The sequence below is a fragment of the Barbus barbus genome, assembly GCF_936440315.1.
Source record: "Barbus barbus genome assembly, chromosome: 23".
NCBI classification, from domain to species: Eukaryota; Metazoa; Chordata; class Actinopteri; order Cypriniformes; family Cyprinidae; genus Barbus; species Barbus barbus.
This window is the reverse complement of record NC_136751.1, coordinates 15,569,591-15,713,769: the sequence shown is the minus strand read 5'-3', so window position 1 is coordinate 15,713,769 and position 144,179 is coordinate 15,569,591. Positions and strand designations below refer to the sequence as shown.

The 144,179-nt window shown below is 36.6% G+C and overlaps 1 protein-coding gene across 1 annotated transcript; it reads left to right on the top strand.

Moving 5' to 3' along the window:
- Window positions 1–32,345: 32,345 nt before the first annotated feature.
- Window positions 32,346–137,823, top strand: LOC306842941 (leucine zipper protein 2-like). Its single transcript, XM_079374158.1, has 11 exons — window positions 32,346–32,496; window positions 95,935–96,046; window positions 99,607–99,677; window positions 105,794–105,875; window positions 110,923–110,985; window positions 116,222–116,284; window positions 117,891–117,953; window positions 121,921–121,995; window positions 122,242–122,409; window positions 133,937–134,038; window positions 137,579–137,823. The coding sequence occupies exons 1-11, from the start codon at window positions 32,435–32,437 to the stop codon at window positions 137,705–137,707; spliced, it is 990 nt and encodes a 329-aa protein (XP_079230284.1). The 5' UTR covers window positions 32,346–32,434; the 3' UTR covers window positions 137,708–137,823.
- The last annotated feature ends 6,356 nt before the right edge of the window (window positions 137,824–144,179 follow it).

Genomic DNA, 144,179 nt, shown 5'->3' with positions numbered 1-144,179 from the left:
GTGGAATCCATTGTGGTGGTGTATAGAGCCAAAAATGTTAAAACTGTGTTGATGTCCCAATATTTATGGACCTGACTGTACTTCCTGGTTCCAGTAAGGACTCTAGCTGCTGCATTTTGGACCAACTGTAGTTTGTTGATCAAACGTGCAGAACAACCACCCAGTAAAGCATTACAATAGTCTAACCCTGAGGTCATAAATGCATGAATTAACATTTCTGCATTTGACGTTGAGAACATAAGTCGCAATTTAGATATGTTTTTGAGATGGAAAAATGCAGTTTTACAGATGCTAGAAACATGGCTTTCAAATGAAAGATTTGATATCAAACAGCACACCTAGGTTCCTAACTGATGAAGAAGAATTGACAGAGCAGCCATCAAGTGTTAGATAGTGTTCTAGGTTATTACATGTGGGGTTTTTAGGTCCGATAATTAACACCTCTGTTTTTTCTGAATTTAGTAGTCAGAAGTTTCTCGTCATCCAGTTTTTTATATTGACTATGCATTCCGTTAGTTTCTCAATTTGGTGTGTTTCACCGGACCGTGAAGAAATATAGAGCTGAGTATCATCAGCATAACAGTGAAAGCTAACACCATGTCTCCTGATAATATCTCCCAAGGGTAACATGTAATGCATGAAAAGTAACGGCCATAGTACTGAGCCTTGAGGTACTCCATACTGCACTTGTGATTGATATGATACCTCTTCATTCACTGCTACGAACTGATGGCGGTCAGATAAGTACGATTTGAACCATGCTAAGGCACTTCCACTAATGCCAACAAAGTGTTCTAGTCTATTTAAAAGAATGTTGTGGTCGATATTGTCGAACGCAGAGATAAGATCCAGTAGAACTAATAAAGAGATACAACCACGATCAGATGATAGAAGCAGGTCATTTGTAACTCTAATGAGAGCAGTCTCAGTACTATGATACGGTCTAAATCCTGACTGGAATTCCTCACAGATACCATTTTTCTCTAAGAAGGAATATAATTGTGAGGATACTACCTTTTCTAGTATCTTTGACAGAAAAGGGAAATTTGAGATCGGTCTGTAATTAACTAGATCTTTGGGGTCAAGTTGTGTTTTTTTTAATGAGAGGCTTAATAACAGCCAATTTGAAGGTTTTGGGGACATATCCTAATGACGATGATGAATTAATAATAGCCAAAGAGGATCTATGACTTCTGGAAGCAGCTCTTTTAGTAGTTTAGATGGAATAGGGTCTAACATACATGTTGTTGGTTTAGATCAGGGGTGCCCAACCCTGTTTCTGGCGATCGACTGTCCTGCAAAGTTTAACTCCAACTCTAACCAAACACACCTGAAGCAACTAATTAAGGTCTTCAGGATCGGGTGAAAATTAAAGGCAGGTGTGTTTGATTAGAGTTGGAGCTAAACTTTGCAGGACAGTCGATCGCCAGGAACAGGGTTGGGGACCCCTGGTTTAGATGATTTAACAATTTATACAATTCCTCCTCTCCTATAGTAGAGAATAGTAGAGAGTGAGTAGAATTGTTCCTTTGTACCTTATGGGATCTATAGGGGATCTGATGCGATACTGTAGCTGACGGCTGCATGGTTACAATTTTATCTCTGATAGTATTGATCTTGGAAGTAAAGTAGTTCATAAAATCATTACTGCTGTGCTCTTGGGAAATGCCAACACCCGTTGATGCTTTATTTTTCGTTAATTTAGTGACTGTATTGAATAAATACCGGGGATTATGTTTGTTTTTTTCTAGAAGAGACGAAAAGTAATCAGATCTAGCAGTTTTTAATGCTTTTCTGTAGGATAGGGTACCTGGAAAGAGCACGCTTTTCCAGTGTTATCCAATAGTCTTACTGTATGGGTAAAGAGGAAAAACAGTAATAGACTCTCTCCGAATAAGCCCTCTCCAATCTTCTGCCACAGGAGCTGTGGGGGGAATCAGGTGGCTTACTAGGGGCGCTGGAAGGGACAGCATCCATGGTGCTTTTGTAGGGATCCCAATTCGTCGGTCACCATCTCCGTTCCCTCCTTCAGGGAACGAGGGTTACATATGTAACCGAAACGTTCCCTTTCAGTCGGTCACTCAGAGTCACATAACGTCGTCACGGCCGCTGACAACCATTGAGCGGCCAGGTCCCTGGATCGGCTCCTCAGCGAAAACCTGAATATGCGTTACACCTGCTGCCTACTTATGCTCGTGCCATGACGAGCATCAGCTGGATGCAATTACCACATGCCAATATGCATTGGCTCATTTAGTTTAACACTCGAAGTAGATTGGTCTCTCGAAGCGACTTCCCAATTTGTCGGTCACCGACATGATGTCTCCGTACCCTCCTTCAGGGAACAAGGGTTACATACGTAATCAAGGCAATTTCTAGACCTGGAAAAGTCATGTAACTGAAAACTAAAATTGACATTATGTACTTGTACTGTATATCTTTAATTCTGATCCAGAAAATCATAAACAATTAAATACACGGACCTTTGAATAATTCTGTGAACAAAGTCTTTGGACAATTCTTTGGTGTAATATATCACTATGATTTTAATTTAGTGATAGATAATGGAAAAAGCTATCCAAATCTTAAAACGGGTGAAAACAATTAAATATCCAATATCTTTAAATTAAAAAGGAGCTAATAATGGCTTATACAGCATGGTACTAATATATTGTGCATCCCTAGAGAGGTCTACACTCTTATTGATTGTTGAAAACGTAATAAAAATTGGCTAAAAATATGCCATAAACAAACATTCAAGATGCATGTGGGGGATGTGTAAAAATTTATGAATGCTTGAGATTCTGCAGAAATTTATATAGGTCTCTGTGTGGGCCTAATCAGTTACATCTCCAACAGGCTCTCATTACAGCGCAGATACAGTAAAGTGATGCAAAATGTAGACTTTTTTTTTTTTTACGACAAATAAACCCACAACCTCGTAGGTCATGTATTACAGGTTTTTTGACAAATATGTCAAATGTAATTAATCCTGTGCAGGTTGTTTGACTGAAGTGCAGTTCCTTTGTGCTAATTAGAGAATGTAATATTAATTGACAGCAGTGTTGTTAATTAAAATACCTAAATGTGCACTGAAATGTACAACTCCTGCCAAGGTTTGCTGTCATGTTTTGGCTGATGAGGTGCAGTTGGTAGCCAGTGATCTTTTTTGAAGAACAGAGCCACGGCCTCATGCTTTGATACGGTTTCATATCTAGGTATCACAAGCTCTCTGGCTCTTAGACAGTTTGATTAGTACTTGCAAGATGTTCCCTTAGATCCTCTGACTTTACATAAACAAAAGTTCTTTACTCTGGGGGAGTAGGCCGATGTTGTGGGAAGATATACTACAGATGAATAAAGCGAGGGTGCTGCAAGGATGCGGTAAGCAGTGTCATTCAGATCTAGATGTAAACCTAACATGATTTTCCAATTGACCCAAGCCGAACGAATGCTGCAAGTCCCAGCACTACTGAAGTGACTCAGACGTCTTTGAAATATGTCTCGCTTTAGCAGTCGTAGCTGCTGCTCTGTGACATCAAACTCTCGGAGAAAGTTGATTGCAGCATGTCAGCTCTTGCTAGAGAATTTTGATGGGATAAATATGTTTGCGCTGACATTTTGGAATAAAATACCAAATCTAATGTTTGTATGGTGTATCCCGCTGTGATGTGACTGTGCTAGTGCAGGATGTTAGTCATCCGTGGATCTCTCACACAATTGTTTTCTCAGAACTCGCACAATAAAAATGGGGATGAATCTATCTTACTATCTTGACTCCTGCTCAAAAGAATATGGCAGATTGGCCAAATAAGCCTGTGCTTTTGCTGCTTTGTGCTGAGTTCACCCCCTTCTCTTCACTCTGCTGACCCACGACTGCACACCATCACACAACTCCAACATTTTCATTAAGTTTGCGGATGACACGACTGTGGTGGGTCTCATCAGCAACAGAGATGAGACAAACTACAGGAGCGAGGTGAGCCGCCTGGCCGGGTGGTGCAGTGACAACAATCTCTCTCTGAATGTGAAGAAGACGAAGGAGATTATTGTTGACTTCAGGAGAGTACACACTCAGCATGCCCCTCTGACCATCAACGGTGCGACTGTGGAGAGAGTGAGCAGCACCAAGTTCCTGGGTGTGCACATCACAGAGGACCTCTCCTGGACTAACAACACTGTAGCACTGGCCAAGAAAGCACAGCAGCGTCTCGACTTCCTCCGCAAACTCAGAAGAGCCAGAGCCCCGATCCCCATCATGTGCACCTTCTACAGAGGCACCATCGAGAGCATCCTAACCAGCTGCATCACTGTGTGGTATGGCGCCTGCAACGCATCCTGCCGCAAGTCACTTCAACGAATAGTGAGAGCAGCTGAGAAGATCGTTGGTGTCTCTCTCCCCTCCCTCCAGGACATCTACAGCACCCGTCTCACCCGCAAAGCCCTCCGCATTGCAGGCGATCCCACCCACCCGACACACAGCTTCTTCAGTCTGCTGCCATCAGGGAGGAGACTGCGGAGTCTCCAGGCGAGGACCAGCAGACTGAAGGACAGCTTCGTACATCAGGCTGTCAGGAAGCTGAACTCCCTCCCGTCCTTGCCCCCCCTCCCCTCTTTTCACCCTAGGACACACTAGGAACTCTGACTCTGTGATACACCCCCCCCCCCCCCCCCCCACCGACCACAAACTGTGATCGGCACCTGTCACTTGTGCAGCATTGGCTGATCACTACCTATCCAACATTGACTGCAAATTACCTCTTCGGATAGTCTGACAAAAAGCTATCCGAACTTGTCACTTTAACAGACTGATAAGCTCTTCTTGCACTACACTCATAACAAAACAAAACAAATCTGCACAGTTTTGTTTTTGTACATTCAACTGGTTTGCACTCCATCTATTCTGCCATGTGCCTTATGCACTTTATCTATCTCTCTTTTTTTTTTTATTCTCTACAATGTCCTCAGACTGATAAGCTCTTTTGCACTACAAATATATCTACACAGTGTTGTTTCTATTTAACTGGTTTTGCACTCTATCTGCCATGCGCCTTATGCCACTTATCGATCTAATTCTTATTTTTTTCTACAATATCCTCATTTGTATATTTGTATAGTTGTATGTACATATGTTTAAACTGTATTTATCTGTATCTGAACGTGTTTAATGTTAACTGTATGCACCAAGGGTCTGAGAGTAATGCAATTTCAATTCTCTGTATGTATGTGCTGTACATGTGGAAGAATTGACAATAAAGCTGACTTGACTTGAGTTGAATGCTAATGATCTTTCACTTCAAGTACAATAGGAAGAGCGGGACGCAGGAACTGACCTGCAGTTCCTCACTGTATTGGAGGTACTGTGAGTGTTCCTCTGGGATATAATTAAACTTCCTCTTCAAAGCTGACATGGCACAAACAATCCTACACTGAGTTGAGCTGTTTGTAATCAACCATTATAGCGTGATCTGTGTTCTTTAACTGGGTGGGTAAATTTCAGCACTAACCTCTGGTACAGTGGCCAAGCCTCGGCCCAAACTCAAATATTAGTCAATGTTATGGCCAAGATTCCTAAATTGTCCTTGAAATGTCTTTGTTTTCCCATTGATGTGCTCTCTACATTCCTCATACATTATATATGTATGTGTATTTGCATTGCTTTGAACGTTCTCTGTAGATCCGATCTTCTTGCATGCCACGATTGGTCAGTTATGTACAATGCTTGCATGTTATTGGCCAAACTATTTTTCAGTCATTACTTTTACCCAGCAAGTATTAAAAACATAAAGTGATGTACAGATAGATTATTTATCGATATTTGCTTTTAATGACCGTACAAGATCAAAATATATTGGGAAAAAAGAAAACACTGACTTGGTTAAGGTATTGACTGACAAATTTATTTGGCAATAAAAGCAAACGAATATGGGTTTTATTGTGCAAAAAATGCTTAGAAATACAAAATGCCCATATGAATGAAATCTTACATAGTATACAAGAATATAATTAGTTATTAATATTTTGTTGGTTCTCTCTTGTTTTTGATTATAGCAGTAATTTTCCAGAGTAATATTCAATACGTTTGCTAATGTGTTCTGTGTAATTTCTTTGTATGACACAATTTGTCATGTTTGATTACATTGTTACAAATTAAACATTTGAGTGTGTGCATTAGCTTTATGCTGCAAGCAGAACTATGCAATATGTTTACAAAATCCTTAATAATAAAATGTTTGAATGAAAGGTAAAGATGTCAATTTTCTTATGCCGGGCATCCCTTTTGGCCACTATGGTCACCCTAACTGGCAGACAATTCCATGCAATGCTAAGAATTTATCCTCATTCTATTCACGGGATGTCAGAAGTGTCCCATTCTCCTGGGGCAAACAAATCTCAGTCTGACATTGATTTATTGACTGAAACTGATGGAAACTTTCAGGCTCAGTCCAGAGCTCAGTATAAAGAGGGATTTTCTTGAATTTCATTGATCAGTAATTGTTTTAAAATCCAGTTTGGGCCAAGGACTGGTGACTGTACTAGAGATCAGAAGGTACGTTTACAGTACAATTACTGTATTCATTACTCATTGTGTATGTGTTTTGAGACCTAGTCGATATATATTAAATCAAAATGAAAATGAAAGTTATAATTTAGGCATTAACTATTACTGAATTAATTTAAAGTGTAACAATTTAGTGTAAGGACCAGTTCTCACTATTAACTAGTTGCTTATTAGCATGCCTATTATAACATATTGGCTGTTTATAAGTACTTATAAAGCACTTATTCCGCATGACCATATTCTACATCCCTAATCCTACCCAATACCTAAACTTAACAACTACCTCATAACTATTAATAAGCAGCAAATTAGTAGTTTATTGAGACAAAAGTCGTAGTTATAATGGTTTAATAGTGAGAATTGGACCTTAAAATTATTTAAGGTTATTTAATAATTTAAAATGATTTAAGGAACATTATTACCTTAGAATTTTTTTTTTTTTTAAGAATTATTCATTAAATTTTATTACCAAAATTTAACAGTTTAACTTGGCTGTGCAGTTTGTCATAGACACTGATCATTTTGCTGAAAAATAAAAAATAAACTTTAATAAATCATTTTACAATAAATAACTTTCATGGAATGTGCTCGCTGTATCCTATGCAAATAAGGTTTTACAACCAAGTAAATGTGTTGCTACTGGTTACCATCTACTCTGGAAGATGGGATTTCAGGGCAGTTGTTTGGACAGAGCTCTTCCTGTGATCTGCTTTATCCTTGTCTCTATCTTCCTCTGGGTTTTCAGTTGAATAGCCCTGACTGTTATGGCCTTACATCGTGTGTATCTCTGACTCCAATACAATCTGTATTCCATGCATTTCAGAGCCTTTAAAGCAATGAAAGATAGCATAGCTGAGGTTTACATTGGGCCAGTGAATAAAAATTTTGGGTGATTTTCATGTTCCCTTAGGTGCTTCAGAATGTTTAGTGTGAAGGATGATTATTCCCTGTAAGTGTGAAGGTAGCTTTTAAATTTCACAAATGGTTATACTAACTCTTTTTTTACTTCAAGAAAATGTTTCACTTTTAGATCAGTTGTAAAATAAAAAGAGGATCAGCAGCCCATGAACAGACGTAAATAAATAACATTTTATCCATGAATTATTTATATTAACGGGTAATATAAAGTAACATTAATATGAAAGAATACTGAAATAGAGCTCAAAAGGGAAACATCCATAATCCATAACTGAAGAGGACAGAAAACGTTAATATTTTTAAAACCTCAACAGAAAATGGCTCATTAGTTTGGGGGACATATCCTTATTTGGCCAACAAACCCCACTGTCCTAGATATTTCAGCACAGATAACAGCATCCATTGATTTCGGCCATATAAATCTTGCCTTTGGCCAATTACAGCCACAGAGATTTTATTTATAGCTTTGATCAGTAAATGAACACTGAACGCAAGAGGGAAAAATGCATCTGACTTCCTTTTTACAGACTGTTTCACAACAAATTACTGGGTACAAAGAGTAATTTATTCTATTAAAATTCTCACCCATTAGTAAATTGCAAACAATGCATTGTACATAATGACACATTATTCGTCTTTGTTTCAATCAATGCATACAGTCATGCGAAAGAAAGATTATTAAAGATTGTAGATTATTATTCTACCCTTCTCTAGCAGTTCTGTTCGTGAAAACCTCTCAAAATAATTGCTATTTTCACTAAATTAATTATTCAGGGTGTCATGTTCTTTTACTGCGGTCTTCATTGTATGTTGAGTTTGAGAGACAGGGAACAGCCTCAGACATGAACAGTGGAAAAGGCGTTTAATTCATGGCTTTACTCTAGTGGAACACTCTCTGGGGCGGCGTGTAATGCTGATTGCATTTCCTGCACCTGTCAGGGAAGAGCTGTGCAGCGATGGCTTTAGATTAAAGCGGCTCTCTAGAGGAGGTGAGGAGAGGACTTCATTAAATCATTGACGTGCTTCCTCTCTCTACTGCATGGCATTAGATTCAGACATGCCAACCTTCCTCTCCAACTCTCCAAAGCACTAACCATCTGTTTCTTCTGCCCACTCTGCCTGCCTTTTTTACTGCCACCATTAGGACTTTATCTCCCTCCTACGTAAACAGCTCAGTATTTATAACCCAATCTGGTCAAGTTAGGGTAATTAGTTACAAGATGAAACATAATATAATTGTAAGCTCTTCATGTTTCAGCGCCCGAAAATCAAATGAGGACAAAGATGGCTGATCCTTGGCCTGAACAAAAAAAAAAATTCTGTAATTTTACAGTTTACTCTTTGTTTTAGTCAAAGTGTAATAAGATCATTTATGCTTTCTTGTAACAAAAAAGAACACATGGTCTCATTCACCAACCGAACATATGCACAGATTTGTGTGGGAAATCTGTGCAAAAATGTTTTCACTAACAAATCATGAATCAGCAATAACTTTCATTCTAAAATTTATTGTAAAATAATGAATTATGTGCACTTCTGCAAAAACACTGTACATATACATTTCTTGCATATACAGTTGGGCAAAAAAGTATTTAGTCAGCCACCAATTGTGCAAGTTCTCAAAAGATGAGAGAGGCCTGTAATTTTCATCATAGGTACACTTCAACTATTAGAGACAGAATGGGGGGAAAGAATCCAGAAAATCACATTGTAGGATTATTAATGAATTAATTGGTAAATTCCTCTGTAAAATAAGTATTTGGTCACCTACAAACAAGCAAGATTTCTGGCTGTCACAGACCTGTAACTTCTTCTTTAAGAGGCTCCTCTGTCCTCCACTCGTTACCTGTATTAATGGCACCTGTTTGAACTCGTTATCAGTATAAAAGACACCTGTCCACAACCTCAAACAGTCATACTCCAAACTCCACTATGGCCAAGACCAAAGAGCTGTCGAAGAACACCAGAAACAAAATTGTAGACCTACACCAGGCTGGGAAGACTGAATCTGCAATAGGCAAGCAGCTGGGTGTGAAGAAATCAACTGTGGGAGCAATTATTAGAAAATGGAAGACATACAAGACCACTGATAATCTCCCTCGATCTGGGGCTCCACGCAAGATCTCACCCCGTGGGGTCAAAATGATCACAAGAACGGTGAGCAAAAATCCCAGAACCACACGGGGGGACCTAGTGAATGACCTGCAGAGAGCTGGGACCAAAGTAACAAAGGCTACCATCAGTAACACACTACGCCGCCAGGGACTCAAATCCTGCAGTGCCAGACGTGTCTCCCTGCTTAAGCCAGTACATGTCCAGGCCCGTCTGAAGTTTGCTAGAGAGCATTTGGATGATCCAGAAGAGGATTGGGAGAATGTCATATGGTCAGATGAAACCAAAATATAACTTTTTGGTAAAAACTCAACTCGTCGTGTTTGGAGGAGAATGAATGATGAGTTGCATCCAAAGAACACCATACCTACTGTGAAGCATGGGGGTGGAAACATCATGCTTTGGGGCTGTTTTTCTGCAAAGGGACCAAACGACTGATCCGTGTAAAGGAAAGAATGAATGGGGCCATGTATCATGAGATTTTGAGTGAAAACCTCCTTCCATCAGCAAGGGCATTGAAGATGAAATGTGGCTGGGTCTTTCAGCATGACAATGATCCACAACACACCGCCCGGGCAACGAAGGATTGGCTTCGTAAGAAGCATTTCAAGGTCCTGGAGTGGCCTAGCCAATCTCCAGGTCTCAACCCCATAGAAAATCTTTGGAGGGAGTTGAAAGTCCGTGTTGCCCAGCGACAGCCCCAAAACATCACTGCTCTAGAGGAGATCTGCATGGAGGAATGGGCCAAAATACCAGCAACAGTGTGTGAAAACCTTGTGAAGACTTACAGAAAACGTTTGACCTCTGTCATTGCCAACAAAGGGTATATAACAAAGTATTGAGATGAACTTTTGTTATTGACCAAATACTTATTTTCCACCATAATTTGCAAATAAATTCTTTAAAAATCCGACAATGTGATTTCCTGGATTCTTTCCCCCCATTCTGTCTCTCATAGTTGAAGTGTACCTATGATGAAAATTACAGGCCTCTCTCATCTTTTTAAGTGGGTGAACTTGCACAATTGGTGGCTGACTAAATACTTTTTTGCCCAACTGTATTTTGCATATGTGTGTATGAATTAACAGATTAAATTATAATTAGATTATATTTGTAATTAGTAATTATTATACTTGTAATTAGATTATATTTAGTGCTGTCAAACGATTAATCGCGATTAATCACATCCAAAATAAGTTGTTTTTTTTACATAATACTGCATATGAGTGTGTACTGTGTATATTTATTATGTATACACATACAAACACATGCATGTATATATTTAAGAAAAATATGAATAGCTTAATGTTTATATATTAAATATATTTATACATAATATAAAATTGAATAATATAAATATATAAATGTATATACATATAAATATTTTCAAAATATATACATGCATGTATGTATATTTATATATACATAATAAACAAACACAGTACACATAAATATAGTATGTAAATAAAAACTTTTATTTTGGATGCGATTAATCGTGATTAATCGTTTGACAACACTAATTTTATTACATTTAAAATGCTTAGAATCAGATTACAGATACTTTTTTTAAAAGTAAAAAGTTTTACTTGAAGGCCACCTAAAATTTTAAGTTGATATTTAATTTTAAATATATAATTTCATGACACATTTGCATGTTCACAGTTCTCTAATGTCAAACTGACATGCAGAAAAACAAAAATTGTTTTTTTATTGTTCAGGTATTGTTTTTATTTTTTAATTTTTATGATTGAATTAATTAGCTTTTCATCAACTCACGAACCCCCTGCAGTTCCTTCACAAACTCCACTTTGGGAAAACCTACCATTTAATGCAGTTTATGTTGTTGATAATAAACACATTTTCTTTCTTTGTGCATTTTATATCAGTATACTACAAAATATTCCTATTCAGAACATACACACACAGAGAAAGAAAGAGTGTCATATATTTGCTTTGAGAGATGAAAAGTTGCAAAGTAAATGTTGAATGGAAAGCCCTTATATGGAGATGGTTTGGGCGTGTTTTATGCAAATGACTAACCTCCTGCACTCAGGCGCTCATTAAGAATGCTCCAAATTTATTAACATTAGATTGAGGTTAAGAACAAATTCATGTGCATATGCATGTGTTGTGAATTGGGTGACATTTTTTTCGTGAGAAGTTCTCTTATGCATATGAATAATCTACACAATTGTAACAATTTATGAGCTCAAAAGGGAATTGTATATAAATAATTATGATTAATTATGATTAATTTACAATTATTTATATCGACTGACAGTAATAACTGTCGCAGAATTAAATTGCCATCAACTGATCTGTCCGTCCAGCGAACATTCAGTGTAAGTTCGTATCAACTCTAAGAAAAGGTATTTCCTTGGCCACAGAAAATACTTTCCTATTAATGCATTAGAGCATTGTAGCAAGGGTCAAAATCGTAAAGGGACATTAATTTGCAAGGCAGAACCAGAAACTCATGTAATTTGTGCACACAACTTTTATTAACTAAACACTAACGCGAACTAGTCTAACAAACAAACAAACAAACAAACATACATACGTACAATCACTCATACATGGGGAAAGGCTAAATGATAGTTGATGGATGTAGCCATCAGGAAAACCAGAGAATGCAGTTATGGAGAAAGTCATTTAACCACAGTAAAACCATCAGTGCCATTTATAATGGGGTCTATAACTTATACTAAACCTCTGTTTCGTTTAGTTAAATTTTATACTTGCACTGCCTTTGGTCGGGTCGAGTGTCCGTAACGCAGTCTCAGATGAAAGTCTTAATGGTTTCAAAGTTTTGGACTCCCGATCACGTTCTTCCGGGTTGAAGAGTGATGAATTCCAAAAATGTTCTCAAGTAGAAATGTTCTTCCAAGTTTTGAATGGAAAAGAGCTAAGAAAGAGATCATTCTGAGGTCCAAGGAGCTTGGTTGAATGGAAAGACAAGGCCGCAAAGGCCTGGCACAAAAACTTAGAGGGTCAGAAAATGTTCTAGCTCACATCCTCTAAGGATCTAACAAAACCACAGACTGCTTGGGCATCTCTGAAGTGGGAGCTTTATCTGCTATAGAGGTCACACCTCTGGGGAGTCAAATACCCAATAGAGTCCTGGATTTTTGGAGGGAAAGTTTTATGACCCTTTGTCTCTGAACATAGTAATTTGCATAGGTAATTCAGCTTGGTTAATGCACAAACTTCTAAAGATTCTTAGGACACTAATATGTTGCATAGGTATCAACATGTAATATTCACTCTCAATTAGATCATCCGAAGACGAACCGATAGAAACTAAACATGATGCAGCTAAAGTGATATTAATTAGTGATCTATCATAAGCATGCAGAAAACAGTGTATAAAACACAAAAACATATACAAGAACAGTAATGATATACACAATGACCTAAAGATATGTGTGTTCATTCAAAGAAAGGTTTTTCTATGAATTAAGTAGAGAAGAGTCCATTTTTATGGTGTAATGTGTCTTCTCTATGAGGAAGTGTTGCTCTACCCGCATTCCATTGAGCAATAAAACAGGTCTTATCAGATGGGTTGCCATGGAACCAGAGGCCTGGAGTCATTGACAGACACACCAGCACCAGTATGTGTATTGGGTGGGGGGGTCTGTGACCATTTGTTAATCTAATAACTAATTGATTTGTTAAATCAAAATCAAAATTGTGTGTCTGCTTGGTCAAAATGCTACGCAATTATCCTATCAGAGAATGAAACCCATTGACTTTCATTGAGTTGCTCATACATTCAGATTTGTAATGACATGAGAGTGAGTAAACAATCGAATTTTCTTTCTTTCTTGTTTTTTTTTTTTTTTTTTGGTGTACTGTCCCTTTAAGTGCAAAGCACACTGTTATTTAAACTCATTTATTTCCTTACCAGTGCAGCAGGCCTAGTATTCACCTACATAAACAAAAAAACAGACAACATACTGTAGTTATCCAGGCACAAAGCCACTCAACAGAAGTACAGCACTACACCAGCCTATTTACACAGACTGGGAGGGATCCAGGGTTAATAGCAGTGTCAAGTGCAATTTTAATGAAATGCTACATAGCCAGTGATCAATATGTGATTACCCTCAACTTAACAAGGCATAACTTAGACCCCCAAACAGTCAAAAGCCCCTGGAAAAAAAAATGTTTAGTGTTTTTAAATTACTCATACATACCAAGTGTTTAAAATCAATAATAGAACTGGAAGTAACAATGTACAGAGGAAAACAAAGTATACACCTAGCAATATATTAAAGTCAACCAGCTGAAGAGACAGAAAAGTTTCTTTGTGTGTTGCGAGATACTGCACTATTCTTCAGAAAGAAGAATGCATTTTTTTGAGATAAAATCATAAAGGCATAGTTCACCCAAAAATGAAAATTGTCGTTTTTTAATGATTTACTCATCGTCATGTTGTTCCAAACTTTAATGACTTATTTTCTTATGTGGAACATAAAAGAAGATATTTTGAAGAATGTTTTAAATGTTTTTATACACACAGTGAAATTCAGTGGGGTCCAAAACAACACTTTTGTGTTTTTTCCCCCTCTTTCCTCCCTCAGTAAACTGTCCCTATATCATTACCCAGGATTTTGATTTCTTTCGTTTAACAGGATTTAATAGAGCATTATCATTCTGTATTTCCAGTAGATTTGGGAAGAATTAAAACATGCCTAAATGTTGAGTGTTTTTTTTTTTTTTCATCTCTAATAAAGCCAGTAATCCCAAATTGTATTTTTCTGCCAGCCAACTGGATAAGAAGGTTTAAAGAAGACAGCTGTGAATATAAGCCACTCAGCGACAAGGTGAAAGGGACACCTGCAGAATCACTCATGTAAATGTCTGCAGCAGAACTTATTTAGCAAATTTAATTAACAAGGTGAAATAAATACAGGAGTTAATTCAGTCTCTTGGAATTGTTGCCCGTGACAACAGTATATGACAAGCTGCAGATGACAGTACTGTATATTATCAGTTTTATAGGTTATTGGTGTGTATGTGTGTGTGTTTGAAACCGAAATGACATATATATATACATATACATGTGTATAGTAGACAATAAAAGATAACACATGTAATGCTTAATAGCTAGAGTGTAGTGTTCTGTTGTATTTCAGTGGTAAAAAGCAATTTTGTGAAATTTACTTTCTCATATATTATTTTTTATTGCCTAAAATGCCTCACTTTGAAACTATCACATGCCATTTGCTATATAGCCAGACCCCGTTTATTTGTAAAAATCAAGGCTTTTATCAAGATGTGCTACAAATTGTTGTGGATTACGTCTTATGTGCTCAAACTAAGACGTTTACCATTGCAGCCTGACCTATCCAGCATGCTTTCACATATTCACATAGTCTACCACTATATCTATATTCAACAAATAAGACAATAATTGGGGTTTGTGAGAGAACTAGTGGATAGTTAGCTTAATAAAAAATGTAATATTAAAATAAAGAAATTACTTTAAGTCAAGTCAAGTTGAGCTTTATTGTCATTCCGCTACATGTGGGGACATACAGTGGAACGAAATGTCGTGTCTCGCAGGACCACGGTGCTACATAAATACAGACATACAACAATGAAGTAAAAAAACACTATAAACCTATACACAACTAACCTACTGACAGATTTAACTATAAGTATACTATATATAAATATTTACCCTATACAAACTAAAAAATAGAAAATAAAAAATTCAAACTATACGAATGCTTCACATAAATACTGTACATGTGCAAAGAGAGACATTTTGAGTCAGCAGCTGGTTGGGGAACAGTGCAGGACTATTTTTAGTGCATGAGCATGTAAACATACATATATTGCTGAGTCTTTTGTGGGATTGTGAACACGCAGCAGTGTGTGTAAAGTGTCTAGTGCACATAGAGGAGAGTGTGTTACGACAGGTGGTTTGTACAGGCCCACTCACCTGTGTGTAGCACACTTCGAATTGCCCCAAAAAAGCATTACTCTGGGCTTCATCTTGTGAACTACTTATAGCAAGTTACGGGTCTTTGTATGTTCTCGTGGATACAAGTGATTTCTGAATGGCAGCCCAGCCATAAATGCCAGTTTTATGAAGCTCAATGTACAGTTTTTTAGGTGATTGGGTCACAGAGGACCTTATTTATTTCTGTGGTCATTTTTGAGGCTGTGTTTTTGTGGCGCTTAGCAACCAGGCTGTGAAGTGTCAGTCTGTCTGTATTGATGAGCTTTGGATTGCTATCACTGGTGCCTTTCACCACTGCTGTTTCTCCATATTTGGCTCTCTCGCTGGAGGCATTAAGGGATGATTTTCTCTAAAGCTGCTTTGAAACAAAATGTATTACGGAAGGCTCTATACAAATAAAATGGAATTGGCTGGAATATTATGTCATTATTTATCACTGAAATAACTGACAGTTCGGGCACAGATTGTTTGTCCTCTGTAGATAGTTTTTTTAGTTGCCTCATGAGGATTTGAAAACTTGCATATCAAACTGCTAATTTTCACACTTTTTAAATAGCTGTCACATGAAAATGAACTTGAAGTAATTAATGTGACTCATCTAACTTAAAAAAATAAAATAAAATCTTACTGACCATGACGTTTTGAATGGTAGTGTATACCAAGATTAAAATGGGATTAATTGTATTTTATGGAACCCTTTTGAGTTTTGTGAATAAGGTGAATTTTATAATGAGCCTAATTTGCAAAATTAGCATGTTCAATTTAAAAATGTAATGGGAAAAGTAAATTTCTGTGAATTATTTAAATTTGATTTATCTGAATATGACAAATCTGATTGTCAATTATAAAATCTGTTTAAATGATGGTAAAGCAAATGTAGTCACTTTACCAAAACTCTGTTTAAAATGGATGAAATTTGTCAAAAAAATCTGATTTTGAATTAATTAAATTTTGACCCTTAAATGCATGAATGTTTCTGCAATATCACTCTTACATATTCGGGTCTGTAGCGACCCAGACCTATATATCCAGCATGGATGGATCCTAAACTGCTGCAATAGCAAAAACCTCTCTTGATATTTTAAGAACCATTACAGAAGAATAAAATAAAGCTAATTTCGTTACCTTTTGAAACTTAGAAGGGTTCAGTTTGAGCAGATGATTGTACCATCACTTCCACAGTACATTCAGCATTTGCTTCATATTAGCGATCTCAAAAATATTCACAAAACTACCATTTTCAGTGACTTCAAAATCAATAGTTTGATCGCTGGCAGCTTATTTACCACATCCACCATCAAATGACAGTGACATTTATATTTTATGGCATACATCAATTGCTCTGCAGTATAGCCATTCAAACCAATTCAATTTTTGCTGATGATATTCTTTTGTTTTAAGCCTGTGGTGATTAGGAGTGAAATATCACGTCATTATTGTCTATTAAACAGTGCCATCCCCGAGGAATAAAGGTGAATTGCATGTATTGAGTCATCAAATATTTTAATATTTTTGCGCTGAAAAATATACTTTAATACACACCTAGGGTCAATAGCGACCCTATACACTTTTTATGATAAATTAATCAGAAAACAGACATTCTTTGATTTTTTTTTTTCTTGTTATATTGTTTATAATGAATAAATTGAGGAATACTAAGAAAGCTGATGTCTAACTTTAAAAAAATGAAGGAGGGAGAGGGTAGTAAATGACGTCCCGGGTCGCTAAAGATCCGAGGTATGCATTTAAGGGTTAATGAGTTATTATTATATAAATTAAATGCTTCACATTTATTCTGAATTCATAATATGTTCAACTTTTAAAGATTACACATTCAATTTAATACAATTAATTAATGGAACTTTAATTGAATTTGAATGTTCACGGTCCCATGCTATTTCAGTCCATTTAGCACTCGGTTAAACAGGATTGCATGTGGTTAGTTAATAAGCTGTTGGTATTTGCGCTGAAATCTTGTGCAACTGGTTTAGTGAATTCGCCTTTGAGATATTTATCCAAAATTTGATTGGACATTTAGAAGGAATTGCTTTCTTTCATTAATATCACATAATTCCTGCAGCACTTCAACTGCATTTTACTGCCTTCATAACAAAACCTTGTAATGCTTCACTCTTCATTCTGCAACACCAGCTGTTTGGTCTCCCTCTCAGGGACGTTCTTCACCTCCTCTGCATGCCCTCACGCAACACTTAACATTCTGCTGCCTCTGCTGTCCCTGCATCCCTGACACTCTCGTGCTGTTCAGAAGAAGAAAGATTTCTGCAAGGTTATAAATTTGCCTAATGATTCATTAGTCATCATTGCAGTCATTACAGTATTTGGGACATCAGTTGCTGGCTATGGATGCCCATTTGTGCCATGGAATAAATAAATAAAAAAAGCTAATTGCAATTTTTTTCTAAAAATTTGGATTTACAATTCTGAGAAAGTCAGAATTGCAAGATATAAACCCAGAATTGTGAGAAACTTATAAAGCTGACTTTATTTTTTGCAATTCTGTGTTCACATTTCACAATTCTGAGTTTACCTTGTAAACCTTTTTGACTTGTTTTCTCTGAATTCTGAGTTTGGATCTCACAATTCTGTTGTTTCTGCCACAAAAAAAAAAAAAAAATCTCAGACTTTTTAATCTCACAATTCTGATTTACAGTTGCAAAAGTATAAGTTGCAAAGTTGCAAAATATAAGTCTAGAATTGTGTGGTAAAAAACCACAGGAACCCTATTAATAGGTGGAAGTCGTGGCATAATGGTTAGAGAGTCGGACTCGTAATCCAAAGGTTGCGGGTTCGAGTCTCGGGCCGGCAGGGATTGTAGGTGGGGGGAGTGAATATCCAGCGCTCTCTCCACCCTCAATACCACGACTGAGGTGCCCTTGAGCAAGGCACCGAACCCCCAACTGCTCCCCGGGCGCCGCAGCATAAATGGCTGCCCACTGCTCCGGGTGTGTGTTCATGGTGTGTGTGTGCACGTTGGATGGGTTAAATGCAGAGCACGAATTCCGAGTATGGGTCACCATACTTGGCTGTATGTCACTTCACTTTAATTTTGTCATTTTGTGGCAGAAACACAATAAAGACACACTGGCATTGTGCTCTGTACGCCAGTCTGAGTGCAGGACCTCTCTCACTTCTTGCTTGCTTTCTTTAGGGACCTTTCTGCTACCACAACCTTTACTACTCAGCTAGAACTGTTCTTTCCCCACCGATCAAAAGACTGCCATGTTGAAAAATGGTCATTGTAAGAAAAATGCATCTCTATTAGTTGTGCTCAAAGGTTTGATACCTGACTGAAAACTAGTATTATGCTTCAGGGAATGCAGGGAAGCTTCACCTCATAGTTAGAGATTAAATACTTTTGTGGAGCTCAGAGACCTTTATGGATTATTCACACCAAGTGCAATCATTCGTTGCAAATATGATTTTCAATAGCTCTAGGCAGTGGATACTTACAGTACAAAAAATGCTAGTCGTGAAAAAAAGAGAAAACAAACCCTGGTAATTGGTTAACTGAAAGTTACCTTACACTCTAAAAAATGGTGCTATATACTGTAGCACTAAAAGTGGTTCTTTGGCTCGTAATCATAGGGGAACCACTTTTGGTACTGTATAGCACCGAATCTTGGTGCTTCAGTGGTTCTTCAGCGGTTCTTTGGCACGACTGAGGGGCTATATAGCACCGCTACCACATATAGAACCTGTTAAGCTCCTGTATGGTTCTTCAGCAGTTCTTCAGTGGTTCTTTGTGGTGTTTAAGGTGCTATATAGCACCACTGCCGTACAAAGAACCTATTAAGTCCCTTTAAAGGTTCTTGACGAGCCAAAGAACCTCTGTTGGTGCTGTTTAGCACCATTTTTGTTGAAGAAATACAATGCAATATGGCACCTCTTATGGTTCTACATAGCACCATTTGACAAAGGTGCTGTATAGCACTTTTAAAGATATTAAAGACAAGAACCACTTTTAGTGCTATATAGCACCATTTTTTTGTGTATACCATATATGTAGAAAAATTATTATTTCACTGTGTTTTTAGAAGTTACCGTATAGTTCTGAGTTCAAATCTATATAGAACTTTACAATAAATGTTTATATTTTACAGCATTTTACAGTAAATTGTTAGTAAAATTTATTACTTTAGTAAAAATATGAGCTAAATTATAATTCACATCAAAAGAGTAAATTGATGTTCAGAAGCTTCTGTGTGATTCAACAAATGTGATTATATTTCATTTAAAAATGTTATTTAAAGTTTATTTTCTTTTAGTTCATTTAAAAACCTTTTTTCTTTGTTACCAGTTATGTTTTTAATGTATATTTGCATATTTAAAACTGGACAGAAGTACACCATAAAACAAACAAACAAACAAAAGAAACAAATTCTGTAAAATGTACGGTGAAAAACGTACAACTGTGGTTGCCAGAAATTCACTGTTAAAAAAACAAACAAAAAAAAAACAGTGACAGTTTTTCAGCTATTACGAGATGACATATTGGTGCCTGTATGTTATAGAACTCATAACCATATATTTATTTAAATAATTAATTATTTTTACTTTAAAATGTACTGATATTCATAATAATACAGGTGGTAAAATATAAAGCCACATAATGAATAAGAGTTCATTGTAAATGGCGTGTGCATAATACATTTAATGCAATGTTAAACTATTAAATATTTCACAATATACTGTAAGGGATAGATTTCTGTCTGAAATAGAAGTGTAGATTTCTGTCTGATTTTATCTGTGATCACATTGACAGCCCTAAAAACACACCACTGTATATTTTGAGCTGTCACTAGACATTAGTCTTGATCTTGCTTACTTGTCTTGTGCCATATAGTTCTCTGCGACTGCTAAACTGTCGTCTTTGAGGAGGCGGGTTATAATCATCGTCTTGAGAGCTGGGTGGCAAACCAGCTGAATGGTGTTGTTGTAGCGTTGTGCATTTGCTTTTTATTTAGACCAACAGATATCCGTTCCACTCATTTGGTGTGAAAGGGCCTTTATGCATAAATCAGGATATTTTTGCTTTTTAAGAGCCTTCACTGCTGTGTAATTTGTTTATGCAGACATCTGCCTGCTTGTCACAGCTGATTATAGTCCTCAGCAGTTCGCTTTATTTAGATTCCTATATATATATTTCACATTCCACTGTCACTGGACAATTAATGACATTTCGGTTTCAAAGTGAAAACATATCTCTGGTAAATTAGACCTGTTTTTAAAAGCACCATTAACTAATTTCATTCTTTTCCAGCTCTATATCCTAGGCTTCATTTTCATTCAACATTACCGGTCATAAACATTGTTTCCTTCAACCTTTATTTTGTGATCACTCGAGGCAACTGATTATTGAGTATTTTTCTATTTGTTTAATGCTGTATTTCCATCCACATAAAAAATAGTCAATGAAATGTCACTCACGGTAGAATTTCTCTAACAATGAAATGAATGTGTATGAAACGGACCTGTCATTTAACATGTTTTAATAGCTCCCTGCTGTCTGTGATTAAATGTCTTTTAGCGTGTGCTTTGCTGCTAGGAAACGAGTATACTCTGTGTTGTTAATAAAGTGATAGGCAGTTACAGCCTTCCTCTGCCCATAAAAGGTTTTGGCGATGCCGTACGGTTACACGCGGGCTAGTTGCGATCATCTGCCATCCCTTTCAAAGGCCTTTACTGAGCTCGGAAGACAAAATTACCGCCCCCCTCTTTCTTGATTTTTCAACTTGCAATTAGCTGTAATTTGTCTGTTCTTTTTCTCTGTGGCTGTATCATGACTGACTGACGGCCACATCCTGATGTTTGTCTATTGTTTTACGTGAAAGGCCTGCAGCGTGATGAAACAAACATTTCACACTTTGTTCTGACACGGATGACATCTCCTTTGTCTGCTTTGTGTGCTGCAGTAGATTTTGATGGAATGGATTATTTTCATTTGTATGGCTGCCTGGTTGTGTTGATGTATCTGTTAGAGAGAAATCTGTCACATACTTCAGTATCAGGCTGCGGCAGATGGCTTCAGAAACAGAAAGCCTACAACAAGGCAGCACTGTCTTGTTTAGCACACAAAGTAGCGTTCATCGTTCTCAGACAGTGCAGAACTGACGTAAATGATCCTCCTTTGTCTCAATAAATTGTCTTGACAGGAATCTCCCCTTGTGAAAAAGAAGAGTGCTTAATTGTATTGAATGTGCACTTGCTGTGTACTTCAAATCTCAAGCATGTTTTCATGATATTAATTTTACTGAAATAAAGTGTCATTTAAATGTAATTAAAAACAGTACACTTTAATTACTCTTTTTTTTAATAAGCTTAAGTGCACTTTGTAATGTTAGATTCAAGTTTTCTTTAAAATACATTTTTAATCAGTATATTTTAATAATATTTAGTCATGTGTTAAAGTGGTACACTTATTTTGATATTAAAGCATATGTAAAGTTAATTGTTTTAAATGTACTAAATACATGACAAACAAGTTTCAATAGAAATTACATTAAAGTATATTTTAGTTTACCATAAATGTTTGTCAGTATATTTAGCAGTACATATTAAAAGGGTCATGACGTGTTTTTATTATTATTATTATTTTAAATATGTTCCTGACCTTCACTTATAATGTTAATAAAGCTTTTAGCACAAAAAAGTCACATATTCACAAAAAAAGATTATTTTCAACACTCACTCTGGCCCTCTGTCTGAAATTAACAGATTTAGGGGCGTGTCCTTTACAGCTTTTCAGTAAAGTGGAGCCTGTTGCGATTGGTTAACACATTAGCATGTGGAAACGTATGCATGTAAGTGTTTTGAAACAGCAGTATCCATATAAAACTTACAGACAAAGCATTATGAAAATGTTTGCAATGTGGCTGTTGTCAGATCCGTCAGAGTTGGCTGCTTCATCTTTCATCAAAAGTTTCTTTGCGAACTCTCCATTACACTGTGCCTCATTTACCAAACAATATTTCGTCAAATGCTTGAAAAAACATATAATCTTCTGACATGATCCAGCATGCCATTAAAAATAAACTACTTGTTCCTGACGCTGTGTGTGGACCTTTTGAAAGCTGTTTAAACTCATCACATCAAAGCGATTGTTCTTTCTCTCTTCCATTTGTCCTGTTGTCGGGAATAGCTAAAGTGCGTGTAGTACAGCAGAAATTGAGCTTCTTTGGCAAGGTGGTGTTGATGTCTGGTGTAGTCAGTGTCAACTGTCAAGCGACCAGTGAGCGTGGCCATTGGTGAGATGATGTAAAATTATTTGACAATGTCTTGCTCTATAGGCGATAATATGCATTTTTCTTTTGCCAGTGAGACATGTTCCACAGTATCCAAATGGGCCGTATATGACCCTTCGAAGGGAGTTTGATTCACAGGTGATCTGACCAATTATAACGTCATTTTTGTCTGACAAACAAACCAGACAGAAGAGTAGATTAATGTTGGTGGAACTGAACTTGAAAAACTGTGTATTGGCGCGGTTGAAACAAGATGCCTTCTGATGTTCATTCATGTTTATTTTGTGTTATAACTAGTAAAGAGGAAGAGATGATCGGAAGGAGCTACGGGAATCTGTCACGACTGTTTGAATTTCTTACAAAATGACAAAATTTGAAATTGTGTTGTCAGTGTCGTCTTTGCACCACAATGCATTTTTCACTATGGTGTGTGGTGTGAGAGCGCCATGGCTTGTCGGACATAGTAATTAAGAAGGCGGGTCTTTGCGAAGGGGCAATTGGAGCTTGGTTAAATAAATTTTCTTTTTGTACTGAGGAGGACATTTAAGCTATAAAACTTGCAGGATGTTTTAGTTGTTCAAAGACCCTTATAGAGGTCTAAGATTTCTTGTTTCATGACCCCTTTAACCATATTTCAAAGATAATAGAAAGTAATTATGAAATTTCAAATAAAGATGTACTCAAGTGGGTCAAGAAAGCATGTATTTAAAATATAATACATTTTCATTTAATAAATAGCATGCAAGTAAATGTAAAAAAAAATATTACATTCAGTTTATACTTAATTATATTATTTGAAAAGATATTATTTCCAAGTACTTTCTTTGAAAGTATTCTAAAGTGTACATCTTTTTCACAAGATTCATGACCCTTTTGCTCACAAAAAACATTCCCTGGGAAAGTGAGATCGAATCAGCTCAGGACCACATTTTGGATATGAGACTGAATGAAGTCACAGAGAGACCTCCTCCTCGGGACGCAGATGGCCGTGGCAGTCAGGGACTGAGTTTTATGCCACAAGCCTTTTCCTCATGAGTCAAGGTCACATATCTCAGGGCAAATACACAGGTTAATGTATTGCTCTGTGGGGCTTTCACCATTGGCTCGCTTAGTTTAGAAAGGAGAAATGGAAGGTCGAAAGGTTTAAGTGTGAAAAGAGGATTATTGAGCTGTTTTGCTTGCTGCATCCCAAGATGCTCTTTTCACTGACGTGAAATCCATAATTAATTTGCATTATTTTTTTTAATGTGCCATTCATTGTGCACCCTAATATCTCGGTTGTTTTAATTGCACACGAGTTCAGTGACTCCATCTCACAAAGAACTTTTGAGGGTTTTTTTCTGTCTGCTCTTGTCATGGAGTTGCAGAAAGTTGCAGTCAAGTGAAAAGGGCAAAGGAATAAACCGTGAGCATGACTTTTAATTTAAATTCCAGCTTATTCAAGAATTAGAGGGAGGCCTATTCCTTTTTTCTCTAACCCCTACTGAGCGACAGACCCACTTACATTTGACAGAGATCCTGGGATACCCTGTTTCCCTGACATCTTCTTCACAGAAGTTTTGTTTGTTTTATTTTGAGAACATTCTTTCATTCGTCAGCTATGCGATGACATGTTACCCTTTTTAGAGCTGTTTGATTCTCTCGCAAGGATTAGAGTTCTTTTCATCTGATGTCATTTTGTTGCACGGATCTCCCTAAATGCCAGATAACCTCTTTGATTGGACTGTGTCTGATAATGCCAGATTTAACACAATCAACCCATCATCTTCTATTGCTGTCATAATCACTGTATGTCATGCCCTTCTTAAACCTCTTACACCAGAAGGAGTGGGTGAGCAGAGCTTCTGAGCGTGGCAGAGATGCACAGCACTTGTTTTCTGTAGGTAGAATGGATGACTGCTGTCTTCCATCGTCTCTGAGGGTTGTGAGGGAAATATGAGTAATTGCGGTATGAAGAGGCCGACCCGTCTTGGGCACGCTTCCCGAAAGAATGAGGTGCTATTGGCTCTGCTTGCAACCCTGCGGCTTATTACAAGTTCTTGCAATCTATAGATAGTTAAACCGCAAGTGTATATTGGGGTCAGTTACATGATGCTCTATTATTTCATTCAAAATACATTCAAATGTTTTTGAGGGGGCACAAAATCAAAAATATCAGGGTGATACAACTGTGCTTATATAATGACCTAAAACAGTTTTTAATGAATTTTTAATTCATGGTATATATATATGAGCACACCCTGCCTGAGCACATAAAATTAAACCAGCATGATTTCTTGAAACCAGCATAAATACAAAAAGTATGTTTTTTTGTTGTTGTTTTTTGAGTTTTAAGAGTATCATTATTATTATTTTTTTCAACAAATACAAATGCGTAAAGCATCTGAATTAAGAATTTTGGGGACACAAAGTCAAAAATATTAGGGTGATACAACTGTTGTGATTACACAAAAATGAAGACGAAAAAAAATTATTAAAATCCTATTAATGCCTGCTTTCTTATACTGATAATTATATTTTTCATTATATTTTTCAACAGATGAAATCATTCCCCTGCAGTACCTCTTGACTGTGAATCAAGGTCAAAAAGTCTTTCAAAATGTATAATATGACCAAAAATTTAATGATTTTGGTGAATTCATTCATTATACTGTGCATTTAAAAATATATATACATAAACAAAAATTGTACCTGAAAAATTTAATATATTAATTTTAAATTAATATTAAGATGTTTACATTCACATACTCAAGGTAAAAGGAAAAAATATGTTTTTTATTATTATTTTGAAAATGTTATAAAGTTTTTCAAAACCATATGAAAATAACATGAATACAAAAAAGTACTTTTCTGAAAAAACTTTTAAAATTTAGATTAGATTTCTTTTCATTCATTATCATTGACACACCTACTTGCCATTGACCCAATATTATGGTTGTTTTCAATACCCATACTTACTAAGTGATCATCTTTATTGTGAAAGTGATATGTGGGAAACGTTCAGGCAGTATAACTCTCAACAAAGTTTGTAGTAACACTACTTCCAGCAGCTGTGGAGGTAGTCATATTCTTTAATGGTCATTTGAATTCCCTCTGCAAGGATCATTGACTCTTTCTTTCCAATGAATTATTAATCCTCCCATGGACAAGGATGGATGTAATTTTACCGCCTAATAGCGAGCAATAAAAATATAATTTGAAATTGAGCAGCCAGAGGAGTAATTGGCCCGCGATTGGTGCTTGTTCTTGGTAATTAATATGAAGGGGATCTGGAACAGTTAAACAACATATGTTTATTTATTTCCTGCTTATCTCTTTTGGATTGTTTCTACATATTGGCATTTTTCCCTTCTTGGATTTGTTTTGACAGCCTTCACAGTTCCTCTGTTACACGCTTTTGTGGCCGAGCAGCTTTCAGCTGTCCTCTTACTCATGTCTTAGTCATGCTGCTTTCCACTCCCTTGGGGCATGTCCAGTTTTGGATGTGCCATGTGCCAGTTTTTTGGGGGTCTGATTGAGGTGACCCGTGTCTAATGATCTGTGACACTTTCAGGTCTGAAGATGGGTCTGAAACAGTATGAAGTCACAGTGGTTTTTGCCTGCAGAAAATGCAGTAAGCGAGCCATTTTAGACACCTTTGGAGTTTATGATAGTTGCTGACATTCGGAAAGGCAACCAGGTGAGAAGAGAATAAGCAGAGATGTGCAGATGATTTAACCTTTCAGCGCAGAGTGTGGAAGGACCCCGGCTAACATTCTCAGAGCTTTGCCAAACATTCTTGCAAGGTTCTTTTAAAGTTAGGATCTTCCGTTAACATGAATTAAATGTTCGTTCAAAGTTAACTCATAACTAAGAACTTTTTTAACATTTAAAAACTAGACGTTTTCAGTGTTCAGGGAACATTCTAAAATAACATTTTCATTACCTAATGGGAACATTAGCAAAACTCACATATTTTTGTTAGCTGGGACCTTGTGGAAATAGGTTTTGAAAGTCCACCGTATTTTTTTTTTTTTTTTGAGAAACACATTAGACACATTAGAGTTTTTTTGAGAAACACATTTTTTCCCTGTATAGCTTGAGTCTTGAGTCTTTGTGTTCTGAAAAACTATTCATTTCTAGATTTGTTCATTTGGATGTTAGCAAGAGCAGCAAATCCCTCAATCACAGAAACGCTTCTTTCTATATAGTCACACGGCTTAGGAAATATGTACAGGTATTTGAAAACTTAATCACTGTATTCCACATTCCCATTTGTACATTCATTGACATACATAATTTTCACATATTTTGACAACCAGAAACTGAACACACAAAGATAAAGTATATGTCAATAAGAAAACAATGAATTAGTACTATTCCACACAGTTGATCCAAAATGTTTAATAATAAAACAGACCAAATATTTCTGAATTACTTTTTACGGAAAACATCTCAACAAAGCTCCATATACAGTAGTGTACAAAATGAATTTAGTCATTACCGTATTTGTTTTCCTCCATTTCTCAACACTAACACAGCAGGCAGCTCAAGTGAACATCTATTGTCGAACAGTATGAGATTGTGTGAATCATGATCCCCTTTGATTTGGCCTATATTCACAATACTTTGTGCTTTACTTTGTACAGTTGCTTTGTTTCTGTTTCATGTAATCAACATTCAAAGCCTTGTTAATATGCATTACAACATTACTTGCACACATTGCTAAAAGCAATTTTCTTAATGTGTATTTTAGTCTTTTTTAGTAAAACTATGTAAACATCTTTAAAACAAGATGCATTTAAGAATTGTATAATTAAGTCATTTTTAGAAAATATATATATTTTTTAACATAATTGGCATTTTATCCTTAATTTGAGCATAATGGATGAGGAAGGGTCAATAATAAGATTTATGTCCAAACAAGAAATTAATTTAATTCAGTATTTATTGACAAACAGTGATAAACAGTGATACAATTATTGTATTTTCTCAAGTGAATATTTAACCTTCCTATGTATTAACACTGATTATTTTTTATGTTTATTTGTAATTAAAAACTTTACTGGATTCGTTCGTTTGTGTAGTTATGTAGTGCAAAGCCATCTGAACGATTCAGAGCATCCTTCTTTTTCCTGCTCATTGTTCATCTAAAAGCGCTCTTCAATTCTCTTAAATCTGACAGGAGACATATTTTCCTTCACCTTGTCTACTGTGACACAGACTGCCGGAGGTGTGACGAAGACAAATAAGACCAGATTACGAAAAATACTTATTGCAGTCCCAAGGGCCTGGACCCCAGTCATCTGTGACCACTCCCTGAGTGGCTATGCAACCCATGATGCTCTAATTAGACACAAATCAAATAGGTGCGGAATTAGGAGCAGGGAGTAGAACTAAGGGACAATAGACTCTAAACTCCATTAGTGGTGTAATGGAAACCATTCATCATTCTTTTATAACACGACCTCTACCGCCGACACATCTTTGCTCTATTTCCACTGTTCTGATCATAGAACTTGAATCAGTCAGCCTTCCATGGCTAAAAGCAATGGCTATCTCTAAATCTTTTATTCCCTTTGAAGACAAAAATAGTGCGAGAGAGACAGGTAAAAGAGGGATGGGTGCTATCAACAGACCCTTTATTTTTCAGTTTCTTAATGAGATTTGGTTGTTTTTATGATGCACTGGCCCTCACATTAAAGCATTTAAAATGTTGCCTTTTTGCACGTATTTCACAACATTTCAGAAGAAACATGAAGTATTCATATTAAAGGGACAGCTCACCTTAAAAAGGGAAATGTCGCATGACTTGCTTTCTTCTGCAGAACACAAAAGGAGAAGTTCTGAAAGCTCTTTTTTCCATGCAGTTATACAATAAATGAGTGCTGCAGCTTTCAAACGTAAAAATGATGCAAAAGCACCATCATTAAAGAGTTATGTGTTATATTCCAAGTGTTGCGAAGCCATTGTATAGCTTTGTGTATGAAACAAACCAAAACTTATTCACTCAAAATCTTGACATCCGCCCTAACTCTCCTCGGTGCAGTTATAAGAGTTCAGTTTTAGAGTGTCCAGTTTAACATCAAATGATTTTTTTGAGCCAGATCTTTTGAATGAATCAGTTAATCCAGTTCATACACATTGTCTGTATGACTAGTTTGTAAATAAATTGTATCTGGTTCTTTTAGCTTGATGGTCATATCTACCAGTTAACCACAAACAAAAGGAGATTATCAGTAAATAATGTTTTAAATTTCAGTCTGTTCCTTACAAAAAGCGTGTGGAATATAGTGCATATGTCATATGGACTACTTTTATGATACTTTTATGGAACTTTAGCCTCCTTTTGCGAATCTTGAATGCTTCAGTTCACATTCATTACTGGTCGCTGTTTTTTAATGTGACTGTGTGGTCTTTTACACAAAAGAAAGGAGATGACATTGTGAAAAGTATAAATAACTTTCCAAACAATCTCTGGTCTGCAATTGGTTGGATTCAACGAGATGGTCCCACCCAAAACATGACATTGGATGCGTTGTAACAATTTTGCTGTGCCATGTTAATCAGGATGATAAAACAAACCACAGTATTTTATTTTATCTTATTTGGTAACACTTTATAATAACGTCCAGTTATAAGTCATTTATAAGTGATTAGTTAATGATTAACTAATCATTTACAAAACATTCATAAGCGATTAATAAGTGATATGCTAACAATTTGTGTATGTTTTGTTAATTAATTTAAAAGTCATTTACAAGTAATTAGCTAATGATGAACTAATCATTTACAAAACATAACTATACATTCACAAATGATTAAGTAATATGCTAACGATTTATAAATCTGTCATAAGTTATCTTTATAAATAGCATCAAGAAATAATTAAACACATCCTTAATGGTTAATAGTTACTAGTTCATATATTATTAATAACTTATAAATCATTGAAATGTCAACATTGTACTATTATCTCAATAAACATTATAAATCATTTACAAAGCTTTCTGCATCCCCTAATCTAAAGTGGAAACTACTCATCAGTTGTAAATGTTTTACAAACCTTCCAGGTTACAGGTTGTTTGTGAATATATATATATATTTACGCACACACGACTGGAAACCATAAAGTTTGTAAAACATTTACAACTGATGAGTAGTTTACACTTTAGATTAGGGGATGCAGAAAGCTTTGTAAATGATTTATAATGTTTATTGAGATAATAGTACAATGTTGACATTTCAATGATTTATAAGTTATTAATAATATATGAACTAGTAACTATTAACCATTAAGGATGTGTTTAATTATTTCTTGATGCTATTTATAAAGATAACTTATGACAGATTTATAAATCGTTAGCATATACTTAATAATTTGTGAATGTATAGTTATGTTTTGTAAATGATTAGTTCATCATCATCTAATCACTTGTAAATGATTCAAAACTTATTCTACAAAACATAAAGATATTAACATATCAATTATTAATCATCTATGAATGCATAGTCATGTTTTGTAAATTATTAGTTCATCATTAGCTAATTACTTGTAAATGACTTTTAAATGAATTAACAAAACATACACAAATTGTTAGCATGTCACTTATTAATTGCTTATGAATGTTTTGTAAACGATTAGTTAATCATTAACTAATCACTTATAAATTACTTATAACTGGACGTTATTATAAAGTGTTACCTATTATTTTTTTTACATTAACGATTATAAAGTCGCAGTGTAACGGAAGTAGCGGCAGATATGTTTTCCGAAATTGTGACACAACCGAGTCAATTGGATTATTAAGAAAAGGGGCCCTATTTTGACAATCTAAAGCGCATGGCACAGGCGTTTCTGAATCCACTTTTGCTAGTATAAAGACGGGAAAAACGGTCAGCACTCCCAGCACATGGTCTAAAAGGGCTGTCCCTATTCAATGAGTAAAGGGTGTGTTTTTGGGCATAACGTGCAATAAACCAATCAGAGTCTCATCTCCCATTCCCTTTAAGAGCGAGATGCGCTCGCGCCATGGCGGATTCGCTATTTAAATGGCAGAATTTTAAGGCGCACAGACTGAACAAGAGCTAATGGATCTGCTCATGCGTGAGCAAAGAGGTTGGCTAATTTTGATACACGCAATGACTATCCATTATGACATGTATGACATTTTTATATTTATGTAGCCGACACAGTAATAATCTTTTACACTGTAATCCTTTAATTTTTAATATTTGTCATGTTTGTGTGCTGCTGCACATCCCTGTGTAGGCTAATAAGCAAAGTGAATGCGCATTGTGGACCCGCCCAGAGGCGCATTTTCTACTAACACGCTCTTTAAATAACAAAAAATAAAAAAATAAACTTGCCCATTGACTTCAGACTTTAGACCAGGTTTGAGTTGGTCTATGGCGCAGTATATTTTCAATTCCTCAAACTAACAACGCGCCAACAATGCCTGAACACACCTCGTTTTTAGACCAGCACGCCCATAGGCGCACAAATGGCCGCAAATGCATTTGCGTGGCACAGGACCCGAAAATGAGAACTGCGTCGGGCTGAAATTAGCAAAAACACTTGGTGTATGATAGGGCCCAAAAAATGTAAGGTGAGACTTTTATCCATCAGTTGTTGATTGGATTGCCAATCTGAAAAGCTTGCGGTTTGTTGTAAAAAAAGGGTGGGGTTTAAGTGGACGAAATGATTGGAGAAGTTTAAAATGTATAAGAAGAAAAAAAATTGTGAATCGTTCCATAACATGCATTTAGAAAATAGATTGTGTATATTTTCATCTCATTAAGCCACAGTAAATTTCATAAATTGGTTTGATATTGATATTTTCATTACACCTCTGATGTTTTGTAACCTTGTGTCCAGAAACTGAATACTGTTTGAGAAGCCGGATGAAGACATCAGATGCGGCGGAAAGGTAAAGCGAAGCGACTGCACGACTATTAAATATATCATGATCGGTTTACCCTCTTAATCTCACAATATGAGACGGTGAGCAGGGAAATGTCTCATCAATTACTTTGACGGACAACAGAGAACAAAATGTCAAACTAATGAACCCTGCCATCAAAATGTAATCTCCACGAAAATTGATTAATTTAGTCTTTGTGGAGTAACCCTGCACGCCTCGAGCCCAGATAATCGCCCTGCCCTGTCCCAAGGCTGCTGGTAATAACGCCGACAGATGGATATCATGTGGGACACACCAGCAGGTATTCATCTCGCCGTGGAACGCAGGAGAGAAAGACAGGGAGCCACTGGCTGTATTGATGCTGACATCACCTCACCACCTCAAATCATTCTCCAGTCTTCCTCCCTGGATCCTGGATCCCCCCTCCCCTGCACCCTGGTTCCTGGCCATTAATAAATCCGTCCGTCTTCCCGTCCCTGCTATTTGAAGCTGAGGAGCCCCGCACTTTCACATACACAGACCGCTCACAGCGTTGCATCTGTCTGCCGTGGCGTGTGTGCACCACTAAAAGAGAGAGAGAGAGAGAGAGAAAGAGAGAGAGAACGGGTGAGTGAGCCAGCGAGGAGAGGGAGAGAGAACGGGAGAAGGGAAAGGCGAGCGATCGAGAGAAAAAGAGACGCCGAGTGCATGAGAGCAAGACAAAGCAATGAAATTCATCGGAGCCGTTTATCTCCTGTTCCTCTTCCCAGCTTTAAGCTTCAACAGCAGGTAAGAGCAGATTTACATCTCCGGCTTTATCCATCAACCCCATCAGTCTGTCTGTCGGGGACACAATAGCTGATTATATTCATCTATGATGTGGGCTACTGTTAAAGCCTCTGTCTGTACTTAAAAATCTCTGAAGAGGGAAGGAGAGAGTGATTGAGACGGCACAGAGAGCGAGGTGAAAGATGCTTAACAGCTCAACTTTTTCCTGCTTCTGCTCTGGGCTTGGCTAGCCTGCAGACAAAACAGAGATGTCCGCTTTCTGGCACGCAGAGTGAGTGAAATGTGGCAGGGGTTTGTGGCTTATATGGGAAGGAGCAGTTTTTTTGGCAATCAGAGCTTTGGGATGCCCGTGCAATTGCAGAACGTGATTTGTGTGTGTGTGTGTGTGTGTGTGTGTGTGTGTATTATGCAGCGACGGGAGGAATCTGAGATGAGGAATAAAGAGAGAAGAACGGCTAAGCCAGGAGGAGTCTTGCAGAGTCAGGGAGTTTTCAAGGATTGATCATTAATTTAACTACTGATAAAGCCGTGCCTCTTCTTCTCTGAACCCAGAGCACGGGAAAGGTCAGTGAGCACTCAGCCAAGATTTCAGCATTTACTTTATCATCTATGGAGTATTCTTTAGGCTCTTTTTGGGTAAATTAAAAAGCTTGTTAAGAGCGAGTTTGTTCTGCAAATACTTCTGCCCTTTAGGCTTGTCCAGGGAGTGGCCCTAGAGCACACATGCTTGTAATACAAACACTGATCCAGTTATTGTTAACATGCGCGCAAACACACACACATTTGTGTGCCACTAGCATGGAACAGTTATTGCAAATCCATCAGTGAAAAAAAAATCAATTTCAATTAAAATAAATAAATGCAGTGTGGTATGGCCTTTTTGAGCCTATATATTTTACAGTTCATAACCGTATATTTTGTTTACTGATATAATGATAATACTGTATACCGAGATACTTCAAGAACTAACATCTGCTTAGTACTTAAAACATTAACACTTTTTTACTAATAAAAACACTTTGCAGCATTTTACAGCAAAAATCCAAGTATTTTTATGGCTTATAAATAAAAAAGAAATAGTATAAACATTTAAATATTTTTTATAAAGTACTTATAAAAACATTGAAAAAATATGAGTAATTTTTGGCTTTTTATTATGATATGTCACTTATAGTTGAAAAGCATCTTACAATTAACAGTTAATATTTACAGTTTTTTCTCAGTTAAAACTGGTGGCAATTTTTTTGTGTATTAGTTTTAAAAGTAACCTATAGCATATATCAATGTTTATTAATAAGATTTGACCATTATAGCCTATTCTCAAATCAAAGGCATGCTATTTGGCAAAGTATGTTAATGTGGTCATTTTATAACATGAAGAGAATATAATCTCACTTGCTTTTTCTTAATGCAAGACATTTATCAAGGCCAGTCTCTGTGTCACATCTCCAGATTCTCATAAGACCAGTGTCAGACACACATTTGAACTACTGTTTCAAATTATACAATAAATTTGTCAATACAAACCTCGATGCTACTGCACTGAAACTGCCACTGGGTGATGATGCCTGTAATGTTTTACTGTACAGAGAAATCCTACAAAAAAATCCTTTTAATACATGTTCCTTTTACATCTCTAGACTTGGACACATATGCTTTTATCCAAAGCGACTTGAATTGATTTTAATGTATACATTTTATTAGTTCATGCTTTTCCTGGGAATCAAACCCATGACCCTATGCTGCTATTTTGAGTGATTCTATAGATCATTTGCTTTTAGTTCTTATTGACGAGGAAAAAAAAATCTGTTTTAAAATGTTACATTTTTGAAAAGTTATTACTACAGTCACCAAAGGTCATACTCTGAACCATTGAGATACAGTGCAGTGGAGCATAAAATCCACAACCAACATTGACTCAAGTGGTGTAAAAAACAGCACTTGCCCTAATTTCTCTTGACTTCCTCCAGACTGAGCATCATAACAGCTCTGTGTTACTGTCGTCACAACAGTCATACTTTTTGTTGTCTTTGGTGATGCTCTTCTACTATTCTTTGTTGTGATTACTACTTTTTTTATATAATTTGAACAACATATTTTGTTCCGTTGCAAAGCACAATATTTGCACAATATTTATAATAAGTGGTATAAGATGAAGATGAGGCCGCCACTCTTGCCAGCTTTAGCTTTCTAAAGATCATGCACTATGATAGAAATGGTCTATAAAATCACAGTGTGTCAATAATTGGAAGAGTTTTTTAGTGCATAAAACATAGTATGGTACAGTTCATCAGGGACAGCTGCATGGAGCTCATAATATAAAAAATCATACTTTCCCACTTCTTATGAGTATAGAAATTTAGTTTTTAAATTTTAAGAGTGCAGCACTACTTTTTGATGTTTCCTTCCATTTTTAAATGACTTCCTTCAGATTCGTCGGTTAAAAACATGGTCATAAAAATGTTTGCGTGGCTCTCATTTAGATATCTAGAATTCCAGCTCAGCAGTAAACCGCTCTCATGGCAAGAGCAACACCGCTTTCATACAATCTGCACCAACATTTCATCAATTCTGCTTGCTGGTCTGCAAAGCTCAACAGACAAGTGTATTGAGCTACACATGTATAAATCAGCAAGCTGTACTATTCAGCATTTTATACAGAGAGATGATAACATTATGCTGCATAAGCATTTAATGTTTGGGGAAACCTACTCCAAACAGAACTGTACTGAACGATTTCGTCAGAGCCCGTAAGTAGCTCAAAAATGGCTGGATGAGGTGAGATGTGGCTTATTTGGAGGAACTGAATTCTTCCACAGCCACATGTTCATGGCATGCCTGTGCACTTGTTGATGAATAGGTCAGGCTATGGCCGATGAATGAATCGGGAACTTCATTTGAAAGGGCAACCATGACCTTGCCACACACACATAAAACAGCAAATCTTGGACCGTAAAAGAAAATGACCATTCCTGTATAAATTTTCACCCCTGCAAGTTTACATAAGCATTTTAATGTGTGTGTGTTACGCTTTAGACATCATTGCTTTGGTAATGCATCATTGTGTGTTTCAGAATATTTTATGCTTTCATACAAGGACATACACTTCTCATGGAATTTCCATGCCTTAGGAGTATTTTGTCAAATCTGAGTTTTTTAATTTTTTTATTTTCTTAAGCAAGATTTTATATATTCTTATATGGCTTTATTAATTAATTTCTTTATAAAAATGTTTAAAATTAAAGCTATATTTAATTTTGCAAGTTTTATTTAATGTTGATTATCTCTCTCTCTCTCTCTCTCTCTCTCTCTCTCTCTCTATATATATATATATATATATATCAATATTAAATAAAATAGTAATAATATAGTAATAATACAATAATCTCTATTAATTTCTTTATAAAGAAATGTTAAAAGAAAATTAAAATGTTAATGATAACAAACATAAAATAAATGAGAAAAATCCATCAAGGTTTCTAATATAAATACTACTACTAATAAAAATGTTAAGTAAAACAACTGTCTACATTTGATAAGAAAGGTTTCTTGTGCACAAAGTCAGCATATTAGACTTATTTTTGAAGAATCATGTGATTCTGAAGACTGGACTAATGGCTGCTGAAAATTAATATTTGCCATCACAGGAATACATTACAATTTATTACAAATAATTATCATATATTAATGCATATAAGAGGGAATTTAAACTCTAATAATATTTCACAATATTACTGCTTTAACTGTATTTTCAAATAAATGCAGCCTTGGTGAGCATAAGAAACATTTTTGATTAGTTCACCTAAAGTTTCAGGTTCCAAAACCCCACTAACTTTAATTTTCATAGGAAAAAGGCCTTAAAGAATGAATTCCGTTTATTGTGTTCCCCACTTGAGTATATTTGATGACAGAATTGTAATTTTGTAATGAACAATCCCTTTTACATATTCAAAAGAACACTTTGTTTGAGTGATCATTTTCAGAATGTGTTTCCGTAAAAAAGTTTTCACATCTGCTGAACTTGTTAAGTGTTAAACTAAGTTGTTAAACGTCTCTTTATCACATCCTCTATATTGTGGCTCTGGGTTTTGGTTCCCCGGCTAAAGTGGCTTAGTTCACTGTTACAACTGTCAGTGCTTTTCAGTTCCGCTCGCATGCCTGCAGCATCTCCCTCAGGATCGCAGTCTCTCTCTCTGATGACTCAAACTTTGATGTAGGGAACCGTGGAAGCCTCTTCTGCCAAAACTTTGCCTCCAGTGAAGTGAGTGAAATGTCAAAAAAGAGCATTTGCAAAGGTTTAAATGTAAGACGAAAGGTGGGGAACTCCCATTTTAAACCTAGATCAAGAATGGCGGATCGGTCATGTAATTGCTCATGTGCGTTTTTCCCCCCTGCAGTAGCCTGCGTCTTTTGTTTTTATCAGGCAAATCCTCGGAGGCAGCGGTGTCATGTCGGAAAATGACTGGGAAGACAAACTCATTGCAGTGTGGATCGATGACACAGTGGCTGGTGGGAGGGGGTCATATGTCTCATAGCCGTGCTCTATGGGCCCGATCATTACCCATAAATCTCGTGTTTTAATGGCTCGAACATTCGCGCTGATATCCTTGCGCTCTGGCTACTCGGATGCGATAAAATATTCCGTTCTTGCTTTGTGTGAATAATGACCTTGAATGATGCTTTATGGTTACCATGGCAACCATGATTGTGCCATTGATAGAAGTCGCTCTAGTCAGCGAGCGTACTAGCAGAATTTGCTGGGCACACACTGATGAGTGAGGGTTGTGCACTTTTCTTTTCCTTTCTTTTCCTTTCCTTTCCTTTCTTTTGCGTGTTTTGTTTAGTCGTTCCTTTGGCAAACTAAGATAATATAGTTTCCAGTTCAGGTTAACCTAGTTGTGTGTGATTTGAAAGTTTTTCAAAAGGCTGTGGTTTGAGAAATGTTTCTTTTGCTCCTTTGTTTCTTTCCCGTCTTGTGTTTTTCAGCAGCATCCTGGGGGTTAAACCTCTGAAAATGTTCTCAAAATATCAAGCCTGATGCAGTGCCTTTAATCTGACAGCCTCTTGCTGTATGTGTCACTGATAGATTCTAAAGAATAAGGAACTGCTGTGGCTATATCTCAAGCTTGCGTTGAGAGTGGAGAGGAGCACGTGCCAGGCTGGAGAATAGAACAGATTTGTTGGCATATCCAGAGGTGCCCATGCGTAACCGCACCCAGAGTGCTTGGCATCGTGAGTAGTAAATGGAAAAGGTCCAACAATATTCTGTGCTCACCTGCATGATGCATGGCAGCCACATTACAGACCTCTTTCTCTCCTTGGGTCGCATCTGTTATTTTCGCTGGTAGAGTTCTATTAGAAATTGTGATTTACGTTTTAGCTTTATTTATGATTTGAGATTCATTTAATTCATATTTTACCTGGCTGAAGGAGCATGATTCATGTATATTAAAGGGATATTATGACTTCAGTACAAGTTAAGCTCGATCGACAGCATTTTGGCATAATGTTACAGTACTTAGTATAAAAATGAATTTCAACTTCTCTTCTTTTTTTATTTTAAATATCAGCTTACAGGTGAAGTGAATAAGGCCTAAGTGTTAAGGCCTTTAAAATACTAAGTATTCCAACAGTATAGCCAAAAGACTTAAACGTGTTAATATAAATTTAGCGTGGAAAACAAAAGATGACTAAATAACCTTCTGTGTAAAGTTATACAGAGTTGCTGCCATGGCAATGTAAAGCTGTAGGAACTAAAACATTAAAGCAGATGTAAAAATTAGAATACATGTGTTTAAAATCTTCCAAAAATGAGCAAAAGTCACTTCTATAAATGCCTCACTATAACCTCTCTATCTTGTGGAAGCTCGTTTCCGCCACAGGATAAAAAAAAAAAAAAAATGTAATTGCAACTTTTTTTTTTTTTTTTCAGAAGTACAAGATATAAATTTGGAATTGCAAGTTATAAATTCAGAATTGCAAGATATAAACTCTTGCAAAAAAATCTCCAGTTCTGAGGAAAAACGGCTCACAATTCTATTTTTTTTTTAATATAATCATTAGTTTATATTTCACAATTCTGACTTTATAAATCACAATTGTGAGCTGTAAATTAGTAATTGTGAGAAAGTCAGAATTGACTGTCTGTCTGTCTGTCTATCTATCTGTTTTTAAAGAAAGGAAATGAGTGAAAATATTTTTATTGTAAAAAATCATTTGGTATCAACATCACACTAAATGTTGTTGGTTGAACTTGACTTGATTATTTAGAATATTGAAATTTAGAATATTCCTTTAATGTGCAGAGCACTTAAAAGTGATTTATAATTTTATCTTGACCTACATACTATGCATTAATAAAGAATGGAGCGTTTTAGCCCTTACTGTTTTCTGCGGTCAGCTGTATTTTTCATGCAAGTGTGATATTTGTGGGACTGTGGCTTTGATGAGATAAGCCAATCAGAAAGGAAGACTCTCAAGAGATGTTCTGAATGCACAGACAATGTCATAAGTGTGAGGATGTGCATGCAGATAGGGGTAGATTGGAGGTTAGTGGGGAGAGGCTGTTGTCCTGTGCTCTTGCCTTGACAGAGAGTGAAAATTGAAATTCGCAAGGCATACTGTAATCAGAACACCATGGCAACCAAGCAGGCTGTCAAATAGTCACAAAGTAAATTAATAATAAACAGAACCTTGCTTTGCCACAACAAATATAAAACTAATTAAGTCACCTGGTGATCTACAAGGACGATTACCACCCGGACCGTTTACGAGAACTGTCAACATCACTGCTTCCATCCTCTGTTTGGGCCGTCGGTGTCAGGGGTGTTTTCTCCAAGGCAGTGCCTTCTCGAATTTGGATGAGAAAATATTTGGCAGTACATAAGCTGGGTCACAAATCAAATATGCCAAACATGCTAACGAACCACCTACTGGAAATCACTATTTTTCAAAATGATCTTAAAATGACTTTTGAAAACAATGTGATTGTAAGCTCCTTAAAGCTACATCTCCATGCCTGCGACCTTCATGATGAAATGAAGGCTGGTGAACAGTTAGTAAAATATATTAAAGATACATTTTTGAAGTAATTTAAAATGTCCTGAAACACATGACACTTTGTGATTTGAATATAAACATACAAACATATGGTCACACTTTACAATAAGGTCCCGTTAGTTGACAATAGTTAATGCAATATTTTTGTTACAGTATTTAATCATCTTTGTTAACATTATTTAATTAAAATACAGCCGATCATTGTTAATGTTAGCGCCATTGAATAATATGAACAGAAATGACTTTTGAATTGAATAATTTATTATTAAACTTTTTGAAATGAATATTAACTAAGAATAATAAATGCTTTAGTAGTATTCTTTATTGGTAGTATGTTAGCTAATGTAGTTAACTAATGTTAAATGGAACCTTATTGTAAAGTATTATCAAACATTGGCCTCTTACAGTATTGGATGCAATGGTGATAGTCCTGAGTGTAATGTAAATGTATTCCTTGTAAACATCTTGCGGAACTAATTTACATTGGAACAAAGACAAAAAAAGACACAGAAACACTGTTTTATATAGTGATGGAGACAGTCACACATAATGTAACTGTAGGATTTTTAATTCATGTCCTGTTCTAACTGGCTTCAGTTTTATGGTATTCATGCCAACTTGAAATTGAGAAAGTAGCAGACAAACAGAGCAGCTTTATGTATGTTTGTTTGTAATTGTATACTCTTTTGATAGGATATGTGATCTTGATATGGGGTTTTATTTATTATAGCCTTTTGTTCATTTCCTATTTAATTTACTGTTATGATTATAAATGTGCAAAATGTTTTAAATAATTTCAACAGTATATTCAATGTTTTTTTCTTTACAGTTGTGGTTCATTCTTTCTGATAAACTCAAATGTGAAAGGGTCCCAGGTTCAATTCGTGTGCGATTTATAACAAATTTTTGTAAGTAATTGTACAGTAGAATACAGTATGTCAGTGATTGTACTGACATTGGAGCGGTGCTGGTCTGAGAGAACATAAACAAATGCTCAGCGAACACAGAAATACATTCAGACAGACGCTAACAGCATGAAAACTCTGGCTTCTTTCTTAGATATTCCCCTGCAGGAGGCTATTTTTCCTCTTTTCAACAGAAAGGCTTTCATAAAGAGAAAAAATCAGCTAAAGGAAATATGCGTTTGCCTTCTCATTTTAGATGTCCATCATTGATCAGTATACATACAGACATGCAAATAATGAGGTCACTCAGTGGTTTTATTTTATAGACAGAGCAGCAATCTTATCATTAATATATTGTTATAGCTTTTATTAATAATCTAAAATAGTTGTATTTTTATTTATTTGTTTTATTTCCCATTTTCTGGTTAAAATTGCAGTAATTTTGTTTATTTTTTGTTTGTTTTGTTAATTTTTAAATAATTTAATCTTTTTTTTTTCATAGTACTTAAACTAAATGAAAATTAAGAATTTTTTGTTATTTTATTTAATTTCAGTTTATTTTATTTCTATATAATAAAACAGTTTTTTTATGGTTTTAGTTTAGTTTTAGTCAACTATAATAACCCTGCAGAGCTTTTCAGTCAGCTTCTGAATATGATAATGACTTGTGTGCCACTATGAAGAGTCATAAATGAATATGCAAAACCTCTTGCCAGACTTAGCAGAATTATAGCAGGAATCAGAAAGCCATATCTTAGAAACACTCTAATAGGATTGTAAGGGACATATAAATAAATAAGCAGTGGGAACTGTTTCGGAAAAGGAGGGAGAGCATGGGCCGCAAGGGATTTGTCAGACAAAGAGATTTGATGTATGCCTTACCCAGCTCTAGAAGTTTGGAGCCCTGCATCGGCTGAACTTCCACTGATAGAGTGGGTGAGGGCAGTTGGCGACTGAGCTGTTTAAATAGAGGGACAGAGAGCTTCACACACTGTGCTTTTGCTTAAAATGAATGCCTGCAGGAAGTGAGTGGTGTGAAGTATCGCATTGGGTGCTCTGCGTTTATGTTACGCAGACATTGAAGCATGTCTGGTTCTTGTCGCCATAGGAGTAAATTGACCTGTCAAAAACGCAGAGTTTAAGACGGCTCACAAACCTCTAACTTGCCCTGAAAAGAATGTGGGAACCAAGAACCTGTTGTTCAGAAGCAGTTCCATTTTGGAACTGAAATGTTGTTTGTTTGGATCATGCATCTGCCGGTCTAGACGGAATACTCAGTCGACTCAATCAATCGTTATTGATTCTGTAGTCTAAAAAATAGTTTTGCACAATTGCAGAACATATGACTCCTATGAACCATTTTTTGTTAAAAACAGCACAAGTGATGTAGTCTGATTCCCAAACAAAGGACGCTTATGAGATGCTTTGTAGTGACTCAAAAACAGTGGCTTCCAAACAAATGACTTTTCAAGTTACATAAATGAGGGAAAACTGTTAAAATGTTGTGTTTAGTATTGTTGTTTAATATATGAGGCCAGTAATTGGATAACATTTATGCAGCCTCAAAAATGACAGAATTCTTAAGTCTGTTTACCGTATGCACACCATTTGACAAGAATTGTTTAAAATTCTATTGATATTATGCATTATTTAGAAGTTGCATTTCTTTTCCAAATATTTGTTCATTAAAAAGAACTGGAATCAGTACTGAAACCGTTAAATTCTTTGATTCCAATCCCTGTTGGGAAACACTTTCTAGTACTACCAAACACCTCCAATTCCAATCAAAGCAGAGTGGATTATTTGAAAATGGGATGCCTTGGTTAAAGGAATATAGATTGCCCACCAAAAATGTTTCTCGCTGTAGCACTGACTAATTGAGATAAAAACAAAAGCACCAAGGAACTGCTGGTTTCTATGGAATATAAGGCAGAGATTTGCCAGCCAGCATGTAGATATTCTGGTGAATGGCATGATTGGCAATTTCCAAAAACCGTATATTCATTGGATCTCATAAAAGGCACACAGCAAAGCTTGGCCTTGGTTCAGGCTGCTGCTTTTTTCAAAATAAGAGAGTTATTAAAGATGGAAGAAATGGTTCAGCAATTCATTCTTGCTGTCTCCTTTCTCGTCCTCTCAGGGTCATATTTTCTCACATCCCTCCTTGTCATTTTTTTTCTCTCTTTTTTTTTTCTCAAGTAATTTTTGTGTACTGAGATGATTTTGATTTTTAGATGAACTGAAAGTTCATGGACAGATAGAGGCAGAGGCAGCAACTATAGTATAATAACCCTGAGACAAAATGCATTTAGTGTTTCCTGGGCTAGATGCATCTCACTCAAGTGCTACATTTATACCAGTTCTGTTTCTCAGAAGTTTGCTTTGCTTTTTTTAGGGATTTGAGGGAAATGCATTGCCAGAGGCAGAAATAAAGGTCACAATATAGAAATGAATCATTCTGCCTCTAAAGCATTAAACTCATGGATTTTTCATGAAATATGCTGAATATTTAAGATCCTTAATTGCTAATGGACTGGTTACTGTATAATTTAGCATAAAGCATGATATAATTGCTTTTGTCATCTATTTCAGAATAACATTATTTATTTAACAATAATTTAACCATTAAAATGATATATTGACTTTCTAAAAGCCATTTACCATTGCTACATTTTTTGTCATCTCAAAAGATCTTCGATTGAATATTCTGTTTTGCTCAAACAAATTGTAACATGAACAATCCACAAAAATGTATCTATAGCATAAAAGATTGTGATTCTAAGGTTTAGTACATGAGCTATATGATCTAGAATTATTGTTGCTGACTGATTGTTAAACATTGAGACAAACCACTGTAAATATGTGTATATGTGAGTGTGTGTGTGTGTGTAATAGATAGATATTTATATTCCTGTTTTTCTGATGTTTTAAACATATAGCGAAAACTTAAGACAAACTGAAATTTAAATATCTACCACTATTATAAAACATTCACAGATACGTCTCTTTTGAAATTTACAAAAAACAAATTTATAATTAGGCAAAATCATAGTAAGCCTTCATCCTGAATAATAATGAATAACATTATACAGGCTCTGTTGAGTTGCATAATTTTTTATAATAAGTAATTGTGCTTATCACAGCCATATCTCAATTCAGTCACACAAATTGTCAAGAAATGATTTTGCATTTTAAAGTAGCCTCTATAGTTGGAAACAAAAAACAAAACAAAATGGCTATTGGATTTATTACATGTGTGGTGTGCAAAATATGGCAATTTTCTGTGGTGACAGTTCAACAGATATAGCTTAAAATCAGTTTGAAACCATCCTGTGGTTTAAATTAATTCAATCTTTGAAGGGATTTTGTCAATATCTGTTGACGTATCAAGCAGTGCTGATACACAGAGTGAAAATCACATTTTATGAGACAATGGAAACAGCAGAGATTGCACCTAAACACAGGTGAATACCTCAGAACATGCTGAACAGAATCCTTGAGACACAAAAAATCCTTGAGACACAAAACTTTTTTTTTCCACTGTTGTTGCCTGTTTGTTTCCCAGAACTTGAGAATCAGTGTGCTGTGAATCCAAAGTTGCCATTTCTCAGAAAACATGGAACTTTTATATAGAGCATTTTATCATACCATATTCCCTGCCTTGTTCTTTTTGATCCTAAGCTTTGATTATAAAGTCCTGATTATAAAGTCACATTTCCCTGTAGGACCCTGTCTTCTTATTTTGAACTTTGTGCATGATGCAGAGGAAAAGGAAAGTAACCTTGACTCCCTCTCGAGAGAAAAATGGCTGCCTGTCAGTCAAATTTGAATCTCCCAGTAGCTTTGCAGTCTGAGGTGTGTCAGGACAAGGCCGGAGGGGAAAGTATGTGTGTGTGTGTGTTTATGTATGTGCATGTATTGCCGTTTGGGGATCGAGGGTGGATGAGTCCAAAAGTGTCTGGTTGTTTGTGAGTTTTATTCAGCCATCAATCTTGTCACCAAGGTTGATCAGAGTCCAGGGAGTTGATGGGGCTTTTTTCCCCTGTATGGAGGGTGACAACACTGCAAGGCAATGACATGAGCAGTTTGCAAGGATGCCACATGGTTTGACTTGAAAAGGACAAAGTGAACATTCAGAATGAACTGATGTTGAAAGGATCTTCTGAATTATTTAAGCTGGAAACTCTGCAAAGTTGTGTGCATTTGTTTGTAGCCCATCAAGCCAAGATGTTCGAAAGCATTAGCTGATTGAGAAGACAAACTGTGAAGTCAAAGATATATGGACTTCAATTTATTAGAGGTTTCCGTTGAGCACGCAGCACACCGATGTTTTCCATGGGCTCTCGGGGTAAATTACTCTGAAACAAATGATGTCTGTAAAATAAAGAAACAAAAAAAACAATGTGCTTTTTAATCTAGCCTTCAGTAGAACTAATGCACGTTAATTCTCCGCTTGCATTAGTTCCAGCAAACGGAGATCAAGCGGAGAGTGAAATAATGAGAGATTTTCGAATCTTCACACCCTGAGCTATTTTCCTAAGAAGACAGCAGAAATTCGTTTGCCGTCTCTCAGGAACAGTCTCGTAGGGTGTGGTGTAATGGCTCGGCTCTGATGCCTCTATTTATGTTACCAATTTTTAGTGGAGCAGCATGAATAATTTAAGAGGGAAAAGATGGTAGAAGCAACAACAAACTATATCCGGGTGTTTATGTCAAGCAGCCATCGCACCATGAAAGCCTCTTATACGATTGCATCTGTCTCCGCCTCCCCGTGCCTTTGTCTTGTCTCTCTCTCTTAATAGCCTGTAATTGGTCCCCCATGGAACCAAAAAGAAAGAGCAGAGATGCGTAACTCGCTAGTGATTACTCAGATTAAAGTGTGCGAGGAAAGACTTGGTCAGGCATGTACAAAAGAGAACTTCATGAATAAAACATGCTACAAATCTATGGCTCTGATCATGAAAGAAGGATGGCCCAGGGCCAATGGGAGGCTCTATTTGTGTTGAATGATAGAGGGGCCCACAAGCGGAAGAGCCAAACCGGCGTCTTGATTTAGGAAGAGAATAGGTAAAATAGGTAAAATAAAATAAAAAATAAAAAGTTTAAAGAGAACTTAGAGTGGGAATCATGCAAAACTTAACAGTTCTGGTTTTGATTCTTCATAGTAATTCTCTTTTTCTTTAGAAATTAAGAGATATTTTGAAAAAATAAAAGTGACATAATTGTAATCTAATAATTGGCCTTGACTTTAGATTAAATAATAGTAAACTTGCAACAAGCTCAAGTATTACTTGAAAAACCCTCAGTTAGATGTGAGCTTGATTCACTTTAGTTTCAAGTTCAAGTTCAAGTTGAGCTTTATTGTCATTCCGCTACATGTGGGGACATACAGTGGAACGAAATTTTGTGTCTCGCAGGACCACGGTGCTACATAAATACAGACATGCAACAATGAAGTAAAAAACACCCTATACAAACTAAAAGAATAAAGGATAAAAAATACAAACTATACGAATGCTTCACATAAATATTACCCTATACAAACTAAAAAATAGAAGATAAAAAATACAAACTATACGAATGCTTCACAAATACTGTATATGTGCAAAGAGAGACATTTGAGTCAGCAGCTGGTTGGGGAACAGTGCAGGATGATCTGTAGTGCATGAGCATGTAAACATACATATATTGTGTCTTTTGTGGGATTGTGTACACGCAGCAGTGTGTGTAAGTGTCCATAGTGCACATAGTGTAAAGTGTCCATAGTGTAAAGATTCAGTTTGATTCATTAAAAAGAACTGGCTCATTAGAGACATTAGTTCAGGAATATGACTTTTACTGTTTGAATCTGTCTTTACTGTTACAGCTCAGTAGACTAATTAGTTTTTGTTGTAGGCTTTTAATTGACTGAAAAGAACTGGCCCTTAGAGTCATTTGTTAAGGAAACAGACTTCACTGCGTGCATTGTATGTTTCTGATTCACTAAAATAACTGGTTTGTTTGAATCATTTATTCAGGAATCTGACTTCAGCTGTTTTTCTCCCTGTATGTTTTTGATTCCCTAAAATAAAAAAAAATCTAAAAAAAAAAATACATACAAATAGGGTCATTTGTTCAGGAGTCCAGTTGTTTTGCTGTATGTGTTAGGTTCACTAAAAAGAACCAGCTCATTAGAGTCATTCTTTTAGGAATTGGAATGCACTTTTTTATTGTCATAAGAGTCCTTCATTTTGGAATCGCACTATGTTGTTTGCATTGTAGAATCAGTGGTGTTGTTGTGGTTCTGCTTAATAATTGCTGCTGAATAAGTATTGCAGGAAACTCTGTCAGTGTATTTTAATACAGTGTTCCAGTACAGGGGGAAGCAAACACTGTATTTTGGCTTGAAAATCCACTTTGTGTCTATTTAAAGATTTCGCCTGCCACAGTAATTTGAATTTAATTTGAATATGTGCAGCTTATTCGATTAATCATGTAATTCATTTGAATACCATTTTTGACAGTCCTCGTAACAGTGCATGTGTTTAGATCACATAGAACCAGTTGGAAGATGTTGAGCAGAACCTGGCACAGAGACCTTTCTCTTTTCATGATGGCTGCAAAGAAATGCGACAGAAAATTGATTTTGATGTCATACATTGTGTAACAACCAGTGTAGCACCCTTACGTGGCTATCTTTTGTTCGCGGGCTTACGTTAACCCCCAATGTCTCAACCTTTAAATTTGCCTCTTTTCTCTGGCTTATTTCATTTCCAAAATGTCATATTCGCTCCTTTTGCTCCCTCCTTACATAAATCTGAATCCCTTATCAGGATACCCGCTACACCCCGGACGACACGGGGATGGATCCCGTTATTTTTATCTAATCTGCTTCACCAAGCATATTCTGTGTCTGCCTCCATCTCCTCTGACAGGAAAGCTGCTTGCATTAGTGCTGTATCTAGGCGCTGCGGTGCAATGTTTTGCCCTGACACCTCTCTCTGATAAGCACCCTCCTCCCCACCCCCCCGTGCGTGCGTCAGTGACGAGGGAGTATTTTGCCACCGATGTCTCTCAAGCAAAAACTGATAAAATACCCAGCCAATAATGCCGCAGTGGTACATTATCTGTTGGGCCAATATTTCATTACTCTGGGTTTGTTTTTTCTTTCTTCGGGTGGACCCGTAAGGTCTATTTCCACCACACCAGGCTCTGTGCTGCAGAGTGACTTCCTTTGTTTATTCTCTGTAAATAAAATTGCATTGAGCAGAGCAGCAAATCTAAGCAGTTGTTTATGGGATTGTACGCGCACACGCAGTGTGAGAGCAGCGCTCGGCTGGTGTTAAGTGTTAAGATATGAACTGAAATGTTAAATCAAATGCCTCATTTGGTTCAAAACTTTTCTGAGAAATGATGTTTTTGCGGTTCTGCTCAACAGGAGTTTTGCTGTGAAGAGTGGCTCTTTGAAGGCGTGTTATTGGCAGTGCCCTGATGTGCCACCAACTCAGTTTTGTATTTTGTGTTGAATTTAAACAGTGAAATACTACAGGGCTTGGTAATGGAAAAGCACTCAGGTGTGTCTGGCTTTGGCAATGGCTTTATCATTAGATTTGCCAGTGCCACAGCGTGTGTTTGTGTTTTTGCATCTGTCTAGCCATGTTTGTGCCAACATGTTTTTCACAGTGGTGTATACAGTGGTCCCAAAAAGTATTTGGACACTTGGTGTTCGAAATTTTTGCAGTCAGTAAGACTTTTATTGTTGTTTATTCAGCAAGGATTAATTAAATTGATAAAGTTACAATAAAGGTATTTATATAATGTTACCAAAGATTTGTATTTCTATGTATTTCTCATATTTTTTCTTTGGCCCAAGTTTGTTTATGCTATTTATTTGTTTTTTAAATGAATGTTTCTTGGTTTGATTTTATTATGTAAAGCAAAGAGATTCATTGTTAAATGTGACTGAAGTGTCCAACTATTTTCTGGGGCCAGTTTTTGAGCTGTTTGTATGGGCTTTTGTGCCATTGTTTGACAGTGTGGGCCCTGGGGGTGGTGGGAACTGTTGGTTTCTGTGGTGAGGGTTGACATGGTGCTGGATGCTGGTCAGCAGGGCTTTTTGTGAAAGGCCGTTGTTATGTTGCTGAAGTCCACAGCTCCCATTTGCCCGGTCTGTCTGTCTGTCTGTGAGCTCTCCTGGCTGGCCCAGCGCCTGTGACGATGCTGACAGGATGACAGCAGGGGCGCACAGGGGTGAATGTCAATGTGGGCGAGAGCAGTTTCCGCATGATCTGCAGCACATACAAACACACACACACACACACCCTCATGCATGTATTGAAGTTTCTCAAAGGAGTGCGGCAACATCTGGTGATAGAGAGTGAGAAGACACGTATATGCTCGCATTTTAACACAGAATTCAATTGGGAATTTTAATTAAGAATTCATAAGGCTTTTTCACAAAATCAATAAGGTATTATGTGGTATTGAGTTGTTAGAGTTTGAGACAAATATATCCAGCATTTTAATAGAGCTTGAAACAATACAGAACAATATAACAACACCCCTCTTTTTTTGAATGGCTGCAGGCAGGTGTGTTGGACTTGAGAAAGAAGACAATAAAATTCCTGAATGCAGATGTAACATCTCCAGTATTTATTGAAATAGCAGGGTTTCAGTTTTGCGACCTTAGGCATTTAAAAGCTGAGAATGATGAACCTTCAACTTTAAATTAGTGAACTGTTTTGTTGGTGCCGATATCCTTGTGGGCAGTACGCTGACATATCATGCCATTGAGCTTTGGGGGATCTCGAGTTTGAATCCCGGCTCAAGGACCGTTCCTGATCCTGTGAAATTTGACTCCCCCTCTCTCTCTCTCTCTCTCTCCCACTTTGCTTCCTGTCAGCTCTACGCTCCTGTTGTAATAAAAGGCACCAAAATAAACACCAAAAAATAAAAATTGTGAGCTGTTGGGGCAGTCGTGGCCTAATTGATAGAGAGTCAGACTTGTAACCCAAAGTTTGCGGGTTCGAGTCACAGGTCTGGCAGGGATTGTAGGTAGGGGTAGTGAATAAGCAGCGCTCTCTCTACCCTCAATACCATGACTGAGGTAAGACCCTTGAGCAAGGCACCGAACCCCCAACTGTGCCGCAGTATTGGCTGCCCACTGCTCCAGGTGTGTGTTCACTAGTGTGTGTGCACTTGGATGGGTTAAATGCAGAGCACAAATTCCGAGTATGGGTAACCATACTTGGCCACATGGTCACTTCACCTTTCACCTTAACAATTAGGCTAGTTGGCAAATAACAACATTGAAATTGTGTTATAAGCATTCATTTTCCAGTTAAAATTCCAGTTAAAATGATGATTTATAACAATAACCAATAACTTATAAAACACTGAAGACAGACCTACTGTGAGTTAAGAGGTTGTTAATCGAAGGAATATGCTTTTGTTGAAGCCATTTTCCACCAAATATTCACTCCACCAACAGTGGAATTCCTGGTGGAAAACTACATTACCCATGATTCTCCAAAGAAATCTCCACCAGTCAGATAATAGCAACAAGCAAAAAAAACGTTTTAGTATCCATCTACTCCCATGAAGCATTGCAAATGACATAGTACTGTAGTCAGTGTCCCTTTGCTCTCAAACTTCGTATATAGTTGCATTTTGCAATAACATAAAATATATTATTTCTGTATAAATTAATCAAAAGATCAATCAAAAAATTAATTAATAGTTTTATATTTCTCCATTGTTTGCCTTTCACAATGCCTTTCACAAAAATACTTCCTGATTCAAGGTCGCTGAAAAGCATCTGTCACTACTGTGCTCCATTCTTTGCTTTTAAATACTTAATGAAGGTGACATGTCTGAAACCTTATTATATTACTGAAACCAGCTTATATTACTTTCAAGAAATATCAGTTCATTTTCTTGGGAGTTGAACCCGTGACCTTTTGTGCTGCAAGTGCTATGCTCTTCAGTTTGAGCTTTGGGTATATTACGGTTTCAATAATATTAATAAGAGTTCTGTGGAACCACATCACATACACTGAAAAAGCAAGATGTATCATGGATACAAAGTTTGTCTATGACTTGCATACAAATATGTAGCCTGAAAAGAAAATCGGTATGGTCTCATATGATACAGTAATGTGTGAAGTTTTGTTTTGAGCTCTGCCAGGCTGAGCAGCTCTTACTATTATGAAATGACAAGAGGTTGTGGGGTACGGCTCAATCTGTTGCTGTGGCCTAGTTAGGCTGTCAGAAGATTGCCTGCAGGTGCGAGAAGAGATGCCATGAATCAGGTGTGCGCTTCAACCTAGGCCTAGGGCTGCAAGGATCCAGAGCTCCAAACAGACGGCAGCTACCCAGTCAGTCAGGCGCTCTTGTGTTAAGACCGGTTTCACACTGGCTTCCAGGCACTGTACCATCACATCTGAAGATCTAGAACAAATTCAAATGAGATTTTGAGATCAGTAAGTGAATAGTTAATAACAGTTTTTATTTCTCAGTAGTAACAGAATCATTGATGACATTGACTTTTTGATTCTTTCAGTCAGTCGCCAAATGGCATGCACAGGATTGTGGGATATCTGTGGATATGTCTGATTTAAAAACATTCCAGTAATAAAAATGGAATTTAGAGTGTAACATGGTACTGTATGTCATGGAATTTGGGACATTTTGAATGAATAAATTAAAAGAAGAGCTGTACAATTAATCAAGTAGCTTTTACATTTTCATAAAATTTTAAAAGGTATTCATACTGTTGTATGCCTTCATTTGCTTACTGCCTTTTTTAAAATAATTATAAATCCAGAAAAATAAACAGGTTTTAATAGTTAAAGTTTTATGAATTCAATTGATTACATATGCCTTTAAATTATTCAAATCTAATTCAACTATTAAAGCTGAATCTAGAAATATTACAGTGGGGGAAAAAATGAATTTGTGAGAAAAATCTGGATTTAATGGAGCCCTAAAAATGTATTTTTGTTTTGCTGTTGAACTTTTGTTAAATTCTATTAAATTGTTCACTTAATTAACTAAAATTTAAAAAAGAAAAGAAAAGAAAAGAAGAATAATCCAGAAAAATGGATGGAAAATAAAACCGATTTCAAAGAGCCTATGATATCGTAGGCAGCGATGGATCTGTGCTTCCTTCTGAAATCTTGACCAGATAGAGGCATCCCATCTGACAGGATGTAATGTGAGCATTAGATTCAAACCTGTCTTGATGCCTTCCTGTCTCTGTATGCGGTCTGATAAGGCAGTATTTTGAAGATTTCGGACATAGTCCCAGAGTGCACACTGCTTCACTGAACGCGTCAGTGAACATAACCAGCACACACACACACACAGATACACATACTGTATTCCAGAGTTTCTTTCTGTCTCTCTTTTTCTCATTTACAACACATGCCACATGGGTGAAATGATGTTTCACACACACACATACACACCTGCAGGATGAACACATGCCCATAATCACACTTTCCTGTGATGTTCACATTGAATTACCATTTGTGCCAGTCATGAGGCAGGGCATCCCTCATGAGTTTAAAATCAGTTTTTCTCCCTCGCTCTAAAAACATTTTTACACTGTAAAAAGCATTCTTAGATCTAGTAAATAATACAGAAGAATATTGTTGTGTTTACTTACTATTCAAACTGCCTACAGATTTCGTGAACACGTATCTCAATGAAGCTTTTCTATGTATATATAGAATAGCATATATGTTATTCTATAACTTTTTGAGTTGATTTAGCTATTATTGCCATTAAATTGTTTATGCTTGTTGGTGATCTATTGGCTACTGAAATTTTTGGATTTTGTTGGCCTGTCCATCGTAAAATCAATTGCAATGTTTGATTGTAAGGACATTTTTGATAAATGGTTTTATGTTAGTTAAAATCTGGTTTTCTGAAGCAAAACCATAGTGCAAATGTTTATTTTACTAGCTTCATGCATACTGGTTACTCTGAAGTTGGACTTGCCAGTACGCACTGGGGCATGAATTATTAATATGGTTGCGCTCTTTGACTGTTTGCCAGTTTTATTTACACTGTTGTTGTTGATTTTGTTGTCGCATTTCTTAAGTTGTTGTCTTGCGAAGTCAGGATGTGTGTTCATATGATTTTTCTTGTTAAAGACAACAAACGTACACATTTCTCCTTGCACATGAGATGAAATATGTAAACAGTTTAGTGCTATGTTTAGTGCTTTGCACTCTTTTAAGTTGTTATAACACTAGAGACTATTTCAAACTTAATCTAAATAGGTAATTGTTACAATGATTGCACATTTTAAGTCATGGCCACTTAATGTGCAGCAAAAACGTTTAAATTAAGCAGATGAATTCTGTGCAAGAAAAGCCATTTAAAATGTTGCCTTCATTTTTAACCCTCATTTACAGACTAGCCCTCTTTACATGCTGAGTGAGACATTTAAAAGCATTTTATTGGCACATGCATACTAATATTACAACGTGAACTCTACATAATCTAGCTTGAGTATACATCTTGGCAGATGTTTTGTTGTGGTCTGGCTCATCCTAAAAAGCAGACCATCTGAAATATGACTCTATATGTTTGCTCAATAAATCACAGTGATGTGAGCTGAATGAAGAATACTACTGTGCTTTTCTTCTCAATAAGATGATGTTGGATGCTGGGAGTGAACTGTTAACATCTTGATTAACCATAATGGAAATGCAATTTACATGCACAACAGAAGAAGACCAGCTGTTCTTGTGGCTGTCTTGAGATTCTAATGGTTCTGAGCTTTGGGAAAAGCTCCTCTGAATTTGAATGTGATTAATACAAAGTCATCTGTTTTTTGGTTTTGTTTGTGGTCCAAAAAGATTGTATTTGAAATATGTAAGTCAGGTATCTATAGTCAGGTATTGTTTTTGTCTTTAACACTCTATGGTCTAGTGTTGCCGACCGTACATGCCAATATATTTTTTTGTTATTCAGGAAAATAAATAAATAATTGCATGCTCAGAATTTAAAAAGGAAATCTTTAAAGAAACCAATATGCTTTTTGTAAGCCATATGACGATAAGAAGATAATGGTGTCAATTATGTGATTATTTATTTATTTATTTGGAAGTGATTGTAGATACAGAATTGTATTTATGCATAGAAACACAATTATAATTTATGAAGAGATTTGGACAATTGACTCATTCTGGGTGACCAAGGATTTTAAGAGCTATATATATATATATATATGTGTGTGTGTATACAGTACATACGGTACATATATTCCAGAAATCTCCATTTATTCTTGTTATTGGGCCAATTTTATGTCGAAATATACTGGAGAACATTATTCACCATATGTCTGCTATGTAGGGTTTTCAGCCATATTTATTTATATTAATCTTATGACTAAAAATTGTATTTTCAGTATCATAAAAATAACCCTCATAATTTTAAATGGCTCTCAGAAGAATGTTTAACAACATTTCGGAATGTTCAAACATTTAATTGGGATTTTCTAATAATAACCTTACAATTAATACTCTTCTTTTGTGAACTAATTCCAGCTCTATCCTGAATCCTCTGCTGTGCTATAACAGAATGCATTACTCTCTAAGGGCTTTGTTAAATTCTAATTAAAAAACGTGCAACCTGCAAAACTGGATAAACAAGAAGCAATACTTTGTCCAAGAGAGACAATCTCATCAGATTACAGACTATGTCCATGTGCAACTGATCAATATTTATTCCGTATTTAACCTTGCAATATCTGAAATCCTCCAATACCCACTTTATTTCTGATTTTGTTTGTCCTGCGTGAGTGTGGGAAATTCCAGGATATCATTCTGCATGGAGCCTGACTAAACTTTCATATGGACACTCATAAAAATGCAATAGGCTAGCAAAACCAAAGCAAATCTTTGGTTGGCTTTATGTGTACTGTATATTTGCCCATGAAGTATTGAGACATTCATGAGACATTCATAAAGCATGGATATAAAAGCCATCAAAGATGCATATTGTGGCTAGAGTCACTTTGTTTATGGTCTTTCTCAAGCCGATTGTATGTTCTTTTTTTCTATTATTTGTGGCGAGGAAGACATACTCTGAACAAATGGTTCTTACCATCACCTTACCAGACTTGCATAAGAGATCTCTCAGTCTGTCACTCGCTGTAAGGTTTTATAACACTTATTATAAAACTAATTTCATTATTATATGCTGGAATGAATAACCTTGTCACGCATGCTAACAGATAATGGCAGGCCAACACCTGTTCATGTAGTTGAGTTCAGTAATCCATGTCGAAACTGAGTGTTGTGCATGCTGTGATTAAGGCAAAAAGGAGACAGGCAGAATACTAACAAACTCATGTGAACTTTTCACTGAATTTATTATCCTCATCATTTGTAATGGAAAAATCGAAAGAAAAAAAGAGAGAGAAATGCCAAATAAATAAATTTTCATTAGGGCACAATATAATGTGTTCGTAGTCTTAATGTAAACAAATAACTCTTAAAACATAAAAATAAAACATTACTGGGAAAGACTGAAACTTAACCGAAATACATTTGCATGGGAAAAAAAATATTTTTTGATAGATGGTATATTAAACTATACACTGTATATTTATATTATAAAACTTAAAACCTATGCAACCCACATTTATCATGAAAATGCCTTTATTTAAAGTAAAGTAAAGTAAAAGAAGTTAAAGTTAAGTAAGTAAATAAATACATACATAAATGAAAGCATAAATCATTTGGGGAAATGGGGAAGAAAGAAAAGGAAGGAAAGTAAAATAAAAAGAATACAATTTTTTTCTGTTTGCAAATAATACTTTTAACTTAAATATGCAGCCATTCAAACTTATTTTTATGGGCAATATTTTGAAAATGTAAAATGCTTTTTGTTTTGTCACTTTCAGTTATCAATTACATGAATCTTGTAAATGGCAGCGTATTTTTTAATAAAAAAAATAAGAAATAAAGCTAAAAAAAAGTTTACCCTTGGTCATTAGAAGATTAGTCTGTTATTATGTTGAACTACTTGCATACCTTGCACTCTTTCAGATGAATTCATGCATGACTTCTGTGAACAGTAAACCCTGCCTTCTTTGATTTGATTGGCAATCATTTTGATATTGACCGTTAAGGCAGTCAAGCCTAAAAATATAACTTTTAATATACATTTTTAAATGTTACTTTTAATGTAACTTTTTATCATTTTAAGTTTACTCCCTTGTGTATTTCAGAAAGATTAGTAGTTGCAGGTGAACGATTGGTGGTTGATCCAGAAGCCTGGTTGCTTGGCCTTGGCAATCTTATCTTAACCTTGGACAATCAGACAAGCGCCCCACCATTTAATCTGTCATTGAAAACAAGGACATTGTCACAGGGGCCTGTGTAGAATCTAGATTCAACTACTTGCAAGCCTTGTGGGGTTTGGACAAAGAAGGCCTTGCATATAAATGTGGTAAAAGACAGTCCTGTGCCTTGGAATAAGAATCCTGTGATCTCATATCCAATGCAAATACTGGCATTTCATAAGTTCAGTTATTCAGCAATGCCTTGAACTTACTCGTGTACTGTAGAGGGTGTCAGCAACAGAAGATATAGAGAAAAATGAAAAGAGAAAGTTTGTAGGAGTTGAGTTGTAGTTAAAAAATGTTTTTTTTTTTCTATTAATATTCAACATGTAGAAATAAAGCACATGAAACGGGCTCAGCACGGATGCTTAAGTGCCGCCTGTCAATCCACCAGCTCAGCCCCTCGTGAATGGCTTTTCTCTCTGTATGCGGAGATGACAAAAACCACCCACGTTTCCGACTGCATCCTCTTGAACATTTGAATGACAAGTGATGAGGAAGCTCAAAAGATCAACATTTAAGACTGAGAGTCAACAGGAAGGGAATAGTCTCTTGTTTGTAGAGAAAGTTGTCTCTCTTAGTGTAACCTAAAACTTTTACTTCCCCACTTGGACTGTACTCGTGTTGATGTTTGACAGCATTTCCGTGAAGTGCTTCTCGGATTGGCTTTATTAAATTTCCGGGAAGGTCAGACAGGCATGAATAATCAGCTGTGTCACAGGAAGGTCTCAGTTTCTTTTTTGCAAATATTGTTCTTTATCCAGTGAATGTCAGTAAAAAGGTCTATTTTTGTTGTTGGCGCCTGCCAAAAAGTTTGGTTTTATGCCATAATTTTAATATCTCATTATTGCACTTGAGTGGAGACAAGGGATGGCAAAAACAGCAATTAAAATGAGGGCAAAGTAGAGAAAATTGATGCTTTGAAAATGAAATGAGGCTCTTGGAAATTAGAAAAAAAAAAAAAATGATGTGCAAAGAAAAGCTATTCTACAGCCAGCGTTATCCTGGTCCAGTATTGATAAAGACAGTCGGGTTGTTCATCTACTCGCTGACCTCATGAAATGAGTTTCTTTTGAATGAGATTTTCCTGATTAAAATTGAAAGATACTTCTGTCAAACAAAAGATAACAAAATCACATTTGGACGTTTATTGTAATTTGATCACTTAAGAGACCTTCTGCTGATAAACTGAGCAATACTGTATGAATCTTTGGCTGGAACTCATAAGTGGTGGAAAATAAACCCATTCTCAATATTTGATGGTCTTGATTTATTCAATTCTGCTAGAGTTTCATACAGCACCTGGAGGCTTTAAATGCAGTAATCTATATGTTTTCATTAAGTTTAATGAAAGTAATAGTTTCTGAGCTTAGCGGAAGGTGCTTGTATTAAGAGAGGCTTTGATTTCACAAGTCACTCTGGGCTTTGTGTAATGCAAATATGGTCCATAATGTTCCTTACAGACCCCAGTTTAGAGCAGACAGCGAAGAGTCTGCTAACATAACAGTGTAAATCCTATTAACCTAATGGATAGGACCAATAATGCAGCATAACCTCCAACGCAACCTGATTAGCACAGATGTTGTATTTGCAGGGATTTGCCAAACTGGCTGTCTATGGTTGGCCCCTGCTAGGTAAAGCCTATAAGCTTCTTTATTTCCACCCCAGAACTGTGCGGCTGTATCGTTTAGCATAGCAGGCGCTTTAAAGGTGAATGGAAATTACGAGCTTCTAAGTATCAATTTACAGACACACAGCAATCCTGCAGGACACAGAACATGATCAAAACAAAAGGTCTTTCTGGGTCCAAAGTAGATTTATGGAGGACTAAGTGTGTCTTTATGGCTGCACTGTGGCTTCTCTGTGTTCTAATTGGTCTATAAATTATGATGTTAATGTAAAGAACACAAGGAAAGCAATGACTATGTCACATCAATACATCAAGAGAATAATCCTGAGGTACAGAACGGACGTGCCGCAGGCTGCTGTCCCTGGAGTTGCAAAATGTCAAGCATCCACTCCAATCCTGCTTAGCCATCTATCTGCATTCCCCAGATGCTCTTAGTACATTGAGCTAACACTTGCTTATGTGATTGAACCCGTGTTGTCAGCACTGCACTGAATTCATAATATAAAACAACATAATGAAAAGTTTTATGTGATCGAAGTGGGTCTGTTGTAATGTCTGTTTTTTTTAGGTTAAAACCTAAAAGTTTAATTTTTATTTTTTATGAAACGCATATCCAGTGGTTGATTGTCAACCTCAGGAGGTCGAATTAAATTCATTAAATTTCGATTTGTAACACTTTTTCTCAAGTATGAAGTGTTTTGTTTTTGTTGTGTTAGTTTTGTTTCATCTGTTCATGTTGTTGTTTTTGTTTTGTTTTGTGTTTGTAAAACAAAAACAGCAAACACAATACGTTTGCTGTTTGTTGTGTTTTTTTTGTTTTGTTTTCTTGTGGTGTTTGACAGACAGACAGACAGATAGATAGATTATATATTGCATATGCAATGTGTGATATTACAATTTCAGATTATTCAGATCCAGGGCCTAGAGCAGATCCCTTGATTCAGTTATAAAGACACAGTTCAATATATCCATGCAGACATGTCTTGAGGACAGTATACAAATATGTCCAGCTTCATTCAACCATGACCTATCATTCTTGACCAGACTGTGCAGCAGCATTCCAGTGAGATGTGTTCTGTATGACCGAACGTTTTCTTCTGTCTGTGAATCACTTTTCTGTGGGCTGCATAGGAGACCTATAAAAATAGAGAAAGAAATACAGTTAAAACTCCATGTTGATATCTATCCCTTTGCCTCAAGGTCTGGCTAGCGAGCAAACAGGCGGACATATGTGTTCCTTGGCAGGGGTTCGGAAAGGTTGGCACATGCCGGTTTCCGCTCCAGTAGGGGACTGTACTCAGGTGATCCCTACAGAAAGAAGGACGCTACAGGAGAAGTCATGCCACTGTCAGCCCATGGGAGCATAATCAGGAAGTACTGTGAGCAGCAATCAGCACTGATGTGCGCTGTCCACAGGAGTGCCTGCTTTCCCTGCCGCTTGCACATATGCCTCTTTTAAGCCACAGTGTTTTTGCATTATGCCTCTAAAATATTTCTATATTATTTATGTAACAACCTCTGATGTGGATGCAAAACTATAGTAATAAGGATGATGTATACTTTTAAAGATTTTTTTGTTGTTGTTGAAGAAGAAATTAATGATTTTATTCAGCAAGGATGCATTAAGTTGATAAAAAGTAACAGTAAAGATGTCTATAATGTTACAGAACATTAATATTTTAAATAAAAATGAAAACAAAAATTAAAATCACAATTTACACAAAACAATATTATGCAGCACAACATTGATAATAATGAGAAAAGTTTCTTGAGCACCAAATCAGCACACTGAATGATTTCTGAAGGATCGTGTGACACTGAATATTGGAGTAATGGTTGCTGAAAATTCAGCTTTGCATCTCAAGAATAAATTACATTTTAACAAATTTAAATGTAAAAGAGGTATTTAAAATGTAAAAATATTTCACAATTTTAAAACTTCCAAAAATAATTTTTAAATTATACTGACGCCAAATTTATGAATGGTAGTCAACAGCATGTATGTCATTACTTGCTCATTACTAATGTTGTTCTAAACTCTTCTTTTGAAGAGGAGAAATATGAAGCAATATGTTTTCATCCAAATGAATAAATGAAAAGGATCTGTCAAGCTAAAAAATGACCAGTGTAGACCACGTGACTTTGGCTGCGCATTCCAAGTCTTCTGAAGCCATACAATAGCTTTATGTGATGAACAAGCCGATATGTATCCATTATTGACTAAAAATCTTTACCAGACTGGACATCATGGTGTTTGATCATGAGATATGCGAGAATGTTTGATGTTATAGACATTCAGCCTGCACCATAAGCCCCATATTTGAGAGCTGTTTTCAAGCTACAGCCATTATATGGCTTCAGAAGACCTGTAATATATTGTACAAGTCATATTGACTATTTCATGGTGCTTTTTGAAAAGAGCCACTTCAAAACTTTCCTTTCATGTTCAGTGGGGGAAAAAAACAAATGCGTTTGAATCTTATGACCCTGAAACTAAATGGCAGAATGAGAATGAAAGATTTATTTCAGGTGAACTATGCCTCTGGTCAAGATTAAATCAATTTTACTGCTTTAAAAAAAATAAAAATAAAAATAAAAAACTCTGTTGGTGCTGTTCTAATTAGAGTCATGTATTTGTTGTCCAACAGTGGTTGACAAGAATCTCTGAATTAGTGGGTAACCGCCTGTCAATTCCCTCTCCATCTGGGAAGTCTGAACTCCTGCTGAGCCAATCGGAGACATTCCCTTCCATTTATTTAGCGAGAGCATTCCGGCCTCATATTTAATGTGACAGTGAGCTCCCACAGGCTTATTGATTAGATCGACCCTTAAGGTACTCAGAGTACATATTTATATTTCAGGGAGCTGCTGTCTCCATCAATTTTGTCAAGAAAGACTGGCAGATGTGAAAGCCCATTCCTTTGGGTGATCATTTGACAGTCGGATCTCACCTATGACGTCCTATGAAGTCTGAATTGACTGTGTAAGTCGACTGAAATTGAAGTTTTCAAGACAACGCACATTTTGTACTTAATAAATAAATTAAAAATTGAACACACTCATGGTGATTCGTAACTACTTAGACTTTTTGACTATTTCAACTTTTTTGCAATTGCAGACCTTTTGTTATGGGTTAGGTGTAGAGGTGAACCTTCAGGCCTACATTTTATTATTTTTATTTTTTTGTGAACAATTATTTTTATTATTAAGCATTCATTTCAATACAACACAAAATATACATTTTATTTTTTAATAAGACTCAAATCATCAAAAAATCATATGAATATGAATTTCTTCATCACCAAAAATGTGCCAAAATATTATATAGTTACTTTTTTTCATGAGATCGTATTGTCAAAGTCTTCTTGTTTGTTGTTTTAAAACCTGTGCTGAACCCCAGACAGAACTGGCATTGCAGGACAGTCTTAATCAGCTTAACCTCCGACGGCACCCGCTCAAATCTCCTAGCGTGTTATGTATGCTTCCATCCTAAAACCTGCCGATCTTTGTTACCTCACGGCTAGCTGTCGACCTGCCAGTGGAAACTTGGCAAAACGTGTCTCTACTGATGGTTTGTGCTTTCATAAGCTTTTTTTGTATCTCTTCATGATTGGTTTTATGGATGTGGAATGGAATGATTTATACAGATGTATTTATGCATCTGACAGGAGGCTCTCTAATCCCAAAATGATTGCCTTCCTTTGTTTTTTGTACAATCCATTAGCTTCCTCCAGTTTGAAAATTGGATTTATCATGCCATAGCCTTCAGCAAGGTCTTGGTGTTATCTCCTTATAAGAAAACCAATCTTGGCTGCCCCGTTCCAAACATTATCAGACTTTGTTGTGTTACAAGAAACCATACAGGTGTTACAACCTGTACAAAATCCCAGTGTTGTCTCCAGAAATTAGCCATTCTCTAATGTTATTTAAAAGACATTTCACTTGCAGAAACTATGATATTCTTTCCGTTTAAGTAAGAGCGGCAAATCAAATGACTAAAAGAATTCTTTGCCTTACAGGTATCAGATTTAATTTCAGCCGCTTTCCCTCAGTAATATCTTTCACAGTTGTACCGCATTGAATTTAGTCTCGCTTTCTAATGATGGGGTTGCATAAGAGCCTATGGCTTCAGATCTTACTAATGTGTTGGTTGTTGCATTTGGGTCAGACTTGGAGGTCACGATTCAACTTGGATATTTAGCCACAGCAAGAAAAGTCCCACCTACACAATCCGAAGCGCTGCGGGATGCTGTTCTGTACTCTCGCTTATGCCAGAGCTACAGAACTGATAACTGCACGCTGACCCAAAAACGTGCAGGGTCAGAGACACAACTGCAGCGGTGTGTCACAGTCTCTGAGGGCCACGGGTCCAGAGTGATGAGAATTATTCGAGCCATTACAGCGTCCACAAATACGACCTCTGAGTTTAGAATAATCAGCGGTGATATTACCTACACGCCTGTGTTGATAACATCCACCACCTCATCAATGATGACACATGCTTTGTCCTCAAAACAAACGGATGAGAGCCAGAGTTCAACGCTAGTGGCAGAGAGAAAGGCGCACACAAGTCGATAACTAAATTTACACGGCCACATTGCCATGGGAACTCCTTCGCTCCTTCACTGACCTAGATAGGTGTATCTTGTCAAATACTAACCCACAGACCAAGGCAGCAACATGACATGATCCATAAAAATGAAAAAAATCAGCCATTCTTTTGGTGCATTTACAGAACATTTGAACTCATTGATGTCAATATGCGTTGCATACTGGCTTCTTTACAAAAAGCAACACCATACAAATCATCGCTCACTGTACTGTAGCATTGCTGTAGGATTATCACAACAGAAGGTATAGGGCTTTGCATTCCTCGCTTCCACATCCACAGCTTTGCAACATTAGTCACAGTTAACTGCGGCAACAGCTGTTGCCTCCGAGCCTTTAGGTCCCTTCGATAGAACTAAATAAAACCCACTCACACAGAGTCCATCTTTAAGACTCGTCTTAGTTGTGATGGTCCTCCAGGCTCTGTCTCAAACCCATACATGTCAGTCTGAAGAGGTGAGCTTGAGCCTGGAGGCGGTAACTGACACTGTTCTGGCGTCTGATTGGCTGCGGCGGAGCTCACCGAATGAGGCCCGTTAAATGACCTATTACTGACAGCGTTCGGAAGTGCAATCCGAGGCCGAGCTAGAGTGCTGTCATAATTATGATTCTGGAGAGCCTCTGGTGAAGTGAGAGAAATGATGATATCAATAGACTAAGGCTTGACTAAATGAAGAGGATGAGGATGCACTGCAGGTGAATTCTAGACAAGCTGGGTTGATGGTGGAGAGGACGTTTTCTCAATTGCATTAGTCTACAGCACTCTAGGTGGTATGTTTAATTCATCTTTTTTTTTTTCTTTCGCAGTCCTATCAGGGCTGTGACGCCTGGATTTGTTTTGGAAAATTTGTTTTATTTTCAGAGCTAACCATAAAAGAAACTGATATTTAAAAAAAATCAGCTTTAGACTGTAGGGACATGATAAGAATTAATGCACACACTTAATATTACAAATTAAGACGTAAGAATTTACTACTCACTGTAAGAGCCTGTGGCTTTGACATACCAATACATAATTATGACTCAGTATACACATAATTATGACTCAGTATACGGTATACATTTTTGTCATGATTGATTTGTTTTGACATAATTATGATTTAGTCAGTGACTTTGACACAAGTCAGATTTGACATATCTGTACTAAGTCATAATTATGAAATAAAATCATAATTATTAGATAAAAAGATCAAAATTATTATATACTAAGTTAGTAATTAGATAAAAGTTATATGTGCTTTGCATCTGAAGGAATTGGTGTTTTAGAACGAGTTGGTTGAGAGAATGATTCAGTGACTCATTCATAAAGACTACTGTTCTTGGTATGTTGAAGAAATTGGTTAAATTAATAGCGCAATCACTCACTCATAAAGGTCACTTGTCGCCACCACTGAAAAATCCCCACCCCTAATAAATCGACAGCCTATCTGGAAAACGCAAAATATTTCAACGAGCTGGCTAAATAGGGGTCATGTGGATTAACTGGCTGGGTCAATTTTCAGTGTCTTCAGGTTGTTCAGTATAAGGGCTGTCTAAAAAGAAACAATCTGTCCAATGGTCCAGCAGTGGTCTGAATCGATTGTTTTTTATTTTGCCCAGCCCAAAAATAGAATCAAAAAGAACAAAAAAGCAGCACAGCTGCGCTGTCATGGAAATCAGCAGGGATGCAATCCAAAAAATAATAAATGCAACTGATTTCACTGATGACTTATGGTGGCTGTGTGAGCTTCTGCCTCAGTGCGTTGATGAGAGGTGATCTAAATGAGTCAGAGCATGTGTTGCTCTCCTCTAAATCACAATGGGCTGATGAGCTGAATAAGAATAGAACACAACAGCATGATTTGTTGAGGACCTAACCTAGCATTATTTGCAATTAACATTGAATCAGAGTGAAAATACCTAATTGGAATTAGATTTTTCCTTCTTATGCCCTCCCTTTCGCCTTCTAATTTTTTCTTATTCCAAGTTGGTCCTTTTCTGGCTGATCCTAGCTTGACTGCTGTTTAGATATTGACTTCCTGTCTGCCATGGACCAATCTCGTGTTCTGCTGCGAACTGCCCAGCTTATATCACATTACATGCTGACAACAGAGATGTTAAGGCCAAACTCGGACTGCATGCAGGTGCGAGCCAGATAATATAAGGTAAAACGAGGTCTGTCACCTCAATCCTTCAGAACATTGTAAAGATCTGTCAAAACAAGACTGAATCCTGCAAATGGTGTCAGGTTAAGTTCAAACTCGGTGATATTGTGCCTCTGTAGTCTCCTGCTATCATATGATTGTGTAGTCAGGTTTATTAACTCATTTTCATAAAACATTGTTTAAATGTTTGAGGGCACCTACATAATAGATTGAACCAATATATTGTTAGCTGTCATACTCTATGCATTTTAAAGAGACTTGTATGCGTTATTTTCAGTGTATTTTGTGGTTTAGTATTTCCTTGGAGGGCAATGCTGCAGGAACGCGCAACAAATTAAACAAATTAACTTGGTAAATGAGTTAATTTCTCTTTCTTAAAAACCAATGGCAGGTTTAACTAATATGCAAGCTACTATTAATCATTAACATACGTCCAAGCACCGGAATCACTTACAGCATATTTAAAAATTACTGAATGTACAATTAACCATCTTTCCTTTATACTCAAATGATAATAAATTGTGTCCTGTTCCATGCAGTTTTTCTAACCCATTAAGCATCTCACGAGGATTAGATTTAGTGTTAATTGGATTTCGAAATCACCTTTATACAGTTACAAAAAAAAAGAAAGTATCTTACTAAATCAAGATAGACAATTCACCCTATTAAAACAGGCCACCCCAGAGGCCTACCATAATAAATAACTCACAAGCAGATTTTTGCCAATAGAATTCATGATTAGTTACTACATAATTGATTTAGTCTTCCCTCTCAGAGGCATTAATTCGGTGTTTGTGTAAATCAGGCTAAATAACATTTTCCTCAACTCTTTTGTTACGTATTATTTTGGCCTTACTATATATTTCTTTATTAAAAATAATCTGATGTGTTTCCAAACGATCAATGCATTATTTGTCAGGAGGAAAATGTATTCACTGGCTATGTTGGAACAGATTGCTAAGAAGCCACTATATTTATTAATGCAATATATAGTATGTATAGTATAATTAGATGTGAATGCATAGATGATCTACAGCACTTGCCAAAATGAGCAGTATACAAGCATATGTACTGCATACCTAGTTCTATTTCCCACAATGCAATGCCTTCAACTTGACCTTCAGTTTTCAGTGTGACAATATTTTAACTTGCCAAAAGTTAATACATTTTAAATACGTTTTTAGCCAAAATTGGATAAAATAAGCAAAACAAATATGCAGTGTGACTTTGGTAACACTTTATAATAACGTCCAGTTATAAGTCATTTATAAGTGATTAGTTAATGATTAACTAATAGTTTACAAAACATTCATAAGCGATTAATAAGTGATATGCTAACAATTTGTGTATGTTTTGTTAATTCATTTAAAAGTCATTTACAAGTAATTAGCTAATGATGAACTAATCATTTACAAAACATGACTATGCATTCATAGATGATTAATAATTGATATGTTAATATTTTTATCTATGTTTTGTAGAATAAATTTTGAATCATTTACAAGTGATTAGATGATGATGAACTAATCATTTACAAAACCTTAACTATACATTCACAAATGATTAAGTAATATGCTAACAATTTATAAATCTGTCATAAGTTATCTTTAAATATAGCATCATGAAATAATCAAACAGATCCTTAGTGGTTAATAGTTAATAGTTAATATATTATTAATCACTTATAGATCATTGAAATGTCAACATTGTACTATTATCTCAATAAACATTATAAATCATTTACAAGGCTTTCTGCATCCCCTAATCTAAAGTGTAAACTACTCATCAGTTGTAAATGTTTTACAAACTTTATGATTTCCAGTCGTGTGTGCGTAAATATATATATATATATATATATTCACAAACAACCTGTAACCTGGAAGGTTTGTAAAACATTTACAACTGATGAGTAGTTTACACTTTAGATTAGGGGATGCAGAAAGCCTTGTAAATGATTTATAATGTTTATTGAGATAATAGTACAATGTTGACATTTCAATGATTTATAAGTGATTAATAATATATTAACTAGTAACTATTAACCATTAAGGATGTGTTTAATTATTTCATGATGCTATTTATAAAGATAACTTATGACAGATTTATAAATCGTTAGCATATACTTAATCATTTGTGAATGTATAGTTATGTTTTGTAAATTATTAGTTCATCATTAGCTAATTACTTGTAAATGACTTTTAAATTAATTAACAAAACATACACAAATTGTTAGCATATCACTTATTAATCGCTTATGAATGTTTTGTAAATGATTAGTTAATCATTAACTAATCACTTATAAATGACTTATAACTGGACGTTATTATAAAGTGTTACCGTGACTTTTTAAAAACAAAATGTACAAAATTTATAACGATGCCTTTACTTACTATATTTTAGTAGGCCAGGTAGTATATAATACAGATTCTACTGCACAGCATTTAGTAAGTAAGCTCGTATCGTAACCGCAGAGCTCTTTGAAAGCGAAACCGAGGGCAGAAATAAATGAAATGGTCATTACTGGAGAGCTGTTATCCCATCAGCCTTTTCATTTGGCTTAGTTTTGCATCCCTCTTGCCCACTATTACTGTTTCTTTTATCTGATTCCTTTCTCATTCTAATGTATTTATCCGAGCCTTTCGGGCCACTCCTGTTGAGTATACTCCACCTTATTTGGTTCACGTCTTTCAATGCCCAGGATTGTGTCTTTCTAATTGGGACGCAGAGTTAATAATTCTCTTGCCCAGTGTTGGCAGGGAAACTGCAGCTGTCTGGATATGGTACAGCACCTGGCACTTAGTCTTGAGAACTCATCAAAGAGGATAATCAAGAAAGGGTGTTAACTTCTCAGGCCATTTTCTATGAGAAAGAAATAAGCAATTATAGATTATGTATAGAGTGGCATCAATAGCCTAATCTTTTTAATGATTATTATACCATTAATTATGCATGGCTCTTCTTCTATGGATAAGTGGCTTCAGCCATTAAGTTGAAAGCGAATGTTAACTAGATAAAATTATGATGAAAATGGAGCATAACAAGATGTTGAGACCCGAACCAAACAGGAAAGGAACAGCTGTTTTTATTTATTTTTTTAACTTTGTTACTAAGCTGCTGGACAGTTTCATCCAACAAATGAAATTCTGTAACATTAAGCTTTTGTAAACACATTATTACTTAACATTATCACTCACTTAACCTTAGAAATGGCCTAGTAAAACTGGAAAGTCGTATAACCGGTGGCTCTTTATAGCTGTTAATTTAGAGCAAAGTTTCACAACAGCTGTACTGGGACAGAGGAGACCACTGAGGATTTCTGTGTCTGATTTCCACACCATGACCAAATACTGAACAAATGTGTTTGTTTAGAGCCAAATCATTGAGCAAACTCCTTGTAATCACGATGGGTTTGAGTGTACGCATACATCCATCGCTGTAGAGCTCCTGTGAAGTTCTTTGACTGTGCAGTCTGCATGAGGATGATGCGTCATAGCTATCATGTAGGCATCACAGAGTGATGTTTTGTTCTGAAGTATGTTGTTGTCAGGCTCTTTTACTTCAAGGAAAATGTTTGCTTAGTTTGTTATATTCCTGGTGGGGCAATTTTGGAGGTGATGGTCTTGTTTTTTAGCTTTTGCAATTGTAGCCGTTCACTTAATATGCTATTTTTTAAGCAATATCACAAACAAGAGTGCTGTAATTACTTTTGGAAAAACAACACAATTGTGAGTGTGATATTGTTTTCATACAGCGGTTAAATAAACACTTGAGTTGCTTAGCATTTTTAGACACAAAACTGCTAGTTACTTTGAGAATAGTTCCAAACAACGCCAAAGCCGAATTAACTAGGGGTTACTCCATAATGAAGGGTTAACATACTGTCACGTAAACCTTGAACTCTTGGTTGAGCAAGCCAAACTTTTCTTACTCAAGGTTAAATCTAGTGTATGTTCCAGTTTATGGTTGTGCAAGCATTTTTAATCTTATCTCTTAATGTTTTAATAAGTTTTTTACAAGAATTATATTGTTGTTAATGCTAAATAGTTGTATACTGTATAAGGGGATTTGATATTGAATGAATCAGGGTTTTTGAAAGATCCACTTGAGTAAATTGATCATTGACTCACTCAGAATGAGATCAGTGGTTTGAAAAATTGCATGACTCACTCTTAAGGATGGTGATTTGTTTTGTTCCTAAATGAAAGATTTGGTGACTCCCTTTCAAGGACACTTTTTTTGTTCCTGAATGAATCAGTGGTTTGAATGAATCAGTTGAATTAAATATTCCGTCACTCACCCTTAAGAACCTACAATTGTTTTTACCCCTTAAGAACATACAATGCTTTTGAACGAATCAGTTGAATGAAAGATTTAGTGAATAGTCATTAACTGTGTCTGAAATTGCATGCCCTCTTGGGTACTGTAGGTACTACTTCCGGAAGTAATTACCTCACAACCATTAAAAAAGTACAGAATATAGCATGTATGTTTGTAGTATAAATGTAGTCTGGAGGTAATACATTCATCATATTGCCACTGTCATGTGGCCACCACCATTAACAGTCCTCTCTCGTGGCATGGGATAGTAAAGTGTCCATTGAATGCATACTTCAAATTTTGCCAATGTATAGGCCATCTGGGTACTTTTTGCCTACTGTTTTATGAATAGCCTACTGTGAGTTACTGAGACATATTACTCTGTTCGCATACAATTTTTTTTTTTTTTTTTTTTTTTTTTAGCATTTTGAACAATGTTTGGATGGATTAATTCATGACTCGCTCATAAAGACAGCAATTTGTCACCACCTACTGGCAGAACATTGTAACGGGTCCGAACTAGTGTTCAGATGGGTTTGCTTGACGAGCCTAAAACCAGCAAATCTGATCAGACTTGGAGACTAACAGCTAGGTTTAGTTACACCTGGTCGCAAAAAGCTACAATACCCACCAGACTTATGTACCACTGATTAAATTCTGTAAAAAAAAAGAAAACGGTGATTGAGCACAGGTGTTAATTACCAATAACAGCTCAAGATAATATCCATCCTCCAGGGGCCATCTAATCACAGTCTATTGTCAATGGGAAAAATTGTCTCAGGAAAAAGAAAAATGGAGTAATGTATAATATGTCATAGTTTTTGGAGTGACAGTGTGGATATGATTATCATGCAGTCTGATCATTACCTGTGCTGCTGGAGGATGACAAATGCAAACTCTTTGGAACAAAGAGGATGTCGATCAAACAAAGCATAGCTTTGGCAAGATGAATTCTGTGCAGAACAAGTTTCTCTCTCCAGGAAATCATTAATATAAAGGATGACACTAGAATCCTGAGGGACTCCTCATAGTCCTTATCTTTAATAACTTGTCAAGGACCAACTCATATGAATGTTTGAATACATTGGCGCATTACCTGTGAAGGGTATCTCACGCATAATTCTTATAGATAGCAGATAGTATTACCAATATAGACTATCGCTTTTCCCATTATTAAAAAATACAATCTTATCTATTTTAAAATGCAAAAAAACTTTAAGTATAAATGACATTATCCACTTTTTAAATGGGGCCGGGTACATTTAGACAGCCATTTTGGGTTGACACTGTGGTGAGAATTCTGGTAATGACTTTGTGTAGCCCGTACATGAAATGAGTCACTCTGATAATGGGAGCCAATTTAAATGTGCTCCAAATTCTCAGCTGGAATGAGATAATTTGAAGTTTAATGTGCATTGCTCTTTAGAGAGCCAGTGGTTTCTGTATGCAGTGAGTGGCTGCTGGAGTTTGGGAACACTCGGGATATACACAAGAGGCCTGTTTGTTTAAAATGGTTACTTTTAGCTTACATAAGGAAAAATACAACTTTTAAGAGGCTTAGACCAGTGGTTCTTTATACCTATACTGCCCTACAAATGCAAAAGACCTTAACTCGCTGTGTGAAACTGAGAAAAATAACTTTAAAGTTTTTTTATTTGTCCAGCCAAATTAATTATAGGTAGGACACTGGAAATTTGTCAATTAGATGTTTTAGTAATGACAATTATCTACATTAAAAAATTGTGAGCTCAAACTTGATTTTTAGCCCTATTTTGAAGTTAATGTACTCTGCCTTGGCATTGTCTGCAAAAAGTGAGTTTTCACACCAAGTCACACCAAGGCAAAAGGCAGTAACTTCCACATTATCAATATTTGGTTGCTGATCACTATTTACAAAATCATTATAGTAACACCTGTATAAAATCTAGTGATCATAGGCTCCAAATGATCTCATATAGGCTATTGCATATAGTAATATGACTGTATTACTTTTTTTTTTTTTTTGACCGTAACAAGCAGACTAAAAGTAAAACATGCGAGTGGATACCGTTTACCTACCAATTTATTTGCTATGCTCAGTAACGTAAAAGAATGCTAGACATAGCATAATTGCTTATATTAACTTGAATGAAATAGCCTAACCTAAAAGAACGACTTGTGGATTTATGTAAACGCCAACAAGCAGGCATGCTCAGAAATGCGTGTGGATTAAACATCTCCGACGACATTCAGCGCCCTGGATTGATTTTATCGGGTTACAAGAAAAGGTAGCATATGGATTTAATTGTGAACTGTTAGGCTACTGATTTTATGATTGATCATGCTACATGCTACGGCATTCAAGTCCACACACGTCCAACTAGAAGTCAGTCTGGTGAATAATCTGCATTACAAAAAGGAAAAAAATAGTTTTTAAAGGTTATTCACGATTATGTATTGCTACCGAGGTGTCTAGTCTTAACAGTGCTTTGTTATATGGAGCTGTTTGGTAGATCACAATCTAATTCATTTTTTCTACACCGTAATTAAAATGCGGCAGACTTTAATGGACAGTAAAAAAAGGCAGAACACAGTATAACTCAAAGTCGTAACCGTAACTTCATTTTGACATGCAGTTAAACAAAGGCAGAATGCCGTAACTCAATTTGAGCGTTCCAAACAAAGCGGAAGAGCTGTAACTGGTGTTATACGGTGTTCTGTCTTGGTTTCAACAGGGCTTTTTGAAGGATGTCTTGAATGTCCCAAAATATCAAACTTATTTTCGTCAAAAATCGAAGTTACGGTCTTTTGCCTTTGCATGGCAGTATACTTATAGGGCCAGTTGAGGCTCCCTGTTGTAGGTTATATAGTGTCTGGTAAAACTCAGAGTTGGATCATACTGCTTGGGTGCATACACTTCCCCTCACTGACAAATTAATTTGTTACATCAAAAAAAAGTGTCCTGAACAGAACTTGCTAAAAGTCCCGAGAAGTCTCTATAGAAATGGTTCCCATTAAATCAATATCAATGTTTTACTTTCCTGCTGATGTTTGCAGGGAAAGCAGTGACAACGCTGCTAGTTTTTTTTATTTTACTTATATATTTATTTATTTTTACAGAAATTAGGAGTGATATTTATTAAAATAGTTAAAATAATTATTAATAATATATATTTTTAAATTATGTAATTACAGATGTTTCAAGAACTGAATGTTCTTCAGGTTTCACACACTTTATGACCAATGGATTTCCATGACCTTTCCAGTCGTTTTTTAAATTATTATTATAGAGCCCTATACTTGAATAAGCATTACAACACAGAAGAAACATTATATTGCTACTTTAAAATTATAATTCTTTTGGATTAAAAACGAAAAATTGTCATTTTATGTTTTCATTTTTAGCTGTTTTAGTTTTTTTCAGGTTCAGCTTATTTTAAGTCATTTTAAGCCATTATACAGCCACTTTGGAAGTGTACTAAGCCTTCTAGTGGGTTCCGGCTCCCGCTGGTTCTTTTCTTTAACTATGCCCAGGTTTCTAGGCAATTCATCCCGGGGCCATCTTGTGAGCACATCCGACAAGACTGCTTTTCAGACTGTTTTGAAACTGCATTCAGAAAGAATAGGACATCAGCCTGAAGAAAATATCCCCAGATCGATAGTGACATAACTTCCCCCGAGGCTATTCATGCTCAATACAACAGAGCAACATACGTACGAAGAGCCTGACATTTACATCAGACACACAGCAAACAGGACCGGCTCCCAGAGGACCAAGGTGGGCTGATGCTCTTCGGTGTACAAAAACAGCCTGTGCGATAAAACCCAAAGCAATGGGTGCACTTCTGCTAGAGATCTCCGAACACAAACACTCCCAATATTGATGCGCCTGTCAGAAATTGTGGAATGAACGGGTAGATGACTAAATCAAGTTTTGAAGTAAGAGAAAAGGGGAATCTTAATTGCCAAAGTGAGTTTATATTTAGTTTCGTCATTCTAAAGGCATCCGATTATTTGGTTTCAAGCTTTCCAAAGGTCTTGCTTACAAATTTACAGGCTTTACAAGTTTAATTGGACTTACGAGAGGATATAAAACCAAGCGAGGTGTACATGCCTGCAAAAGTAAAGATGAAACTCAAACCTCCTTTCTGAAATGTTTAAAGATGAAATATTCTGGTTTGATCAGAAACATTTGGCTCTATCTAGTTGGCTTGGCAGGTGATAGAGACATTCTGCTCTTTCATGACCTACATGACAGCAAGGACTCACTGATGGATTTAAATAATCAGAGGAAGTTGCATTGCGAGGGAAGCTCAAACGACGTGCTGTTCGTGGATCATTAGTTACACACTTCACATAGCCATATTCCATAGAGGCCTAAATTTAAAACACAATTTAAATGTGATGTTGGCAGAGTGCAAATTAAAGTAAATTAATTTGGATGATATAACACGTCAAATTGTGGACACTGGTGAAAGCACATCAGTGCAGTCAAGCGAACTGGCACACTAAAGCCCTAGACCTAGTTTTAACTAGTCGGACCTTGAACAAATTTTGTGGTTTATACAGAGTAAACGAGTTGTTTGTGAGAAGGCTGAAAACCTGGACTCGATATCTGTCTTCCTAGAACGCAATTTTAGAGTTTAGGCAGTATACTTATATACTTGCTGCAAAGCAATTTCTTGGACAGAACAACACGAGTAAACTCTGAAAATAACTGCAATGAGAAGTGAAAAAGGTACTGCAGCTTTTGAAATATGAGATCCTTTAAAGAAATAAAATACTTAAAAATGAAAGCTGTTAAAATATATCATATATCATTATTTTTAGTGTTCCTAGCAAATCATCTGAGGAATCTTCAAGTCTGCTGTGCAAAATTAATGTCAAGTAAAATACTGACTGAAAGGATATACGTTTTTTTTTTTTTCTAGGTTTAATTGTGTTTGAGGTGTAGTCATGTGATGTATTAATGCTTCGTTTAAAAAAAAAACATTATTTTTCTCATAATTTACCTTTATTCTACACCGCTCTGTCCCTTTTCTCTAAACGCGCTGATCATTTCCTGCTTTTATGAAGCCCCTCCCTCAGAAAAAAATGCGATTGGCTCTGATTGGTTAGCTGGTCCAGTGTGTTGTGATTGTCTAAACTGCCTCTAGTGTATGCGTCTAAACGTCCCGCCCCTCACCTCAGAATGTGCTCCGGTTGTATTGTAAACAGTGGTGTCTTCTATATTGCTTATCAGTTTGAGCCCAACTGAGATGCAGAGGATATTACTGAAGAGGATCGTGCAAAACATGTGCAAGCACGTCTTTTAATGGTATGTTTTTTTGTTTGTTTGTTGTTGTCTCATACATTTAGATACCCTGTGATTTGTAAATGCTACTGCTTCTGTTAGCTTTTAATATACTTAAAAAAAAAATCCTGATTAAAGCTTTAATACAGCGGCAACTGCACACGTGTCCATGTATAACACTTCTCATAGCTATGTGAAAATAAGTGTATAAATGGAACAGATTATTGTTTGAGCTGAGCTGGTGATCTGAATGAGAGAGAGATGTGAATGAGAGATGCAGAGCTGGGCAACGTGAAGAACAGGATTGAGAACCGTCGCTTTACAACATTGATTTTGAAACTTGTGAATGCGTTAGAATCGTTAGAATACAGAAGCACGATTCATATATGAATATGTTTTCTTCCTCTTCTCTAAAGCAGTGTTGCATGGCCTCACCCCCTTCATTGCATGTTCCTGTGGGCAAGGTTTGTCTGGGTTTGTGACGTAACGGACCCGGGAAGTAACTCGTCGTAGTCCCTACGAGCCGTTGTTGTAGGCGTTAAACTGCCATAATTTTAAAAGATGATATCTCCATTTGCATTGAACTTTCAGCGCCGCAACTTTGTAGATATCGTTTATGCTCAAACAGCAACATTACACACTAACTAACGTTAAAAAGTTGAATCGCAATCAACCACCCCTTTAAGGTAATAATCCAAATTACATTTGCTAAAAGCACAAAGTTTTGCTTTAGTGTGACGTTTCCATTCTGTATGAGTTTACAGTTTTTCTCGATTGCTAAAACACGATAACCAGGCTTTTGAACTAAAATTTCAAAACCATAACGCCATTTTTAAAAAAGCACACCCATTTCCCTAAACTATAAACACGATTCCCCTGCTTTTACACATGAGTCAGATTTGGTGAACTGTTACTGCAAAACTCTACACACAAATCCCTACATTTCTCAGTGCTTACACCATGTGCTCATTTAGAAAGCACTAGCATTCAATATTGTTCACTCAAGTCTGTAAAGTTTGAGCTCAATTAGCACAAAATTACCCAAGTGGAAACATTCGGAGTCAAAATTTGTCTCACACAAATCAGAACCTTAGATGGAAATAAAAGGGCCAAAGTCAGCTTACAGTTTTTCTCAGTGGCTTTGGTGCATTTCTCAGATCAGAAATGTAATTCTCAAAACTACTTGTTCAACCTCCACATCATCTAGTCACTTGTGCACATCATAAAATAAAATTCTCATTCTTTTGAACAAGTTGCGATCGCTTTGGTACATTCATGGAACTGATTATGTGAATTTGCCTGTGGTTTCCTACATTATCAGTTGCTACTGTCATGTTGCTAAAAATGCATTATATATAGTTCTCTGTGCTATAGTCTTACCCCTCAAAACATCTAGTCATTTGTTCATCGTATAAGTCATTAGAGTTTTTCTCAATTGTTTACACACAAATTCTGGTACTTGAGACACAATGACACAACATGTAACTCATTCACCAACCCCCTGAACCAATTTTGCTAAACTACAAGCACAGTTCCTGCTTTACACTCAAATTGCAGTTCTAAAACACACTTTTTTCAAAACACTACACACAATTCTCTGCTTTTGGCACAATTTTCATGCAGAAAATATCTTGTTTTCACAAGGAACACACTGCCATTCAAATATGCACACTGACTCATCACAAGGGCAAACACCCGTCACTCAGTTTTACAATTAGCAATCAGAGCTTTAGCATAAAAGGGCAACAGGTGAGCTCTTCTGTTTTGGAGCAATGGATGCCGACATTGGAAACAGAGGCAGAGCCAGAGGAGTGAGAGTAAGAGGAGGAGGACGGGGACAAGGACGAGGACGAGGAAGGCCAAGGACCGTAATCTCTGATGAGATCCGAGCCACTTTGGTTGATCATGTGGTCAACCATGGTCTAACAATGAGGGAGGCTGGGCAAAGAGTACAGCCAAATTTGAGCAGGTAGCATCCATCATCCAGACTTTCCGAAATGAGAATACGTAAGAAATCTACTCTCACTAGAAAATTGCAGTACTTCATATCAATACAGTACTCAATGAGTACAGTAGTACAGTATTGCCTGTGGACTGTTTTGTAGGACTGTAAAAATACTGTAAAGTATGTTTTAAGTATTTAGGAAATATATACCTACTTTGTATTTACAGTACTTTACTATTTGTTTGCCAGAACTGAAAGATTACCAACACAAGGTGGTCGGGAACGCGTTCTGTCTCCTGAACAGGAAACTGAAATCATGAACATGGTCCTAGAGAACAACGCCATAACATTACGGCAAATACAAAGAAAAATAATAGAAAACAATGACATGTTTCAAAATATTGATAAGGTAAGCTTATCAACACTGGACCGTGTCTTGCGCAGAAATCATCTCAGGATGAAGCAGGTCTACAAGGTGCCATTTGAACGCAATTCAGAAAGAGTCAAAGAATTGCGATATAACTATGTGCAAGTGAGTTCCACAATTGATGCATACTCTCAACACTGTATACAGTAAATTATACATATTTCAATATTGTAATCATAATGATTGTACTTCACAATAGTGACCACTCCATGTCTATTTCTGATATTGTCATGTGTGTTTCAGAGAGTCCTTGAGCTAGAGGTGGCTGCAGTGGAGCACCAGTTCATCTTCATTGATGAGGTTGGGTTCAACCTCACAAAAAGACGAAAGAGCAGCATAGTTTTTTTTTTTTTTTTTTTTTTAACTGTAACTGTATACAGTAAATTCTTCTGTTGTTTTGTATGTAGTGTATGTGCAACTTTGTGTTGGTTGGGAATGTACGGAAGTTCTAAGCGGCCATGCATTATTATAATTTTTCTGTCTTGTTTTCTCATGATCACGACTTAATTTTCTCGTGATCTCGACATAAGGAAAGTTGTTTTGTCGTTATCACGACTTATTTTTTCTCGTGATCTCGACATAACGAAAGTTGTTTTGTCGTTATCACGACTTCATTTTCTCTGTGTATTCGGCATGAGAAAATGCTATAGAAGCAGCATCATGGATGATCGTATTCGCTTTTACTTTGATCAGGGACTCACTCAAACTGAAATAATAAAAATAAAAATATGGTATAAGTACCATCTCAAATATTGAAGGTGTTGTGTGTGTGACCGACTACATTGATCCATGATAGAATACTTGGCATGCATATTCATACTCGGACATTTTAGCTCTGTGTCTGTCAGTGATTGACGACTTACACATAAGTGTTCGACACTTGAGAAGGAGGCTGTCGGGTCTGCAACTTTATCGTCGAAGACAATATAGCGACCCTGATTTTCTCACTATAGCTACAATTACGTTGTGAGAAAACGGTTTTTAGGTTGAGATCAACAACTTTCGTTATGTCCAGATAACCACAAAACAAATTTCGTTATGTCGAGATCACGAGAAAATTAAGTCGTGATAGCGACAAAACAACTTTCGTTATGTCGAGATCACGAGAAAATTAAGTCGTGATAACGACAAAACAACTTTCGTTATGTCGAGATCACGAGAAAATTAAGTCGTGATAACGACAAAACAACTCGTTATGTCGAGATCACGAGAAAATTAAGTCGTGATCACGAGAAAACAAGACAGAAAAATTATAATAATGCATGGCCGCTTAGAACTTCCGTAGGAATGGGATGTACACTCTGTACATTGTTTTTGCGGGTAAAATAAAATAAACTTTTACCGTGTATTTGTGTGTTCTGAGTATAAAAACAATATTCTCAAATATTTTACAACACACTTATGCATGTACTGTCTGTAGTAAGTGTAACACTGAACCAAAAAAAAAAGCCTAAGTCATTATGATGAATGGAGAAGAAGTGTTTTCCATTCTTTTCCATTGAGCACATCAGTGTTCAGCTGGTTCTTATAAATGTCTATTCATATGATGGTTTGTGTGTGTCATTTGAAAACAAAATACCATTTTGAGAAGATATAATATTGTTTTGAATGTAAAGTTTTATTTTGCAGGAGAATTGAGGGGTTTTGCCCATTGTGTGTGTTTTTTTGGATTTGTGTGTAGAGTTCTGAGAATATGAGGCATGCTTTCAGAAAATGTGTGTAAACAATCGAGAAAAACTGTAAATGCAAAATGGTTGATCTAGTTGTCAGAAACTGTCAAGCATATATTCTACACATTTCTATTAGACTTTTTGTAAATTTGCCATGAATTGTGCTGGTTAATCTTGACTTTCACTAATGAAGGAAATGCAGATCAATGATAAACCAGTTCTCTGAAATAGCTCAAAGGTGCATCTCATGAACCTTCAGTTGGAAAGCATATAGACAGAGGACAACACAAGAGTTACAAATTCTGACAATGGATGAACATTCAGAAAATGATCAGGGTCAACAGCCAAGAAGAAGAAGAGGGGTAAGGATGCATGGTGAAAGGGTACAGAGGCAAAACAGAGGAAGAGGCCAAGGACATAAGCGCATATAAGATTAAATAAGGGCCACTATTTTGGAAGGTGCAGCCAACTACACTGTAAAAAAAAAAAAAAAAAAAAAAGTTGTGCCAACTTAAAATTTTAAGGCCACCAGCTTCAGCAGATTTTTTTGTTTTCTCAACTTGTTGTTTTTGAGAATCTCCTACAAAAATAAGTTGAGAGAACTCAAAAATCTGCAAAAAGCTGGTTGTCTCAAAATTTTAAGTTGGCTAATTTTTTTTTATTTTTTTATACAGTGTATTGATAGATCAACCATATCCTCAATAATTCAAACACTTTGAAACGTTGTCTTTCAATCAGTATTCTACATACAGTAATATGTACACTTGTACTTTTTAAATGAATATATGGCATACATAAGAAGTGTAGCCTTCTGCATTTCAATAGAGTAACTGCAATCCAAATTGTTGCCATAGTTTACATCAGGTAATAGTGTACACTGTTCATTCTGATGGCACTGATATGTTCATTAACATAAATACTTACTTTTGAGAGATGAACTAAGGATTTTGAGTAAGTTACAGGATTTTTCAGGTAATCCATTGTGTACTCTGCAGTACATTAAATTAAGGAATAAAATACTTGGAGTACCACAAGCAACACTTATTACCGATTTTTGTAGTATTGTTTTGAATTTATCTCATCAGTGTGTAAGACTGTATTGTGGTGTGTGTGTGTTTTTGAAGGTTTATGTGTCATGTCTGAGAGCAAAGTTTGGTTTTTCAGCAAGATTTATTTGTTTTGTGTGGAGAGCTTCATTTTGACCTGAATGTAGTAAGTTTGGGGAATTGAGTTAGAAGTTATGGATTTGTGTTTTGAGTTCGCAAAAAAAGAGGCATCATTTCAAGAAATGTTTAAACAATTGAGAAAAACTGTAATATAAATCCCTTTTTTTCCAAATTTTGAATTGGATAATTTCTGTTTTAGCTATATCATTCAATATATGATATTTTAGCCATACCAGGTTCCATAAGTGAAAAAAAAAAAAGAAAAAAAGTTTGCTCCTGTCATGGTACTTTGTGATTTAAAAGTACAATTTCCTTAAGTTTTTGGGGGGGCCTTTGTCTCAATCAGTTGTGTAATGCTATAAGTGAACACAACAGAACACAGTTCATTTTTTTCCTGCCTGTTTGTAATTGACTTATATAATTGTGCTGAGAGGAAAATTAGCTGCCTACCTCTCAGGGAAACTGGGATTGACGTTCCTATTCCACAGGGTTTAAACGGTGGCTTTCTGCAAAGTGTACCCTGTCAAGTAATTCAAGCGTTTTAGAGCCTGTGGATCTAGCAAATGTTCCCCCCACTGTTAAAGATTACAACAGGGATTCCACTCATTATTTTCCTATCAAACTCCGAACCGGAAAAATTGTTGGGCTACAGCAATTGGCTACAGAAGTCCATCACAATGGCAAGGTTAATGGCAAATCACTTTGAGAGATTGATCGTGGCGTGGATGATGGGCCATCTGAGATGGGAGAGCACTGAGGGGGACAGATATTACTGATGGGGGCAAAAATAATTCGCAAGTGAGGTGATAAAGGTTCAGTTGGGCCCTCATGCAAAACCTATTGAGTAGATGGACTCTGACGGTCGGTTTGACCAGTATTTCCAAGATACTTGGCTTTTATTTTACTTTTTTTTTTAAACAAGATTATCTCATTAATATTGCTGCTTTTTATAAGCATGAAAAAGTCACATAGAGGTACATGTCAAACACACCACACTAATTCATCTCAGGTCATCCTGTCACAGCGGAAACATCCACCGAAGGCCAATAATTAATCAGTATTGACTCATAGTGTCAGTCTTTACTTCTGAAAACAGGTCAGAAGAAATCATATCTGACTAAATATAAACCCGGGAATATTCATTGCATTTAATGTAGTTTATATGTGATTCCCTTTCCTTAACTTTAGTAAAATATAGATGTACCATGTGTGCCACAATATCTCAGGTCCATTATTAGCTTAGAAATATTGTATAAGACATTATTTATTAAAACCCCAAGACTTCAAGTGCAATTTTTGCAATATTTCTCGTCTCCAGAAAGAAAAGTGGGCTACCAGTGTTGTGGAGGGACGTAAACAAAGCAGCCAGGAAGGGGTGATTCAATGTCACTGGAGATTTCTGCGCCCGATGTCTGTCCTCTGTGCTGAGGTGCAGAGTCAGAGACAGAGTCAGCTTAAAATAGATGTTTCAAAACATGAAGTGCATCGTCAATGTGGGTTTAGTCACCAGGATGTGGCCCTCACGCCGTGCTGTGTTTTGCATAATGAGCTTAGCTGAGGGTCGGTGGCGTTGGGGGTTGAGGTGTCCTGATGCCCAGATAAAGTCTGAACCAGTGTCATTCAGCATTCTGAGAACTCACAGTTTTTAGGTGATGTTTATTCATGCTGCAGGGTCCTGTGCACAGGGGGGAGCCATGACAGGTGTGACCTTACATGTATTTCATGTGTAGATCCTAATGGGTTGTGAAGCAGTGTTTGCTCCCAAGGGTAAAATGCTACACCACAATACATTTCACATTATGGTTTGCTGGTTGTGTTGTAGGAATCAACCAACTGTATGCTCTGTCCTGTGTAGTCCCTTTTAATTTTGATATGTAATATTGTAAATTTATTGTTGAGAAAACCGGTTTGAATGCACGTTTTCTACATGAGCACAATGGATATACATCAGAGCTCATGCACTGACCATAAGGCAATGTAGCTGTAACATATTCTAATGGCTTGCTCTATATAACCTTAGTATATGGGGACAAGGGCTAGATGACATGCAGAGAAGGTGTCACAAGGTCTTTATCTCATTATGTCCAAAGTACAATTACAATCTCTTTAAACTTAGCTAAATGCAGGTTCTTTTGTGACAACTTGCCCTATACAGTGTGACAGCATGCCCTATCAAATGAATTGTACCTGTCCTAGTGAGGAAAATGCCAGCACTTTTTATTTATTTATTTATTTTTTGTAGCAAAGACTTTAAGGTACATATGCCTATGTTAATTTTCTTTCATAAATGAGCTCACCTTGAGGAATATTGCCAGAATAAACTGGCAAAAAGTTTTGTTTACTAAAACTATATATATATATATATATATATATATATATATATATAATTATTATTATTATTTTATTTTATTTTTTTAATTAAGTCAGATTAAAAAAATAATAAAATGCATAGCAAAATTGCTAGAACTTAAACTAAAATGAAAATATTAAAATAAAAGCTACTAATATAACACTATTTTGATATTATCCTTTTGTATCTTACAAAGAGGAAATCAACCATACTTTTCTCTGTACTGTTTAGACAGTTGCATTAAAGAGTTAATTCTTTTGGTTCATTTGAGTTGTTTTGTGTGTGAGAGTGTAGCTAATATTTTCAGCTCTTTGTTTAGTCCTTTCTGTCATTTGCATATTGACATCATTCTTAATTTGCACTCTTCTAAATTACATCTTTAATCTTAATCTAAATCACTGGTGATTTGTTATTTTGTAGATTGAAGGTTGTTTCTTAAGATTCAGGCAGTTGTATGTCACAGCAGGGATTAATATTTATTAAAACTTAATATTTATTTAATATATTAACATTTATTAAAACAGATTTGGTGTCTTAAAAACAATGATAATCTAAACAGTGAGTGAATTAAACATTTCAATATTTAGTATGTGAACATCATTTCATTTCAAAGTGACAGTGCTGAGTTTACTTGAGATAAAAAAAAAGGTAAATATCTCTAGTAAACAGAATTCAAATCATGCAAGGTGCAATTTTGTCAAATTATGCGTATATGGAAATATTATAACTTTTTGTGTTTTTAGGATATTAAAAAATATATTATAAATAAATAAAAAATAGCCTTGGAAAGATGAAACATTTTAATCTAAAAAGTTTTAAATACAATTTTCACCACTGTCAAAATGTGGCAGACACTTTGATTTCAGATGTTACAGAAAATAAATATGAATGTATGTTCACTCTTGGACAGTAATTAGTGAAAGTGGTTTTAAGTTTGTGCTTCAGTTTGCAGGAACTAGGATCTCATCCAAGACAGACTGGCAACAAAACAGTTGTATATGTTGTTGTATATACATTGTGTTTGTGTCTAATTTATGTTTGTATACATTGAGTCTGAACTATGATTTCCACCTAGTGAGATGCTTGACCTTTACACTGTCATTGTGTGTCAGTGTGCTCCAAACTGAAGAACCCAAATGAATCTAATGCAGAGAGACAAATGCATCACTCCAGCACCTAAGCTAGCATGACTTTAAACCAGTCCTTGTCCAATGCAATAAGAGGAGCTAGTTTTAACTCACCACCAAAGCAGCCTCCCTACTTCTGGAGCTGTTTAAAGCTAGCGGCCTCTAGCTGAAGAGTTTGTCTTATAGCCAAGTCCTTAACCCCTCATGCTGAGCTGCTGAGTTTGGTGGATTTCTGTTGCATCTGAAGTATTAGAGCCACAAGCAAATCTAATTACACTGCACTTAAACGGATACTTCACTCAATAATGAAAATTCTGTCATTATTTACTCACCCTCATGTTGTTCCAAACCGGTTTGACTTTCTTTCATTTGTGAAGCACAAAATGTGAATGTCTAAATAATATTCTGGCTGATTTTTACAGTGAAATAGAATGAAGACTGTGGTCCTTACAAAACAGCACCATAAAGTTATCATGAAATTGGTCCATATGAGAATATTCTAAGTCTTTTGAAGTCATATGAATATTTTGTGTTAAACAGATTGATAAACCATCGTGACTGGATCATTGAATCAATAAGTTGAGCTTCAAAACCATTTCAGTTTGATTCATGAATGAATGAGTAAGGCTATTCAGAATGTTTTTTTGTTTTTTTTTAATCATTGAATTAAAAAGAAGGGGCAAAGACTAAAATAAAATAAAATATTGTGATACAGGTTTGAAACCTTTCTTTCTTTCTTTCTTTCTTTCTTTTATTTCTTTCTTTCTTTCTTTCTTTCTTTCTTTCTTTCTTTCTTTCTTTCTTTTATTTTTCTTTTCTTTTCTTTTCTTTTCTTTCTTTCTTTCTTTCTTTCTTTCTTTCTTTCTTTCTTTCTTTCTTTCTTTCTTTCTTTCTTTCTTTCTTTCTTTCTTTCTTTCTTTCTTTCTTTCCTTCCTTCCTTCCTTCCTTACAGCTATATATTTACTGCTTGCTTGCAGAAATGCTCTGTGGGATGTTCTCCTACTGGTCTTAAGGGGATTGTGAAATGTCTAATTATTGTCCTTGAGCACAACATCTCTGTTCATGGTAAACAAATTCTTCGAAAGTAAGTGCCCTCGAGGCAAATAACAAAGGCTCTCCACCCTGAAAACAATAACTCTTTTATCTCCTTCACACTTGAAATGCAGGATTAAAGCAGGCCATAGGCTCGGCTTAAAAGAGAATATCTGATTACATCAAAACACATGGTCATTTTTTGAATATGCTGAGCATGTGATTTTGTGAAAGCTCAAAGCGTATCGATTGCTGCTTGTAAATGTGAAGCACCACTGTGTTCACACACTAAAATCGAGCACTATGTAAGCAATCTTCTGCCAGGTTTTGATTGGTTTCAGCCAGACATGTGAACACGTTACTTTATACAAACACACACACACACACACCTGGTGTGTATCGGTATGACAGCCTGAGTGTGAATTAACCCAAAAGCTTGGTATGCTGTCAAGCCCTTATAATCAGCTATCAGGTGACAGTAAATGCTTATCGGTGGCACCCAGGTATTGCCAGTTTAACACAAAGACCATTTTTAAATCAAGTGGACAGATAATTGAGACTACATTCAGACAGACTCATTGACTGGGCTGAGTAGAGTATCGTTTAAAACGCTTCTCAAAAGTTTTGGAGTTCAGAAGTGATCAAAATGACTTTTGAGTTTGATCAGTTTCTGAACAAATCATGCATCAAAAGTGGCGGCGCTTTGAATCCCGTTTCCAAAGAGTCTCTTAATAGGACTCACCCCGTCAGCATCAGGGCAGCATATATACCGAATGACAAAAGTAATTCTGCCTAGAGAAGAGTATTGCCTATCTGCCACACTTCCAAATGTCAAGCCTTTACCTGTGGTTGACACCCAATTTGACCACACAGCTTTTTCATAGACGCCAGTGGATAACCTGAAGAGATATTCTCATTTCTACATGTGAAAGAACCCTGACACCTGCTTTGTGTGGCTCTAAGTGGTCACTGATTGTTCCCTTGACATCTTGTCCCTACAACTTTAATGGGATGTCTAGCACATACAAGATTAGTGAAACCATTACCCCTTCCTCCAACATTCCCCCGGTCCTGACACTAGCTTTAGTGGCGATGCCTCCACAAATATCAGCCTTTAAAAGTCTGAGGATCACTTAGAGTCACTCCTGCCAATGGCAGGACTGTCAGGTATTTCAGCTGGACATGACCGTAGAGGAAGAGGGAGAGAGAGAACAAAAAAACATCAGGTCACAATCGTTCTCTAGATCAGTTGTTCTTGTTTCAACTGATCCTTAAAGATTATCATGGATCTATTTCCCGTTACTGGGTTTAAATGGCATACATAAGTAAACACTGGTAAACAATTTAATGTCACGATAAACATATGGCATATCTCTCATGGTATTTAAATAAGACAGTTTGCTAGCTAGCTAGATAACAAATAAAACAAGAAAGTACCATCCACCAATATGTAATTGTAGAGATAACCCCTTTTTGTTAATTAAATGTTTGCAATGGGATGTTGACAGTTCTGGGAAAGGTTTGGTAAAGATGCGGAAAAACATAAAAAAAAAAAATTTTGTTAGTTTTTGTTAATTTAAAAAGTTAGTAAGATTTGTTATTGTTTTTAAAAGAAGTATTTTATGCTCACCAAAGAATTTTGTGATGGAAAAAAAAAATCTGTTAAAATAGTATTAATATATAATACTAAATTAAATAAATATATTAAAATAGGAACCAGATGTTTTAAATTGTAAAAATATTTCTAAATATGACTAAGTATTCTATTCTTGTCATGGCAAAGCTGAATTTTCAGCAGCCATTACTCCGACTCCAGTCATCAGTGTCACATGATCCTTCAAATGCTGATTTGGTGCTTATAAAACATTTCTTCTTAATATCAAAGTTTAAACACTTGTGCTGGTTAATATTTTTAAGATTCTTTGATTAGACAGTTCAAAATAGCAGTGTTTATTTGAAATATAAATATTTTACTCCCAAAAACCCTAGACGCCAAAAAATTAGGGAGACGTAACATAATTGGGGGCTCGTCCGGGATATGAACCTGGGACATCTCGCAGCCCAAGCGAGAATCAAACCCCTCAGTTATAAATGTCCTGTTTCATCAAATTAATGCATCCTTAACGTCTTAAACCAAAAACTTAAACCATTTGGTTTCTGCTTTTCATCAATTGACATTCTGTCTTTAAGGCAAACAATTCAAGGCAAATTTCACTTTACTCCAGTGATTTAGTCCAGTTACATTAGAAGCAGTAACTATTTTCTTTAATTCATTTTCAGCGATTTAACTATTGCTGACTGATGCGAGAGTATGAGAGTATAAAAACGTTTGCTTACAAAAATGTATACAGATGCACATTTGTCTCTATCTCTCCCTTTTACGTAAATGGGTAGAGACACTGATGCAGATGGATCAGTCGAGGTTGAGCAAGGACTGTTAAACAGCGACATCATTGGTCGGGATCAACACTTGGAATCATTTTATTTAGCAAACATTGGCAAACACAGCAGTTGGCAGCTTCTAGCATGGAGGAGCGCAGCCCATGCAGCCAGAGCTTCACTAAGACGGATGAGGGGTCAGGATTGCGGGGAGACATTTGGCGGTCTGTATACCGGAGGAGCCGACTGCCATTTGACTACAACAGGACTTGTGAGGTTTCTCTCCTCTTGGCATGCATACGTTGAGAAGATGGCATGACCATTCATAATGCAGATGACAAGGGTTAATAATTTCTCCTCACAAAGGAACCAGGTGCAAGCCTGCGGCGATATGCAAACGCTTTGAGTCGGCTATACTGAGGATAAATAGTCAGCACTGGCACTTCCATAAGCACATAGGTGCTAAGCAGGAATGTTAAATTCCCTGTTTGTGCTCTGAATTAAAGCCTTGTGAGAAAACATTGCACCAGAGTGTAATTCCCTATGGGCGGTGAAGATTGGCATGCTTATTTAGTTCGGCTCCTTCTACCTGCTACAGAGCAATAAACAAACAAAGTATTACAAAATCCCATTCTCACAAGTTCAAATAATTGCTCATATTATCTAATACGTAATCAAGACGTATTATTCCCAACCAGCAAGGCCTTAGATTTTATTCTGTCATTTAACATAATTTTTAACCATCTGCTCAAGAGGTCTGATTAAGGAAATGACACATAATGCCGTTCTCAGATCCCAGACCCCAGTGCTTCGTATATAGTGCTTACCTTGGGCAGCAGCTCGGTAATGAGGTGCCACGCGACACGAGGAGACACAAAACACTTCATTATGGACTGTGGTGAATCATTTTTACAGCTTGCGTTCATGTGAGCTTGCAGTCTGAGAACACCTAATCATTTTCATTTAATCCAAATTGATGTAAAAGGATTGAATGCTACTTGATACTGTGCATCTTTGAAATACAATTATGGACCCGACAGAATAATAATAGTCTAGTCTGGGTAGCATCGTAATTTAGGGTTATGAACTGATTTTAATATTATTCTTTCAGTCCACAGATGCAAGTGTTGCAAGAAGAGAGAAAAAAATAATCATTTGGGCTTGTTTTGTAACTGAATATCTTAGTTAAAAAAAAAAAAAGATTCACACTATTGTTCAAATGTTTGTGGTTAGTAAGGACAGTAACACTTTAGTACAGGGTCAAATTCTCACTATTAACTACAGCAGTTGCTTATTAGCATGCATATTACTAGCATACTGACTGTTTATTTGTACTTATAAAGCACATATTCTGCATAACCAGATTCTACAAGCCTAATCCCAATACCTAAATTGAACAACTACATTACTAACTATTAATAAGCAGAAATTAGGAGAAAAGTCATTATAGTTAATAATTAGTTAATAGTGAAAACTGGACCTTAAAATAAAGTGTGACTTTTAAGCCATGATACATTTTTCAGGATTATTTGATGAATAGAAAGGAAAAAAGGAAAAAAAACGAAATAGAAATAATTTGTAATGTTATCTTTACTGTCATTTTTGTTAGATTTAAATGCATGTTTTTTGAATAAAAGTTTTTAAAAATAAATAACTGACCCCAAACTTATGTGAAGGGACATACTGCCAAGTATGGTGACCCATACTCGGAATTCATGCTCTGCATTTAACCCATCCAACGTGCACACACACAGCAGCCATTTATGCTCCGTCGCCCGGTGCCCTTGAGCAAGTTATTTTATGAATGGTGCTATAATGTCTCTCTAAATTGTATGGGCATGAGAATCTTTTTTTTTTTGACTTCTTGTTACTTTCTCTACCAGTTTTCTACAGTAAAACCCTCTGCATTTAAGGAGCGGATTCAGTTATGTACAGGTTCGTTTGTCGCCTCACTGGCCTCATAATTAAACGTTTTTTCCTCTTCTTTAATAACACAAAATGGCAAAAAAGAAAATCAAATTAAATTTCCTAGAAGGATCATTGAACCAGGGCAGTGTTCCTAAACGCTTTCTCTGGAGAATGTGTGTACACGTGTGTCCCGGGCTTTTGAAAATTGGCTTTGGAGCACAGAGGCCCTGAACCATCCCACAGCGACACTTTACCCTTCCTCACACTAAACCCAAAAGGTCATTCTTTTGTCTTTGCAGGCTCTGTCAGATTGCTGTCTTTTCTCATATGTGAGAACGCTGAGACGCTGTGAGCCAGTCAATACATGTATCTGTGGGTAATGGAAAGAGATTGATTTTTAGTGTTTCACTGCCCTTTGGAATGAAACCAAGATTCTTCTCACCATATTGGTAATCCATGAGACATAATTAAAATGCATACCCAATGTATTAGCTGGGGATAGTTACTCTTGCCTAACAAGATCATGATTTTAGTCAGTTTAGTATTGTGATTGGCGATACCTCAAGAGTTAGAAAATATGAGAGATTATATATAGATATAGATGAGAGCAATCATACTAGAAGTTCATTTAAATTAAATCTAAATGCAGATTTACGAAGAAGTCAAATAGTGCAAGGTGTTTTTTGTGTACCGCCTGTGACTTTTTCCTCCATAATGTTAGTGGAGCAATCTGTCATGTCTGGTCAGTATCGCATATTGAGCTGTGATTTGTAGGATGAAATTGCAGCATTGCATGCTGAACTGCTCTTGGCTCAGCATGGGCTGGACAATTTCCAAGCATCACTCATTCTTTTTTTTTCTTTTTGCTGATTGAACACTGTTACAAACACTTTTGAACTTCGTATTCCAGGGCCTTTTTTTCCTTCCTTTCCCTTCCAGTAAAATGGCTTGTTTCAAAGCATCCGATTATTTAAAGCTTGTATTTACACCCACATCAGGTTTAAAGCTAATTGTGATCCTGAAAAGAAGATTATATAGAATCTGTTAATACATGAAAAACACAAATTCTGCATGGATGAAAAGGTCCGTGATAAAACTAAATATTGTTACTAACCAAGATTACTGGTAGCATAAAGCTACTCTGACTAAAGCTCATGTTTTACATAATTAATGTGAATTTCGAATTTCTTTACATTAGTCTTTGCATTAAGCTTGTCCAGACCAAGAACAATAACTATAACAATAAATATTTTAATAATTGTTGTAAATCTATGAGAATAGGAAATCCAAACCAGCTACAACAATAACAACACAGAAGAATTATAGAATTATATTATAGAATTATATAATTGGAATCACTTTCCTAACAATTTTCCCAGCTGATAAAAACATATACATTTAAAACTAAAACTACTATTCAGCATCAACCGGATTAAAAAAAAAAAAAAAAAAACTTGGTCACTTTATTTTAAGGTCCAGTACTCACTATTTACAAACCAATAACTAAGATTTTGCCTAAATAAACTCCTAATTTGCTGCTTATTAATAGTTATTAAGGTAGTTAAGTTTAAGTATTGCATAAGGATGTAGAATATGGTCATGCAGAATATGTGCTTTATAAGTACTAATAAACAGCCAATATGTTAATGTTAGGCATGCTAATAAGCACCTAGTTAATAGTGAGAACAAGTCCCTATCCTAAAGTGTTAACAAAAGCTCTTTATAGAGTTTTATCTTTAGAAATATTTATCTTTAGAAATATTTATAGTTGTTGGTGGTGCGATTGGGCCTTTAGCCGTGGGATTTTTCCGTGACACTGAATTCGAGTGCATATTTACATTTACATCAGTGTTGACAAGTGACACTCTTGAATCATTTGCTTAACTGATTCATTTATAAACAGTGAATTAAACAAATCAGTGCGTCACAGAATCATTTACTCAACCAGTTTGTTCATCCTTAAGGAAAGAAACAAGTGACTGGATCTGACTGACATTATATACATTAGAAGGATAGTTCACCCAAAAATGAAAATTTTGTAATTTCCTTTGTGTTCGGCAGAACAAAGAAATTCATACAGGTTTGGAACTACTTGAGGGTGAGTAAATGATGACACAATTTTCATTTTTGGGTGAACTATCCCTTTAAGTGTTCATCGATTAGCTCACTTCAGAATCTTGACAGAAATAGCAGGTACTGTTCTTTTCACCTTTATTTTATTTTTTTAATGCTATGAAATCGACCTTACTACTCCTTTCAGTTAATGTTTTAGCCTACTACTATATAGTAAGGAAGAAGGTATATTTGGTTGCAGGGAACATCTTTATGAGTGAGCTATTGAATTATTCACTCAGTTGACTTGGTAGAGCAAATACAAAGTAACAGGCAATGCTGTGTAAGTTACCTAATATTAACTTATTGTCTACTGAACTGTCGTCTACATTCAGAGCTACAGGACTCATGTTTTTGCTTAATTGTATACAAACTGACAATTTAAATGACTGTTGTTGCGTACAACAATGAAGGGCTTTGTTTGATTCTGTGTGTTAGTTCAATGACATATTTGCGTTTTAATTACATCCTTTCCAAACTAGTTGAGATGCACTGTGCTATCAGACTCTCTATATGTCCACCCTAATTCTGTGAGGCAAACAAAAATAACAGTGTTAGACAATGTAAAATATAGTCATAGAGTGCTTGTCAAGGACATACTTTATTGCATTAGGACACACTAGCTTAGCGGCTAAACATTCTGATTAATATTTAGCAGTGTGCAGAGAGGTACAAACTGTATTCCAGGTATTAAAATGGCCATAAAAAAAATCCTGTGACAACTCTACCAGTCTGGCTGTAATACTGGGGGCTCTAGACACCTCCAGCTGGGCATTATTAAATAGCTTAACATCCCACCAGACAAGAGAGCAGCTGGAAAGAATCATATCACATGTCTAGAGTTGGAAACGGAGTCAAAACATATCTATGGCAAACAACCCCTGTACCTTCCAGAAATACCTCAATTTCATTTATTTTAAACTGGATTTAATAGGACAAGCAAGCTATGGCTGGTACCAATCTAGTCACGTCTGCGTGCCTGAATGAAATGCTCAATAATGCATTATGGATTATATTTCAATTTCAAGATTACGCCTGGGACAAATTATTAATGAGATATCAGGCAATTATGAGTCAACTCTGAAGCTCAAACTCAAGCCAATTTCAGCGAAGCAAAGCAGAACGAAGGTGATCTGAATACAGAAGCAGGAACAAAAAGGTACTGGCAAAAAAAGTGCACTGGCCGCAGGTTGTTTCCAGATGTTAGCAGGCACATTATGCAATAGAATTATAGATGAGCATTTCATTGCAACTACACACGGAATGACAAACAACATGAAAATATGAATCAAAAATGTCATGCCCCCTTTAAACTCTGTTTCATAGAAAAATATCAATGTGTGCAGTAAAAAAAAAAAGCGAGAAAAAAGTGCCCTAATTTTAGCTTTACCCACATAAAAGATTTCAAGCATCCTTGCATTTCAAAGTTTTCTGGAATGTCTAAGCCTACGCATCAAACTCATTTCAAATATACTGTAGTTCTTGTGCTTTACACGTGAATTGCTTTTTGTTGGGTTGGGCATTGCACAACATTATCCTGATCAATAAACTGTATTGTGTTTGTGCAAAGCATGGAAAAAGGCACTTCAGCCCTGTTTGTTTATTTCCTCACAGTTGCATTCATTGTGCATGCATTTGCACGAGCTGTTGCATATTGATTTGCATTCTGCTACCATGGGAAGGTTTTATGCAGACGAATAGGCTAAAAAGTGTGTAATTTAGATGGTCAGTTGCACTGCAATTTTTATTTGCATCATTGTTGTACAGTACCTTTACAGTTTTAGTCTGTGGTCACAGTGACTGTGTCATTGGTGAGGCTCCACATTATTCAGCTGTCAATTCCTTGCTGTCACATTTCTCTGTCTCAAGGAATGACAGCGTATGAGGACTTGATATAAAACAAAATAGTATGCATACAGAAGACAGTGATATCCCTGCACACAGCACTGCAGCTCATTTAAAGAAGTAAAATTGCTTTCCCCAACTATTTTTCTTTTGGGGCTTTCCTTTTTATCTCTCTTTCCTCCTCCTTTTTGTTCTCATTAATTTTTAACGCAAAATTGACACAACCAAAAATCTCAAAGCAAGCAGAAACTATATAGAGGACATTAAATCCCACACAGCCTAACAGGCTGTTTAGTGGCAGATGTTTGGTCATAATGCTCAGCAGCTGCAGGATGTATTTGTCTCTGTTTGAGCGCAACCATTCAACTAAAGTATTTAAATATGCAGTCCAGAAGTTATAAATATAATAGAGATCTGTCTGTCTATCTATCTGTCTGTCTGTCCGTCCGTCCGTCCATCTACCTGTCTACCCATCTATCTGTCTATCTTGTGTGTCTGTAAATAATGTCCATACAGTTCCTCTAATATTCAGGGTTCTACAATTTCTTTATTGGATTATGTAATTCTGAAAGCCCATAAAATTGCACTGTAAAGCCATTAGCTTTACAGGAAACATTCAGTCCGACAGTGGCTAATGGAAGATGAGGAGCGATGGGTCCTGCCTTGTTGGCTATAGCCCAGTCACACTCCATCTGATCTTTACCTTGGCGGCGAAGGCCTATACATCCATACTGAGCTGTAGCAGCGGCTCGTGCGCTGGACTTGTGAAACTCAGCACTTTCCACTTTAATAAGCAGGTCTCAGCACTTCTTCATTACAGAGGAAGATCAGTTTCATATAATTCAAAGTCAAACACAGAGACGTACTGGGTGGGTAGGGAGGTTCTGTCTAATGAGGCTGCTTGCGCGTGTGGTTGTTTCCCTGCCTGTCGTGTGCTGTTATTCAAAGCTCCCTTCATCCCGAACAATCAGTTTTTCAGACAGCATCACCATTCATGTGTGCAGATTGTTTCTGGCAGATCCTTACAGCTAACCACCTTTTCTTCAAGAAGGATTGTGGTTTATCGTCAGCCTTCACATGGTGTGGCTCTAATCAGAGTTATGCGATCGCTGGCATCGAGGAGCCATAGAGTGCAGCATGCGATTTATAAGCCGGTTTGTCTGACAGGCTGATTCTCATTAGAACACTTTCTGTGGTCTCTCTCGTATGAGAGTCTGCCAAAACAGCTGTGTCAAAAGAGGTCACAGCATAATTATCAACCCATGACAGTAATGACCAATTTATTCCTCATATGTGGAGAACAGACTCTGGTTATCTGTACCGTTGTGGCGATGAAGCTGTTTGTATTTTCAGCCAAAGGAGATTGATAATATCTGGAGAAAGTCATCTGGTAGCATTCCCGGTCATTTGATGGCAGCTGATGCAGGAAGCATGTGATTTTAAAAACTGTCCTCTTTCTTTATAGAATCATCTGAACTCTAAATGTTGTAGACTATGCTAAAGTGAATCGACTGTACTGATTTAAAACTTCTGACTGATAAGCAGATAACTATTTTCATGTTGTGGCTGAAAACTAATAAATGAACAATGCTGGAATTCTATACTATTTTGTCTGAATAGATGAAAATCAAAACACTACAAAACTCAAACCAGTTTGTAATGCTGAAAGTCAATTTACCTTTGTGAAAAAGAATTGCAATTAATTGTACTGAATGTGCACTTGTAGTGTACTTCAAATCATAAAAATATATTTTAAAGTAAACAATATAATATTTATTAAATAAAATAAAAGGCTTTTATGAACATTTTTAACAAACTGAACTACAGTTTTTAAAAGTGCACTTTGTAATAATATCAAATTAAAAGTTTTAATTTAAAATAAACTTTAAATTATTGTTTTAATAATCTTTTGTCATGCTTTTCATGTGGTGGCTAACACTAATAAATTTTAACTTATAGTATTTTTAACTGTAATATGTAATTTTATATCATATTTAAAGTTTATACATTTTAAATGTACTAAATTGCAACTCCATCTTTACAATTTGTTAATTATAATATATTTAAATAAATGACATACAAGTTTCAAAATAAATGGCATTAAAGTATATTTTAGTTTACGTATAAAGATATACTGAAGTCCTGCTTTACTGAGGCAAAGAAAGCACTCTGTAGTTCAGCTAATTGCATTTTAATATAAATTTAAACTATAAAATTGTTTATTTATTTGCAGTTATAATGTGTCTGAAAACATCACAATCAGTTTCTGTAACAAGAACTCTTTTTAAAAGTACGTAAAGTCTACTTCTTTTAACAAATGTTAGAATCACAACATTACGAAAAGTATAAAAAGTGATTTTCTAAAGATTACATCCAACAGTGTTATTCAAAATTATTTTGCAAAAGATTAAATAAGTGTTAGATGTACAAATGGGGTAAAATAAGCATATTAACTAATACCAATTAATTAAAAAAATAAAATAAAAATAAAATATATATGTGTGTATATATATGTATGTGTGTGTATATATATATACAGTATATGTATGTACTGATATGTGCATCCCTATTAGCAAAATATATGTTGCTTGTAACAAAATGTTTTATCAGAACATACAGCTGTAGTTGAATGGTCGTCATTGAGGAGAAATATGCTTCTTACTACCAGATATTGTAGTACAGATATTGTACAGCATTTACCAGCAGGGGCTAACTGGGTCACATTAACCAGCCGTACCCTGACCCCTTGTTTAATCCAGACTCTATTATTGACCTTTTATAGGTCTGCCCTAGATGAGCCCAACTGCACTGAATAATAATCAAGTCTAGTAGCGAGAGCATGATTTTTTTTCTATCTCTATCTGTCTTTTCCAGCCCACACCCTTGATCAGTTTCACAGACATCACACTGTGGGAGTTTTATAGGCATGATGCTCTCCAGCATGATTTATTTATTTTGCAGGTGTTGCTTTCTCATCATAGAGATTCGTATGACTGTGCTTTAGTTTCCCTGACATAAAGCTTAAAGGTTCAGCTGTGAGCAGCACAGGATGCATTGGCAAAGAGCCCTTTGTTGAAAGCATTTGACTGTACTCTACATAACTTATTTATGTTTTGTATTTGGGACGATGACAAAAGAAAATCACGCCACATTATATTTATTTGTTTATCTTTTTTGTCTATGCACAGCTATGTCTGTCTTTTTGGCTTAGCAAAGTGTCAATATTCTGACAGCGAAGTATAAATATGTATATGTGTGTATTTATGGAGGTGAGGTTGGATGTTTTGTAGTTTAGCTGATATTTTCACAGAATATTTACAATGGAATAATAGTTTGGATTACAGGTTTGACTGGTTAGCATGACCCCGACAGACCCTGTTGATAAATACTGTATCATATTTAATTTAATTTAATTTAATTTAATTTATTCAATATTTATTTTGTAATTTGGAAATTGCAAGGATACATTTACATTTATGCATTTAGCAGACACTTTTATCCAAAGCGACTTACATTGCATTCAAGTTACAGTTTTTACATTTTATCAGCTCTTGCTTTCCCTGGGAATCAAACCCATGACCTTGGCGTTGCTAGCGCCATGCTCTACTATTTGAGCTACAGGAAAGCTCAAATAGTAGATACATTTACATTTATATTCTACAAAAGATTGCTATTCCATATAAATTCTCTAATTTTGAACTTTCTAGTCATCAAATAATCCTTAAAAAACAACATTTTGAAATATGTTCAAATAGAAAACCATTATTTGAAATTGCAATAATATTTTACAATATTACGCCTTTACTGTATTAAAAAAAAAAAAAAACAAGCCTTGGTACACATAAGAGATCTTTTTCAAGATCATTAAAAAACGCTTCACTTTTAAACTTATATAGTTATATATTGGAGAGCTTTTAAAAGGTGAAATATGTTTATATTTTTCTCTGTCTGCTGCCTCTAACTTCATGAAGTCCTGAAATAGAGCCTGATGTGACTTTGAGTCCAGGTCACAAGTTTTTTTTTTTTTTTTTCTTCTTTCTGGATTTTGATGATGAACTATTGGATGCTTTCCTTGAGTTCATCATCCACTCACAATAGCTTCAGATCCTTCAGGCTGCTGTAACCTGCCGTGCACAATGAATTTGCCAGGCATGCCAATGATTTAAAGAAGTCATCTTCCCATTTCTTTTCTCTTCCTGTAGCTATGAGGGGCTGGAAAAGAAGCTGAAGGAGGTTTTCACAGAGAGGACAGGAATTTTACGACAACTCTCCAAAACATCAAAGGAGCTGGACAGCATAAAGGGGAACCTGCAGGTAAGACCCTTCCCTTCCTCCATTGGGCTGGCCATGTGATGGTGGGAAAGTTAAAGTGATTTATGTTCTTTTGAATGTTTAAATAATCCATAGTGCATATTTGTTATATAATTTAATGCTTGCACCTTACTCCAAGGTTTTGCACTAGCTGGAATATTATTTATGGTATTTCTGTCACTCAGATCTTAGTCTGCTCTTAACAGATTCTGCTTTGCTCTTATGTTTTGTTGACATTTTTACTTTATGGCATTTTCAGAAGTATACTTCAAATAAAATTTAATTATTTAGGGCAGAAGTTATTTTATTTTTAGTTTTTCGAATTTCTTTTGCAAATTTTAAATTAATATATAAATTCAATAAATACAACTACAGTATCTTGTTTCTAGTAAGTAAAATGTAACACCTTACAATAAGATATATTTTTTTTACATTTACAAGTGAACAACATTTTTTTTATTTTATTTTTTTTCTATATTTGTGGAAAAAAAAGGTTGGTCTAATGTGTTTGTTTGACTTTGTATGATTTGTAGTTTTTCGGTCTGAAAGAATTGATCTCAGCCTGAATTTTGAAGAGATAGTTCACCTAAAAATGAAAAGTCTGTCTGTCATTTAATCACCCTCATGTAATTCCAAACATATATGACTTACTTTCTTCTGTGGAACATAAAAGAAGATATTTCTTGTGGCTCAATATTTTTATTCATACAATGGAAGATTGGTGACTGTTTGGTTATCAACATTCTTCAAAATATCCTATCCTTTTGTGTTCCACAGAAGAAAGAAAGTCACCTGTAATTGGTAAATTATAACAGAGTTTTAATTTTTAGGTGAATTATCCCTTTAAGCATGAACCTCACTGAGCATGCATACTGTAATCAGTTGCTCTGAAATATTCACATCCTACAAATAAGGCCTGTTTCATGTACTTTGCAATGTTTGTTACTCAAGTAGATGGATAAACTCGCTGGCTGAACTAACCGTTGCAAATAAAAGCACCCTATTACATGCGATTTTCGTGAGTGAACTCCAAAATCCTTATGAGTACAATAATCTGTTGGATTTTGTACTGTGAATGTAAGAAACCACTAAACCAATACACAAAACACATAGTGGTATTTACAGTACAGTAGAATACAACCAATAATTAGCCAAGCAACTATAAAAAACAAAAGTACATTAGTAAACCTGGCAAGTGGACCTGCTAAGTGAGGCTGGCACATATGGAAACAGATTAGCCACAAAGAGAATGCATTATTCCAGGCATCTGAGCCAGTCACTCAAATACTTGATTGCCTTTTCCAATGGCAGTCAACCAAGCACTGGTGTCTGAGAATAACCATACACTCCAAATGCATTCAATCTAATTCATAGAGCGATTTATTGTTCTGCTGGAGTGCTTGGAGCGTTAATGGATATGGTCAATAATGGCGTAAATAAAACTGACAGAAATAGTTTAAAAGAGCTTTTTTTTCTCAAAAATACATCTATCAATGAAATGGGTCATCACGATTTTAATGCAGTTGTGTTTCTGGATGATCTGTCCATTGAAATTCAATTGGTCACTCTGTGAATTCTCTCCTACAATTCCTCCATGAGAATGCATAGTAATGGCCAAATAAGTTTAATGGTTCTGTTAGGACGTTATGTGCCGGCTGTAGTTGGATATGCAAGAGTAGCAGAACCTCAGGGGCCCGACTGCTGGACTGCAGCCGGAGACACCCTGGCCCTACGCCGAGCTTCTAGATCCCTTGAGTTCAAGTCTGAAATCTCCAGTGGATTTTGTTGTAAAAAAATGATCAACTATGACCTTTTTAGCATGATCAATTATGTATATGTGACCGATTAACCTTTTTGTAGAGCAGATTTACTGTCCATACTGTTTATTTTTATAATAAGATCTCCCCAGAGTACTGCTCATCATCATTAAACTTTGCCTGATGGAGCCTGTAGTCTTGGCAGGGGTTTGTGGGTTTGTGCCGGCACATTCCTGCCAGCTTGGCCTGAATAGACACTGCAATGCCAATCTCAATACAACTCAACAGCTGCACAGATGGTCTTCCCCTGACTAAGCTTTGCTGCTGTTATTCACTGGAAACACAGAAGAGTCTGAGCGGGAAAGCGACAAAGCAACAGTAATGGCCAATACGTGTCACATCTGAAAGTGTCCTGAAGTCAAGTGATGTGCTGTTGTTTTAAGTGCTGCTACATATCTGAAATTCTGTAATGTAATTATGTGGGATAATAGCTGCTAAACCTGGGGTTAAAGATGCTGTATGTAATTTCTTGAGAGTACAATTAGGAAACATACTAAGTTCACGTACAACCCGAATTCCGGAAATGTTGGGACGTTTTTTTAAATTTGAATAAAATGAAAACTAAAGACTTTCAAATCACATGAGCCAATATTTTATTCACATTAGAGCATGGAGAACATAACAAATGTTTAAACTGATAAATTTTACACTTTTATCCACTAAATAGGCTCATTTCAAATTTGATGCCTGCACCCACCTACAGATGTGTGATAGGAGTTCTGCTGAAATGATTTTATAATATATACCCTCAGTTTCACAAAGAAGGCTTAAGCAAGTCTGATGATGCAAGTCTGATTAAAAATGACCCCTGATTAAAATGCAAGTCTGAGCTGTTTCAACTGAAAGAAACCTGCACTGACTTATCTTAAAACACATCCGTGCCTTTGTTATGTATCTATCTTTAGAAGCACACCAGTAATGATTTTTCTAAGGCATGTTTATAAAAATGACTTAAATGTCCTTTGAACAATGGCCGAATCCTGACTTAGTCTTAACCCTGTCTGATTTTTAGGCCTGTTAGAGTTAATGTTAATATTGATTACAGGATTTAACAATATCTTTCTTTTTATATTGGCAGTCTTGCTTTTTAACAGTAAGAAAACAAATCTGCTCATAGTTGACTGAAAAAAATGCTAAATAGTACTAACAGTTGATTTTGTCTTCCTTGTGACGTATACATCCAGTAATATTTTTGTGTATCTAATAAATGATTCTGTAATTCATCATACGTATAATATGTTATTAACCAACATAGCCCATTACTTCCCATTGACTGATAAAAAATTTATATATTTAATGAAAAAAATGAATGCTCATAAACATCAGAATTCTTCAATGTACAATTCTAGAAATGATCTGAATGAGAAAGGTTTAATATATTTTTCTTTCAAGGTTTTGCATTCCATTATTCATAGTTTATGCTGATTGAAGAAAATGGAAATGAGGCTATAATGAGAATTAGTCAGATTTCCTCTCTCTGATCTCGCTGATGTTTCTCTAAGGAGGGAAACAGATGCTTTGGAACTGCCCCGCCAAAGCAGCATTCTCAAGACTTTACTGGTCTTTTCAGACTGTAAAAATCAGCATTATAGAAGGTGGTCATACCTTTACAGATGAACAGATCTGACAGTGTCAGCTTCATCTGCCATGTTGAATCCAAAAATAAACAGCTCACACACTCACACACAAATATACAATATTATAAAGCAAAAAATCACAACCACTCTTTTTTCTTCTTCTCTACAGTCTCTTAAGAATGACGATGCTGTTCCCAAGAAAGATGTTCAGAGGATCCTGGAGCTCAGTCACAAGCAAAGGTAAAGATTTTTTTGTTAGTTTTTTTCTCCTCTGGACAATTTTTTGCACTCTCTCCACAGCTCCTCTCGAAGCAACTCTCCGTGTCATTAACTCTCAGCCATTGATCGGACCCATAGTACAAATTAATTACTTATGAAGATGCAATTCTAAGAAAGATTGACATTTAGAAGCATGACCAGCAAACTGAAGCAGGCATATTTAGACACAATTTAAAAAAATATTTCAGACAAAGGACTGAATCTAAACAGGGAGTATAAATGCAAATAAGTAAATAAGGGAACTAAACAGGAACAGCTGATCAGAATTAACTGAGTAACCAAGGAGACTAACTAGGAATTCAAGCAGGCAAACACAATATAATACAAATATAAATATTTATAGTTCATGTCAAATCACATTTTATTACCATGTACGCTACATGTTGGGCTTGGTAAGATTTTTTCTTCCAAAAACAGTAATACTGTGAAATATTATTCTATTTTTACAGCCATTGCCTCAGTCTTCAGGGGCCGTATTCACAAAACATTACATCTTATCACTAAGAGCTCTCCTAAGAGTTTCCTCTTATAAACCTATTGGCTGAGACCAACTTAATACTAGAAAACTTAAATTAAGATAAAGGATGCCACATTCATATCAAGATTTTAAAATGTAGGCTAAATGTCACTGAACAAGTACGTTTATCTAATTTCCAGCCTCTTACATGTCTGCCTTTCATAAACAATTAGCAGATGAGATGTGTATATACTGTGCACAATATTTTAATTAACAGACTAGAATAATCATGTTGTGCAAATGTAAAACAAAACAAAACTCGACACAAGAACAGCTGTTATTTCTTGCCTAACTTGTGCATTAAAGTTAAAGAGACATTATCATTAAAGGCTTCTAAAATGTTTGCCGACTATATTTGGTCTTAGTGGCTTAGGGGTCCTCTTGAATACTTCTAATTTCACAGATTTAGGAGCTGGTTTTAGTGCTAAAATGCTTCGTGTAATACTTTGTGAGTGCTAAAATTGGGACTAACTCAATTTTTTTTTTTTTTTTTTTAAAGGGTGCTACGTTTAGCCTTAAGATGTTTTGTGAACATGGCCCCAGCATGATCCTTCAGAAATCATTCTAAAACACTGATTTGGTGCTCAAGAAACTTTTCATATTATGAATGTTAAAAACTCTTTTAAAAACTTTTTTTTTTTGGTTTATATACTGTATATACATTGATTCTTTGATTAATGGAAAGTTAAAAAGAACAGCATTTATTTGACAATTTCAATTTTGTCAATTTTTATAAATGTAATGCTTGCTGAAATAACAACAACAACTATAATATTAATAATAATAAAACAAATTATTAACACTAAACTTTTGAATGGTAGTGTAAATGTGCAACCTTGAGCCCTAATTATTGACTTAATTTAAATGTATTACTTAATTTGTATCATTTTCAAATGAGCAGCACCGGAAAATAAGAGAAAAATAAACCTCTAATATAGTGCATTTTCATTTTTAAAAAGTTTGGCAACAAGTATCTCAGCCCATGTGGTGTTTCAGTCAACTTTAGATGAAATGAACTGTGAAGGAAACAGTGCTCTGAGAGACTCTTTAATGAATTACTCATTCTCACACACCAACATCAGTAATTAGAGACTGTTAGCAACTGCTTACATGTGTACGGCTGTAGACAGATGCTCTGCCATTTGTCGTATACATCTAAGGCTCTCTCGGCGACTGCTATTTCCCAGTTTCAAGAGCAACAGGGTTCTTTAACACAGCTTTTATGGCCGTCTCAGTTTAAATCAGATTAAATTGTCATGGGTTTTCAGTGATATAAAACTTCAGGGCTCTCAAGTCAAGAACAATCGTGGTGGCATCATGGCAACAGAATGGATCCATCAGGGTTCAACCATGTTGGCTGAGGAGAGTTAGTGACAGAATTCAATTTCCCCCGGTGTCAGGTGTGCGTAATGGCTTCTATTTTTAACCCCAATCAACAGTAGACAGATATTGAAATTCAGGGCAGATGTGCTGAAGTTTCTGACCTTCACTCTCTTGATTAAAATGACAATTTAAGCACCTGGTAGAAAAAGAAATGGGCAAACCATCCCATGGACATTTGTGATTACACAAGTCAGGAGAATTACAATGGATGCTGTGTTTCACCTGCAAGTTGGCACACGGTGATCTTTCTCCAGACTTAGTACAGCATAGAGTGAGTCCAAAAATCTGAGATCACACTGAAAATCTGGGATTCAAAATCTAATATAACCTTGCAAATAAACAAAGTTTTAGGATTTTTAATGAATAATAAATATTTCCAGCATAATACAAACAAAACATGCATATACATACAATTAACTGCAGTGTCCAGCTGAAATGAACAGTAAAATGACAACGTTTATTCTTCACACAAATGGCAAATACAAGAGCAGGTTATTAACAAAGACTTAGGCCCAATTCTATTTTATACCCCTACACACAACAGAGTGTCAAGGGGTAGGGGTGAAAATATTCCCCTAAGAAATGAGACACCACTACTATTACGTTACACGTGATCATACGTCATCTAGCTGCTACAATACACACACATACAGGTGTGCTTGTGTGCATTAGAGCCTTATCGTTCTAATAATGTGCTGCTCAACCTCAATACCACGACTGAGGTGAGACCCTTGAGCAAGGCACCGAACCGGGCGCCGCAGCAATGGCTGCCCACTGCTCCGGGTGTATGTTCACTACTGTGTGTACACTTGGATGGGTTAAATGCAGAGCACAACTTCAGAGTATGGGTCACACACCACTTCCCTTTCCCCTTTCCTTACTGACACACACACATATCGGAGATCACGCAACTCACAAATCCAGAAGCAAAGAAACTGTTCAACGCTGCCCGTGGTTTTTAGCCCGTGGCCCTTCCCTTACCGCTACCCCTCCAACCAAAAGAGAATCGAGACAACCATAGGAGTAAGGGATAGAAATGGGATTGTGCCTTTTTTTCCAGCAGTTATTTGCACCATACTTCTGACCATAAAACACTTTTACCTTAATGTATCATTTGTAAATTAAGATATTTTGACATTAGCATGATATGACCAGCTCCATATGTATGGCTTTTTGGATGTAGTAAACTTGCTCATTAGCTCACCTGGTATACAGCACAGCACTTGCGATGCTGAAAACTTGTTTATGAGTCCTTTGAAACTCAAGTCACGGCACTTGATGAAAGAGCTCAAAGACTCGTAGAAGGAAGCTAAAACTGACATTGTTGCTTCAGCCAGCATAATAAACATCGTTAGATTTATATTTGTGTGTTTTGGATAAAGCCAAACACATTTTTAGCGCCACTAATGGGAAATTTCACTTTTAAGTGTGCTGTGAAACATGCAAGAACTAAAATAATCATTTTAATCAAAGGTCATTGAATCACTATCCTTCACTATGGGATGTCACATGCCAAATTCTCCATCAGTTTGTTTACTAGGCGATATATCCATAATCAATTTAGACAATATAAACAGTCAGTTACTCCTGGTAGCGCTAGCTATCACCAAGAAAACTATCCTCATGAACTGGAAATCAAGAAAATCCGTACATATTGCATCCTGGAAAAATCTACTAATTTATTATATCTCAATGGAAAATCTATCCAGTTCATCTCATAATAGAGTAGAATTACATCCCGTCTGGTCATCTCTAATTACCCTCCAGCAGTCATAAATCAGACCAATCACAGCAACACATCTCCACCTAAACTACTATTTGAGCTCAATTTGAATATTAATCTTTGAGTTTTGGGAAGGGGTGGAGGACAACATCGATAAGAGAACACTGCTGAGAAAGGGTTTAAGAAAAGGTTAACCTACTTACATGTATGTAGTATATTTTTTTATTTGTTTTATTTTTTATATAAAAAAATATAAAACAAGGGTGTGACATGGACTGGGGAGTTAAGTTCTGATATGTCTTAGCCACGGTGGGATCGGAGGCACCCCAATTATTAAACATTTATTAATTTACAATTCACTACTAATATTATTAATATCATTATTTTTACTTGACCTCTTCATTGTCCTCCACCCTATCCCAGTTTTGACAAATCATTATTATTATTATTATTATCATTATGATTAATATTATTATGGTTATTATTGTTGCTAATAACATTTGTTGTCTCTATTATTATTATTATTATTATTTGTCTTTTTTTTTTCTTTTTTTTACACTACTTATATCTTTTATCAGTCTATTATGATACTATTTCAGTTGTATGCTTCCTTCCCTAACCCTAGACACTATGACACACGCACACACACACACACACACACACACGCACATTCTCACAAACATATGAATGCAAATACAGTTAATCGGAACGGACTTGTAATGTTGGTCATCAGTATATATATGTTTGTTTGTCCAAGTGTTTCTACATTTTGGCACATGTAAATATTGTCACCTTCTAAACTTAGTGTTTTTGTTGTTTGTTTGTTTTTTCTTATATGTTATATGTTTGGTTCTGTATTTGTACATGTAAACATTCTTTACTTGCATAATAAAAATAAATAAATAAATAAAATAATAATTTAGCAGAAATTGTGCCATGGGCCTGGGTTGAACATTTTGATTTCAGATTCTTCACTATTTCTAGCAAAAGGGGTTAAACACAGAAAAACTTTGGAATTCTGTTCATTTAAATTCTGCTTTTCATTAGAATTGTTGTCATAATCATGTAAAGCACTGGTAGTCTCAGACATCTGGATCCCACTTTATATCAGAATATTTCTTTTATAATTCACATGCTGATATAAATGAGTCATTTGACAAGCAAGAATAAGTATGGCTCTTATGTCTCATTAAACTAAAAATAAACTTTAAAATGAGGCTGCAAGCAGCAATTAATAAAATCCAGTGGGCATAAAAAGACATCATAAAGTAGATGAAAGAGAAAAGGCCTTGTCCTAAATGGTGCACTTGATACGGGCTTGAAGTTGTGTGACATTCACATGTCTGTGTCTGTTAAATCTGTTTAGGCTGTCCTTTTTTGTCATTTTATGGTTACAAGGGTCCTCATGAGTACACCTCTTGTGGCTAAGATGCAGTGGCCTTTTGTGACAAGCTTACATTTTGATTTCTAGATCCATCAACTCCAATCTTATTAAATTTTGTAAACATATGAAAGTAATTTCCAAAGATGGCATGTCAGAAATCAACTGGATGATTTGTCAACTGGATTTGATCAACTGGATGAGCCGTTCTCAAGAAGGATTTAGCCTCTGGTTTTGCCTGAAATGTCAAATACTGAAAAAATATCTTAATTGTGGAACTTGGTGGTCCTTGAGGCAAATTTGTTTCCTATAAGGAGAGTGACTCTCATGTGAAATATTAAGTCTTGAGCGCAAACGGTGTAGTGGGGCTGATGTTATGAATATTGCAAATTTATCCACTAGTTGCTAGGCAACCATACATCCCATCCATCCTAAAATTACAGAGAATGCAATTAGCCAGGACCCCTCATGCATGCAAAGTTTGGTGAGTTTTCACCATAGGGACAAAAAGTTTGTTTATAACAAGCTTACCCCCTCATCCTTGCTTATTTATCTTCAATTATTTAATTAGTCTGTTTATTTCAAGAATGTTTGAATGACCAAATACAATTTTTGCTTGTTTCTTTTTCTTCTGAGCATTTAGTGAGCAACAACTCCAAGATTATAGTGAACTGTCTATTAGAAAATGTAGTACATTTTAGTTTTAAACAATGCAGTGCAGCTGATTAGATTTTAGTCTTCAATCATTTATCATTCTAAAGAACAAAACTGCTAGTGTACAGTGTGTGGGCAAACCCTGCATAATATGATAGGGCGTATTAATTTACATATTTGTCATGGGCCTTTATTTATAGACATTGTTCAGTGATTTGTAATCAGTTTTGGTTGATGAATTTTTGTATGTATTCATCTTCAGAAATTGCATTATATGTCTTTTAGAATGTTAATAGCAGACATGTAAGATAAAAGTAGGCCGTTGTGATCACTATTCCCCTGTGCACTCTTATTCACTGTTTTCCATTTGTTTTCTCTCTCTCTCTCTCTCTCTGTCTCTCTCTCTCTCTCATTCACAGGGATGAGATGAAGTCACTCCAAGCAGCTCTGCAGAAACAACTGGATGATGCGGCTGAACGTGCAGAGAAACAGCAGGCCACCGTGAGACCCTTTACACTGATGTGTTAAACTGTATAAATACAGTCCAGTCAAACTACTAACCACATAAGCTTGGCCTTTGGGGACTGTCTCAAAATGCTAATGATAATGGCCTATAGCATTTTGCCACTCATTTGTTTACTCACAAAATCATTGGTTTTATTTGTCCATGGGTGATTCTTCGGTTACACTCTTAAAAATAAATGTTCAACAGGGGTTTTCACAGTGATGCCGTAGAAGAACCATTTTAGCTTCCCCAAGGAACCATTCAACAAATAGTACTTAAAAGGACCTTTTTAAAAATCTAAAGAATCTTTTTCCACCATTAAAAAATCCTTTGTGGAATGGAAAGGTTCCATGAAGGTTAAATATTTTTTCTTGGAACCATCATTGCCTTTAAAGAAGCATTTTTTTTTAAGTGTAGGGACACTTTTGAATGCTTAAAAATCTTCAAAGAAAAGGATGCTTCTCTGCTCTTTTTCAAAACCCACAAATTGTACATAAAAGTTAATTGAAAATAGGATTGAAAGTTTTAAAAATGTACTTTTAAACAATTTCAAAGTATAAATTTATTTTAAAGAGAAAGCTAAAAAGTACAGGTTCTTGACAAGACAAATACTGGCAAATTAATATTTCAACACCCTTAAAATGAGGGAAAAGAAATTAAAGAGTAACAAAAACGTTTTACCCTTTAAAACTAGAATGAGACAAATTAGACAAAAAATAATATTTTTCTTTGAAACTATTGGTCAGTACAGAAAGAGGGTCATCTGGGTTTGTTATTGCTGCATTGAAGCACAATTGGACTAAATATCATGACTTCTTCATTTTGAATGTTTCATTCATTCTGCTGTGTCACCACTGCACCCTCTTTACGTACACCTGTCTAAACTAATTACCAGGAAAACACAGGGATCTTCATTAAAGTCACTGCATTGACATGGAGGGGCCAGAGAGAGTCTCTTCTATTTTAGGCATTTACCTTTAGGTCTGGAAGAGTTATGTTACAGTAATTATGGAAAACTGTAGGAAGCACCTTGCTGACTCTGGAGGAGATACACAATTATCTGCATGCAACTTTTCTTGTTTTATCTCTGTGTGTGGCTGTGCGCAGTACTGCGGGGGATAGAGGCACAGGGGCTCGTGTTTGGAATGAAAATGAATCACTAGGAATTAGCATTTCACCAGCTCTGGCCATTCTTTCCATTCTGTGAACAGTTCACCACCAATTGACACCAATTACAGATAGCAAAGCCGATTCACAACCCCAGATATATTCACAAGCTGCAACAATGTGGCCGTTCAGTCCGGGGGAATGTTAACATTTTACACTGCTGTTGAAATGGCCCAACGAGCTGTGACCTTTTGTTTGCCTGTAAGTGTCTTTTTACGACAACCTTTACATTATCTAGCTATTATGTTGAGCTGTTAGCATTATCCTGAGACCAAACTGTTTTGGTAAGACGAATAAAGTCCATATCAGCTTATTAAAATTGCATATTCAGAACTCATGCACTAGAGAGAGTTTTAGCTTAAAGGAAAAGATCATCTTAAAATTAAAAATCTGTCATTATTTATTCTTTCATGTTTTGCAGAAGAAAGTCAATGACATGAGGCTTCAAAATATATTTTGAAAAATCTGTTAGTGTTTTTTGGTCCATACAATGACTGATTTTATAAATAACTTCTTTAATGAATATATCACCCAAAAATGAAAACAATCAGAAACGTGAGATATTTTGTCAATACAGTAAAAATCTGAATCAGAATCAGAATGAGCTTTATTGGCCAAGTATGTTTACACATACGAGGAATTTGTTAGTGACAGAAGCTCCACAGTGCAACAGAGAGACAGCAACAGGACAGGACACAGATAATAAAGAATAATATAAATATCCAAATAGGCAATGTACAAAACAGCAAAAACACAATATATAATATAGACAATTATGTATGTACATGTCGGATATGTGCAAATTTGAAATGAAAAAATTAGATAAATAAAAAAGTAAGCAAGTGTGGTGAATAAATAATAGAGTTGTGTGTTCTGCATTTTATTGTCAAGTGTTTATGAGATGGATTGCCTGAGGGAAGAAACTGTTTCTGTGTCTGGTCATTCTGGTGTTCAGAGCTCTGTAGTGTCGACCAGACGGTAACTGTTCAAAGGGGGAGTGTGCTGGATGTGAGGGGTCCAGAGTGATTTTACCAGCCCTTTTGCTGACTCTGGATGAGTACAGTTCTTGAAGAGTGGGGAGGGTTGTACCAATGATTCGCTCAGCAGGCCGGACTACTCTCCGTAGTCTTCTGAGGTCAGATTTGGTAGCTGAACTGAACCAGACAGTTATTGAAGTGCAGAGGATGGATTCAATGATGGCAGAGTAGAACTGTTTCAGCAGCTCCTGTGGCAGGTTGAACTTCCTCAGCTGGCGAAAGAAGTACAATCTCTGCTGGGCCTTTTTCACAATAGAGTCAATGTGGTTGTCCCACTTCAGGTCCTGAGAGATGGTGGTGACCAGGAATCTGAATGACTCCACTGTTTTTACAGTGCTGTTCATGATGGTGAGTGGGGGGAGGGTTGTGAATTTACCAAGCTTTACTGACTGCTGTCTGTCTGTCAGGAAGCTGTTGATCCATTGACAGATGGAGGTGGGGACGGAGAGCTGTGTCAGTTTATTCTGAAGGGTGTTCGTGATGATGGTGTTAAAAGCGAAGCTGAAGTCCACAACATGTCAGCGAGTTTCTGTAAAGTTGTGCTCATGTGTGCTTGCGGTGGAATGTAGACACTCACGAGAATGAAGGAGCAGAACTCACACGGCGAATAGAACGGCTTGCAGTTAATGAAGAGCGTTTCTAGATCTGAACAGCACATCTTCTTTAACACAGTTACATCTGTACACCACCTCTCATTGATGTAAAAGCACGTCCCGCCACCGTGTGATTTTCCCCGTTGATTCCGTGTCCCGATCTGCTCTGATGAGCTGGAAATTAGGCAGATGTAGTATGCTGTCCGGTATGTCGCCATTTAGCCCAGTTTCCGTGAAACACAGAGCAGCAGAGTTAGAAGAATCCTTGTTTGTCTGGGAGAGCAGAAGGAGTTTGTCTGTTTTGTTGGGTAGAGAGCGGAGATTCGCCAGATGGATGCTAGGCAACGGCATTTGAAATCCGCGCTGAAGCGTTTGACCAGAGCTACGGCTCCGCCAAATACAATGTCCAGCAAAAGGTCAGAATAGTCAAAATCCGGTAAAATATTTTGTGGTGTGTTCTGCCGAATGTTCAGCAGGTCATTCCTGGTAAAACTGATCGTATTTGAGTAACAAAAAACAGGAAAAACAAACAAAAACAGTACAAACACTGAAGAGCAATGCACAATAGCTGCCATCTGCGGCGCCATCTTAGATCGAATAATGGTAACTGAAACTGTTTGGTTACTTTTGTGTTCCACAGAAGAAATTCATACAGGTTTTCAAAGGCATGAGATTGATTAAATTACAACAGAATTTATGGTCACACTTTATTTTAAGGGCCAATTCTCGCCATTAAGAAACCATGACCTTTGCCACAATAAACTCCTAATTTGATGCTTATGAATAGTTAATAAGGTAGTTGTTAGGTTTAGATATTGGGTTGGGATGTAGAATATGTTCGTGCAGAATATGTGCTTTATCAGTATTAATAAACAGCCAATATGTTAATAATAGGCATGCTAATAAGCAATTAGCTAATAATGAGAATTGGTCCCTATAATAAAGTGTTACTGAATTTTAATTTATGGGTGAAGTCTTATTTCAAATTAATTTAGAAACTCAAATGAAATTAATCATGAACCTGAATCTGATATAAAACCTTTGACTTCTTTGACAAATCAAAACATGCTTAGTCAAGACATTCCATAAATTTACTCAGATTGCATATGATTCACAGACAAAGCCACGTGAAACTAGGAAATAAGGAACAAGACATCATTCTATTGTAATCCAAAAAACCAAGATTGCAAAAAATATCTATGCAGTGCATCAATACGTGAGCTTGTGGACTGAATTCAATTAAAGGTCTAATCGGAATAAATACACCCGCAGGTACACTGCTGCCGTATTGTCTGGAACTGCACACAGCTGCTCGACCTCAGTATTTAGATGTGTTGTTATTTTTCCACAGTGTCTGCCATGGCTGGAGGCTGGAGAGAGAGAATGAGAGTTGAGGTAGTTTGACATTCAGGGCTGAGCTGGGTGAATAAGGAATAAGGAGCAATAGTGGAACGTTCTATTTGATTGGAGCTGCGGTTCACCCTCAGGGCTGTAAACACTTCTGATACTATTTTGGTTGTTTGTACCACGCTCTGGATTGTTTTGGGAAACCTTCGCTTTCACATTTGTATTCCATATAGGCTCGTGTTGAAATATTTCTATATAGTTCTCTTTTCATTTGAGTTCAATTCACCAGGGGTAACACATGATTGAGGTTTTCATGAATTTACATTGCAATCATACACAGCAAATGTACAGTAAGATCTGATCTCCCCTTGCTATTCAAGTGCATTCTTTCTGTAATATTTTAATCCGTAAACCCCCAAATCAAGCCTGTAAAACAAATAACAAATACAATGAATATAATACAGCTCATAATCTAATAATCTGAATTACAAAGATAATGGTGCAGTTATATTTCTGTACATTACTGTGCAAAATTTTGGTGTCAGTAAAGTTTTTTTTTAAGCAATTAATACTTTTATTCATCAAAGATGCATTAAATTGATTCTTTCATTCTTTTGAGCTTTGTTGAATAGATTAAAACAAAAACGGTTATTTAGATTTAAAACAGTTATTTTAATTTGTAATAATATTACACACATATTACTGTTTTTACAGTTTTTGTAGACTTCAAAAACATTATCAAATTTTGCCAACCCCAAATTTTTGAGCAGTGGTGTATATTTAACAGCATACGTCATTCTTCCTTAAATTAGATCATCATGCACAATTTATGATGCTTTTTTATGTACAAAATGCTTCTGGGGCTTTAATATGCAAAATTTTCCCCCTTTACCACACAGATAAAGTTCTTAAAGATGGAGATGGAAAAGAAGACAAAAATCATCAAAGACCTTCAGCAAGAGGTACTGAACACTTTTTTTTAGGAAGTATTATTAATGTATTAATTCTGGATACATGCAATAATTCCTCAGAACATCAAAGAAATATACTTTCTTAATTTTTAATAGTATCATTTACAGGATATGTGAGATTAAATGCGAAATAAAATAAAACAATGTTAAATGCTTTCATTCATCAAAGAAGGGAACAATCACCAGCCACAGCAGTTTCTTTTTGCCAACGGCTGGTTGTAAATTAATGGAGAAAATATAATAATAAAAAAAAAAAAAATCTCAATAGAGATTTATGTTCTAACATATGCTGTGTTATTCAAGGTAAAGTCTACAGTGGAATGGCCTTTAGTTGAACATAAAATGGAAACTGTGTCCCCTAGTTTCCAACTGAAGTCAAGACGTAGCTGATGACAGCATAATAACTATTTAATTTGTTAAAGTACTGGTTGTATCACTTACCGTGGCAGAGTGAATTTAGCTTATCACTCAATTTAGCTTTATAGTTTTACTAAATAGGGAATGAAAAGGGAGTGCAAGATTTAAAGTGATGGTTCACCCAAAAATGGAAATTCGGTCATCATTTACTCACCCTTATGTCGATCCAAACCTATACGATAACAACTGGACACCGTTGTCTTTCATTGTATAGACTAAAAAATCCTTTTAAGTTCCATATGTCATACAAGTTTGGAACAATATGAGGCTGAATAAATGATGACAGAAGTCTCATCTTTGGGTGAACCGTCTCTTTAAGGCTATACGTTTTTTCATAGTTGTTGTTTAAGTTTACCCTATCTGCTTGGGTGGATCCTTGTGTCATTGCAGTCTGCAGCAGGGCAGCCAAATTTCACTTTTAATGACAGCTGCCAGTTTTTCTTACAGACTTGAGCACTCGTTGTTCTTCATAGAGGGGTAGAAATGCAAGTGTGTGGATTTGATACTCAGCCAATTCCACCTCATTGAATCGTATTGCAATGCTATTCTGCTTCATTACCTCAAACACTCTTTCACTTGCTCTCAGAACGTCCCTTCCTTCCTTTCTCCATTCCTATTCTTTCTCTTTCACACACAGTCACTTTAATGTAACACCTCTCTGGCCCACCAGCTATTATATATTCCCCAGTCAATTTGTTGGTGTGGGCCACTCTGACTCGTTACACAGCAGGTGTTGTAATTACAATAAAAGTAGAAAAGAGCCTGTTGAACTTTCAGTGTTAATTTAATGACGGAAGCGATGAACATATGGTATGAAAAGCAAGTGTTCTGCTAAGATAATGACTTTGCCATTTTTAGTTATTTAGAAATTTTCTATCAAATGTCACTTAGCAGAAGTGAATGAACTGCGTTTTTGCTCCCCACATGAATGAATTCTATAATTTGGTGCAATTCAGTGAAAACTGCACTTGGTTTTACAGATGCAGTGAACTATTGGGATTTTGCGATCACATGAATTGATTCAGCCAGACCACATTTTACTTGTGGTAGTGTGTAATTTTCTCCCATTTTTGCAATTTTTCTGTCAAAAAATACGAATTTAAAGGGGAAAAGAGCAATATTAGCTAATCAACACTCTGAAAGTTGTGTTCTGTCTCGCACTCTATACAAAGACTTCACTGCCACTTCAATTTTAAGCAATGATAGCACAGCGGCAAAATTCATGTTAGCGGTTAAGACTTGGGACAAATAAAACTTCAGCATCCAACATTGTCTCTTTGTGTCCTCTCCAGTTACTCATGTTCATTTGGAATGACCCTATAAAAGGTGTCCCGTTCCTGCAGTGCCCTTCAAAATGCAATTTAAAATGTTCCCTTGATCTTCACATAAATATCACACAGAAACGCTAAGACTAAGTTGTCTAGTCACTCTCATTTACTGACTTCATTAGATAGTAGCGATAACGTCAGTAAGTCTGTATATGTCTGTAAATTACTGTTCAAAAGTTTGGGTTATGTAAGATTAATGTTTAATGTTTTTGAAAGAAGTCTCTTATATTGACCATGGCATTTATATATAAAAAATAAAGTGAGAAAAAACAGTAATATTGTGTAGTTTATTCATTCAGTTTAAATATATTTGAAAATGTGATTTATTCCTATGATGGCAAAGCTAAATATTCAGAAGCCATTATTTCAGCAATCATTTGAATATGCTGATTTGGTGCTCCAGAAATATTTCTTCTTATTATCAATGTTGAAAACAGTTGCTCTGTTTAAGATTGTTGTGGAAACTGTGATTCTTTTTTTTTCTTTCAGGAAAATAAAGTTAAAAGTAATAGCCTTTATTTATAATAGAAATATTTTAGAACAATGTAATGTTCACTTTTCATCAATTTTATGTGTCCTTTGCTGAATTAAATACATTAATAATAAACAATTACAAAATGAAAAAGCTTACTCACCCCAAACTCTTTAATGGTATTCAATGAGAGGTGTCGGTAACTAATGCAGATTTTGAAGATGTATGGCATGCATAGAAAAAAAAATTACTTATGTAAATTTAATCTCTCAAGAAAATTATTACCAGAACTCTCCGAACCTAATTGCCCATTTGTGTTAATGACTGAAAAGGTTTTGTTAACATGATCACTCTGTGGACACTGTTTTTTATTTATGCTGAAAACAGTATCATACTCTGTTACTATCGTAACCTCTGTTCCCTGAGATATGGGAACAAGTACTGCGTCGTAAGACACTTGTATGGGAAAACTCTATTTTTCCTCTTCAACTGAAGCCTTTTCAATCACGCAGTGAAACTGCACGTCCATTGGTTCGTGCAGTGCTATAAAATCGAACCAATGGCTCGGCGGCAGCGATGACCAAGCCTATGGCTATGCAGCCCGCCATAGCCCGCCAAAATGGGCGGGGCCTCTGGCTATATAAGTGGGCTCTTCGCCGCCACATCTCAGATTTCTTCAAATGAAGCGACTGAGGCGTGCAGCTAATAGCACGGCCAGGAACGCAGTACTCATTCCCATATCTCAGGGAACCAAGGTTACGATAGTAACCGAGTACGTTCCCTGTCGATATTCCACTCATACTGCGTCGTAAGACGCTTGTATGGGAACCAGTACAATAACGCCATGCTATGATAGGGAACGACTCAAAACCATAACTCACGTGGGAGAAGACCCATATATAATATGGCCATCCAAGAGAGGGAGGGAATTGAGCAATGTTGGTCAAGTGAAACCCTAAGACTGCTTAACTAGCCGGAGGTGGCGAACTAAGCAGAAAGGACTCTGGCCTGGAAGGCGGGGACGTCCAGGTTGTAAAACCTCATACATGTGGACGGCGAGGACCAGCCGGCCGCCTCACAAATTTCCGAAATGGACACCCCACTGGACCATGCCCAGGAAGAGGCGATGCCTCTGGTGGAATGGGCTCTGACTCCAATGGGGCACTGCAAGCCCAAGGAGGAGTATGCTAGGGTGATAGCTTCCACTAACCACCTGGAAATTCTTTGATTCGTAATAGGGCGACCTTTAGCGTGGTTACCGAAGCTGACAAAAAGCTGTTCCGACCTCCTGTATGAGACGGAATGCTCGATGTATACCCTGAGGGCCCTGATGGGGCAGAGCAGGGACAATTCCTGGTCATCCGTCAAGGGGGCCAGCGCAGAAAGTGCTATGACCTGGGCTCTGAACGGAGTGGAGAGCACCTTAGATATATAACCCAGCCTTGGTTTCAGGACGACCTTGGAGACGTTGGCCCGAATTCCAGGCAAGCAGGGTTGACAGAAAGGGCCTGTAGGTCTTCTACTCGCTTAACCGACGCCAGTGCTAACAGCAGGGCGGTTTTAAACGAGAGCGATCTCAGGCTCGCGGATTGCATTGGTTCAAACGGGGGGCCTCTCAAGGCCCTTAGCACGGTTGGTAAGTCCCAAGGTGGAACTGTACGAGGGCATGGAGGGAGGGTCATTTTCCTGGCGCCTCATTTAAACTGGACCACCGCACTATTTTTGCCCACCGATCGACCAGCAACAGGGGCATGAAAACCCGCTACGGAATCCTCTCTCTGTGGTGATGGCGAGGCACGCGGGCACTGAGCCGACATGAGGCCACTCAAAACCTCTGCCCCGCTGTTTCTTCCTCGCAGGTCCCTGGGAGGAAGAGGAAGGGAGGGCTGGGAAATGCGAGCAGAAAGGTGCAGGGGTCCAATCCGGCTGCTGAGACGTTTCAACGGCGAAGTCGGCGTCGGCAAAGAGTCAGCGAGGAAGAATCTTCGTCGCTGAAGAGAAGAAATCTGAGATGCGGCGGCGAAGCGGCCACTTATATAGCAGAGGCCCCGCCCATTTTGGCAGGCTATGGCGGGCTGCATAGCCATAGGCTCACTCATCGTCACCGCTGAGCCATTGGTTCGATTTTATAGCACTGCAATGGACGTGCAGTTTCACTGCGTGATTGAAAAGGCTTCAGTTGAAGAGGAAAAATTTTTTTTTTTTCCATACAAGCGTCTTACGACACAGTACGAGTGGAATATCAACAGGGAAAATATACAGGCTATTTCATCATTGTTGTCTTAATATTTCGATGCATACTGCATATTCAGTTATTATGCACTAAAATAATTACAGGTAATTGTGCTTTTATTGTCACTAACACTAATTGCATGATTGTTGATGGGTTTTCACTGCAAAACAACACCAAAAATACCACAAGTAGCATCGCAACTTTAGAAAAAAAGCCTCTGGAAATTCAGTCCTTTTTTGGGTCCACAATTATCAGTAAAAAGTCCTGCGAAATCCTGGTGGGTCTGAAACTGCGTGACATTGCCACTAAAAGCATGTACATTTGCATCTGAGAGCAACAAAGAGACAAAGTGAGAAATTGAGGCAGAGAAAGAGAGAGATAATGAGAGAAAAAATAAAAGCAAAAGGACACGAACAGAGAAAAAGAAAAAAGAGGAGGTGGAGAAAAGCACTAGATTAAACTCAGCACCACCATCATCTCTGTATTGATTCTTAATCTACCATCATCTATTTCCATAAAGACATCCACTGCAGGTTATTACAGAAATGAGGCATATACTCCTGGGTCACCTTGAGCTTCAATAAGCTTGTGAGGGAACTGTCAAAATGAGCTCAATGGAAACAGTTGAAGCATTGCTTTTGTCTGCAGGGACAGGGGTACCATTAAATTGAGTGTATTTACCTAGATAAAACAAGACGTCGGGGCTTGTTTCATGCTTGATGTTACAAAGCCGTCGGTACAGTATATCTCTATTTATTGCATTTTCTTGTCTTGCAGAATAAAAGCCTGAAGAACAAACTTCTGTCTGGAAATAAGCTCTGTGACATACATGCAGAGGAGGTATGTTGCGCAGACTGTTGTGCACTCAAGCACGGTTGAAAATATGTCAGCATTTCTATTCAGACCAAAATAATGTTGCTCCTAGCAGAAGCATTATGCATATTCACACCTATTCACATGCCACCCTCAGATTTTTGAGTTTGAAAGCACAAATAATTACAAAATTATGTTTAATGATTATTTACAAAAGGTTTTCTCTTACACTTTGGTGAAGAAACATTTTTTTATTGTTATTCAGAAATTGCTAGAAAATTTTACAATAATTACAAAGAAACTGCAAGTAACACGCTGAATTAAACAAACATTTGAAGTAGAAAGACTGAAATTGTAATTTATTGCAAATCATACCCAAATAATCTTTTGAAAAATAATAAAGTAATCTTATGCTTGCCAAGGCTGCATTTATTTGATTAATACAGTAAGAACAGTAATATTATTACAGTTTAAAATTACTCCAGTCTTCAGTGTAATAAGTGTCAGAGCCCACTCTGGAGCAGGGAAACGCAGAGGCGAGGAACTTCACAAACTTCTGAACTTTATTGATAACACTGGGCTCACAGGAGACACGGCGCTGACGAGTCGAGATGACGATAATACCGGACAGAGGGGCAGGGAAACACAGGGCTTAAGAACACAAGGAAATCACAGAGGAAGAACCGAAACAGGTGCGGAGAAATTAAACAGGGCTAGGGACTACTTAACTACTGATGACAGGGAACGAGGACAGGAACAGGAAGGCCAAATATAGACACGAGAGGAGGGGGAAACAAGACACAGGACTGACAATATGATTCTTCAGAAATATTTCTAATGTGCTGATTTGGTGTTCAAGAAGCATTATTATAAATGTTGAAAATATTAGTATTTTTTAGATTCCTTGATGAATATGAAGTTTGAAAGAACAAAATTTATTTGAATCAATGAATCTATGCTGCACTTTTAAAACCATTTATTGCATTCTTGCAGAATAAAATTTATGAATTTCTTTAAAAAAAAAAAAGAGAGAGCGATCCGAAACTGTATATATTTAAAAACACATTTTCTAGGTTAGTGCTAGATTCAAGTGCAACTAACTTGATATTACAAACTCAACATTCTACTCATTCCAAGCTAGAAAATTGGCAAGGTAGACAACTAAATGCAAGTGTATTGACAACGTGATATTGCTTCTCTAAGAGGGAGAGAGGAATGTAGTCTCGTTAGTTTTGTGGAGGTGTTGTACACAGACATTGATGCTATAGTGTAAGAGGAGTGTATGTGTTTGTGTGTCTGACTCTGTAAATGTTTACAACTGTGGCAGCAATCCACAGGCGGCAAGCCAAGACAATACCATACCATGGAGTGAGTATTATTGTGCAAGTGTGTATTCCTGGGTGTTGATGTGTTAATGTGTTTGCATCATCGAATGGTCCCTGCAGTCCACTGAAGGGAAGAGTTTTATATTTTCTTGCTCAGTGAAGGTCTCTCCTTTGAATTGGAGCTTTACCCAGCAAGCGTTCACAAAGGAACACTTCGGCGCAGCCACAAAAAGCCTGCTACACAATCTAAAACCAATTTTACTATTTGAATAAGCTAACACACATTCTCTCTTATCTTCATTTTGCAGTCCAAAAGAATCCAAGCCCAACTGAAAGAGCTGAGGTATGGCAAAAAGGATTTAATTTTTAAGGTAAGAACCAAACAAAGAGCTTGTCATTACTGTACCCTTGCATTGTCCGCAGCGGCCTTAGTGCCTCCTTGAAAAGATGATTTTACCTGAGCAGTTTAACCACAGTTCTGAAGCTCAAAGAAGGTCCCATTTGGCTTACTATTGTGTGTTGTCTTGTTACTCGAACCAATATACAAGGTATTTCCAATTCAGTTTACTATGTCAGTCAGTCAGGACACATCACCAGATGCTTTAGTTTAATTGTGCTAGGAATTTAATATTGTGAGTATTCCCAGCAGGCTCACAACGTCATAAGACATTGATATTTGGTTAAATTTCGGTTGCGACATTGGGTGACCAAAATTCAATGTCAATGTTAATTTGATGTACAATACTGACGTCAGTTAATGTTGATATTTGTTGTTTTTAGTTTACGTAACCAAAATCCAACATCATCAACATCAAACTGGCGTCAAATATTGACGTCAGCCCAATTTTCATTCTCAACCAAAATGCAACATTTGTACGACATCATGTCCAACATAAACCTGACGTTATATTTGACATCCTGTGCATGCTGGGTTGTGTAATACCGTGAAATGCACTTACAATTTAAAATAACTGTTTCCTAATATATTTTAAAATAATTTATTCCTGTGATGACACAGTTGGTTTTTCAGCAGCCATTACTCCTGTCTTCAGTGTCACATGATCCTTCAGAAATCATATGTTGATTTGGTGCTCAATAAACATTTCTTATTATCAACACTAAAAAATATTTGTGGAAACCATGATATATTGTTTTCTGGATCCTGAATAGAATAGAAAGGTATATCAGCATTTATTTCCAATTCAGATGTTTTGCAATAGAAATGTCTTGTCACAAAAAACCTTCTGACACCAACAAACTTTGTCAAGCTTTGGAATGGTACTGTAAAGTTTACCCAGAACAAAAAAGATACTGAATTAATGTGCTTGAAGTTAGTTTGATCAACTTTTAGAAATACGCAAGCATTTACAGCTTCCACAAATGGTCTAAGAGCCACAAACCTCTCATGCTAAATGGCGTCTTTAACCAATTTTAACCACACTGACTTCTGAGGTGTTTTTGAAAACGGAAACAAAGCAATGTGAATGTCACCGTCCTAAAAATCATACATAATAATCTGCATTTTTGGCCAAAATAAAACAAATTAGGAGTAATATGTGCATTCTAATTGAATGGTTTAACCTTTTCATGTGAGATGAGAGTGAAGATTCATGTAAAAAACAGTGACCTTTCCTGCCATGCAGGTTGACCTTTCCTCTCTTATTTGCAGTGTTAGATGGGAAAATGTCAGCTGATATTTCCAGCACATTGCCCTTTGGTACCGTCATATAAACACTGGGTTTTCACACAAAGTGCATCACTTTAAAACTAAGGCTTCTTAATCGGGAAGACAGCCTAACACACGTTGTAAAATGTCATGTCAATTTTTAAGAAAGAGCATGAATTATTATTTTTGTTAGTCGAGGCCCCTGCTCTGAGGCAAATTTTTTCAAAAAGCAATATCTAATCTGGGCTTACCTTCCTCTAATGTGTTTTTATCTGGGCTGTACATCTATTTCTGCCTCCCCTGTTTGAAATCGATGTAGGAAGATTATCCATCGTCCTTTTATATTCATGATTAAAGAAGTTCTTTTCAGAGTTTTTATCTAGAGTTGCCTTTTAAGTACGAGTTGGTTTGAAGAGGCATTGTTTGGTAATGGGAAGCAAAGGAAGAATATTCAGAGGCTTAGGCTAGCATGGCAAAAATCTAGAGAAGGACAATGAGCAAGATTGCTTTGTCAAAGTATTTTCCCCAGATCTAGCCAGAATTAAATGGATTTTTTTTTCCTCTTATTCAAAGTGCTGTCATTTATCACAATCATGCCTTGTTGTGTTGGCGTGAAGTGTCTGAATTATGCACATGTATACAGCATGTCAAATTATTCATAGACTGTTACATGTGGTGTGGCATTGTTGTTTATTCAAAACTTATTGATGTAAGGCATTAGCATTTGCTTGGTATATTTGTCTTTTATCACCTGATCTAGCATCAGTTCTCTTCAGTTCCCATGGCAATTGGTCTTTCTTGTTTAAGATTCAGCTTTTGTGATCCATCGTTTTGGTAGCTCTTCTCTGTTGTGCTTGAAAGAAGTCTATGAAAATAATCACAAATAGATTAAAAATTAAATAGAATAAATTGTGACGGCAATGGCATAATAGCTTGTTATAAAACACAATCAGAATGATTGCAATGTTCTTTCTTTTAATTATACTTTGAATACAGTTTTTTTTTTTTAATCGGCAGCTGCCTTACTAGCAATTATAGGATATTCCACAATTTACTGTGATTATGGTAATGTTATATTGATTGAAAATAAATCACATTACAAAATAGCCCACAATACTATAAATATGCTACAAAGAACATTAATTTGTACATTTATAATGTATTACGAACATTAAAGATTTATCTGGTTGATCCAACCTTATTTTCACTTCTGAACTACTTGTGTTTTGTTGTGTATTAACTTTGTGTGTAAGTCCATGCTTAACCACCGAGTCACTGAGAAAAACACTATCTTAGAGCTATTTTACTTTTTTTTACTTTACTTTTAGTCATTTAGCAGACGCTTTTATCCAAAGTGACTTACAAATAAGAAAAAGTAACTAAAACTAAAAGTTAACACTCTGTAAATACTCTATACACACCCATTTAAGAAAATACAGAAATTAAATAAAATTGACAAATGCATACAACAATTGTTATGCATACATTTCAATAGTAAACATATAAAGGAAAAAAAAAAAAAAAAAAAAAAAAAAATATATATATATATATATATATAATAAAAATATAAAAAATATAATAAATATTATTTATATAAAAAAAATATATATATAAAATAGCTATTTTTCTTTAGACTTATGTGTCTTACATTGATTTTGTTTCTTGCTCAAAACTAAAGGCTTTACTATTCTCTAAAGGTCTCACCTCTTTCTAAAACGCTATTCACAAACAAATGGATTTTTAGTACATCTCTTTTATGATTTTAGGGACATTCAAACCTGTGAAAATGTAAAATCATGGCCTGTTCATGTTAGATTTTAGATGACTACTTACTATATATTGAAGAAACTCTGTGAACATTTGAGTTCATTCTGTAAAATATGAATACCGAATTTCTCTCTTATATCCAAGCACTCTACTTTTCGTCTCCCAGATAACGTGTGCTAATGATCCCAGATGGGCAATCTCTATCACCTGTTCACATCTCAATGAGTCTGTTGTCGACTGCACAAACAGCATCACAGTCATATAGCAATATTTATGAAACTAAACTAATGACATAGTGAGGGCAAGTCATTATGTAGTTCTGCCTCAAAGAAGAGCATCACACTCAATTATACAAGCATTCACAGTAGAGTTTGTGCTACCCAAAGTATATTATATATAAATAAACCTACAGATGTAAAGATCTAAAGATAAATCTAGCAGAAAAGAAATAATGGTTATTTGAATAGTTTGCTCATTATCCACAATGTCTGTGACCACATTGAACATATAGGATTCAAGTCTAATTTAAACCTTGAAATAAACTATTTAGGCTTTTAAGATTTTTCAAAGGAACAGTAAGTACAATATTTAAGAAAGACATATTTAAGATTCTGGACTATTTCTGAGCCAGTAATAGAATAAGTAAATGTTTTATATTGACCATGTTCCTCTCCCTTTGAAGCTTAAAATACTTTGTGGATCATTTTCAAATTGTTGTGTAAATCTAAACGATTTGTTTAAACTGTTGATAATATAATTTGCAATTACAAATGCATTGAATAAAAATGCTAAACACAAGCATCTCTAGACTTCTGGAAACCACTTTAAATATAAATACACCATTTGGACTAAGGCTTATGTCAGTTTGGTTAGATGATAAGAGCATCAATGCCTCTTCTGTGCAGGGTCAGCAACTGATGGACTTGGAGAATAAACTCAAAGTGGCCAAAGATGAACTGGAGAAGGCAGCGCTGGATAAGGTAAGTCAAGAGCAGGTCCGTTTCATCCTTCTAGTTCAGCTTTACTATTTTTCTCTTCTGCTATCTTTTAAAATGTAAACTTTGAGAATGAATTCTAGTATCTTATTAGGTCAGGGATTTTGCAATTTTGGCAGAGCGCATGGAGCAAATGAACAGATAAATGCTTTGAGGACAAAAGGATAAGATGACAGCGTGATAAACATTTGCCCATTAATCTCATGTGTTGTCTCACTTAATTTGTTACAGGAGTCACAGCTGAAAGCCCTGAAGGACACCGTGCATATCTGCTTCTCGTCTGTCCTACACAGCCAGACAGGAAGTTTACACAGATTTCCAGCCACACCCACCAACCTGTTGAGGTACTCTGCCCTGGCCAACAATTCAAGAGTCACCTTTCAGCAGCCGCATGCAAAGGTACTAACACCCTGAAGAAAAGCCATTCTCTGAATTTGATGAAAAAGCACATCATCCATAGTATGACCAAGACAGGCTTTTTTATTTTGTTTTATTCACAAAGTCTTTCCTTCAAATGGCACAAAAGTACTATAAATGTATGCATACAACTTGCTATATTTAGAACCTTCTGAATCCATAAGAAAGTTTAATGTTATAAGTAGACCAGGGTGAAAGTTATTCACTAAAAATCTGCAGGTTTCAAAGTTCACAATCAAAGAATAGCACACATTTATTCCAAGCAATTTGTGTATTTTCTACTATTGATAAATTACTGGTGTTTATAATGTAATCTGTTGTTATAAATATCACTTGTTGTAATCATAAACACTTCAAAATAAAAGTCCTGGTATATTTCGGGATTGTTTATATATTTAAAAGTGCTGTATTAAGCAGACACACTTTAGTTTAGGGACCAATTCTCACAATTAACTAACTATTAACTATGACTTTTTCCGCAACAAACTGCTTATTAATATAGTAGGGTAGTTGTTAATTTTGGGTATTAGGCAAGGTTAAGGGATCTAGAATATGGTAATGGAGACTAAGGCATTAATATGTGCTTTTGTAAGTACCAATAAACAGCCAATATGCATGCTAATAAGCAACTAGTTAATTGTGAGAATTGGTCTCTTAACTAAAGTACCACATTTTTTTTTGTTCTGGTCATTATAATAATCTGTTGGCCTGTCTGGCATTTAATTCAACAAACTCCCGTAGTTTCACTCTAGGCTATGTAGTCACTGGAAGGAAAGACTAAGAACATTATTTAACACATTATATATATTTATTTAATGGTTGCACTTTACTTCGATGGTACATTTTAATCATTCTACTAACTATAAGTAACTTACCAACTACATGTCAACTAACTCTCATTAATTTGCAACTAAGTTGACATCCTTGCAAAGATTAAAATCATGTGTTTGGAGACAATCAATGTGTAGTGTTAGGAGATATTAAGCAGACAGCTTAATAGACTTGTAGTTGATGTAGGTGTAAAGTTACTTATAGTTAGTAGAATGTCAAAGTGGACTGTCAGAATAAAGTGTTTCTTATTTTACTAGTATCTGCACAATAAACACATTTTTTCTGTTTTCATTCTTTTATCTATAACATGCATTTTCAAAACAGTGAATTTTCATTTCATGCTGACCTTAGATTTCTGTTTATTGTGCATTTCTGTGGGAGTTATCAAATGATTTTAGAATACTTTAAATATAGTGCATGGAGTTACAAAGACATTTTGGGGAGGCTAACTATTCCTTCAGCAATTTTATTGTCATCTCTTTTGCATCATGCTATTGTAAAATGAAGGAAAGGGGTTTGTTACTTTGAGGCAACTGTTACGGGGCTGACGAGACGTGAGACGTGCGGATCCATGTGCAAAGCTTTATTAAAAAACATGGTCAGAAAACAGGCAGGGTCAGACAGTGGCAAACAGGTATGGCAGAGGCAAGACAGAGCAATCCGGGGCACAAGCGTGGGTCGATGATTGGCGAACAGTATCCAAAGGGGCAAGGCAGAGAGATAATCCAGAGACGAGAGCAATAATCCAAACAGGGAGCAAACAGAGTCCAAACGGCAGAGGCAAAGGGTAAATCCAGGAAACACGGGCAGGGTCAGACACGGCAGGAAAACAAGGCAAGACTAGGACTAGAATAATGGCTCTGTAGAGTTGCTATCGCTGGGTTAGTGATAAACGCTAACAATACTCGGCCCTGATGCTGAGGAAGTCCATGGTTTAAATAGTGTGTGTGATTGTGAAATGAGCATCAGGTGCGTGTGATGAGTGAATGGTGACAGCTGTGATCTGTGCAATGCATAGTGGGAAATGGAGTCCAGTGTGCTGTGTAGTGTGAGAGTCAATGTGGTGAATGGGTGACCTCTGGTGGTGGTAAAAAAGGAGAGCATGGACCAGATTCGTGACATAGCCCCCCCCCAAGGAGCGGCTTCCAGACGCTCCTATATAGTCCAGGAGGGTGGTGGAGCGGAGGCGGAACAGGGGGAGGGAACGGAGGGTCAGGTCCTTGAGGAAGTGGGAAGACCGGGGACAGAGGCAGAACCGGCAGAGCAGGAAACCAGGGCGGAGCCAGAGGCCAGTTCAGGACCGACAGAGCAGAGGCCCACCAGGGCGGAGCAGACGGCACGGGAGCCCACCAGGGCGAAGTAGACGGGACCGGAGCCCACCAGGGCGGAGCAGACGGGACCAGAGCCCACCAGGGCGGAGCAGACGGGACCAGAGCCCACCAGGGCGGAGCAGACGGGACCAGAGCCCACCAGGGCGGAGCAGACGGGACCAGAGCCCACCAGGGCGGAGCAGACGGGACCAGAGCCCACCAGGGCGGAACAGACGGGACCAGAGCCCACCAGGGCGGAGCAGAAGACCACCAGACTCGAGCAGAAGACCACCACGGCGGGGCAGATAACCACCAGACCAGAGCAGAGGACCACCACGGCGGAGCAGATGACCACCAGACCCGAGCAGAAGACCACCACGGTGGGGCAGAAGACCCCCATGGCGGAGCAGACGACCACCAGACCCGAGCAGAAGACCACCACAGGGAGGCAGACAGGGCAGGAACCCATGACAGAGACTGGGATCTGGGGAGAACAAGGACAGACAACACAGAGAGAGCAGAGACAGACAACACTGGGAGAGTCTTCGTTGCAGGGCAGGACGGGACCAGTGCCCACCTGGGCGGAGCAGGAGACCCCCAGAGCCAGACAACTGACCACCATGGCGGAGTAGACGAGCCGGAGCCCACCAGTGTGGCGTAGACAGGGCAGAGTATCTCCACGGCAGAGCGGACTGGTCAGGAAGCCATGACAGGATCAGGGATCTGGGGAGAACAGAGACAGACACCACAGAGAGAGTCCCCATGGTCACAGGAGCCGTGACCGAGCAGGTCGAGAGTTCATGGACGGTCTCTATGGCTGTGGCAGGACAGGGCGAGAGCTCACAGACGGCCTCTTTAGCCGTGACAGGACAGGGCGAGAGCTCACAGATGGCCTCTTTAGCCGTGACAGGACAGGGCGAGAGCTCACAGACGGCCTCTTTAGCCGTGACAGGACAGGGCGAGAGCTCACAGACGGCCTCTTTAGCCGTGACAGGACAGGGCGAGAGCTCACAGACGGCCTCTTTAGCCGTGACAGGACAGGGCGAGAGCTCACAGACGGCCTCTTTAGCCGTGACAGGACAGACAGTGAGTTCAGGGGCGGCCTTCATGACTGTGACAGGGCAGACAGTGAGTTCAGAAACGGTCTCCATGGCCGTGACAGGGCAGACAGTGAGTTCAGGAACGGCCTCCATGGCCGTGACAGGGCAGACAGTGAGTTCAGGAACGGCCTCCATGGCCGTGACGGGGCAGACAGTGAGTTCAAGAACGGCCTCCGTGGCCGTGACAGGGCAGACCGTAAGTTCAGGAACGGCCTCCATGGCCATGACAGGGCAGACCATGAGGTCAGGAACGGCCTCTGTGGCCGTGACAAGGCAGACCGTGAGTTCAGGAACAGCCTCCGTGGCCGTGACAGGGTAGACAGTGACGTCAGGAACGGCCTCCATGGCCGTGACAGGGCAGACCATGAGGTCAGGAACGGCCTCCGTGGCCGTGACAGGGCAGACAGCGAGTTCAGGGACAGGTGCCACCACTTCGGGAGGTTCTGCAGCGGAAGCCGCCACCTCTGGAGGCACTGGAGTAGACTCGTGGACAGGAGAGGCCTCAGGAGCACAGTGTGCAGCCCACACACTCAAAATGGCAACCGCCATAACGGGAAGTACTGAGGTCAGGGGAACACTCTCTGTAACAGACAGGGTTGAGGCCCTGGGAATGCCAGCTACTCGCACTGACATCAGTGGTGGGTCCATCACACTGGATATCGGAACTCGAAGGACTGACCTTGAATCTGTGGTAACAGACTCTGGCTGAGGAGCTGAGACGTGAGCAGACTCTGGCTGAGGAGCTGAGGCGTGAGCAGACTCTGGCTGAGGAGCTGAGGCGTGAGCAGACTCTGGCTGAGGAGCTGAGGCGTGAGCAGACTCTGGCTTGGCAGGCGTGACGTGAGCAGACTCTGGCTTGGCAGGCGTGACGTGAGCAGACTCTGGCTTGGCAGGCGTGACGTGAGCAGACTCTGGCTTGGCAGGCGTGACGTGAGCAGACTCTGGCTTGGCAGGCGTGACGTGAGCAGACTCTGGCTTGGCAGGCGTGACGTGAGCAGACTCTGGCTTGGCAGGCGTGACGTGAGCAGACTCTGGCTTGGCAGGCATGACGTTACGGGGTGGTGTTGTTGCCGCCATTTTGCAAGTGAGTGCGGTGTTGCATTCCTCCGCAACACCCACAGTGAACGGAGAGCCCACACACAGCAAGGCATAGTCCATAAATTGACTGAGAGATGAACGGGGACCCTCGCGGATTAATTTTGACCGGAGCGGCTGATTAATGCCCTCGCAAAAAAAATCTATTAGAGCATAGTCCGGCAGATCAGAAAAATAGGCGAGGTCTAAGTACTCTTGTATGTATTCCTCGAGCGGTCTAAAAGCCTGCTCGAGGGTTAACAACAGTCGTGCAGTGTCCATACCTGGCCAATGTCTACTATAAAAGCCGCTGGATCCTCTTGTGGCCGAGTATTCTGTTACGGGGCTGACGAGACGTGAGACGTGCGGATCCATGTGCAAAGCTTTATTAAAAAACATGGTCAGAAAACAGGCAGGGTCAGACAGTGGCAAACAGGTATGGCAGAGGCAAGACAGAGCAATCCGGGGCGCAAGCGTGGGTCGATGATCGGCGAACAGTATCCAAAGGGGCAAGGCAGAGAGATAATCCAGAGACGAGAGCAATAATCCAAACAGGGAGCAAACAGAGTCCAAACGGCAGAGGCAAAGGGTAAATCCAGGAAACACGGGCAGGGTCAGACACGGCAGGAAAACAAGGCAAGACTAGGACTAGAATAATGGCTCTGTAGAGTTGCTATCGCTGGGTTAGTGATAAACGCTAACAATACTCGGCCCTGATGCTGAGGAAGTCCATGGTTTAAATAGTGTGTGTGATTGTGAAATGAGCATCAGGTGCGTGTGATGAGTGAATGGTGACAGCTGTGATCTGTGCAATGCATAGTGGGAAATGGAGTCCAGTGTGCTGTGTAGTGTGAGAGTCAATGTGGTGAATGGGTGACCTCTGGTGGTGGTAAAAAAGGAGAGCATGGACCAGATTCGTGACAGCAACACTGTAATCTAAGGGTTAAATGCCATAATTCACAAAAGGCATACTGTCATCAAACCTGTTAAGAAAGGAATCTCTCAGTGCATACAGTACTGCTGAGAACACCATTAAGAGTGCTTGATTTATTTGGCAGGCAGTGTGGGAGAATCTGCCTCTATTTTCTCCCCCTACATGACGTAGAAGCAATTGTTTCTTAAGAATCTCAATGCTTATATGCACTACCCAGAGGACAGAGCAGTGCTTTTTGATTATGCTCCAATACTGTTGTCCACAAGCAAAAAGTCTCCATAGAACAATATTAGAGAACATCAAAAGACCTCATAAAACAAGGCTTCAGCGTTCAGCTCTTTTTTTCCTAAATAAGCTGATTTTTAAGAAAGAAAATGTTAGAAGGAACTGGTATTATTGCGCACCCATAAAGACATGACAGGAAAAATAAATGAAGTACTTTCTTGGACAGTGTCATGTTTATGTTGATTTCTTCAGAATCTTGATCTGAATGGTCTCACTTTGAGCCTTTCAGCAAAAGTTTCATTGGAAACCTGCCACAAACCTCAACCCTGACAACAAAGTCAAGATGTGTTCCTATATGATTAAACATGTTATTGTAAAACATCTGTCCAAGGTTGTCTCTCAAGTACAAATAATTTTCTACCTCTCAAATGAAGTGGATGAGAAGAAGACATTTAGTCCTCTATGCAGTGTCCCATTCAGTATTTCATTACAGTCCCTATTCATCAACTGTTGGGAATGTAATGAGCCTTAATCCTTTCCAAACAGCCATGTAAAACCTATACTGTCAGCCAGCACACACTAGTCCCTGCTGCTGAAAGATTCATCAGCTTGAGGTTTTAACAAACAGCCAGTATTAAATGATAGTCACTTCATATTTAATAGCCGTTGATAGATGCCATGTTCTGTAGCTTATTAAATTGCATGTAACATTTATGAGTTTGTGCGATTTGCCTGTTAGCAAATACTCTAGAATATTTAGAGATTCTTTTTTTCACTTAAACTCAAAAGATTATTATGCAAGTATCAATGCAAATTTATAGCTCCACAAAGAGCCTAAAAGGCGAGCATAGACATTTGATGTGTTAAAAATATTGTGCATTTATGTTAAACTTATCACTGTTTTAATTTACATTAAAAGCTTTTTTAATTTACACATAAATTTAAGTGTTCATCACAAGTAATCGAATTAAGAAAAACGCTGCAAAACAATGCCATGCTGTCTCACGACTAATCTGTACATATTTTATGAGGTGGCTAATTCGTACAAATTCATACAACCTCACTGGTATGATTTTGTACGATTTGTCTAGACCCCAGTGATGAGTAGGTTTAGAGGCGGGGTTATGGGGTGGCTCATTCGTATGAATTCATACAAATTGGGGGACTCGTACGATTTAGCAAAAATCTTACAAGTTTGTACAAGTGAGGTCTTACAAATTTGTACGAATTAGCCATCTCATTAAATATGTACGAATTGCCATGAAATCAGGTTGAGCGGGTTGTGGGTTAAAATGCAAATTATATAATATACATTATAGGCTTTTTTTTCATTAGAAATACAACGATTTGTTCATTTATGTTAGCACAGGTCCATTAAATAATAGCAACAATTTTAATAATGTTAATAAGTGTTGAAATTAACATTAACTGAGGTTAATAAATGGTTTAGAAGTACTAGTTCATGTTCATGTTCAGTCAAGTACTAGTTAGTGTTAGTTCATGTTAACTAATGTTAAATGAAACCTTATTGCACTGTAAAACATTAAAAGTTGACTTAACTTAAAATTTCAAGGCAACTTGCTGCACAGCTTTTTTGAGTTTACTCAACTTTGGACCAAGTTGTTCACTCAACCCAAGTCACTGAGTAATGTCAGATGTCTCTTTTTTTATTATTATTCAGCTAAAACAGTTTTGTTAGTTACAAATACTTGTAATGCTTTTCCAATGTGTCTAAAATTATGTTCTGTGAACTCTTTTTTTTTTCTGTGAGTTTTATGGACAAAGATGTTTTGTTCTAGTTAGCATTTATACAATGTTATAAAATAAAACTATAACTGCAGGCTTCAAATTTTGTTTATTAACTTGAATGTTGATGTAATTAATGTTTTTCTGTTTCTTGGAAGAAAAAAGAATGTTAAAGTCACCACATTATTGAATTTGTTTGTTTACAAATAAAAAACATTAATGGATAAGTTAGTCTAATAAGTTGTCTTAAAAAGTCTACATTGTCTTTGTAAGACAACTTATAAGACTAAGATATCCAAAAAATGGATAAAAGTGGTTGAACATACTCTAGGCCTCAAAACTAGACCTCAAGAACGGTGGCAATCAACAAATGTTAAAAAGATGAGCCCTTTACATCACAGTATAACAAATAACTAACAATAATGATAAAACAACAACAAAAAAGTTTAAATGAAATCAGCAAACAGCAAAACAATCCTATAATAGTAACTGCATAATTTATTCATGCTGCAATGCATTCTGGGAACTCGCAAAGCATTAACATTTCAACAATATGAAATTCTTTGTTCAGACAACTGTGTTTGAATAGTTGGGACAATATTTGGGGTAATTTTGTTGGTCTGACAACGGTTTTTATGTAGTTTCAAGAAAATAACATTTCGTCGCTGTCGGGCGGAAACCTCCTATGTCCAAATTTAGTTAATTTCATATTTTTTCACAAATCGATGCTATTGGTCAGTTCCCACGTGTGTCTGTTATTTTTACAAATTATTAACCAATCTAAAGTATTGAAAATAGCTTGAGAGCAAATCTCTTAATGCCATTGGACACTTCAACTGTCTGAGAAGTCTCGTAACTCCACCTCTTCTTCACTCCGCGGGAGCCTCGCAGCATTATGTCTTCTCAAGATTGAAAGTCGCAACGAATCCTCGTCGAGCAACACGTCCTCTGAGGTAAATGTCCTCAAAACACTGGTTATTCATGATTCATCTATATGAATTATATAATAATAGTTTATATATTATGTATAACAGTTTTATCTCGATCCGTTTTTATTTATGGGAGAAAAAAGGGCTGTCTACTGGTGCCAAGTAAGCCTATCTTTGGATAACTGTCTGTTTTTTAAACAATAACGAGTGAAAATAGTTACATTTATACATCGATACATTTGAGTAGGCCTGTTTTGTTAAAAAATCGATAGCTGTAATGCTTCGGTGCAGAAGGAAGCCCCTGAGCCACGAAGGTAAATTTGCGAGCAGATTAGTCTAATTTCCGCCTATTAGACAGCCTAGTCAGCTCATCGTTTTTTGGATTGCATCACTTATAGCTCTTAAACCTTTAAAATAGAGTTTAGGAGGATGTATGTAACCACAGTCGTTAGCTTTGGTTAACTATTGAATAATTTTCTCTTGTCAAAAGGCTCAACGCGACCGCAGACTTTGATGAACACTGCTGGCAGCAGCGATGTCTGTGTCCGTACCATTCTTATCAATGACAGCGTAAACTCGTATCTCCCTGCTCCCAAGTCATAAATCTCGTATCTCCGATTAAACATGATTTTGGGGAAATGTTGTGTTAATGTTGGTACACAACAGTATATGATAGCAATATAAGGTATAATACCAACTTTAACGATACAATGTTTAATAACTCAAAAAATATGCAGTTTTTTTAATTTCCTGAAAAATAATGGTTTTGGAGATGCAAGGATTCTGCCCGACAGTGATGATTTTTTAGTATTTGAGATTCAAACGTTTTCGTAAACTGGAAAATGTGCTATTGCATTTTGTTTACAGTGTGTAAACTACAATTTTTTATGCATTATTAGAACCCCCCCCCCCCCCCATATCTGTTCTGGATCAGGTTAGTTGGGCAGCTTTTGTTACTATGGCAATGTAACACCAGTAAAAACTGATCTTCCTTTATGAGACAAAAATAGTTTGCTCAAACTATACTGTAATTGAGCCACTTACACTGCCTTTTGAGACAGACCTCATTGCTGTTGATTTGTTGTTATTGCTATATTTATGTGCATGACCATCGTAATAAATGGAAGGTCAAGCGTGTAAACAATGGGGAATGGGACGGTATCTGGAGAAACTTTTTGAAAAAGATTTATTTTTATAACGGTGCGGAAATGACATAAAATCATGTACTTGTAGTCATACTACAAATACAGTGGTATAAAGGTCACCAAGAATAAATGCATTAAATTGCCAAGATAGGCAAGAGGTTACAAGTTACAAGTTTTGATCTTTCCGTCTCAACCCAACAACAGCTGACATGAACAGAGCACTGAACACGATGACGCTGGAAATCATGGAAATGGATCTCGTTAGCTGTCGATTCACTCTGTACAGTTAAACAGAGTTAATTAACTAACAATCTGAACAAACCGAGAAGTGAAATATTTATACCGCTGCTTTCCCTGCAGGTATCTCTACCAAACATCCGCTAATTAGCTCGTCTTAAACCAAGGAGGCCAAGCTGATTAATTAAAGCAGGTGTTTTGAACAAATAACTCCGACACGAACCCTCATTTTAATAACTCTTTACAACACTCACCCGACGGCATCTTGTCTTGACGTTGTTGGTCTTCTCATGAGAGTTGTTTGAACTGAAATATAGCACACCATTTCTGATGTAAAAACAAGACTTCTGTGGGCTTGATACAAGATTCATGGATAATGTCCTGAAGTGAAATGTGCAAACTTTACAGCGCAGAAGGGCTTTTTAACTGCTACTTGAAATTTAATAACCTCAAAGCCCTTACGTATAACCGGGATCCTCACCAACCCAAAACAAAGTTTTGCAATCTGCTGTGTATCTGTGCATAATAAGATAATAAACGTGAAGGTATATGCACATTTTCCTTCAGGGTTTGGACATCTTGGCTCATAAGTGAGCGCTCAAGTCAATACCAGATGACAATGTTCAAAAGTGGCTTACCAAAAACTAGGCCTCTACGGATATCATGCTGATTTGCAATGGGGACGCAATAAGCGTGTCATATTCTATTTCATTCACTCTGAGGAGCAGAGAGTCCCTAAGCTGATTGTTGTTATATCATTACTCCTCCAGAGAGACGCTTCAGAGACTGTATGAAGTTTGTTACTGTAGTATTTATCTCATCTGTCTTTGCTCAGTAAATGAGTGATAGGATGTGTGAAGAGCTTTGCAAGAAGCCTCGTCCCTCACTGTGCTTTTTTCTTTAATTCACACTATCTAACCAGGGTCGTGATTTCAGCACATATAATCTGAGACACACTTACCTGCTGGCTCTGTGTCTGATACATTAGTATTTTCATCTTATGTAAGGTAAATATTGCAAATATATAGTATTTAATCATGTGATCAGTTTTTCCAAATTACAGACAAAACATACACATAAAGTGCCATTCTGTCCAGAAATAAATAAATAATTAAAATAAAATAAAATCTAGATATAAACTACCATTCAAAATACTGAAATTGCTAAGGCAGCTTTTATTTTAATACTGAAAAATTGAATATAAAAACAGAAATATTGTGATATTCCAATTTACAACTTTTACATTAATTTATTTACATGATGGCAAATCTGAATTTCCAGTAAAAATAATTACTCCAGTTTTCAGTGTCATATGATCGGAAATAATTCTAATATGCTAATTTCTTGCACAAGGGGGAAAAAAAGACTATTTTACTATCAAAGTTGAGAACAGTTGTGCTTGTTAATATCTTTGTGGTAATCAAGATACACTTTTTTTTCCCCCAGGATTCTTTTATGAATAGAAAGTTAATTGAAAAAACATCATTTATTTGGAATAGGCATATTTTGTAACGGTACAATGGTACTGTACTGGTACTGTATATACTATATGTTTTATATTTATAAATTAAATTAAATTGTAAACATATAATAATAATAATAATAATAATAATAATAATATCTATACGTGATTTAAACAGAACTAGCAAAATACTTTTTTAAAAAATTATGCTCTTAATCCAAACAGTTTCCATTTACTGTAAGTCTCCTTGGATAAAAGCATTTGCTAAATGGAACACAATAACCGATGTGTGCTTTGTGCTCTGACTTTAAAGCCACTCATGTACAGTAGATCACAATAGAGAGTTAACAACTGACTTCAAATTAACCTAAGTGGAAAATTGTCTATGCTTTATAATAAAGCTTCTGGAGAATTTAACCCCAGCACTCTCTTGTTTTCCCTCTTTTTCTTCCTCTCTCTACTCCTTTGTGTCTTTCATAACATAACATTCTGTTTCTTTATGCTCTCTTCCTTAAGGACATCCCGAAAGTTCCCCGGATCACAACAAGTAAATTGCCTGTGAGCAGTGCGGTAATGAGGAGAGAGAGCACAGGACCGAAAGACTGCCAGATGGTGAAGGTAAATTTTTAGTGCCCTTCTACTCTAATGGTCACTTCCTTACCCTTTGGACTAAATGGGGCGACTTATGTTCATTGCATCTCAGTGTATCCCTTAACCATTTAAGATCATTTACAACTTTGCATTAAATTTCATTCAAGAATAAGCTTTGAGGCTTCGCTCAGCAGTTTTCTCGTGATTGATGGCATATTGAACCGCTGCTGTTAGACCCATGAGAAAATATTGCAGATCCATTTAGTTAAGGGTGAAGTGTGTAATTTCTGTCCCTTTACGACACCAAATGGAACTAATAATAATGATTGTTTTCAGACTGATTCCTTAAGCACTCCCCTTTTCTTTCATTGGTCGGCAAAACCGATAGACCAGTTTTAAAATAACACCATTGGTGAGACAGTGTTGTTTCGGGTTGGTCAGGATGCTTAAACAAACAGGAATAATTTGAGGGAAAAAAAAATCTGCTTATTAAACTAGGACAAGAATCTCTAAAGTCCAAAGTATAACACTGGGAAAAGCATGATATAGAAAAATTTAATCTCAAAAAGCTAGCACATTGAATTAAACCAGAAATTTTAAAGTAGGAAATCTGGGAAAAAAATAAATAAATAAATTGATGTTTTCTTGTAAAATGTACTGCAACAATCTGTTTTATTTATAACTTCAATAGTAATAATAATTGTCAAATTAACCAAAGCAAAAGAAGAACAAAGTAATTTGTTAAAGAGCCTCCAATAGTTACACACAATGCCAGTTTACTAGACAACTAGATTAGAAAGGGAGACAGAGAATAGAATAGCTAGAGGAGAATAGAAATGCAGAGATTTTTTTCTCCTCATTCAGTGAGCTAAGCTGGCGGAGGAAGCGTTTGTAGCAACATTTGTAGTGAACTGAGGAAGGGAAGGGCTGTTCCAGTGGTAGTCCTGAAAGCAAGCATCAAAACCTTAAATTTGATTCTGGCCACAGTTTGGAGTCAGTGAAGTGAGATCAGGGTACAATGCATATACGGCTGAGTGCATACAATGCTTATAATGAAATATACTTTACGTCACACACACTATATGCATACTCTAGCATATGTGTAAAAAACAAATCATACTTTGGGCTTTACCCTGTTTTTGCTGTAATATATTGCCTCCACAACAGCTAAAGATGACCTTAAAATGATTATGCTCTTTCTTTTTTTTTTTTTTTTTGTAAAAATATTTCATAGCTATTTGCAGGGGTAGTTGCAAAACTTCTTTTGTAAAGAATTGAAAAGGCATATTTTTTTCACAGAGAGTCTTACAGGTAATGGATGTTAACCAAACAAACACAGATTACGAACCCATTTTGAGAAACGCACTCACACGTTTCTCACACGGATGGTAGGCACAAAGCAACCTTACATGATCCTCAGTCGTCATTGCATTTGACACATGATGTGAGATCTTCTAGTCTGGAAGGTTTGAGACAGCACTGGGAAGATGAACACTGGGAACAATGCATTATACATATCAGCAGAGCAGAGAGGAGTACTGTAGACCAGACCAGATACATCTCACCGCTTGCTGACATGCGCTTATCAACTATAATGACAGGATTGTGTATGTGTGTGTGTTAGCTAAATGTGTGTGTGCGAGAGGGGAAAACAGCCACGTGAGGAAGTGTGTGGAGACAAGAAACAAAGACAGACAGAAATAGGGAGAGAAACACGGGATCCCTGGGAGAAGGTGTCATTCTTGGTAGATGACATGCCATGAAGATTGTCTAATGAAAATGTTCCCAGAGCAGCTCTCACCCTGCTGATGGTACTGATGAGAGCAGTGTGACGGAGCCCTGTGACTATGCTGAGTGAAAGAGAGAGACTGTGAGTGAGATAAAACACACTGGGGTGTCTTTCTAATCAATAATCAATGGGGCCTTATCATATATGAATGCTACTGATTTTTGTATCTTACTGAAGATCAAGTTATTTATTATCATAGATTAACATGTTTTATGAAGACTTGTAGTACAATCTAAAAGTCTGAGACCACTAATTTGTTTTTGCATTCTTCTAGTTTTTATTATTATTATTATTATTATTAGAAATTATGTTTTAGTTTAAGTTTCAGCAGCACTGGAGCTGCATCAACTCCATAGGTTTGTGTAAAACCTGATAATCATGTGATCTAGCATGATTTGGAAGAAGTTCTTCAAAGGAAGAAGAATATCTGACTGTCCGTACAAATTCACATGATCGATGTCACACATTTCCCTTTTTGATTAGTGACCTGGAAATAATGCATAATCATCTGTCTGTCTGTCTAACATCTGAATTGTACATTACGATGTATTAAATTCAAAGTGTGAATTTAAATTGTGAACATCAAAAGTGAGAGTAAAGACATTTATAATGTTACTCAAGTTTTTGTCGTCTCTATTAAAAGAATCATTAAAAAGGTAATACGGTTTCCATAAAAAAATTAAGAAGCACAACTGTTTGCAGCTTTGTTAATAAATAATGTTTCTTAAGCAGTAACTCATCTTATTAGAATAATTTCTGAAGGATACTGAAAACTAAAATAATTCAGCTTTACCATCACAGGAATTAAATAAAAAGTAAGTAACACTTTAGTATAGGGACCAATTCTCACTATTAATTAGTTGCTTATTAGCATACACATTATCTACTAACATATTGACTGTTTATTAGTATTTATAAAGCACATATTCTGCATGACCATATTCTACATCACTAATCCTACCCAATACCTAAACTTAACAACTAACTTACTAACTATTAAGCAGCAAATTAGGAGTTTGAGGCAAAAGTCGTAGTTAACGGTTTGTTAATAGCGAGTATTGGACTTTAAAATATTTTAAAAGCACTGTAACACATCTATCAAAAAGACATGTCAACTGTTTTTGAGTCTTTAGTATTGCTCACACCAATTTATCTAGAGAGAGTTTTTTGAGTAAAGAGCACGTAGGATGAAGCAGGCTTAGGCAGTGAAGGAAAATGAACAAGGTATATGGCAAGAGTTTTAGATTGTTACTCTTTACTCCCTGTATAAATTTGTTCTTTTGGCAGGCACAGCCCTATAACGCTTCCATTAACTTAACCTCACTGTTTTTCGTCCTGTCAGAATAAAAAAATGAGGGTGTATTTTTCAGTTAAACATTGTCTCTTGTAGTCTTGTACTCCTCTGTTAAATGTTTTGCTCCAAAAACATTTTACTAGCTCGTTTTAGAGCTCATAGAGACAAGCATATAAAACATTTCCTTTAAAATACTCCATCCCTTGAGCAACATGATTAATCTGTTTTCTATGCAACACTATATAATCTCATAGTTCAGGGCTTTTGTGGAAAATGTAAACAGCAAACAATTATAGTCTATACAGTATCACTGCACCATCGTGGCCACATATATGTATTTTTATTTATTAAAAATACTTTTATTCAAGATGTATTTCCCCTTCGCTCTGTGCTTGATCGTTAGATGATCTTGGGATTTGTTTGCTCCTTGAATTTGCTTTTTAAATGAACACGTCTTTTTCTGTCTCTATCTTTGTACCTCCAGGTGGGAGCAGACTGTTCCCACAATCAGACTGAGAGTTCATCTGAGATGAAAAAGACATTTGGACACAGTCAAGTGAGTGTTCTGATGTGCCCTACTGAAAGGAATAAAGAGAGAGTTCACCAAAAATGAAAATCTTTCATCATTTGCTCACCGTCATGACTTTTTGAACCTGTATGACTTTTTTTCATCTGTGGAACACAAACGATTTTAAAGAATGTTTAAACTGTTTTTACACATATTAAACCAAAACAACACTGGACTTTCTTTCTATGGACAAAAAATATATAAGATATAAGCTGATATTTTGTGTTCTGCAGCAGTCAAATAGTAGTCAACATTTAAAGTGGATCAAAAAAAGTTCATCAAAGTTGTCCTAAGACAAGAACGCATTTTGGGTTTAGGTTTTAGGACAACTTTGGTGTGTGTGTGTGTGTGTGTTGCCATTTAAGTTAAAAAAGTCATCAAAAATGTCAGAAACCACTAGTGAAAATGCTTCTATTGTTATTTTATTTTATTTTGTTTCACACATTTGCATTCATTTGTGTATATAAATTGTGTCATTACAAATTGCATTACTGCTAAAAAGTTTGGGGTAAGAATGTTTTTTTAAAGAAATTATTATATAATTATTATAAATTTATTTATACTTTTATTAAACAAGTACACATTAAATTGATCAGAACTGACAGTAAATACATTTACATGATCAAATAAATTCATCTGTAATTAGCATAAGCGACTTCTTTCAAAAACATTTTTTAAAATATAAAACCTTAATTTAATTAAAACGTTAATGTAAACAGCAAAACACAAATTGGTAAGCTAGAAATGTGCAGAATCTGAAATATTCTATTTCTTAATCTTGTCTTAATTTAAAATTGTAATTTGTCTTTGTTTAAAATCTAACTAAACTTTTAGTAGTTAAATACAATTTTAATCTATGACCTTTTGACCCCACTGTATATTTGCTAAATTTGCATAATACATGAATATTTTCAGTGTCTCTGAACTTCCATGTTCCCCATGTTACATAAGTGAGCTGTTCAAACGCAGTAAGCATAGACTTGCACACGCAAGTGTCAGCCTTGGGCTCTGCCAAGATCATGGGTTCGATTCCCAGGGAAAGCAAGAGCTGATAAAATGTAGAAACTGTAACTTGAATGCAATGTAAGTCGCTTTGGATAAAAGCGTCTGCTAAATGCATAAATGTAAATGTATAGGTCAGTCTGACAGCGACAGGGGAAATGGAGAGGAAGGTGTAAACGTCTAATCACCTGCTCTGTTTGTGCCAGACTTCAGAGTCTGCGGCACTACGGTATGCATGCATTCTCTTCTCTTGTCATCTCTCTTCTATAGGCGAAGACCTCAGAGCAGATTGGACAAGGCCAAGCAAGGACGGCAGAGGAAAGTGTGAAAACAGACGGAGACCTAAAAAAGACACAAATGGACAAACACAACTGAAGGGACAGTGGAAGACTTGGCAGATTTTCTGCATGGTAAAAATGATGTCAGATCAGTTTAAGCCCCTCTTCATTCACTGAGCTTATAAGCACACACAGGCACACAAACACACACACATGCACTGTAGGCAAACACAAACAACAACAGACGCAAAATACTCAGTCTAACACTGCTAATGTAGAAAAAGAGGTTCCCAACATTCGATTTTGAACTTTCTTAATAAAAACCAACCGCATAGTATGGCATGCATTATAGAGTTTTAGATATTGATTTTACAAGGTTACGATGGTACTGGTTGTTTTTAATAACTGTTATTTTTTTGTTCACTATCTATTTTGATTCTATTTTTCTCCCAAAGTGAGGACACAATGTTCTTTGATTTGTGTTGTTTGTAATTAAAAGCTATTTCTGGCACCTCAGACCAGAATTTCAGTGTTAAAGGTCACACTGGGGGTCATTTGAGTTCTGTAAATTTACACGAGGTCAAGTTCAAACTTTTGTCTGAGCAGCTTCTGAAAATACTGAGCCGTGTCCTGAATGCAAAATAGGGCTGCACGATTTGAGGGAAAAAAACAAATTGTGATTTTTCTGATAAAAATTGTGATTGTGAAATGTGTGGGTTAGGGTTAGGGGTTTTTTGCTAAATAATAATATATTATATAAAGTAAGAAATATTACTATAGTAATTACTATAGTAATAACTCACTGTAGAATACTTGTATAATAATAATAACTAGTATTAATATTATATTTTACAGTACAATTGTAAAATTACAATAATAATACTTAAATCTTAAATCTTTTTTTTGTTTGTTTTTTTTACAAAAGTTAAAACATCAAGCATTTATTTTGCCAGCACATGTGTAAAAGTGTGTAAAAACACAATGCCACTTCACTCTGTAACACGTAGTGCACACATTTATTTCAATAATTTGCAGTCTTTGCGATTTGATTATCATACTAAGCTATGTCGCGATTTCGGTTTTCTTCCAATTAATCGCGCAGCCCTAACTGAAACAAAATCAATCCCAACTCTGCTAAAATTATGAAAAGAACTGTTTAACGCAGCTAAAATGTGAAGGTACGGTTTGTCTTGTGTTGTAGCAAAGATTAATTTACTCCTCCTACTCCATATTACGAGGCTCAAGTTGGCTGGCCAACTATCACTGTTGAATATTTCGGAGCTTTTGGTGCCAGAATTAAAGAGAAAAACTCGACTCACAGTGAGTCGTCTCCCTAAGAATGATGTGCCATGCACCGAGTACTTAATCTACTGCTACATCTCTCTGTTTCTCTACCTTCTTGTGTCCTTTACAATAAACCGTGATTTTCGCTAAATGTGTGAAGAATAAATGGTTATTTGTGGAGTAAAACAACAGACTCGTCACTGTCTGTGCATTTGCTGTGTCCTGACTCTGCTGCTCTATTTAATTAACACCTCTGGCACTTCAAGAAAGGCCCTGTTATACCGTTAAAGTGCAAGGTCAATAACCTAGATCCCATGGGATCAAGCGAAAGTCCTCACTGGTGTATCCTGTACGTGAGCAGCACATCATAATAATTTCAAAGCTCTGGTTCTTAGCCTTTTCATAGACCTTTGATTTATCTTTCTCCATCCATCCTTCCTTCTCTCTCTGCCCACCACTTTTTCCAGCTGAACTTTCTGTTCTCTGTATTTATGTAAACACTGAACTGAAAAATTTACAAATTCCAGGAAGAGATGTATTAATTATGGGGAACTAAGTCTTGATGAAAAGTTGTGATGGCAGCTGGTTTTACAAAAGGCCTTGACTTTACAGCGGCGGCTTTGTCTTGGAAATTAAAGCTAACATTATTATTCTTAAACGATTATGACAATTACTCAATGCTTTTGTCTTTCTATTTTGTCATTTTTATCACATTATTGTCAGTGTAAAAAGTACAGGCACAGTTTTAATGAGGCAACAGTTTCTTTTCCTGTCTCCAAATCGGAGATAGAAAAAACTCTCTGCCAACAGAAACGTCCACCTGCAAATTATGATTTCAGGCTGTTTGCTACTTTGCCAATTATCATCAAAACTTCTGAGGGAGAGCATGCCAAGTGTATTCCAGAGAGAGATGCTCCTCATGAATGTTTGAGCTGGAGAAGATACCGTCTGAAGTGTCCTGAGGGACTACACGCTCGCTCTCAGGTCACTACATGGGAAAATGAGACCGATAGTGACAAATCGGTACGAAGAGCCAATTTACCTGTAGCTACACTGTGGCTTCCAAAAATGTTGTCTTCTCTTGAAAATCTTGCCTCTACAAAATCTTATAAATAAAAATAAGCCATGATCAAAACCTGATTTATATCAGCCTCTCTGAAAAAGCCTTGCGGAGAGGCCGAGTATGCCTGATTACATTTGCTGCGAATAGAGGCTGACTTGTTACAAACTTGTCAAGTGCTTCATTCAGCACAGGGAATGAGACATTAATTTTGGATTTACATATTACCTCCAGTCTTTGAATTCAAAGCGCACAACAGTCTTCGGTGATTAAAAGGATTGTTCTGCGCTCACTGTGAAAATACTGCGAAGGCTTAACGATGCTAAATTGAGGCGCAATGGCATTATTTTGATGTTTTTAAGTGTTCAACATGTGCCATTCGCCTCTGATCTTGGAAACTCCAACAATTTTGTTGCCTTCAGCCTCCATTAATGCTTATATGTGGTTTGGATGATTTCGAGAAAAGCATTCTGATAGGCTAATTACAGCTCAGAAAGCCAATTTTCCCCTCTTCATACCATCTAACCCACTCATGTCAGGGAAAAGGTGTAGGAAATAGAGCCCATCAGCAACTTCAAAGTGAATTTAAATAGCTCCATCAATACTTCCATTCAAACTTGCTCTGGAAGTACTCACGTACCGACATCTCTAGTGATTTGGTTTTTTACACATTGAGTTATGAGGAGGTAAAACAGTGTTTTCAGGAACAACAACAGCCATCTTCAAGAGAAAAGGAAGCTGAAGAATCTGGGCCAGCTGTGAGATGTGGTGCCAGTGGATTCATGAAGATTCCTGGTTGCCAAAAGCAGAATTACACGGTCAAACACACACACACTGAGAGAGAAAAAAAAATGCATTTGGCCACTATGCAGACGGTGTATCTTAAGATAGAAACAACAGCCAAAAGAAAAAGACCGGCTTTTAAAGTTCATCTGACATTTGGCAATAAAAACAGTTACGCTATATTACGCATTCTGTTCGGGGTGATCAAAATTACAGCTTCACCTTGGAGATGTTGATTTCGCCCCCAAAACAACATTTCCAAACATTACGGCAGTGAGTAGCGTCTTTTATTTTGCACATGGACAGTGATAGATGATTCATTAGGTTCATTTCGAAGCGAGTTACTCCTCAAGGATGGTGGAAGTTTTCATGGCAACAGTATCTTCGCCAGCCGGTTCATTGACACCAATGCTAAGACAAACTTTAACGTGAGATGTGCGTATCTGTGCACACAGATATAAAAAGGTGGCGGCGGGCCAGCCGTAAAGTCATTGCGAGGACAGATTTTACAGTGAAAAGCTGTGGGGCTTAGCAGTAAAGTTTCTCACTGCCTCCCACACAGTGCATAAAAGCACAATTATTCACCTATTATCTTTCACCTCGTCACATTTCACTCTAGAACTTAAACAGTAGTTATTTTTCATTTAGCTAACACCTATAGTACAGTGTTTGCTAAGTCATTCCCTCTGGCCTTGTAAATACAGCTATTTGTAATTAACTAGATAATGGGAAAAAACTTACAGAAGTTCAGATGTTAGTTGTACTTGTTTTATTAGATCTTCAGCCACAGCGCATAATTGTTGACATCACTGCGCATAACCCTTACTAATCACCTCTTTAATATAGCTGAACTATGTCCGATTATTACAGAAGTACGATAGAGTGCCATGAAATGTAGTAGGAATTGATTTTGCTCCTTAAATGGAGTGAGTGTCGTTATTGGCAGCGGGCCACAATCTGAAATATGCTCTCAAATATAGTGTGCTGTACTTGAAAAGAAATAACATTGACAAAATATCTCCTGCAGCTAATTGATCTATAACATGCACACAGCTTGACGATGTCAAACTATTTCAATGTGTTTAATCTTAAAGAGCAATATTCATATTATTAATATTAATAAGGTAGGCTACTAACATATGCCACTCCTAACTAAATTGTTCATCTTCTATTAGGCGCCACAATTTTTCGGGATGTTGTGGCTTAAGTCAATTTAAGCTGTAAAGGTCAACAATGCAAACCATCTAAATAGCAATGTAAGCCTACAACCTAATTAAATACTCGCACTAATTACCCATCCAGTCCTTCTCTTCCTCCTCTAGTCTGCTCATTAAAACAAGCATGTCTACTCGTTTCATGATGGATGAGATGTTTTGCCATTACTGCCACTTCTCTACTATATACACTTACACCGTTGAGAAGTTTGGGGTCGTTGAAAGTTTGTAAAGTTTTTTATTTATTTATTTATTTAAGTGATTTGATTCTTTAGAGTAGACAATGCTTTACATTTTTAAACATGCCAAAAGTGCACCGCATGCAGGTTTCTGGGCCCTGCGGGACCCTCAAGAGCTCTGACATAATTTGAATACTGAGTACTATTATTACCTATAAATGTTAAATTGTGTTAAATTATCAATAATGTGCAGTGATTTTTTCAAATAAATGTATAATTTATTACCGTTTAGTGGAAGGAATGTTCATGTACAGTACTCTGATGGTTCTGTTTTCTCCATAAGTTGCCACTGTTTGAAAGAAACACATTTTCTAATAAGAGTGTAGGGAAAGCAGAATATTTTCTTCCCATGAAAACAGAAACTCATGCACTGAATCACTTGCTGGGGTGTAGGAATATATACACTAGTAAGCTAGGCAGCAGACTGCAATTTCATGCATCATAATAATTCCTGCTATTGCATCTCAGAAGTCATCAGCAGTTCAGCTGCTTGCATTGTCTTCCTCGAATACACACCACCAAATTAATATGATCAGTTAGCAATTGGAAAAGTTTTTTATGAATTGTGTGATAATGAAAATGGTATAGGAATAAGAGTCTTTCAGGAGAACACTGCTGAAACCGTTATCTCCTGCTGAGTTGATTTAATAAAAACGG

What these genes read in the sequence shown, in the direction of transcription:
- LOC306842941 (XM_079374158.1), top strand. Translation starts at nt 32,435, where the DNA reads ATGAAATTCATCGGAGCCGTTTATCTCCTGTTCCTCTTCCCAGCTTTA. An exon ending in AAAAGGATTTAATTTTTAAG is followed by an intron (nt 117,954 to 121,920) that starts GTAAGAACCAAA and finishes TCTTCTGTGCAG; the next exon opens with GGTCAGCAACTGATGGACTT. An exon ending in AAGACTGCCAGATGGTGAAG is followed by an intron (nt 134,039 to 137,578) that starts GTAAATTTTTAG and finishes TTGTACCTCCAG; the next exon opens with GTGGGAGCAGACTGTTCCCA.